This window comes from Cyclospora cayetanensis, unplaced genomic scaffold (assembly GCF_002999335.1).
Source record: "Cyclospora cayetanensis isolate NF1_C8 unplaced genomic scaffold, CcayRef3 CcayRef3_contig_44, whole genome shotgun sequence".
NCBI classification, from domain to species: Eukaryota; Apicomplexa; class Conoidasida; order Eucoccidiorida; family Eimeriidae; genus Cyclospora; species Cyclospora cayetanensis.
Window position 1 is genome coordinate 133,296 of NW_020312414.1, and position 125,448 is coordinate 258,743.

At 53.0% G+C, this 125,448-nt stretch overlaps 16 protein-coding genes and 1 pseudogene across 16 annotated transcripts; 9 read left to right on the forward strand and 8 right to left on the reverse strand.

The window, feature by feature from the left end:
- The first annotated feature begins 2,401 nt into the window (after window positions 1-2,401).
- Window positions 2,402-19,563, forward strand: LOC113146614. The gene is given in 37 exon segments (XM_026334539.1): window positions 2,402-3,958; window positions 4,096-4,337; window positions 4,668-4,846; window positions 5,167-5,794; window positions 6,003-6,123; window positions 6,408-6,515; window positions 6,661-6,844; window positions 7,071-7,203; window positions 7,302-7,438; window positions 7,693-7,905; window positions 8,083-8,432; window positions 8,792-8,971; window positions 9,213-9,445; window positions 9,587-9,953; window positions 10,170-10,333; window positions 10,476-10,704; window positions 10,890-11,051; window positions 11,542-11,653; window positions 11,880-11,994; window positions 12,194-12,401; window positions 12,520-12,631; window positions 12,808-13,058; window positions 13,060-13,229; window positions 13,414-13,615; window positions 13,845-14,321; window positions 14,458-14,611; window positions 14,840-14,968; window positions 15,145-15,435; window positions 15,718-16,055; window positions 16,237-16,548; window positions 16,703-16,887; window positions 17,122-17,590; window positions 17,872-18,099; window positions 18,345-18,534; window positions 18,777-18,869; window positions 19,143-19,291; window positions 19,456-19,563. Coding segments are annotated over 37 exon segments (9,465 nt in total). The 5' UTR covers window positions 2,402-2,416.
- Window positions 19,564-22,788: 3,225 nt separating this feature from the next.
- Window positions 22,789-27,907, forward strand: LOC113146615. The gene is made up of 13 exons (XM_026334540.1): window positions 22,789-23,113; window positions 23,336-23,535; window positions 23,830-24,041; window positions 24,244-24,440; window positions 24,635-24,746; window positions 25,171-25,333; window positions 25,498-25,650; window positions 25,955-26,106; window positions 26,439-26,556; window positions 26,702-26,816; window positions 26,999-27,094; window positions 27,299-27,412; window positions 27,690-27,907. The coding sequence occupies exons 1-13, from the start codon at window positions 22,789-22,791 to the stop codon at window positions 27,905-27,907; spliced, it is 2,175 nt and encodes a 724-aa protein (XP_026190325.1).
- Window positions 27,908-29,403: 1,496 nt separating this feature from the next.
- Window positions 29,404-31,846, reverse strand: LOC34619280 (endoplasmic reticulum chaperone BiP). The gene is made up of 4 exons (XM_026334552.1): window positions 31,183-31,846; window positions 30,822-30,988; window positions 30,187-30,663; window positions 29,404-29,991 (listed from the first exon to the last, which is right to left on the reverse strand). The coding sequence occupies exons 1-4, from the start codon at window positions 31,625-31,627 to the stop codon at window positions 29,404-29,406; spliced, it is 1,677 nt and encodes a 558-aa protein (XP_026190337.1). The 5' UTR covers window positions 31,628-31,846.
- A 5,206-nt stretch (window positions 31,847-37,052) lies between these two features.
- On the reverse strand, window positions 37,053-41,757 carry LOC34619279. The gene is made up of 11 exons (XM_026334541.1): window positions 41,024-41,757; window positions 40,314-40,695; window positions 40,002-40,142; window positions 39,395-39,574; window positions 39,112-39,221; window positions 38,906-38,992; window positions 38,611-38,731; window positions 38,150-38,305; window positions 37,831-37,899; window positions 37,338-37,436; window positions 37,053-37,208 (listed from the first exon to the last, which is right to left on the reverse strand). The coding sequence occupies exons 1-11, from the start codon at window positions 41,755-41,757 to the stop codon at window positions 37,053-37,055; spliced, it is 2,235 nt and encodes a 744-aa protein (XP_026190326.1).
- Window positions 41,758-42,881: 1,124 nt separating this feature from the next.
- LOC34619277 (protein IWS1 homolog) lies at window positions 42,882-47,347 on the forward strand. The gene is made up of 10 exons (XM_026334554.1): window positions 42,882-43,356; window positions 43,981-44,060; window positions 44,325-44,366; window positions 44,866-45,025; window positions 45,481-45,559; window positions 45,678-45,753; window positions 46,298-46,337; window positions 46,657-46,736; window positions 46,981-47,043; window positions 47,258-47,347. Exons 1-10 carry the CDS (start codon window positions 42,882-42,884, stop codon window positions 47,345-47,347), a joined length of 1,185 nt encoding a protein of 394 aa, XP_026190339.1.
- Window positions 47,348-52,821: 5,474 nt separating this feature from the next.
- On the forward strand, window positions 52,822-57,088 carry LOC113146616 (antifreeze protein Maxi-like). Its single transcript, XM_026334542.1, has 4 exons — window positions 52,822-52,986; window positions 53,991-54,434; window positions 55,024-55,229; window positions 56,983-57,088. Exons 1-4 carry the CDS (start codon window positions 52,822-52,824, stop codon window positions 57,086-57,088), a joined length of 921 nt encoding a protein of 306 aa, XP_026190327.1.
- Window positions 57,089-57,446: 358 nt separating this feature from the next.
- Window positions 57,447-64,880, forward strand: LOC34620411 (probable alpha,alpha-trehalose-phosphate synthase [UDP-forming] 3). The gene is made up of 12 exons (XM_026334544.1): window positions 57,447-57,461; window positions 57,853-58,023; window positions 58,283-58,467; window positions 58,732-58,887; window positions 59,417-59,510; window positions 60,015-60,325; window positions 60,693-60,792; window positions 61,018-61,235; window positions 61,335-61,497; window positions 62,168-62,437; window positions 64,139-64,205; window positions 64,492-64,880. Exons 1-12 carry the CDS (start codon window positions 57,447-57,449, stop codon window positions 64,878-64,880), a joined length of 2,139 nt encoding a protein of 712 aa, XP_026190329.1.
- A 1,514-nt stretch (window positions 64,881-66,394) lies between these two features.
- On the reverse strand, window positions 66,395-71,448 carry LOC113146617 (annotated as a pseudogene).
- A 5,080-nt stretch (window positions 71,449-76,528) lies between these two features.
- On the reverse strand, window positions 76,529-81,059 carry LOC34620408. Its single transcript, XM_026334545.1, has 11 exons — window positions 81,029-81,059; window positions 80,643-80,752; window positions 80,343-80,436; window positions 79,979-80,160; window positions 79,638-79,783; window positions 79,104-79,461; window positions 78,757-79,030; window positions 78,539-78,643; window positions 77,711-77,818; window positions 77,467-77,603; window positions 76,529-76,639 (listed from the first exon to the last, which is right to left on the reverse strand). The coding sequence occupies exons 1-11, from the start codon at window positions 81,057-81,059 to the stop codon at window positions 76,529-76,531; spliced, it is 1,656 nt and encodes a 551-aa protein (XP_026190330.1).
- A 2,909-nt stretch (window positions 81,060-83,968) lies between these two features.
- On the reverse strand, window positions 83,969-87,835 carry LOC113146618 (testis-specific gene A8 protein-like; the record flags this gene model as incomplete). The annotated part of the gene is made up of 4 exons (XM_026334546.1): window positions 83,969-84,120; window positions 84,254-84,388; window positions 85,279-85,362; window positions 87,811-87,835. Coding segments are annotated over 4 exons (396 nt in total), but the record flags the coding sequence as incomplete, so codon positions are not given.
- Window positions 87,836-89,557: 1,722 nt separating this feature from the next.
- On the forward strand, window positions 89,558-92,337 carry LOC34620407 (NADPH--cytochrome P450 reductase). Its single transcript, XM_026334512.1, has 9 exons — window positions 89,558-89,794; window positions 89,972-90,082; window positions 90,270-90,392; window positions 90,518-90,803; window positions 91,001-91,207; window positions 91,399-91,673; window positions 91,779-91,867; window positions 91,979-92,082; window positions 92,306-92,337. Exons 1-9 carry the CDS (start codon window positions 89,594-89,596, stop codon window positions 92,335-92,337), a joined length of 1,428 nt encoding a protein of 475 aa, XP_026190297.1. The 5' UTR covers window positions 89,558-89,593.
- A 2,412-nt stretch (window positions 92,338-94,749) lies between these two features.
- LOC113146619 lies at window positions 94,750-95,362 on the reverse strand. The gene is made up of 3 exons (XM_026334547.1): window positions 95,341-95,362; window positions 95,083-95,306; window positions 94,750-95,007 (listed from the first exon to the last, which is right to left on the reverse strand). The coding sequence occupies exons 1-3, from the start codon at window positions 95,360-95,362 to the stop codon at window positions 94,750-94,752; spliced, it is 504 nt and encodes a 167-aa protein (XP_026190332.1).
- A 283-nt stretch (window positions 95,363-95,645) lies between these two features.
- On the forward strand, window positions 95,646-98,379 carry LOC34620406 (trehalose-phosphate phosphatase A). Its single transcript, XM_026334548.1, has 6 exons — window positions 95,646-95,806; window positions 95,867-96,059; window positions 96,338-96,455; window positions 96,768-96,898; window positions 97,462-97,580; window positions 98,157-98,379. The coding sequence occupies exons 1-6, from the start codon at window positions 95,646-95,648 to the stop codon at window positions 98,377-98,379; spliced, it is 945 nt and encodes a 314-aa protein (XP_026190333.1).
- A 15,402-nt stretch (window positions 98,380-113,781) lies between these two features.
- LOC34620402 (ER lumen protein-retaining receptor 1) lies at window positions 113,782-115,202 on the forward strand. The gene is made up of 5 exons (XM_026334549.1): window positions 113,782-113,958; window positions 114,086-114,218; window positions 114,555-114,688; window positions 114,844-114,931; window positions 115,078-115,202. The coding sequence occupies exons 1-5, from the start codon at window positions 113,782-113,784 to the stop codon at window positions 115,200-115,202; spliced, it is 657 nt and encodes a 218-aa protein (XP_026190334.1).
- A 1,582-nt stretch (window positions 115,203-116,784) lies between these two features.
- LOC34620401 (V-type proton ATPase subunit d 1) lies at window positions 116,785-120,606 on the reverse strand. Its single transcript, XM_026334551.1, has 11 exons — window positions 120,486-120,606; window positions 119,919-120,036; window positions 119,584-119,637; window positions 118,874-119,169; window positions 118,419-118,525; window positions 117,943-118,066; window positions 117,743-117,807; window positions 117,498-117,545; window positions 117,157-117,265; window positions 116,946-117,013; window positions 116,785-116,847 (listed from the first exon to the last, which is right to left on the reverse strand). Exons 1-11 carry the CDS (start codon window positions 120,604-120,606, stop codon window positions 116,785-116,787), a joined length of 1,173 nt encoding a protein of 390 aa, XP_026190336.1.
- A 980-nt stretch (window positions 120,607-121,586) lies between these two features.
- LOC34620400 lies at window positions 121,587-122,113 on the forward strand. Its single transcript, XM_026334511.1, has 2 exons — window positions 121,587-121,712; window positions 121,919-122,113. The coding sequence occupies exons 1-2, from the start codon at window positions 121,587-121,589 to the stop codon at window positions 122,111-122,113; spliced, it is 321 nt and encodes a 106-aa protein (XP_026190296.1).
- Window positions 122,114-123,205: 1,092 nt separating this feature from the next.
- LOC34620399 lies at window positions 123,206-125,093 on the reverse strand (the record flags this gene model as incomplete). The annotated part of the gene is made up of 2 exons (XM_026334550.1): window positions 123,206-123,781; window positions 124,932-125,093. Coding segments are annotated over 2 exons (738 nt in total), but the record flags the coding sequence as incomplete, so codon positions are not given.
- Window positions 125,094-125,448: the final 355 nt, after the last annotated feature.

Sequence of the window (125,448 nt, forward strand, 5' to 3'; positions counted from 1 at the left end):
CCGACTCAGTACAGCCCTTGTAAACAGCCATTAGGTGTTTTTCCCTCGAAGGGCTCCCTCTTACCTCTGCCCATTCTTCTCAAAGTTTTCAATATTGAAAGATAGAGAGACCTGGGATGCGCGTAGCTTCTCCTATAAGCACTACGAGCATTCACAGCCAGTTGCACACCGCATCTAGCTCAAACGCACAGCAGACTGCGTCTTTTTGTATCCAGCTAACAGTAGTCTACAGTAAACAGATATAGAAGCAGACAAACCAATAATCGCATTCTCTGGTAATTTAAGTAAATATGCTTTGTGTACTAGGTGCCTAAGTGCTGCTTAGCCCAGAACAAGTAGCAAGCAGGAAAGGAGGAAGCATTACAAAAGTGTGACGAGCTTTGGAGACTGGGCAAGATACCACCAAGTATTCAACACAGCCACTAATCTCAGCTGCTATCAGGAGCATTAGGATCTGCTAAGAAAGGCAGATGTCCTAACGGTTCTAGTAAGCCAGCAAGGCATTGTGCTGCGGTATATGTGGGAGCAGGCACCTCGCTGCAGGTTTGCCTCGAGCCCTATTGAGTCCTCCATCATGTCAGTATATCTTTGAGGTAACGAGTTACAAAGGTACTCTAAGACACTTTGTTTTGTTGAGCCCTAGAGCCGTATTCTGACGATGGGATACATGCGTACTACTCCAATGCACTCAAAGACGCTTCAATTTGTTTTCATTTGTTAAAGGTGATCACTGCTAGTCTGAAGCACACACTAGAGAGTCAAGGAGTACAAAAAGGCGTATTTGGGGTCTGGAGAAAATTGTGACCAACAGTCGAGCCCTGACACACCTTTTACTGCTGCCGACCACTGCAAGGGGTGTTATACCAAAGCCCCAGCTCTGAATTGCAGTATCAGTACGTTGAATAAAATGCGCTCATTTGTTAATTTTTGGAGTGTCTAGATAATTCAACTGGATGCGAGTGGGATGAGATGAGTGCAGGCGGGTGTGTGCTGGTAAGGGCAGAAGACAGGCAAGACGAGGTCTAGCAGCAGGGAGCCGGAGTGGGCACTACGACCGTGAAGGTACTCGCAAGGCTTTTCATACTTTCTTCTACGATGTTAATTCCTTTTAAAAGCTTTCTGTGGTGTTCAGACCTTAAGTTGCTGCGTACTCTCCTGATGCACAGCAGCCACGGGGGTGCTGCCTAAGGCCTAGGGCCTCGCCATGGGACTCCCTGTCTCAGTCTGCGGGTCTTTCCCTTAGAAGCCACAACCATTGGGTACGAGCAGCATGTGCCTCTCTGGGGGAACAACTAGCCTATAATTCTTTTAAGACTCCGAGGTTGGCGTGCTTACGCCTCAAGTTACAGAGTGGGTGTGGCCCCCTTTAGAGCGCTCTCGCATTGACGGTTGTTAAGACGTGTCGGCAGCGCGCTATATACCAGTGCGGCGATCGTCTCTCTTTTTCTCCAGGAGCCTAAAAAGTAGAATCTAAGCCCCAAGCTGGAAGTTGGCCTCACTATGCCCGCTTTGAAGCTATACGGACGCCCTCCTTTCCTGCTCCGTTTGTGTTTTTGCCTCTGCACGGCGACCTGACCAGCTACTTTGCACATGAGGCGATTTCCCTTGAAATTCTAGCGGAAAACTCTCTTAACGCCCTTAGCAGCTTCCCTTGTGGGCTCCCTTTAACGCCATCTTGGAGAAAGACGTAGTCATAGCTTCGTACGGATTTTCCAGCTCCTCCTTCCGGCTGCGGTTCAGGGGGAGCACTAGCTTTGGGATTTCCCGGCCTCCCAAGGCGCGGTCCCAGCAGCATTAGCTCCGACAGCAGAATCAACAATCGCTTCTTCAGCTGTAATGCGACTTTTGTTTTTTTGGTTTCAATGATCAGCGCCCGCTAGCCACCAGTACGGCCCCACTGCTTCGTACCACCGCCAGCAGTGCTAGGCCAATGCAAGACGATCTGACTGGCCTTCGGGCCGATCGCGTCACGAGGGGACGCGCATACACTCCGCTGCGCCAAGTATACGCTGAAGACGATGAAGACATCGACATCATTTCGAGAGACTTCCCGCATGCCGCGGCTGACCCCCGATGTCCACCCTCAAGGGACGCAGCTGAGGCAGCCATCCGCGAAACAACCTCCCGCGGAGAAAGCAAGGATCACGCAGTCTCCTTGCTAGAAGTGGATACGCCTGCAGAGTCCCGCTACTCCGCATGTAAAGACTCGAGCGAACTCCGTGCCTTTGTCGGCTCAGGAATAGTAGGGGCCCCAGCCAGCCGTAGACGGACCTCTGCTTCTCCCCCTTTGACAGGCAGAACTGAAGAGAATCCCGATATCACGAGAGTTTCAGGGGCTGAAGAGGGCCAACAGACGTTTCTTGACGGCTCTCCGGACAGTCCAACGCCCTCGCACGGCCAGCTGGGCACAGACTTCATGCGCAACGTGCCACAGGTTCCGGGGATCCCCCAAAATTGCGTCAAAGGTGGAAGCACCATGTTTAGCTTGCTGGGCTTGTTGGCGCTTCTGGCTGTGACATGCAGCGCTGCATTCCACTGGTGGCGCAAGGCAGTCTACGTTGGAGAAATGCCGCTGCAGCCGCATGCGGACGTCGTGCTGAACCTCAAAAACTGCGGAGTAACCTTCCTGCAAGCAGAAGGAGCCAAAAGCTTCATTCGAATTCGGTCGTGGATGCACTACAGGATTCCAAGCCAGGCGGGCGTGCCAGTGTTCCGCACAGGGCCGGAGGGCCACCTGCATGTTCTGCTGCACATGACGAACTTCGACCCTTGGTATAAATGCTCGACCGAGTTTTACTTGGCAAAGGACTTCTCTTTCGGCAGCCTCAACATGATTTTCGCGCCAGCAGACCGCTATGTTCGAGTGGACGCCAGTGTGCCTGTACGAGCCGCTTCCATCTCAGTGGACGCCTTCCACGCGTATATGCGACTCAGTTCAGTCGAGTCTAGGGCAGCCAAGTTTGTGCTTGGCGCAGGACACCTCTATTTAGAGCTTGATGGTCCAGCTTCAGCCTATAGTAACGCCCCTATCTCCATCGTCTCCCGTACCGCCGAGGTACACATCGTTTCACTCTACCCGCTGAGCCTTTCCATGGGAGCCGACACGGCCGCCGCCAGCCTCTTCAGGGCTACAGGGAGCGTCAGTGTCGCCGTCTCAGAAAGCAACAGGGGATTGAGCTCTGCTAAAGCCTTGCTCCAGCCGGCGGATGTGTCCTCCCTCTTTGCGGGGCTCATGAGCATTAAGATCGACGTCGACGCGGAGCAGGCATCGGTTTACGCGACTTCCAGAGGATCCAAGGAAGACACTGAGTGGCCAATGCACACGTGGGCAGGCCGATATCAGCAGAGCAAGCCGCACCTCGATCCTTACTCCCTTCTCCGCGTGCAAAGTGCGCTCCAATGGCTTAAGGAAGACCCTGCCGCGCCGTGGATCATACTTGTCGACCATGCAGGGATCTCCCACCCGGGAAACTGGCGAGTCCTCAGCAGCAACGCCTACCTAAGGTCTGTGTATTGGTTTGTAGTCTTGTCGGGGGGCATGTTGCAACCCCGTATTCTGCACCTGCCACTCCAGACGCGCGGCCTTTTCTGCCGCGTGCACATTGACGAGGAAGACGACACACTCCCAGACATCGTCACATCTTCTGAGGAGTCGCTGCTGCAGTCGCTCGTGAACTTTTTCGTGCCGAAGGAGACCTCTACCTCCATAAGCAAGCGTCAGGACAGATTTCTGGAGAGGACTATTAGCGATGAGGGGGGTGAAACCTCTGAGACGAGTGAGGAGGCTCCAGGAGGCCAAGACCACAAAGCAAGTCAACCACAAAGGGGTGAAGGCGAACCTGACAACGGTCTCCTTACAGGTGTTTTGAAGGCCGCTAGTAATCTGAGCGCAGCAGCTATAACTCCACCAACTGTAGCAGGAGGCGGAGCTGGTCCTGGGGGATCCTCGACGCTGGAAGTGAGCGCTTGAGTCACTGAACACTCTGCAAGGTTGCGTGGCTTGCAGGTAGAGCTGTAAAGCACGGTAATGCTTCAATCTACGTTGGAGGCTGAGGGACGCTGGATTGTGCGCTGCTTGTCCTTTGTGGAGCGCAGCTTCGCCGCCTCTCCGAGGCAAACTCTACAGACCTTCCCTCTTCTGCTGGCGAATACGTTGGGCTAGTCAAGGGTCCAGGGCAGTGTAAGGAGGATATTGTGGAAGACGCCTTTCTGGTGTTGTGGGAAGTGCTGGCCGAAGCCCGTACACAAAGCACCTTATTTGTGTGGAGCCGACACACCGCTGCGCAGCAAGTGCGCTTCTCTGTTCAGAACGATGCTCTCCTCAAGGTCAATGTCTCGTAAGTGCTGCCCCATATGCCGGTCCCGCTACAAAGTGCCTCTCTTACACAGGAGGCCCTCAAACAGCCCGTGCATTCGCTGGTGCCTGCCGTGCGCATTCGTGTGCTATATGAGACGCCCTACTTCATGAGGGGCAGTTCCGCATGCTGGTGTTGCAGCACCCTGCACATGCGGCACTTGCAAAGCGCGCATGCGGAGAAGGCGTTCGACGTTTGAGGCTATTCTGGCGTACTTGCAGGGGCCATAGTAGCGTATTTTTGCGCTGGAGAGATCCAGTCAGGCTTGCAGGAAGGCATTCGCGGGTGTTGCTTGCTGTGCGTGGCATGCAGGCTACGAGACACCTGGTCCTTTGTGGTCGCCATCACCATTAGCATCGTGGCTGCCTTAGCGCTGGCCTGTGGCTCTGTATACGTGTGGTTTCGCACGCTGATGCCACGATTGCGGAAAGCGCATACGGAGGCGATCGTGCTGAAGGCTGCGAGTCACCGCCTTGACCATGAGTTGCCATGTGAGCCACACACACTGCTCCCGTTTCTTTGGCCTTGGCTTTCTCGTTCCTGTTATCACTAAGTCCGCGCGATTTTTTCCGTGTGAGGTCTGCACAAAGCCCTGTCGCCTTACTGCTAAAAATATGCGGAATATAAAGAAGCTCCTTTCGGGTGGGCAGCTCTGCAAGGAGGAGGACGCCTTATAGGGTCTATGGAGTCTTCTTTTCACGCAAAGAGGCGTATGTGTGTGTATGTGTGCGTGTGTATATGTGCGTGTGTATGTGTGCATGTGTATGTGTGCGTGTGTATGTGTGTGTGTGCCTGGTGGTTGCATACACAGCGGCCCTTCATGCTGCTCAAGATGGAGGCTGGAACTTGATGGCTGTGCCTGTAGCCTATCCAGCGCACGGCGTTTTGCTAAGATGGTCTACGGGGGACTGCTCTCAGCCTGCGGCGTGGATGGGAGTACACCTAAAACCTTCTGCCGCAGCGTGGGCTGAGGCAGCTAACGACCGCGCAAAGGCCGTCGAGTGCAGCAAGGCAGAAATATATGTGTATCTGAACACGACACGGATTGAAACCGTGCACCAGTTTGGTCTCAATCAAAAAGAGTTCTTTCTTCCGTCCCGCCACCCAGGATCCGTTCATCTCGAAACGGCTCAACATTATGAGCTGAAGATGCACAGGAAGTATCGCGTTCGGCTGATCTTCTTTAATGCCCAGGGACGCCTCATTGATCAGAGTCGCTGGTCAGCGGAGTTCATGCTAGGGCCGCATCTTTCCTTTACAGATTACCCCTTGCTAGCCCTCAGCAAGTGTATCCCTACTCGGGTTTCCTCCCTAGACATCTTCCTGAGAAAGTTCGCGAGAACGGCCAGCCACTTTTCGATTCCAGTTGCCCTAGAAGATCTCCAGCTTCACATGTTCGCCGTGCCTCGTCCAGAGCAAACGAGCTACTCGATAGGAAGGTTAGTTTACCCATAATGTGCCGCTCTGAACAGCCCCTGCACGCGCTGCATCTCCTCCCACAGACTCTGACCCTCCCTGCCTAGCAGTCCTCCTTGACATGGCTGCATGCGGGACGCCAGACAGACTGAGTTGAAGCACTTGCCCCTTGTCGCAAAGTATGCCTCGGCCCTACGTGTGTGTATGTGTGTGTGTATATTTTGCGCACAGACACCGCTCAGATCCATTCCACGGCACTCAGTCGCGACTCTTCACAAGCCTCACGGACTCACTGCTGCAAGCCGAGTGCCAGTTTGTAGTGGCTGCACACTTTGGGCACAAGTCACACTCTGTAAGCGCTTTGTTGCAGTCCAGGACATGGCAATCCATAAACGTATACATATATAAATAGTTTTTTCTGCAGACACATACCCCGCAATCACAGTTGCACCTGCGCAGCGGCCTTCGACACCTTCGCTTTGGACCCCCGCTACTTACAAGGAGGGCTTTTGAGACACGGCATGCGCACCTCTGTATTTCTGGAGAAGAAATTTCTAAAAGCGAATGCATGCCTCGGCATCTTCGCTTTTTAACGCGGTGTCTGCATGTGTATCCGGGGACCTGCTGTGGCATCAGGCCCGCGAGGTTGCAATGCGCACAGGACGCAAGGTGTATGCGGATGTCTCGTTTCGAGGAAAGCCGACGCTCGTCAACCCTTCGCAGCTCCACGAAGCGGACAGACAGGTCGGGCTACCAGACGAGTCTCCTGGGCATGCATGCAAGTGGATGCATACATTTAGACACTCCTGCCATCAGCAGTTCCGGGGCTTGGGGGCGGGTGCAAAAGGATCTTTCAGTCGATTGCTGTGTTGCCTTGCCATTTGCACAGGCTTATGCCTTCCTCACGTGTCCAGGCCAATCGTTTCGCCTGAATCGCGATCGCATAGCACAGCACGTGATTGGATTTGAAGTGTCGGATGAAGGAACGGGCCAGGTGCTCGCGTATGGCGTAATCCGCTTCGAAGACCTCTATCATATCGTGAAGGACGCCATGCGGGACCATGTGCTGAGCGGTATGTGCTCGTCTTTGCTGTGGCCTCCATGATCGCAATTAGCGAGAGAAGCGTGGCTGGCGGCTGCCTCCAGCGGTACTTGCTCCTGACGCGAAGACATGCATTGTGCTCTTTCCGCGTGCCTACCCAGCCCCTCCAGGGTGCAGTTATGGGGGCTGCCCGTCGCTTTCCCGTGTATAATTAAGTCCGCCGGCAGGAAGCATCGTGTGTGTCCTCCCGCAATCAGGAAGCTCCCCCGACGCGCAGTGCTCTGGGCGACACAGTCGTTTCCGTGTTGGCCTAGAGCATGTTGACGGAAGAGGCCCCTGGGGGCGTTTGGAATGCAGTCTCGACATTAAAAACATCCGTTCTTACATCAGGTACGCCTCGCAGGATCTGCATGCGTGAGCCCTTACATCCCGCGTCCTCTGCGGCGGGGGCTAAGAAGGCACCAAAACATGGCTGTGCTGGGATGCAGGCATGAGGACAAGGAAGAAGAGCAAGAGGCCCCCGGTTACCAGAGGCGGCGTGCTCGTAAAAAGACCGACTTTCAGCCAATGGGTGCAGCTCTGGCGGCGAGAACCACGGCTCGAATACAAGAAGAACCAATGCACGGTACGATTTCGAAGCAGGGACGGCCCTTGGATGTACAGCAGCAGCCCCGCTTGCACTCTATTTGTCGAGGCACGCTGGATCATTGCAACGGGAAAAGTGTCTGTTTGAAATTTCTGCTTCCCTTGTGGCACTCCTTTGGCACCACGCGATTCAAAAAAGCAGGGACAAATGTCTCATTGGGCAGCTTTAGCCTTCAAGCCATTGCGCAGCGGCATGTTCGCCCCTATGTGCTCTGTGCTGTCTCGTATCTACAGAGGCGGCACCCTCTCGACGTGCGCGTTTTGGCAAAGTAGAAGGCAACACCGAAGATATACTGACACAACTCGGCCTTATGGAGGAGCATTCCCAATCCTACGCAGAGCCTGCTGTCGGTGTAGACCCTTCGCAATTGTCACAAAGTAGCAGAACCGTTCTGGGAAGATCCAGACGCAGCGTTGTGGTGCCCCTCGACACCGACTCTTTGCGCGGTAGGCAGTCTGATGCAAGAGTTGCATTGGCTACTGCACTGGCTACGGGAGGCTCTAGATACACGTTGTGGGTATAACACGCGGCGTGCGAAGACACAGAGGGCAGCATGTGAACCCTTTCTCTGACCTAACAAAACAAAAACAAACACTGATATGCATGTTCGTGTGCGCATGCAGCACCACTTCTTCCACCGCAGTCGTCTCCCGGTGATCTCACACTCCTATCAGCTGCCAGCAGGGCCCCCAGAAGCTCCGTCGCTTTTTCCGAAGGCCGAAAGAGCCGAATTGGAGGAATCACCATGAAGGAAGTGTCTCCGCATTTCGTTCGAGACTTGCCAGGGCGTCCTGTGCTTCAAGGCGCAGACCTGTTTGTCCAGTGGCAGTGGGCAGACTCGCCTTTGCGACCAGATCATGTATTTTTGGGGCTTTTCGATCACACTACAGATGCTTTTGTATATCCTCTACACTGGGGACGCGCTATTCCCAACACCGGCAGCTACGCTTGGCACGTTGATACACAGTTCCGGGTGCGTTTGGTCGGAGGGCATCTCTCTTTGATTGCTGCAATAACTGATTAGCAAATATGTGGCCATTTTCAGTCAAAAAAGTTTCTTGAATATGCAGGTTCTCTGGCAGAGGAATTGTTGAATGTCACATTTTTGCTCTCATGCCGGCCAGCAGTGCATTCTTTGCTTCTTCATGCAATTTTCCCGGCTTTCTAGCTTAGGGAGCAGACGCAGCGAAAACTTGCAACTTGCCAAAAAAGCACTGAAACTCCCGAAATTGCGAAGCCGCATGCTATTCTAGTGTGCTCATGAGCCTTATACGGGCCTCCCGAGCGCTTTGTGTTATACCGGCCGTTCGCATCTCGTGTGCCTTCCTTCAGCACAAAGAAACATGCCAACTGGTGTACATCGCCATGTTTGAGACGGAGATAGGGTCCTTAACAACGCTTGAGGAAGCAGTTTGCCAGTCAAATGCTTTCTACGTTGTGAAGCCCACGCCACTCTGCGAGCTGGAGCTTCTGTACGCCTGCTTCTGCAGATCCCATGGACTCGAGATGGAGGTACGGCTTCTGTACTGGGGCTTTCATGAACTTTCAGTGGCGAGGTGTCAGACAAGCAAAGCAGCTTCTCACCAGTGGAGGGCAGCGTGGGGGCAGAACGGGGAGGAAGGGGGCTGCTGTCAGGGGAGCGCGACGATTCTGCACGGGCTTAGGGTTTACGGCAAAACATTCTTTCATGACACGTGGTGTGAGCTGCATTTTGCCGCCACGCGTTGTCTGTTCAATGCCCTCCCTGCTTCAGCATGTTTCCGAAGCCAAGCTGGTGGAGGCCGGCTTTTCTGTTCAAGAGATAATGCTAAAAATATGTCCTGACTTGAGGCCTCCCTTCGCGACTGAGCCCTACGCAGAAGCCGTGCACTGCCCTGGCCAGTGCGTGGTGAGCACGCAGTCCAAGTTGGTCATGCTGGCGAAGACGGATGAAGAAAAGGGCGTGCAGGCTTCCAACATGCAAGAAAAACAAGTGGTCGTATACAAGTACGTGAGCAGTGTCGCTTGCAGATCATTAATATGTACGGCACTCTTGTGAAGTGGGTAAGGCACTTGGGAAAGGCGTCCTAGCCTCCAGCCACAGAAGTGTACCGAACACTTCTCTCGTTCTTCTGTGGGATTCTACAGGTCTGTCTCTCGCCTTGTTCGGATCATCGAAAATGTTGAAATCACACAAGACGTGAATTGGTGGACTCGGTCTCCCGATATATCTTTGCTGAACACTGGCCTCTGCTACAACAATGTCATCATGCAAAAGGCCATTCAGCTCATGGGGGCTGCCATCACCCGAGCGCGCGGTGTCGGCAGGCTGAACAAAAAGGGATGGGGGTCGATACTGAAGGAGCTTCCTAGGCTTATGAGCAGTCGCACTGCGGAATTTATCGTGCTTCCCAACATTCTCAACTTTTTTCTCGTCTGCCTGCAGTTGGCAGCGGGATACGGATTTCCACTTTTGCTTGTCTGGGTGTATTTGTATGACTGTCATTCCTTGGCGGTAAGGGACACCCTATCGCATGCAAAGTCTTCAGACAGCCTCTTCTCTTCTTCAGGAGTTTTGGGCCATTCGGGTTGCTTGGAAACTGTGTACTTTGCCTTTCCCAGCAGTCGTGAACGTTTTGCTCATTGCATAATGCAAAGCCGCATGCTGGCTTGGTCTGCAGCACGCGTATATTTCCTTCCCCTCCACATTGGGATTCTCTGTGTCGCACAGGAAGTAGAGACCGATAGGTCTTCTACAGGAGGCACGTGGTTTCTTCCAGATATCATCTTCGACCCTTCGTGGAACTCCATTTTTAAGCTTGAGCCGTGGGGGATCGCAATCGTTAGTTTGGCTTCTCTGCATGTTTTGGTGATGACTGTTGCCATCTTCTTCAAGTAAGCAACGATCATATAGCAGCCATTAGACTCCGCACCATGGCCGTGTGTTGGTTCGATGCATGTCGCTTGCTGTGTGCTGCATGACCAAGGAGCGCTGTGGATCGGTTGACTGAGGCTTTGTCTTGTGATGCGTTTCCAGTGCCTTCCTGAGGGATGAACAACCGCGCTTGATGCTGAAAGTCGACTTGCTGGGTCGGGCATTCCTCACCATGGCCTTATTCTCTGTGACGCTAGCAGCATCTTCCTTTATTCTGTGGTTCCTTCTAGGGGCCTTGGTGAACTCCGATTCGTTCTTGCCTTATGCTGCAATGTTCGGATCGGTGACGTTTGTAATTTTCTTCCTGTGGAGCAACTTTGTTTCGTCGAGGGTGAGCTTTCAGGGCGTTCCTTCTGACGTTTCTTCAGATTTTTCTTGTCGGGGGCCGCATCTGGCTGTTTTGCAGCCACGCCAGCGAGGCAGTAGAATGCAGCACCACGGGGGAAGGCAGAGAATTGGAGCACACGTCTCGTTACTTTCGTATTTCCTCTTGTAACAATGTGTATGCATCTTCAGGAGTCAGTTATCAGATACATAGAGGAAAACATGCAGTTGCTTTTGTCACTGGCTCTCGACCACTGGTTTGCACACACAAACATAACATACACGGGGAAAGAGCAGCTCGTGGCGGACGAGACCCTCATTTCCTACAGAGACAAGATAAGGGACGAGCTCCGAGTAAGCGTTGTTCTATCGATCGAGCACGTGCTAGGTTTCTTAGCACTGTATGCAAGGTGATGGTCTAGGCTCGTGCTGCACAGCACTGGCCCAGTGTGCGGGCGGCTGCTGGTTTATCAGGAGGCGCGCATGCGCATGCGCAGAGAGTATCAGCTGGGGTACATGCACGAGGAGTCCGACTCCTTTTCGAGTCGCTCCGGTGATTCTTTCAAGCATTTTGGTTCAGCTGGCATGAAGCGAAAGAAAGAAAAGGTAAAAGGGCAGCACGTTGGCTCATGGTATTCGTGCAAAAGCGAATCTAGACAGGCACAGGCTCCTCTAGTACAGAATCTTTGAAATGCTAAGGTCTCAATATTAGCACACAAGGCCACCTACACTCCAAGCACACTTTTCTTCTTCGTGCCCAAACTCACGATCCACAGCCGGGTAAACAGGCGACTCTAAAAAGCGCGTAAGTTTCCTCCTGCTCTGCGAATGTGTGTATATACAGCTGGCTACCTACGTCTACGAGAAGGTGATGGCGCCCTTCGACAACGCCTTCTCCATAGACGCGAACGGCGCTGCCTGCGGCCTTCAAACAATACTGAATCTTCCCGAAGGAGGTAGTTCAAAGGAGTTTTTGCGCTAGTAATGAGCCAGCTGCAGCAACCCTGCAGACGTGTCTGTCCCCCTTCGCTCCTGCCGCCGAAAAACCTGTGTAGCGCAAAGCGTATCGGCCGAAAGCGCGTTTGATGCTCGATCGCACTGTATCTAAACGCGTCTATGTATACAGCACTACAGCAGGAAGCGTAGATTAGCAGCGTTCTGCGATGAGGACTGCCTTTGCAGCACGCTTTGCCACCTGCGCGGAAGTCGAACGCCATAGTGAACGGGTGGATGACATGCTGACGGGATGGGATACTGCGCTTTTAAAGGATGGCGTGAAGTATGGACCGCGCTATGGGTAAGCCAAGCTCCACACGCCTTGCAGAGGTCATTCCCTGGGGGTGTTCTCGCAGTCACACCGCAAAGCGGTAGGTAGCCGTTTTGCTGTGCACCCCGTTGGGCCTCAAATCCGCGAAGGCGGCTTTCTCGCCAGCTCCACGTGCTGTCTGAAGGCAAGAAAGGTGGCCTTAAAATTGGCATGAACGGTGCGACTGTAGGTACAAGGTGGATACGTCGCCGCCTCCCAACACGACATACAATCAAGCGATTATTGCAGTGCCTAAGTATCCTCCGGCCGAAGAGCTCGATGAGCTGCTCAAGGTTCAGCTGATCTTTGACAAGTTTGTGGAGGCCCACAAGGATCACTTGTCGGCGAAGAACTATTTTTCCTTGCTCCAACGCGTTAAGGGAAGCGATGCAGACTTGGTACGGGCGAAAACGTTTTTGCAGCCAAAAGGGGGTCGGCATCATCTGCATACGGGGCACGTATTTGTTTCACAGCACAAAGAGCAGCAAAGGGCCTCCTGCTTGCTTGCACACGCAGAGTCAGTGGGAGCAGTTGTGCGAGTACTTCAATGATGCCGTCAACACGAGCATCGATCCCGCCGTTGGAATTTCACTCCATGACCTCGTCAAGATATACACCCTCCAATCCGGTATATGTTGGCAAGCGATATTCCTCTTGAATCCGCAGTCGCGCCTTTTCGGTTCCACTTCGCCGCATTCCAGGCCTTTACAAAACGCTTGCACCCTTAGCATCGCGTTTCGCAATAATCCAGGTGAAGCGAACCCACCTTTCCATGTCTGCCGCGTTATTCTGTCCTGACGTCAGGCGACTTGGACCGTGATTTTGAGCTGCTTTTCCCTACGCTGCGGCCTGGAGAGGGTGACGAAATGGATATGGAAGATCTCGATCGGCTAAGTGATGAGAGTCTCGAACTCTCTGCTAGCGAACCCTCAGACGTTGAGGAGACTACAGATGAAGAGGACGACGACATACCCAATGTAGGGTCGTCTCTCCTGAGGCTTTACATACTGCGGCGCAGCACGCCTCACTTTGATGCAACAACGCAAGCGAGAGACTTCTACGACTGCGGGGCCTTATTTCATGCAGGAAGTTGATGACGAAGGTGGAGAAACAAAGGCCGAAATAAACACCGAGGAAGAGCGCATCGAATTTGAACTCAAGTCCAAGATCAATGCGCGCAAGCTCCGCTTCATTTATAACTTCGTCACGCAAGAAAATCGCGGACAGTGCGTTGCGAGGGGATGTAATCTAGGGCTGTCAGAGAGGAGGAGGGTTCGAGTGTTTCTTGCCGTTGCACACCTACCTACCCCCGCCTTCAACCCCCCTTTGTACTTGAAGAAAGACCTCACACACCTTCGTGCGAATCGTATGTATGTAAGCATGCGTTCTTTCTTCTCCAATTTGATGCAGAGCAATTGACGAGCTTATTTCCTCGGTTCCCTACTTAGCGGCCAAGACGCTCGAGACGCATCTTCTCCTGCTCTCGCCAGTCTTTGGCAAGGAAGCAGTCCTTGGGATATCCATTCCAGGCATGAGACTGTCGCGAGGTGGCTCTGTCTTTTGCTCTGCTGCTGGTGGCCTTGCGGCAGAGGATCCTTTCGGTGCGAAGAAGGTATGTTGGAGGGAGCGAGCCTTTATCTTCATGTCTGCGGAAGAGGCGCTCACTCCGAGTGGACATGGCACATGGCGATTTTTTTTGACGCTACTGCAGCGTGTCAGCCGCGCATAGGGCAAGGCACTCCTGCGCAACCTCCTTGCTTTTCCCCTGCTTCTAAATAAAGACAGCCACCTCAGCCCCAATCGAAGCTGCGTGCATGCTTGGCACTGCTTTCTGCCCACAGGAAGACCGCTTCGTGACTCTGTTGAAGGTCATTCAAGTGGAGTTTTACCAAGAACTCACCAGACAATTTCGCTTGGTGCATGCTCAAATGTTCGACACGCTCAATGTCCGTAGCGGAATTCAAGACTACTTTGATAACATTATGCCGCAGAAGGTGTCGATGAAGGCCTCTCGCCTCTTGAACAGCAGCTTGGAGCTTTCACGGTCCGAGGTGCACCCTTCGAACCAAGAAGCCCTAACCAACCTACCCCCGAAGACGGCAAACCAGCTCATGCGATCACTGCAGCGCTACAGGATTGAAAACGACTTCGAAATAAGGGAAACTTTGGCGCTGATAGCCAAGGCACAGGGATCCCAGCAGCAGCAACTGCAAGTTCACCTTATCATGAAGACGCTTGTAGACATCCAGGTTCTTGAGAGAGGCCAAGTGCAAGAAGAAGACCTAGAACTCATTGTAGAAGGGGCAGCGATTCGCGAGGTGCGACATCTTTCTGCCCTTCCCCCCCCTCCGGATATTTTCCAAGTGCCAATGCGTGAATTTCTGATGAGCATGAAACTTGAACGCCGCCCCTTGCGGGACTGCCGGGTCACTTCGCATCCTTTCGTGCGCGCAGATGAAGATTATCCAGCCGAAGGAACTTGCATGTCTCAAGCTTGTTGTTGATGCAATCGACAAACAGCTCGGTGGCCGTCTGCAGCGGATGAATTCGACCACACACGTAGTCCAGGTCCTCAAGTACATTGCGGAGAGATACCTTTGGCTGCCGTGTGCGTGTGGAGACCCTTCCCTTTTAGTTAAAGAAGTTTTATGGCCATTGTCGTCGAAGACTGCTGCCGTATCAACCCTACATCCCCCAACGCCGCCCGAATGCAGCAGCAGGAACGCACTGCTGTGCACTGCCTTCTTAGATTGCGGCGTTTCAGCTATCCGTTCTAGGTGACATAGATTGAACCTACTAGCAAGTTCCCCCAAAACGCATGCGTGTCGGCTCGCAGGCTTCCAGTTCCTAGTTCAGCTGCTAGGCAACAACCTTTCTATTGACGACCTTCCTGGGGGTGCTGTGGATGTGGACGGCATGCGAGACCACGAGTTTGACTTGCGGCACGAAGATCGAAGTTCTCTAGGTAGGGAAATGGAAACGCTGGCTCTAGCGGGCAGGCGGAAGTTCTCGGCTGCGGGATCGTCCTGTTTTTAGCCCTTCGGTTCATGGAGGGGTGTCAACGCGCAAGGTGATGGACCTGTGTGTGTGGGTGTATGTGTGTATGTGTGTGTGTGTGTGTGTATGTGCCTTTTGCCACAGGAGTTCAGGGGGCAGAAGATCGTCAAAAGCGGCGGCTGGAAAGCAACCTGGAACGGACTCGCAGCGTGTTTCACCAGTTGGGGAATCATTCTGGTTTTTTGCCACTAGACTTGGTCGATGAGGCTATCCAGCTCCTTACAGACAACCGCCTGAACTTCTCCGGAGTCGTTGGCTGCCTTCAGCAGCTGAAAATAGGGTCCGTCTATGTCCATGAACGAGGGCACGCGGTTGGCGCTTTAGAGAAGCTGGGCATCCGAAAGGATTCTGCCGTTTGCGACATTCAAGCCTCCAGTGAGACACAAATACCCAGCTGTCGCACGCAGTCCACACACACACTGCCTCGACTGTCGTGGACTCTGTTAGAGGGGCACTGGAAGCACCTTACACGAGTCGCCTCGCCCTTGTTGACTTACGCAAGATGCATACACACGACATGCAGCAGCTTCGTGTTTACCGCGAATATACAAATACCCTCCTTTGCATGCTTAGAGGCCGCAGCATGTGTCGCCAGAAGTGTGGATGATATGGCACCCTGGGGCGCTCGTGGTCGCTGCCGCTACTGCGTTTTTGCAGGTGAGACAGTCAGCGAATTTATCGACTGGACGTCTTTCCGGCACGACCCTGGCTGGACTCCTGAGATGTTTAAGGCTTTCGACAGGCTGACTGCTTCCTGCCCGGGGTATATGGGGAAAAGTCAGATGGTTGAGTTCGTCAAAGAAATCCACAAGCTGTTCCAGCCGCAGATTTCCGAGTTGCGAAGGGGCAGGGATCGTCTTAGAGGCCGTAAGGCGGGGCCTAAGGAAGGCATCACGCAGCTGAGCACAGTCTCCAGAGAGAGTGCGCTGAGGGGAGTCGAAGGCGAGGATTTACAGGCAGTTCCCGGGGACCTAGCCCTCGACGCCATGGAAGAGGTGCGACATGCATGCATCCATGCATGCATGCAGCCCGCTGGAATTGGGTGCCGTTAAGCTGCTTTTTGCGTGAAATATCAGCACGAAGACTAGCTGTTGTGCTTTTCCCTCGGTAGGGGCGCCTGCCCCCCGAAACGTGCTTTAGAGTGCAGTGCATTGCGAGAAGGTGTTTCTGATTCAGGGCATGCGCATGGTGTCCTTTGAAATGTTTCACCGTGTGGCCATGAAGCTGGGTCTGAGCGTCGGGCACAGACACTCGCGCATGCTGTGGATCATGATTTCCTTTGACACTTACGACGAGATTCAGCAGTTCTTGCCCGAGAGAGACGTCAAGCTGGGCATCACCAGGGTCTACTTGCAGCCCTTCACTGCGCTCGGAAAGCCGTTCCTCAATCGAGATCCTGTGTCAAGTATTGTGGGGTTTAAGGGCCTGGTAACGTTTGTCATTTTCAGAAGAATTCTGCGACAGCTGGACATTGCCATACCTGATCGGGTAAGCTGCGTCTCCTTCACTTGGTACGAAACTTCTGGCTCGCTTCTGGTCCTGGCGAAGGGAAGGGATGTACAGGCGAGTGGCAGGTAGTAGTGAGCAGCAGGACAAAAAAGGCAGACGGATAGCGGTGTTTTCACATTCTGCAATGCCGCAGGCAGCAAGGGCTCTATGGGACGAACTTCCCAAAGACCCCATGGATGTGACAGACTTTTTGCCAGCTGGACTGTTAGAGGGAAGCATTCGCACCAAGTACCTCCGATTGGAAATGGATACTCTCGGAATGGACCCCACGAAAGGCAGAGTTGTCAGCATCGACTGCCTCCGCAAGAAACTGCCGCGGTAATGATTGTCGCCGCAACGCGCTTCCTGCATTGCTGCAGCTAGCCAAGTGGTGGTGTTCGCAGGCCACAGCAAAGTGTGTGTGTGTATGTGTATGTATGTGTGTGTATGTGTGTGTGTATATGTATGTATGTGTGTGTGTATATGTATGTATGTGTGTGTGTCTGCCTCACCCTTGGGCTTCCGAGTAAATTTAAAGCGAGATCTTTGCTCTCCTATGTACTTACGCTTCAGGCTCTTGATGACTGGATTATGGCCAGAGGCTATTCGCGTGCTGCTGACGCTTTCGCTACAACTTGAAGTGCCTGAATCACGGCTGGAGCGAGTGCTGAAGGCCTTGGAGCGCCGAACGAACCGATTCGGATTGATACGGCCAGAGGACGTTGGCTCGATTCTTAGCTCGCTCTCAGTTGAGGGCATGACCTTTGGAATGCTTAGGGATGTAATTCAAAAAATGAGGATCCAGATGCCCGAGCAAGACATCAAGCGCATGTTTGACCTCATGGATATCAACCATGACTTGAACCTCTCCCTAGGGGAACTGCTCAGCGGATTTGAAGTGCTTTTCGGCAGATTCATGCCGCTGCTCGTACTGCAAGAAGTAGGCCTCTCTCTGGACAGAATGCTGCTCGTTCTTTGCCTCACCACAGTGGGTCTTTTGGCGTTCTTCGGATTCCTTGGCTTGGCCTTTTCGAGCTTCGAGGTAGGCCTGCGGTAGATAAAGGCTCAATCTCTTTGGACTGATTGACGCCTTGAGGTCATTCTGCTAAATAAAGTTATTTGTCGCTGGTTCATGATGGAGGACTGCTAGTGTCGCAAGCCGCAGGTCCTTGCATATGCTACAATGGGCGGTTGCACCGAGGCCTTCCAACGTCTGCACTCCTCGCAGCTGCACATAGATCATGCCTTCTTAATGGCGCTTTGGGGTATCAGATCTAGGCTACCCTGAGAGTTCTACGCAGTTTCTATGTGTATTTTTCTCAGAGTCTCAAGAGTGGTGTCAGCACTGCAGTGCAGTCCATGCTGGCGGTGCTTGGTGCAGTAGGGTTGCAGTCTGGCGCTTCTCAAGAGGCTGAAGAAGTTGAGCAGCGCATGAAACAGCATATTGAGTCTATCATGGGAGATAAGCTGTCCCGGGCAAAAGAACAAGTTGAGGAATTGCAGGAAGCCTATAAGCCGGAGCCCTCAACAAAGGAAGGGAAGCCTCTAAAGGTGTGGGCCCGTGTTGTTGCGCGCAGCATGCCCATGGAGTATATGAAGCATACTGACATCGAGGCACTTGAGTCTGGGTGTGGCGTGCGCCTTTATTGATTGCTTGGAAGGCAGCATGCTGCGTTGCATGTCGCAGCTTATCTGGTCTCTTGTTGACACCACAGATATTGCTGTAGCACAACCTGCACATCTGGCTTTCTCTCTGTGTGCGTTGGCCGTTTTGTGTCGTGCCTCGCTGGATGCAGCTACGCTACATCGTCCCTCGTCGATATCGGCCTGACCTTGAAGATCCGCGTCCGTGTGTTACCTTTACCCCTGGTTCTTACGTTCGCCTGGAGCCAGCTGTGTCAGGTCGCGTGGACAGAGCTCAATTGCGCTGGTCTATTACTCCCAGACTCCCCCATCAAACTGGAATGGTCTTTAATAGGCACACAGGTGCGTCAGCGTGCTGCAAGGGATTCGCCCTTTGTGTCAAGTGTGGCCCCGCAGCCGCCTCCCTACTGCTGGCTTGCTGCTCGTTGCATCCGTAGTCTGCGGAGTTTAGCCCAGAAAACGCACGCGGGAAGGGGCGGTATCTTCTCCGCGCGCAGTGTCATTCTCGCTGACTAAATAAATACACCGCTTAGGTGGGGATGCCTCATAGCCGCCTCGCACAGTGCTGCTCGAAATCACCGCAGGAATCATTGAAGGCATCATTCCCATGAAGGACGAGGGCGATTCAAGCTCGCAGCTAATATCCGATTTCACAAAGGCCCAGGACCCCACAATCAGTGCGCACGCCGCTCACCCATCGTAATTGGGCTTTTATTTTAGTCTGAACACCCGCGACGCTGCTGCTGCTGAGGCCAATTTGAGGCAGTGCAGTGCACAGCTAGCTTCACTGCTTGTTTCGTTAAGCGGAGGCCAACACCAAATTAGAAACCTTCCCCGAAGCACATTTTTTACATGTGTACACCGAGGCTATCGTACGGCGTGAGATGCTGTGTGTTGCAAATTTCTCGGCCCCCCAGTGTCAAAGGATGCCTTGTGTCTTGTGCGACCAGAAGTTCTACGCCCCGTTGCTGAACGCAGCAGCGTCTACGTTGGAGAAGATGCCAGCGATGTGGCGCGTCCCCTGCGAGTTCCGAGAAGGACTTATGTTATTGTGTGTAGGAATCAGGCTGGGTCTGCTAGGGCAAGAGTTACCTTTCAAGTAAGCATCGCATCTAAAATACACGCTTACACTTACACACACGAACAGACAAATTCGACGTTCCCTTTTTCTGGACGGCTTATTGAAGTACGTTGATTTTGAGGGTAGCTGGTTGCATTATAGCACTGTATTATGTGATTTTTTATGGCGCGTCGGATTTGCAGATCCAGCCGAAGGCCCCTGCAGCCCGAGTAAACACAAAGAAGGAGGAAGACACCCGGCGCGAGATTCGGAAGCGTCAGACATTTAGAGAGTCTGAGCATGGCGGTTAGAATCCTTGCTCTTTGTAGCTTTCTTCGCTCGATAGTGATTGCAATTCGTAGGCTTCTCACGGATAGGACCGACATGTGGGGTATGCCTCCTGATAGAGCCAACACTCTGAAGCTTACCGAGAAAAAACATCCAAAATAGTGGACTCCCGCATCTAGGGGCATCGCTGCAAGCGTACGGTCAGCAGAGTGTGCAGTTGCCTTCTCTGTGGGTTCCATAATCTGCATCTCTTCAAGAATCCCTCATGAAGTCTGGGGGAAGCTGCGTTTGATGCAGTCTACGCCTTTGACGCGTAAGGTACATCCTGAGGTTTACACACTCCTCACTGTAAATTTTAGCGTAATAGTCTTTCTGCAAGGCTGTTATTCGTTCTTATAGCAGCAGGCCAGCGGTGCTCGCTACACTTAGGAAAAGTTTGGAGCTGGCCTCTTCTGAGGTCATCCCTTTCCAATCGTCCATTGTTCCACCATGTAGGCCTCTCCTTGTTTCGTCCCACAATCGTGATCATGCAATATGAAGCTGTCGGTGCTGGCGGAATGCCTTCAAACGATTGGTAGGGCGACATGCAGCCAGCATTTACCCATATGAGTGGCTGTGCCTTCCCCGCATGAGACCGTATATTGAGCTGGCTAGGCTACGCTTCGGCAGATTCTAGTACACTAGTTTTATTGGACCAAAACTTGACTTATTGGTTTTGTTCGCAACTCTTATTGCGAAGTCTATTAGCTCAATAAAAAACTGGCCGCTGGCGCCACATCGTTTGGCGGCATGGCTTGGTGTGCTGGTGATAATAGACGGGGAGGCTCCGGCTAGTGGCATGCTAGGCTTTAAAAGCCAGTAGAACAAGCGTTTGTGTGTCTGTGCCCAAGATGCTACGTGCAACTAGCTTTCCATGATCCGGGTGCCTAGGAGAAACTACACATACCTCAGCTTTCTCTCCCGTCATGTCGGGAACCGTCGGAGACGCCGGCAGGATAAGGATGCAATTCCTATAAGAAAATAGCTTCATTTTAAGCGTGTTCTTATCCTGAAATTTAGTGTCGCACTGATGATAGCTTATATGGAGCGCTACAGTATACGATTAGCCACACTCCTGCTTAGCTTCCCCAAATGCGCGTAGCGCTTTAAGTGCGTAGGGCATACTAGAATCCCCACAATAATTCGTATGTGTTTGGTAAGATCGACTATGAGCTTAATCCTTTGAACACTTGAGAGGAGTGCAGCATTGTGGGGACGTGCGTTCCTTGCACTGCAGCAAGCGCTTCCGACAGCCTATAGCTATTGACAAGCAGCGCGTCAGTAAAGCATATTTTTGACTGTTCCTTGCCCAAAATTGTCAAGCATTCGTGTTAAGATCAAATGTCTTGCTGGAAACAGGACAACAAGACCGTGCCGCTGGAGATGATGGAACGAATTCCTCAGGTCTTAAGCCGCTTCCGTACAGTACCATTGAAGCTGTACATATGAAGGCTACAGCTAGAAATGTGCTTACATCCAGCAGAACAATAGCTCTGTCGGCTATTTTGCTGATGCGGGGAAGACCCTGCGGGCTTTACGCTGCATCATCCCTTTGAGTCCTGATCACCATCGTACTGCGCACGATGTACAGCATAGGACGAAGCCTGGATGCAAGCATATTATTGATAGAAGATTATTTCCTACTTTGCAAAGAACTTGAAAATCATCGAATTGCCATTCGAAGTGGAATGGACCCCTTTGCTCTACAAGTCCAGTGGGCTAGATGATGGGCTGCGTCTACTTAACTTCTTAGTATCTTCTGCACTGCAAATCTACATTGCTGCCCACAACTTAATGCAAACATGAAATTTCATGTTTTTTGCAGGGTCACTGGAGGAATGGTTAGAAGGCCCTGGGGGACAGCTGTACCGTGAGCGTGTGTGGGGCCGGTCGCGCATCGAGTTCCTCAACATCACAGGTTCTCCCTACACTCCCTGGCGGCGACTCCGAGCAGGATAAGATCCTCCAAAGTATTATACTTATCCGTGGGTGCTTTTTGGAGGGTACGGAAAGAGCAATTAGGCACGTTTTGGCCAGCGTTCCCGCTCGTTGCCTCAAGAGTACTGGTCAGCTACCGCCGCGGTGGCTCTACGAACAGTCGTTCTGTCTTCTCGGTTGAGGGGTACCTAGCATCTAAAAAACAAATTATCTAGTGAGTATCATCATAGCGGGTTCTAGGGGCACCCCACTTCTCCCCGTCCATCTGTAGTTGACCACTAGGACCCTCTCAAGAAAATGCGATGTCATTTTCGTCTTGTCCTGCTGGGGATAACCCTTTCTGTATTATGCATGAGCTGGATATTCCCAGCTCTTGGCCTAAGGCTTTCTGACACGACGTATGTGCCTACGTCCTTGGCCCCCGAGCACGAACAGCCAAGCAGGTCAACTGAAGAATCCGTGGCAAGTGCACCTCTGGCCCCTGGCAGCAGCAAAGCAGCTCAGCCCTTAACTCTCGGAGAAAATCAGGGTAAATTACTACCGATCAGTTCTTTAGAAGCGTCTTCTCTGGAACGAACCAAAGGCACCAGCACTGCTGAGACCGCGATCGGGGTAGAGGGAAGGGAAGAGGCAACGGCACCAGGGCCCTTGGAGGTTGGTCCCAGCGAACAAACGGCTTTCTTTAAAATGTATGATAGCGCGGATGAAGAAGATGACTTTCCAAGTAGTAGACAGCCAGCAAAAGATGACTGGGACTCGGATTCAGACTCCGAGTCGGACTTCGAGTCGGAAACGGACTTTGAGCACTACAGAAGGAGTGAAGATGAGAACGACGACGACGAGAGGAGCGATGAGGACTACGGTGGCCAAGATAGAAAAACGGCTAGCTCTAGCAAGATCAAGCGACTTGCAGAAAGAGCAGGGAATACAGGAAAGCGCCTTGACAAGGTAGGGACAGGGGGGCCGTTCGCAGCCCGAGCGGGGTGTGGAACTCAGCTAAAACGCAGCAACTACTGATAACTCGGGATCCAGCGTCATCCAGTGCTGTAGTTCTTTGCGAACAAAGTGCCTCTGTTGAACAAGGAAGATCTGCGGAATTGCAGCTCCTAACAAAACTTTCCAGCGAAAAGACTTGGAGGACAATTCAGGCTAAATGGTGTGCTGAAAGAGTCTGAGTGGGTATGGAGGGGAGACGATTTGCTGGGATTTCTGCCGTGTTCTGGTGCTAGCGCTTGTCGTAAGAGGTTTTTTGTGCAATTCCTCTCTGCAGAATGCCGGCGATCGTCGCAAGTTGGCAAACAATTCCACGGGCTTCGAGAGCTTCGGCAAAGATAGAAGTGGGTCATCATAACCCCTGCCTTCAAGCTACTTCTTGCCCTTGTCTGTCTCTCCTGAAAGAAGCTGTTGGGGTCATGGGGAGAAAAGGCCTGCGTGATTCTGCTTCTTGTTTTACTTGGTGGATTGTCTGCATTTTTTTAGCATGGATTGGGGAGAAAAGGGACGGCAACATTGAAGATCCTATTGAACGCCAGGGGCTGTCCATACAAAGTGACGACGATATCTATCAGCAGGCGGTAGACACCATCCCAGGAATCGGTATGCCTATCCTTGCCAGAATGCCAGCTCTTCTTTGTACACCCCGACCACCATGCCTTCTACTGAGGTCGTTAGCCGCAACAATGATCAACGTAGTCCCGCGAAATAGATGCATCCGTGTGCTATCGCGGAACTGTGGCTCCTTCTAAGGAGCAGTTCTGTAGATCCACGTTTCTGTTCTCCAAATTATATATATTCTTGGTGCCGCTGGACAACGTGCAGGCTTCCTTGGCTCCGGCTACGATATGGTGATGGGAAATCCACTGGGGGATGAGCACTCACCCGGTGACCCAGGATTCAGAGCACCCGTTATTGCATTTGACTGGGGTCATGACAGGGAAGGAGTTTCTTCGGATCTAACAACACTGCAGCCCAAAGGTGCATTTATCAGGCCATATGTCTCCTGTCAAAAAGCCGAAAATGTGAGCGGAAACCGTTGGCACATGATGTGACTGAAAGTATTTCGTTTGCATAGTTTCATCCTGTACATGGATTTCTCATCTCACGCTGAACCTGGCTTATAGAATAGCAATATTTTTTGTACTATTCTGTTTCTCTCCACCTTGTGTAGCTTTGATTTAACGGAAAAAATGAACTTCCTCGCCAAATCAAACTGATTGACGATATCTTATCCGACTGTGTGCCGCCACCCTTTGGGTTTCACTGTTTGGGGTTGTTTTTTGCTTTTGTTTCTGCCATCACGGGGTGCTGTTCAGGTGGAAGAGATAGAAAGCCTCAAGGACTACGTGACAGATTTGGCTGCCGACGCTTCAACAGACGTGTCCGTCCCATTTTTGCCTTTTAGCGGCAGTTTCAACTTCCGCCTGCTGGCAGACGAGTCGCAGCGCAAGCAAACAAAAACCTTTATGATGAGGGCGTATTGTTTTAGATACGAAGCTGGACTTGCTCTCGTCAGCGATTCCAGCAGGTGAGTGGTCTGCTTGGCTGACTATCCGATCTAGGGGTGCAGAGTTGGGGACTTTGAAGCACAGAAGTACCATAATTATATGGACTATCAAGGCCCGAGTCATGCTCAAAAAATGCAGCCTGGAAGTATTACTTCTTGGGCCTCACGCCAAGCCGGTACACAATGTATCATTGTTTCTTGGATACTGGCTTTCGGTCTGCAGCACGCTAACTGACCCGTTCCGAAAGGCAATCGAAAACCTGCCATCCGCTTTCCCCAGCACTGCGGAGGGCAGCAACTGCACTCCAGATGTATTTAAGAAGAACCGCCAGTCTCCAGCGTGTGCGGACCATTCTATCATGCGATGGATGGAGTTCTTTAATGACTTTGGCACGCATGTTACCACAAATATAAAACTTGGTAAGACAGCCCGTCATTCTTCTGGCCTCTATGTAAAGAGAGTTTACAAAAAGTGTACTTTTTTTCAGAGAGTTACACTTTTAGCTATGCGTTGACTATTCAAACGGTGGAAACGTTTGACAAGTTCCTTATGCAAACTGTCCAGCGCCTGCTGATCTTAACAACTACTACGGTGGAGTGTGCGATGTGTGCAGGGGGAAAGGTCACCAAGCAGCTGCGCGTTTCAAAGGAGCAAGCTGAAGCTCTTAACAATCGGGCCCTGAAGGGTAGCGGATCGGCTGAAACGGCTCTTAAAACCATTCTTACGTATGTTAGCTTCAACTAGTTGACGCGCACAGTTAATTGCTACCGGCATGAGACCGATTCAGACAGCCAGCGAGTTCCCCCGTGCGTCGATCTGTGATGCTTCAACCTTGGTGAAATGCATACCTATTTAAGCTTTATTCTGTTAGCAAAACATCTCGAGTATAATTAAAGCCCATTCAAATACTGGTTAGGTGCTACTTGTGTACGCAAGCTAACCATGGCTGATGGTTATTCAGATGTTCGTGATGTAGTATAGCATTCCCATTTTGCTCTCTCTCTTCAAACAATTTGTTGGGCTTGCTAATTAATGCTTTTGCACTGAAAGTCGAGGCTAAGTTTACCCAAATGCAATACTCACCGCATCGAAATAATGGAATTTTACTCGCGAGAACTGATGTGGCGCTTTGGGGCTGCGACTTTGCAGGGCAGACGCTTCCGCGTACCGAGATTCTTCGAATAAGGATACCAATACATCACTTGTCACCTCTTCTATGACACACGCTGTTGGTGGGCGCCCACCTAAAGATCCAACAAACCCTCAGGAACTTTCGGACTGGGCGAAGTCTGTGGCTGTCTTGCCCATGCCAGTAAGCAACATCTGCTACTGTGTCCAACCATATAGAAACACCAGTATAGCATAATTGCCCTAAGATGCATTAGTTTATTCTTGCGTTGAAGCTAAGAGTCCTGTGTGTGCTCCCTTTCGGAGACGCAGTAGAATCTGGCGACTTTGCGGGTTTTTCATTATCAGGTACAATACCAATTGCAGCCGCTGACACGTGTTCTGCCGGAGCACCTCCATCCTGCCTATTCTAACGCTGTCTTCTTTTACTCAAGAGTGTTTGGGATCAGCAAGGAAGAGCTTCAAGTGTTGGCAGGTTCACAACGTTCTATAAAAGAAACAGTGAGCCAATTAGTCTTCACCCTCCACACCTTTTCAAGTCGGTTGTGAGGCTGCTGTATCCATTGAATCTTGCTGAAATCCAGGCTGATAGATTTGCAGTGTCAGTGGATTTTGCCTAGTGTATGTGATCAAATTTGGTTGCTCTTTCCAAGGTTGTATTCAGTAGAAGGCTCTCTTGTTATTATGACAGCTAAAGGTGTAGGCTTGGTCCCTCATTGAAGTGCGCATGAAAATAATGGATTGTGACTAGGCAGAATCTGCAACTTGTGCGTTGCTTATGTGTCTCGCTATGCCTTCTTCTCAGCTGCGTGAAAGTACAACAGTAACTTGGGCGGGTCCAGCACCAGGTTTTGTAGATTGCCCACGGGGGAAGCAAATTCTATTCGGCTTTGCAGCACTTTTGAACATGGACAACGCTGGTGCTGCCTTTGATATAAAGGCTTGTCAGATCGGCAAGTGAGCATATTTGGTGCACTGCTAAAGCTATTTGTATACAAAGATGCTGCCTCGCTTAATGCAAGCAGCGACCTTTAGAGGGAAATCGTGAGGTCTATGCACAGCATGGCGGGAGGGAATCAGGACCATAAAACGTTGGCAGAGATAGACAGAAGGCATTATTTGGAGCATGTAAAGCTAATGTACAACCCTTGATAGCGATACTCACTATCGCCAGAATAAGATAGGGTTCAAACTTGTGCGACCGCCTGAGCATGTGTATCCCGCCTTCAAACAGAGCCATCTCAGACTTTGACGGTACTTTTTGCATGTTTGGCTGCGGCTGTTTGCAGTCACCGCTGCGAGGGACCTAATGCGAAGCACACAGCCCAGAGTGACATGCGGATCTGGGCTGTTTGCGGGGAGAAAGCAATCGATTCCTTGGAGACTTTCAGCTCAGTGGACCCTAAGGCAAGTCTGTAAAATATTTTGCCTTACACCTGGATGTCAACATTGGTGCACTGCCTGGTTGGTGGAAAGACAGAAACACGCATGGGGAATATCTCTTGAATCAGTCTCTTCAAAGATGGGCTGCCGGGACTTTGTGCTGCTGCAGCCAGATACAACGGTTGGGTGCAGTCAGGGTAAGGAGATTCTGTTCGGAATGCAAATGAGCTTCTTGTACAACAGAAACGGCTTGTCAACCATTTTTGTCTCTCACTGCTCCTCAGGTTAGTTTTCCAGTGCAGTTTCTCGCGTTACACAGTACTAAATCAGGTTGACTATTTGAAGCAGAGCTCGACATTCCAAGCTCTTGTTCTATTTAATTGGTTATCTTTTCACTTTCTTTCCCATCAAGAAGACTAATATGTGAACGCAGTATAGGCTGCTCGACGGCTGGTTGCTCTCGCAGGAGCTAAGGAGTGTCGCTTCGAGGACACCGCCACTGCAGACCAAATAAGAGCTCATCATCTTTTTTTTGCAGCCTGCGCGAATGGCGATCTGCCAGGTACGTGGACTGCACCAAATTGTTGTGTCAGGGATGCGGCAGCACAAATTTTCGGTCACTCATCTTTTCTGACACCGACTCAAGAGGCATTCCTTCTATGGCTCGTTTTCCCTTCACTGCAAGTATCAAGCAGCGAAGGCCCAGCCAGAGCAGGATTAGTGATATATAAAAGGGGGCATCGATTGTGTGTTCTTGCCCTTTTAGATCTACACAATTTGTTCACGGCTTCAAGCGTCGGTCGTGTGGGTACTTCGCAATCTGTCAACACGGCGACAACTGCCGCCACAGACTGTGGAGCAAACGCATCTCACGTTACAGGTCGGTCGCTATTCCCTGAGGCGGTGATGAAAACGTTCCACCTTGCTACTTTAGCACCGAAATTTCGTATTATTTGCGCTTTTTGTGTGGAATTTAAGCGTGGGTACCCTGGAAGTGCGTTTCCGCGCACACCACGGTAATTACTTTACACGGATATACGATGCACTACAAAGGCAGCGTGCTGGCTGACCGCTGACTAGCCCCAACGTTTCCCTTAGCTATATTGACACGAATTGACTAAACGGGGGTTGTGAGAGTGAGCATAATTATACTGCAGGTTTCGCGATGGAGTTGCATACATTTATGCCCTTGGTACGCGACGCCTTCAACAGCTGTAAAGTTGGATCCCGTTACTGCGCTCTTAAGAAGTTCGTCGTTCCACCGCCAGTCGCGATTGAGAACCTCTGGGGTAAAACTGCAAAAGTCCTTAGACACAGCACGGTTGCATTTGCAATCTGCGCCCTCAAAGATGCAACCAGCGCAAGTGGAGAATGACCAATCATCTCACAGGAAATGGACTCAAACGAGGACAGTTCTACATCTGCTTCACCTGGTGCGTCAATCCCAGCTAAAACGTCATCAAATTTGTCGGGGAACCAGAGAAGGAGAAGGCGAAGTGCGGCTTCGCAGGTGAACACGCGCGCAGAGTGAAGACGGCCGCAATCTCTGGTGTCCGAGATCCATTGTACCAAGATCATATTGCGCAAAGGCACTTTGGGTTAAACCAGGTTCAGGCCATGACATCTCGCAGCGTACCGTGTCGTAGAGCCTTGTGAAGCAACTGCCAAGGAAATGCAGCAATAGGCTGGACCCATCTTTGAGCAAAGACTTGGTGGTAACCATCAGAGAAGGTACCATACAGACGGGAACAATTCGATGTGTGCAGAATTTGAGGGTCGGAACGGTGCTACGTTTATGTGAATACTGCGTCCTGTGACTTGTGCCAGACGTAGCCTGCTACAAAAGCTCTTCGCTTAGTGCGTTGTGCATCCAACGGTGTGACCGCTGTTCACGTAATACCACGGTCCGGCCGTGTACATGCCGCCAACACGGGTTTGCAACTCTCCAAGAACTTGGGTTGGCATTGAGGGCAAAACCGAAACTACTGGACTGTGATCCCAGCAGGCGAGGACGCAGAGTTGTGTCCAGGGGCGGAACTGCTTTACGAAATCCAATGGACACCCATCAAAGCAGACGGGGTCCCCAAGCACAAATCACAAATTTGTACAGGAAGCGCTTCCACTGCCTTCCTTTTATCGCGTTGCCCGCCTCGCCGTTCAAAAGATACCCTTGCCTGCCGCGGCCCTAACTCCCACATAAGGGGAGGATCAAACGTTGCATGCACGCGTAAGTAAGCAGCTGAAAATAAATTGAACAGCCTGTTTTGCATTTATCAGTTGCATTCGTTCAGACTGAAGGCGTTGCATTTAATGATTAAGTGGCTCTACGCCTGCAACTGCACTGTGCCATTGAGTGCCTTCCATCTTCACATGCAGCAAGTGCCGAATCAGCCACTAACGCGCGACAACAGTTGAGCCACTCCAACTATCTGAGGCGACTCAACCAAAAGAATTGTCAGAATATGCCACTCTCCCTACCCATTGTAACTACTAAATAGTACTCCACTGGTGTTTGCGTCGCTGTCTGGCGTCTTTCTCCCTCTGGTCCTCGATCAACGGTGTCGAAATAAATGTTGAGAGCCGACATAAAGACTGCCACGTTTATACCGCACACCAGTGCCGGCGTCCCAAAGGCCCAAATGCGTGCGCACTCCGGACGTCAACGGGTCAAAAATGGAGCCGCCAGGTGGACGTGTGGGGGACGGACCCGCCAGAGCCATGCAACTATTGAACAAAGACCAGGCACGTGGCCTCTGTAACCATAAACCCCAAATAGATGATACATCCGCACTCACTAGAGAGATGTGAACATGGCATTGCAGGGGCCGGTGCCGTCAAAGAAAACGTGGGTCTCTGGTGCTCCTATATAACTTATAGCTCATCATGGCTGCTATAGTCATCATCGGAGGATGAATACCCTGAATCGGATTCTCCACCTGTCTGACCATACACCTTTGAAATGATAGGGTTGCACACGCCTTCCACTTCCTTGAGCTTGTCGCGGAGTTCCTCACCGTCAGCCTCGGGATTTGCAACGAGCCATTCGTTGGCCTCGGTAATTTTGTCCATGATCGTCTTCTTGTCGTCGTCTTCGATCTTATCGGCGAGCTTGTCCTTGTCTTCGACAGTAGATTTCATGGAGTGTAGATAACCCTCTAGAGCGTTGCGGCCGTCAACTCTCTCCTTGACTTTCCTGTCCTCGTCTGCAAATTTCTCTGCATCGTGAATCATCCGCTCTATCTCCTCTGGTGTTAACCTGCCCTTGTCATTTGTGATGGTGATGTGCTCCTTCTTGCCAGTACCCTTATCGACGGCACTAACATTCAAAATGCCATTCCTGTCAACGTCAAAGGTAACGTCGATCTGGGGAACGCCCCGGGGAGCAGGGGGAATTCCGGTAAGCTCAAATCTGCCAAGAAGGTGGTTATTCTTAGTCATTGGGCGCTCACCCTCGTAAACCTGAACAAAAAATAGCCACATACACAAAACGGTTCCCAGGAAGAAGAGCAGCCACAACTGCAAGCACCGGGAGCTTTTCAGCATCAAACAAACATTGAAGCAAACCCTCAAGTCCAAATGCAGATTTGATGACTCCAAAGCCCGTCAAGGCAAGGGAGACACTTTGCCCGCTGCAAGACCGAGACCCCTTTTCACCTGTATAAGAACCGCGGGTTGGTTGTCAGAGTACGTCGAGAATGTCTGCGTCTTTTTGGTGGGTATGACTGTGTTCTTGTTGATGACCTTAGCCATGACACCGCCAGCAGTCTCGATGCCCAAAGTAAGAGGGGTAACGTCAAGGAGGACCATGTCCTGTGTTCCCTCGCCGGAGAGAATACCAGCCTGTACAGCGGCCCCATAGGCTACAGCTTCATCCGGATTCACGCCACGGTTGGGCTCTTTGCCGTTAAAGAAGTCCTTGATGAGCTGCTGAATCTTGGGGATACGCGTCGAACCTCCAACCAGGACAATTTCGTCAATCTGGGATTTTTTGAGATCAGCGTCTTCAAGCACCTTTTTGACGGGCTTGAGAGTATTCTGAAACAAATCGGCATTGAGCTCCTCGAATTTTGCACGAGTCAGAGTCTCGGAAAAGTCCTGGCCGTCGATGAGGCCCTCAACTTCCACGTTGACCTAAGTACACAGCGAAACCAACTGCCGAGGCGCTAAGCCACACTCACCACACTCATTGCACACCGCAACGCGAGAGCAATCCAAGTCGCGCCACTGTAACATCCATGGGTCGTATGTCTGTATCCGTGCAATTATGCCATTCTAGGGCGATAACAAACCTGGTGAGAGGACGACAAGGCACGCTTTGCCCGTTCAACTGCTCCTCTGAGTTGCTGAAGGGCGCCCTTGTTTTGCTTAAGATCCGTCTTATACTTCTTCTGAATTATCTTGAGGAAATAATCCATCACACGCTGGTCAAAGTCCTCACCACCAAGATGAGTGTCACCTAGACCACAAAACACAACTCTATTAGAGATTTCATACAGCCCTCTGAATAAAGAGCGCGTTTAGAAAACATAAAACGAAGACGAATACATTAAAACGAACATAGCAAACCGAAGCGTACAGCCACTTGATGACGGATACAGGTGTCCACAAACCACACTCCCTAACGGAAGAGAAAAATTAGTCACGAGCTACCTTCTGTGGCGTGGACCTCGAACACGCCGTTGTCGATGACCAAGACAGAGACATCGAAGGTACCACCACCAAGATCGTAGACCAAAATGGTCTTCTCGTCCTTCTTGTCCAATCCATATGCAATAGCAGCCGCAGTGGGCTCATTGAGGATACGGATTACATTAAGCCCCGCGATTGCGCCTGCGTCCTTTGTTGCTTGGCGTTGTGCATCATTGAAATATGCAGGAACAGTAACAACCGCATTTTTTACTTCTCTTCCCAAATAGTTCTCGGCCACTTGCTTCATCTTGCCCAACACCATGGCAGACACCTCCTCTGGAGCAAGCTCCTTCTGTTGGCCCTGAACATTGACTCTAATGTAGGGCTTTCCATCTTTATTAATGATCTCATAAGGCAGCAGTTTCATGTCGGATTGCACTTGTGGCTCGTTGAAACGGCGCCCCATGAGGCGCTTCACGTCGAAAATGGTATTTGACGGGTTATCGGCTGCGTCGTTCTTGGCAGCCTCCCCGATTTTCCTTTCATCATCGGAAAAAGACACGTAGCTAGGAGTAATGCGGTTTCCTTGGTCATTCGGAATAATATCAACTCTTCCGTGGCGGTACACCCCCACACACGAGTAAGTGGTACCGAGATCAATGCCAATGACAACATCCTTCACTGCAGACAGGTAAGCGAGAAAAATTCAAAAATCCCACATTGGTGAAGGGTGCCACATGAGATCCTTTCCGGAGAGTGGGGCAGAAGGCAACCAGACCAGCAGGGGTATCACTTAACGAAAGAACGCCGATGGCTAGTCACCAAGAAGAGTTGTGACGTATGTTATTTCCACTTCCTATGCTTCAAACTCGTGTATTGCATTCGTAAAAACAGAAAAGACACTGTAGACATCGCGATCTCGCTGAAAGCCGCGGGGAGCAGGAAAGCTCCCATCGTTGTACAGGATCCAACGCCATGACAACTCCACTATAACTACCCCAGATATCCTTTAAAACCCCTCGAATGCCTTAATTTGGGCAACCAATTATGCGACTTTGAATCAAACAAACCGGCAGAGTAAGCACGAGACGCCTCGGGGGGGGTTGGGGAAAAGGCATATCCAAGGGCTTACCTTTTTCGTCTGCTTCTGGGTCCTCATGTCCAGATACCCCGAAAGCCACGAAAAACAGAGCCAGAGCCAAGAAGCTGATTGGCAAAAATGGCGCCACGCGAAACTTCACCATCTTGGGGAGCAGCATCAGTAAGTGAGCTCACGGCGCCTCGCCCGGACCCAACTGGCAATATGCAAAGAAATTGCACTTCCTAAATGAATAGTGAACGAACAAATGCGCTGAAAATTAACTGCGCAAAAGCCGAAAAAAACCCCAGAACAGCAGCTCAGGGCAACAACAGAGCTCAGACACGTATCGGGGGAACGCCGACGGGCAGGTGAGACGGCGCGGCTTTTCTGCTCTACCCGCATAAAGGCAACGAGGGGCTGCTGCTGGCGGCTATCTACTTTCCAATTGCTTTGATTTTGTAGTGATTATGATTAATTCTACCTAGACACGTAAAGTTTAGCTTTGTAGGCGTTTTCCTGAGACCATTGTACCCCACATGATAATCGCCCGGAGGTGTGCTGGGCGTTAGGCTTACCCCAGAACGCCCTCGACTTTGCACTACACCAAGTTCCCTCGTGGATATTGTTGCTTATATAACTGACCCAAGAACAGCTATGCTATACAAGGCTACCCGCAAGGATTAATTGAGTTGGTAGAGGCATAGGGGGACTGAGACATCAGAGACGCTGAGCCCCGCATGGGGGATGCAAGGGCAGCGCCGTATCCTGTTATGCTCGTTTATACGTTCTTTCTGCGCTAAGTTCACGTCCTAGCCAATACTTCTGCTCATCAATGGCTTTATTCTTCATACTTATTATGGCTTGGATGGATGCATAGTGGTATAGGACCCACCTTGTGGTTGACTGTGCGTTGAAAGTAGGGTTTTTTTGAGGGAACTACGTCCAGAATGAGAACCCACGATAGTAAAATTTCTTGTTTGCTCTGCTCAGCATATCCACTGTAGTTGTTGTGATTCTGCTCATGAGTTTGACCTAGCTGCGCCAATAGGAAGGGAAGAAGGCAGACAATGCGTGCATGAAGATCGGGAGATATGGCAAGCGGGGATCAGCAAACATGCGGTTGCCCTACGTCGTTATCTCTTTTCCACGCCCTGGTCATTTGAAAGCCACCCTGAATTGTGCTCAACTATTTAAGGCAAGTCAGAATCCTTTGCTTGGTGTGGGGTCGCTAAAACGTTTGTTGTAACTCCACATCCAAGGTTTGCGTCAAGAGAAATTTGCCCCCCACAATGCAAAGTTATGGAGTGTAGTCCTGGACAACTCTCGCCTTCCCCTCCCCACACCTCTTATTCCCCACACCTCTTAGATCCCGACGTAAGGGGAGAGGGACAGCCACGGTGCGCGCTAATGGAGCCGCTCGGCATTGTGAGCACTCAGAGCTAATTTCACAGAGTAAAAAGAGCACAGGCATGCAACATTGCGCCTCCTTGCATTAAGGTGAAAGTACTTTGCAACAAACAAGATATGCCAACAGACAGAGCAAGTAGGTTAAAGATAATTATGTTCCAGTGTAGCTTAGCCAGCGTAACTTGTCCCCTTCTAACATCTCGCAAGGCTTAGCACCTCATTTTGTGGGTGTACATCTGTATTACTGGAGACATCTGGCTGTTGTTAAATTAAGCATATTAGCTATCAGTAGCATCGTCATTAAATCTTTCAAAGAGGTGCCTTGAATCCGGTGTTTGCCTCCTAAAGTACTAAAGTTGAAGACTTGGGCAGTATTGTATATGGCTGCTCTCTTACAAAGTGAAATAGTGCGATGAGCCGCTTCAAGTTTTCGAGGAGTAAAAACAGATTTGGCTATGACCACTTAGCTTGAGCTGGAGCTGTTTGTACTTTTCAAATACCTAACTGAGCTCTTCACGTTCCCTGGAATTTCCACCATCTACAGCCTTCCTGCTAACCTTAGCAGAGCCTGCAAATGGTGCTCTGGCAACCGCGGAGTATCGCTACCCTTGCTTGTAGACCGCAAATTGTCAGGTCATAATATCTGTCGGGCAATACCTAACTTTTACTTCTGTAGCACGAAGCTGGTCATACGTTTGAAGGCATGTATGTGCACAGCTGCTGCAAAATACACTAAGAAGCTACTGGATATTCAATCCTGAAAGCCAGCATTTAGAGGGAATTCGCCTGTTTGCAAAATATTTTACTTTTGTTTTTAAGCCTCATTTAGCTAGGGATATGCTTGCTCAAGTACAATACTCTACAAATGGCAGATACAGACATTAATAGAATAAAGACCACAATGTGCACAGAAAGGGTGACTCCTCTACTATAAGATCCATACAGAGCAATCCTAGCACGATACGTACAAAGCACCAGGTTGAACTCACGGAACGAGTCAAATGGGCCTATAAAGGGGAGCAAGCACCTTGTTTTCACCTGCCCAGTAGCAACCGTCTTGGCGAAACGTAAAAATGCCACAGTAGCATTCGTGTATCACTGCAAGCACACATTCCATAAGTTCTGCTGACAGGCCGGTCATAGGTTGAAGACACCGAGTGCATTGAAAATAAACATTATTGTAGCTTCTACTATTTTAGTCTTGGAAATAGGCGAAATTTGTGAGTCGGCAGCCACCCCTGCACCCACTCTTCGTGTTGTGCACTCTTGTATTCCTTGAAAAATGTTAAATTATGGGGTTAATATCATTGATGTAATGTATCAGGGGTGTTCAGTGAGACGGTTATTGGTCTTGTCACTAATATGACATACCACTTTCGCCTAATACTCAAACTACAGTAGATCATATAGCATGCAGCAATGGATGATTGTGTACATTTATTGCCGGCCAGTGAGAAAGTTGCCATTTTGTTGCTTAAATAATATAGAAGCAGCATGCCTAGTTGATACCGACGCCATGGCGGTTTAGACTTTGACACTCCCTGTGGCAGCTAGTACATGCCGGTTTAAGAAAGGCCAGCAGGGGCTGTGTGTTACAATGAATGAATGCCAACAACATACACAGCCCTTACGCTCAGCGCCGTCTATCTTCCTGCTACCGTATTCGGGGACGATAACCAATCAAGAATAATTATGATGGGATTATAGCTTTGGTTGGGCTAAGCAACCCCCCGTGTGTGGTCGCCCGCCAAAGGATCTCGACATCCCCTACAAGAGACAAGAAAGCCAGAGATTACTTTAATAGACGGAAGTTATGGAGTTATTGTTGCTTGAAAGGATCCAGAAGTGATCTTATAGCTCCATAGAGGTGACTCAGCCGTTTTGGAACTCCATAAAACGGGTGTATCTTCGCAAGCGCTTAGCCAGGCAGTAGAGCCTAGAGTATCGACATTAAACTCGCTAGCTGCTCAGCTCATTGACTGGCTGAATATCTGTTCAACGGCCATTTTCACCATGTATCGATTCGTCCTTTTATGTCCCCACTGCAAGTCACGCTGTGTAACACGGTTAACCCCAGTGGGGTAGCCTGAGACGCTTCTTCCTTCTTAACACTGCGCTCGCCATACCCTTCGAAAGGTTTTGGTTTGTGGCGTGAGAGCATTCTATACTAAGGACTGCCGCGCATTCTACCATGTCCAAGAATGGCTGGCACTTGTCCTTATGCTTAGCGCCTCGATCATGCACACCATCAGTCTGTTGCGCCCCGTTGTTGCTGTCCCGATCTGCTCTGTACTCGCCACCTTCCCCTCAATGTCTAGAGTGTCAGCCTTCTTGCAAGGTAAACTACCACTCCAGAAAACGTGAGCGTACCTTGCTGTAAAGAATCAATGCGCAGTATGGAATGAACTACCCCTACCAAGATTCCGGCTCTAGCTTTCCTGCTCTTGGCATTATTACAGCAAGTCTGGTGTAATCTCAAGCAGTACAAACAACGTGAATCAAAAGGCTGAGCACGAAATGCTAGCATGCATGTGGCACCAGCACTTCGGCCAGAAATTTCCTAGGATATTAGAATATATTCCCTGTTTCGCCCGTTATCTCCTATGACCTAAAGGGGAATTGGAGAGGCACTTTAAATACATCGGGGAGTGAGCTGTGGGCTATTGCACCCCTGCACACGCAAAATACAAAGAGCAGCACAGAGCTGCTGATGTACTCTTACTGCAGGTAAATGCCTCCTAAACAAGAGCCCTATTGTGATGCATCGAGCCACCTTACTACATGTACATGTCCTTACAAGCCCTCAGATGAGACAGCGGGAACTCAAGTGACCTCTCTTCACGGCAGCTCGTTGCTTACCATGCAGTCAGATCCCATGGGCTATGAGCTGGCTGGAGCCTCTTAACGGATCGCATTGGGAAGATGGAGGGGCGCAAAAGACAATCTAACTGTTGTCAATGCAGATCCAACGAGACATCGCCCCAGATCCACGAGCTCGTTTAGCTGGTGAACCAGAGGCAGCAGTACCCGCCAACAGTTCATAGGTAGCGGCAGGGCACTCCGAACGCGATTTAGTCATGATTTTTGCGGGCCTGTACAGCTTGCAGGGGAGCAAACAGCAGCGCCACGGAGACACCGACACTGGCACCGCCAGTAAGCAGCTACCGTATGGAGAAGCCTCATCTGTTTTCCTGGACCTTGCCCAGAGACAAAGAGTGCGAAAAATTCCCAATACATCCTTCCTGCAGCAGCATCCTGCTCTGGAGAAAAGGCGTGTGATCCCTCTGGACATTGCAGTCTATGCCGTATAAAGACAGCTTTTCTCCAGTCGAAGTCTACGCTAGGTTAAAATCCACGTGGGCCCCAAAACAATGGTCGCCAAAACGTTAGACGTGTTGCTGCATTAGATGCTGGAATTTGAAGATCCATTGGTTGTGCTTGGGCTACTGGATCCGTTAGCAGCCTGTTGTGCTGTTTTCATTAAGTCTTCCTGCCCCTCTTGCTGGTGCTCGTCTTCAGGTCTGCGGACGCCATAAGCGTCTGCCAGACGAAGCAACTCCTGAGGCGAGCAGCCACACCCACGAGTAGAAGAAATAGCGCCCCTGCGGCCTCATGGATCGGCAGAAAGCCTCATTGGCAGCGACAACACGAGGGAGGAAGCGGGTTCGTGAAAGCCGAATAAGCCCACCTCCGCAAACAAATGAGGGATCTTGTGCCCCTCCGTTACAACCGAGGGATCGTACACGAAAGACAAGAAGATGCGTCCAGCGTACGACACCACTTCTACCTAAAAAGCCCAGAGACAGCTGAAAAATACGGAGGGACAGTGGGCTGGAAGGCGAACGCAGCTATCCAGAGGAATGAAACCGTTTGTTTGCTTGAACAAAGGCGGGACTGCTGATCCCCAAGCAGCACAAGCCGTCAAGAAGAACGAAATTAAGGGACCTATGGCTACGCGCCAGGAACGCAATAAGCAACCAACGGGAGCTCAAAGAAGCAGCGGCGTCTTCTGACAAAGGATATTGTGAAGGCAGGGGCACACCTCGAAACAGCACCATGGCAGGGGCCGCAGCACCAAGAAAAAGAAGTCGGCTAGGTCTTATCTTTTAATTCTCCCACCGAGAACTTTGACGAGTTTCACGAGCAGGGCAAGGATACACCCAACTACTGCGGGGCCTTACTTGTGGAATGAGATTGGGGTAGAGCACCTGGACTTCAGTAATCTTACAGCCGCAAAAGTGGACGGGCGCCTGCAGCAGCCGCAATCGAAAAAAGCGCGCAGCGCTCAAATCTCGCGCGGCTGCTTCGGTTGATGCACAGACGAGAAACACCAAGACACGTGCCCTGGAGCCCAGCGAGCGTAATAAATGAAGGACAAGCTTCTCGTAATAAGTGTGTTGTTGTCAGGCTATTGGCGAGCATTTCTGCGGTTCCTCGTGTTGCTTTGCTGCCCTCCTCCCACACGATGCGTGCTGCGGCTCAAGGGGATAGATGTCGTACAGTGTAGGCAGGTAGGTTAGAGAACACGACACTGTGGGTGCTAAAGAGGCCCTCCGCGGCTTGACGAGTCAGCGGCGTCGGCAACAACTGCCCTAGAACCTTCTGGCAGAGGAAGTCTGCTGCTGGTTGTCGGGATCGCTTGAGGGAAGTCGTAGCCTACAGACACGGGTAATACACAGACATACACACACACACAGAGACACACACACATGGCCGAAGAAGGCGGCCCTCTTGACTGCAGTAGCCCCTTGCAGGGAGAGCAGCGCATGCCATCTTTCTCAAAAAGTCTTCCGGACACAGAGATGAGGAAAGGCTGCCGCCTTTTCAAGCGTACAGACACACGACAAAGCACGCCGCGCGGCAGATCCGCTGGGACCCACACGCGTGCTATGTGCTCTCGACTCGCTTTTCCTTGCTGCTGCTAATGCCTGTGGGAGGTGTGCTGGGGGGAAGGCACCGACCTGTTGAACGCGGCTAAGCCTCTCCCGCGCATCTGCAGCGTCAGCTGGCAGTGTCAGCGATGTGAGGGTAAAACGGTTACGCAATAACAGCTGAGAGGAATCTGGCAGCTCTTTCGTCCGCCTGCAGCGCAAAAGAAGTGTCTCTGCAGACAGAGCAGATTAAAAAGTAATGCGAAATCAGTCGAAAGGGTGCACACGCCAGGCGGGCTGGATATATTATTTCTAGAAGGAAGGAATTCTCCGACCTTGGCACGAAAGCACGACACACACAGAACTCGATGCTGCCCAGCCTCACCTGAAAAAGGCGCATGCCACCAGCATCTTCGGCAGCGTGACGCCTGCGCCGTGCGAGAACTGTTCATCGCCTTGCAGCTCACAGTACCTGCAGAAAGACAAAAGGAGACGACTCCATGAAGTAGACAACACAGAGGGCTCAACAAGGAGCCAGCAGCGCGAGAGAAGCAGTGGCAGTGGTGGCAGCAACAGCCTAAAGCTCCTAACCGTTTCATAGCTCCAGTAAAAGCGGCAACAAAGACATCATTGAGAGTCGCGTTCGCTTCTTTCTTGATAGCCCGCACGAACTGCAAACTGAGGGGGGACGCTGAGGCCACCTGCAGCGCAGCAGCAGCCCCTTTGTGCAGGCAGCAGTAACGGCCATCAGAAAGTTCGTAGACACCGCTTCCGAGGCGTCAGCAAGCCAAGCGCACTTGCACTACTTACATGCAGTACACAAAAGCAAGCCTTTCGACAGACAAAGCAGCCCCATGCAAGGCGTAGTGCATACCTGAGCCCGCTCACACCATAGCAGCCTGTTCCTGTGCTCCGCGGATCCTGTCATGGGTGTGCATGCATCGCGTTTGTTGACGATGGCTGCAACAATCGTCCTCAGCGCCCCCCGAAACAGCAAGGCGCCTACCCAGAGAGCTTCTGCGAGACGCCGAGGGGCCTTTAGGAGGACTTTTGTCTGAGACGGCAGAAGCGAGCACGAGAAGGATCGGAGCTAGAGGTGCAGGGGTGAGTGCTACAGCAGCGGCGGTCCACGTGAGACGCAAAGCCACATCGCGGACTGTAGGAAGCTGCATGCACTAGGCAAAGAAAAACAGGGGCTACACAACAGCGGCAGCAAAAGCGGCGCTAGACACCATTCGCGAGGCCGAGTAACACTGGGGCTTTTTTCTGGAAATAAGACTTTCTGCACACGAGCATCCATTGTAGCGTATTGCAGGTTTCTCGCGTGCGGATGTACGTACGACCACCAAGGCCTCCCCTTAGGGCCGCTCACGTACACCCGACACTCGTTCCCCGACAGACATCCTGTGGCTGCCACCAACGCTGCAGTGGAGAGAGGCAACTCTCGGAAACTCATCGCAAATCGGCAGAAACCAACATACCCAGCGCAGCAGATGAGCGGTAGGACTTGGAAGATGACAAAGGTGCTCCGCCGCCGCAGTCGCAGGACCCTTGAGGATCGGTGGCTCTGTCCACTCATTGAGAGGCAAACCTTGCGCGTCCGTCAGCAGCCGCAGGCCTAGCTGCAGGTGTACAGACAGCAGAACTGGCAGGAGGCGTTCATGGAACAGCGTGGGAGGAGGCGCCAGGAGGGCTGCAAGGGCAGTGGCTGAACAGTTTTGCAGATACACTGCACCGGTTTGAGGGCCGGCTTCCCCAGCACGTCCAGCGACAACAGCTGGGTGGGCGCTAACCTCAATAAGCGAAATGCCGTCCCCTATGCAGTGCTCTGCCCGGATCATGATGCAGTGCCTCGGAGCCCCCCTCAGTCCGACACGGCTTTCAGCGCCTGCTCGCTCTTCTGGAGTCCGATAATCCTCCGAATTCCAGTCCTCAACGAGCTCCCTCGACTGCTCCTCGTCATCATTCCCCCGCTGCTGTGCCTGGACGGCCGTATTCTCTATGAGCCAAATCTGCCACCTGGGACGCTCCGGATCGCACGGCTGGCACATTATCCATTCGGTGCACAGGTGGAGCTCCGCAATGCCGCGAACCCGGAGCCGCCGCACGTGCGCCCCCGGGTGTACAGACACCTCGCGCCACCGAGGGTACAGAAAGCTGACGACGGGAACGCTGCTGCGGCCACAGCGCAGAGCACCACACACCCAATCGGCAAAACTCAGAGTCTTCCTGACCCTACGCCCTTCCACGTCTTAGCGGCAAAAGCTCCCATGCCCACCTCTATTCCCCTCCATTCGCCCCTTCCCTTCTAGTACCACTGACACGCAGCAGAAGCAATCGCCGTTCTAACGCCACGCTATAGCTCCGCTGGCGCTCGAGCTCAGCAGCAAGAAGAGCAGCCGCAGAAGCCTCTCAGGTGGCCTTAGCCGCATTTCGTAACCGAGGATATCACCACTCGTACAGCGCATAAGCCAAAACTGCGCCAACACCAACAGCATCTTGCCTGAATCTATGAAATTTCAGGAGCCGCGTCTCGACGAGCCTTTGCACCGCTTGAGTACTCGGGAGGCTTTGGGCATACAAGCAGGCGGAGACCACGTGATGCTTCACATTGGATCTCGGAGGAAAGCACCCAACAGCCAAATTCAGTGAAGAAAAACTCATACGACGCGGCAAGCGCCGGCGGTGTTCGGCCCCCGGCAAAAGGCAGTCCTGCTCTGCCTCAGAGTCCGCCTCATCCGCGGAATCGAAAGATCCCTCATCCCATAGTTCTCCCTCCCGCGTGGTAGGAGGCGGAAGCCCCAAGGTTGCATGCGCCTCAGAAACCCCAGAAACGTCAGAGCCGCTGCGGTAGCTCTCCGAATTCTCGCTCTCCCGTGCAACAGAACTGCCTCTGCTGTGACTTTCCGTCCTGCAATGAAGTGCTGCCACGCGGGGACTTGCTGGCTTTGCATTGGGATCCACAGCTGGATACCCAGCAGCGTCTGTGGAGGTGCCTTTGCATGGCAGCTTGCCTCGCCCGCTGCTGCTGCTGCGGGGGGCCCTCCTTTTCCGCTTGGCAGTCACCTGGGGAGCCGCATTGTGCTTGAAAACTCTTCCCCAGAACCAAATGCCGTACACAAGAGAGCCAAGCAGAAAGAAGTATACCCACAGAAGCCCCTGCTGTAGGGGGGCCACAAAGGCAGCCAGAGTTCCCAAGGCACCCGCACCGATCGCGGCACCATGGCCTCGCTTCATTGTGATGGTTCAAAAAGGCTCTCTCTTGGAGGCTCTGATCCTAGTTCGGATGCCCTAGAGTCTGCCTGGAGAGCGTGGCGTGTGTGGATCGTCGTTGAAGACGATACCGCTGCGAAGGGGCTAAGGCGGAGGGGTAGAAAATCGGGCACCTAGAAGGCCCTTGCGGGAACAGGGGAAGTAAGGGCTACAGAGCGTGTCAGTACGATGTGGATTGGACAGCAAAAATTCTACGGCGCGGTTGCTGCGGCGGCATCGGCGTCCATGCGCGAATGCTCGGTGGAAAGGCGAAGGGACGACCCCAGCAGTCAGCACTGGGAATGCCACGGCCTCAAATGTGTGAAGAGAGCTGTCGGCAGACGGTGTTTTGTGCGCTTTGTCGGATGACCCTCCAAGAAACTGCTCGGTGTGGGGTTAGTTGGGACAAGTAGAGGGTGCTGGCTGCTCTAGGTGGTAGTAATTACTTGAGCAGCCTTCGAGTCTCGGGAACCTCTGGGCAAGAGCCGTCTCATGTGTCCGTCCTTCTACTACAAAAAAGACTAAAGCAAAAGGGAAATCGCAAAAGAAAGGTAAGACACGAAATGGAAGCCGAGCTGCTTTCCTTCCGAGTTCGCTACGAGTCCAACCGAATGCGTGGGGGCTGGAAGGACGTGCATGAAGGCGAAGGCGCGTCGGCTGCCCCACCTCCAGGGGAATATCATGCACTCTAATGATAAGTGAAATCAGAATACGGTGAATGTAAGCACAGGACAGGCTTCCATGGGTGCTCTCTTCTGATCGACCTCCATTCGCATGCATGGGATCCTCCTCGGCATGCGAGGTGGTATTGCGTTTTCTCTCCTTCCAAAAGCATGATAGGGGGATTCTAATCCCAAGAGAGTCCTGGTAATCGCGAAAAAACGGATTCTCAGGGCAGCAGCCGAAACTGCGTCAGCAGCAGTCAGTCGATCATCCGGAGAGTCTTCTGAACGGCAGCGAAGATCTGCGTGAGGAAGCGCGCTGCCCGCGGCAGCAGCGGCGGAAATAGGGCCTTGACTCTCTTCTTTCCGCAGCAGTAATTTTGGCAGCAGCGGGAGCAACGGCAAGAGCACCCCATCAAGCAGCTCACTCTGCAGCCACCAGGCACAATGGCGATACCTGAGGCGGGCGGACTCTTTGGCGTGGAGGAGGGCGTGAATGATGACAAGATCCATGAGGAGGAGGCGCTGGATTCAAGAGATGAGCGCTTTCGGCTTTCGCAAGAACAGAATGTCGTGGAGGAGGAGCAGCGACCCCTGCCAGCAGAAGAGGAGTTGTTGCAGCAGCAGCAGCGGCAGCGGCAAGTGGCCGAGGAAGCAGCACCTCACAGTGAGCTGTCTGCGCGTCGAGAGAAGAAGAAGAAGGACAAGAGCGAGAATAAGCACAAGCACAAGCACAAGCACAAGCATAAGCATAAGCACAGAGAGCAACGCAAAGGAGGGGGCAGCAACAGCGGCGGAGGAGATGGAGGCGATGCAGAAGATGAAACTCTCGGAGGCTTCATAGAGAGGGATGAAGAAGCCGCCATTCACGAAGACCCCGACGACATTGTGCCAGTAGAGGGAGGAATAGAAAGTGATGTGCGTTTTTTCGCGACTGCGTATCCTGCCGACCAGTCTTCGGCTTCCCAATCGCACTTTACTCTTTGTGACTGTCTGTTTCCCCCCTAGGAAGGAAGGGCTGCAGAATCGAACGCGTCGCTCCTTGTAACCTGCTGAGCACTACGGTCGATGAGGTTTGCAGCCGGTGTCGCATGGGGAAGCCTTGCCATGTGTGCTTTTTGCAATCAGCGGGAGGTTGACTGGACAGATCCAGCCCCTTCAGCCGACCCAACAAGCTTCGAAGGAGCGCTTGATCGTCTGAGACAGAGGCGCAAAAGGCGGCCCAAGCCTCTGGACTCGGATCTCCAGCTCTTTTGCAACCAAATGCTGCAAAAAATGTCTGAGGCCTCGCAGCAAGGTAAACAGGAAGGCCGCAAAAAAGCTGCATGCGTATATATAAATATATATGTGCGGCGGGTGTGTGGGGCTTTTGCACAACTTCCGAGTGGCCGCTGCGCATGTACTTGCCCGGAGTCACGGCTTTCGCCTGTACAGGCAGCTCTGGACGGGAGAAGGCGTGCGTCTCTCCATGGGTGCATGCCTCCCTCTGTGGACTTGCTCCGTGGAAGCCTCTTCCCGTTTGTGTTTCGTTTCTGACGCTGCACAGACGAGCGAAGTCTTGAGGCAGGAGAGCCGGCTACTGCCAAATTGCAGATGCTGGACTCGGTGTGCACAGAGCTCGTCAAGGTAAAATCGCTGAAGCGTGCTAGAGCGTTCTGGGGAAGGCCGCTCTGCGGCTGCCACATGGGTAGAGGGGGTCACTTCTGCATGCACGAGGGGAGAAGAGGCAAGGGTAGGGTTTGCTCGAACTTGCACTGGGGTGTAGTTGGACGGAGGGGGAGCAGGCAGCAGCGGCTGCCAACCCCAAGGCCTATGCCCCTAGCAACAGATGCAGCAGTAGCCGATGATGCTGCTGCTGCTGCTGCTGTTTGTGAGGCTTCCTGTACTCAGCCAAAGTGGAGGCACTGGTTCGTTTCCGAAGGATGTTGTCAGGTGAGCGCGGTCTTGCCCTTCGTGTTCTTAACACTGCTCCCGTGCGGTTACCCCTGCCTTTTCCTTCCCCCATACCACCAGAGCAGTGCCCTCTGCGCAAGCTGGCTTGCTGCTGCGGCTTCTCATGGCCCTTCACATCCCAGGAGTTCTCCACGAGGCTCGCCTGGGGTGCCCCTTTGTCTCCTGCTTTTCCGCGTGCACACCTGTGTTTTCTGTGGCGGGAGGGGGGTGAGAGAGGCCTCTTCAGAGCTTTCACAGCGCACCTGCTCTTCTACCCTCTGACTTCGCATCTCTTCCTAGGCATATCGCGTGTCATCATCACCTCCGCCCCTACACATGTGTGTGTCTGCGTCTGCACCTGTGATGTGGGGAACACGTGTCCTTTTGTTCCGGCTCGCTTGCCTCGATGCCATAAATGCCTTTCTGCGAAGCTCGCCAGTGCGCCGCTCAATTCGTCCATTCATAAGTTGGAGCCTTCGTGTTTGCTCGCCTTTTACAGGTGCTCGCAGGCTGGCTGGCTCCCTTCAGGGATGACACACTCCCCAACTTCTCCCTGCGGAGGCGTCTGCTAGAAGTCTTGGGGCACTTGCCAATCACAGCTCAGGATCTTGCAAGCAACGATCTTGGCAAAGTACTGGTCCTTTTGTGGCAGCACGATGGTCAGGCAGATCCACACGGTTGCCTCCTTCCTCAAGCGCTCACGCCTTGTGCAAAGGAGCAGGCCTCCCAGCCTTCTCAACATCTGCAGACGTCTTCCAAAAAAGGCTTTGCGGCGGGTGCATGTAGCTCTTTATGTATATGTGTCTATATATGTGTATATGTGTGTATACGTGTATATAGGTGTCTATAGGTGTCTATAGGTGTGTATATGCGTGTGTACGTGTGTATATATGTATATGTGTCTATATGTGTCCATATATGTGTATATCTGTCTATATGTGTCTATATATGTATATATGTGTCTATGCGTGTCTATGTGTGTATATGTGTATATGCGTGTCTATGTGTGTATATGCGTGTGTATGTGTATATATGTATATGTGTGTCCATGTGTGTATATGCGTGTGTATGTGTATACATGTATATGTGTGTATGGGCGTTGGCTGTGCTACAGATGAGACGGAATCCAACCGACAACTTATTAGGGGCCTTATCCAGAAATGGATGCGACCGGTCTTAGGGCTTGGCTCGAGGTGTGCAAGCAGCTGTAGCCTTCTTCCTGCTGCTGGCCTCCCTCCTGCCCTTGAACGCACTGCTATTTCTCTTTTTTTGCTTCTTGCGCCTCTTTGCTGTTGCCTCTGTCATACACAGCCATCGGCAGCTCTTGTTTGAGCGGGAGAGGGCCTTCGAGGCGAACGACTCGGATTTGCAGCAGAAGCTCGTAAAGGTGGGCAACAAGCACCCCAGAAAGACATACTCTCATTGCGGAGGGGGGGAGAATGCGGCTTTACTGTGGGGGATTTTCTTGGGCGTCTTCTTTGACACGACGAGGGCCTTACCCGAGGCTCCATTAAGTGCGCTTTTGCGAAGTGTCCTTGTATCCACTAGCCTCGCCTAGCCCCCATTGCCTCGTGTTCTACCTGCTACCGCTGCTTGCTACTGCCGCCTCAGCCGGCTCGACGCGGCTCTTCTGAAAGGCACTCATAGTCCCTCTGCACTGTGCTGTCTTGTGGCTGTTTGTGGGGCTTTTGCGTTCCCGCTTTAAAAATCTGTCTATTGAGCGCATGTCGTACGTGAAATCGGTATATCGATGTGTGTGTGTGTGAACATCGTTCGGAAACAACGGGGTTGTTTCTGCTGACAAGATTGTTTCTGTGCTCTATAAGCTATATTTTCATATATATGCGTACATGTAGGCGTGTATACGAAGCGGGGTCTGTGCGTGGGGTGCCTTATTTAACTGCGCGTTTTTGTTATTGCCTGTGATGCAGGCGGCCCAGGCGGCTCGGCAGTTGTCAGAAAAGGCAGAAGGTATTCGTCTGCGTGTCTTCGCACCTGACCGACCTGCTTTCCCTCTAACGCCTTCTCTGTGCCTTGTATTGAGCTCTCTCTGCAGCCTTGGTTTGTATATATATATATATATATATATCCGTGTATGCATGCGTCTAGTTTCTCTCTTGGCGTATACGCATGCAAGCGCAAAAGACATGGATGGTGTGACCTCATCCGATAAGTCCATAGTCTTTCGTATTCCCTGTTCTGGGGGCCCCTTTTCAGGGCCTCTCTGGGGGTTTCCTGTCGGCAGCAGCAGCACCTCGCAGTCGCTTTACTTATAAATGCCTGTTTTCAGCGGAAAGAGCGACTGAGCAAACGGCAGAGAAGAGGCGGCGCACAGCCAGAGTGCCTGTAAATAGAGGTCACAACTTTATTGTAAGCGCATGGGAGGCTCTCTGACTTCCTGGACATAGGTTGAAGAAGCGGAATTTCCTCGAAAATAAATACACACCAACTGTGTCGATGCTTTTCTCCTGTTGGCCATCCTTTCCGGTGTAGCTGGTGCTTCAGCTGCTGCCGTTGCTGGTGCTGCGCCGTAATGGCGTCTTGCGGGCACGCATAAGCCAGACTGTTGCTATGAATTGCTGACTGCGCTGACTGCGTCTTCGTCGATTTGCAGATTCAGCCGAGATCTCAGGTCGAATTCAACGAGGAGGAAGGCAAGCAGCAACAGGTTTCTCAGGTAGGTACACACTTCTGCGTTTCGTTGCTGTTGCTTCTGGCACAGCTTCTTCGGTACAAGCAACTGTTCGGGCCAGACTAGGAGCAGCCACAGGAGCGACGGGGGGAGCAGTACCACATTATGTGCGCTTCCTCATGTGCAAGGACGGCGATTGTCGGTGCTTTCTAATGAATAGCCCTATTGGTGCCGACGCTCCTGCTCCTGTGTGCCGCAGCAACTCAACAGATCTCTGCGGATCGCTTCTCGGGCTCCCCGCCGTCCTACAAAAGCAGCAAAGGTTTCAATCGAAGGGCGGGATTTGTAGGAATAGCCAGCTGCAGTTCAAATACATTTTTATGTTGCTGCAGTTTCTGCGGTGGCTGCGGCTGTCGCTGCTGCAAGACTGTGGTGCTTACGGGAACTACAGCACGTGGTCGCCCCTGGCGTGCTGGAGGCTCAACACCTCTGGAAGCACTTGGCTGCTTTTGTTGCGACTGCTTTGGTGCTGCTGCGTCTGCTGCTGCATTGAGTCATTTCGTGAACTTGTTTTGCCTGAGGCTATTTCCTCGTATAGCTCTTGCTGGTACGAAATTGTCGCCGTGGGTAGCAAGCAAGATGAGGAGGCCTTCAATAACTCGGAGCTCCCAAGGCTCCACGATAACTCCTGCCGTAGTTTGAACGTCAGGCTTCCGACAAGCTGTCGTATCTACGCGTGTGGCCTTTACCGAGGAAACGGCGGGGGCAGCAGGCGCTGCACTATTTGTTATTTCGAGGCAGTTACATGCTTTAGTTAGGCCATCGGGCTGGTTTAGGGGACTGGCAGATGCAAGGGGTTTCAATTGCAGGGGCCGCTCAAGATATACGAACACATACTTATGCATCTTCTTCGCGAATCTTATCGCTTCTGTCTCAGCTCGTTATATGCATTCATGTATTGAGCGAACAAGGAGCAGCTCTTGGGGGAAAGCCCTAGGGGATGGGGAAAAGGCAAGACGTCGAGGAAATTCTTTTATTGTTGCGACAATCCATGGAGCTACGTCTTCTTGATGTGCTTTCTTTCGCCCCGCGTCTGTTGTACAGTACGACATACCACAGAAGTGGTCAATTGTTTTACTCACAGCCTTCTGTACAGGCATTCGTATTCACGTCATAGAAACTCCATGTGCATGCAGGCCGCTCTGTTTACAAACAGCACGTGCTTGGATATACACAGGTGAACAGTGGAGTGATGCTGACGTCCCCATTAGCCCACAAAGTCGCACTTACCTCCTATTTTTTCCTTTGTGCCTGTTGACCCTGTCCGCTGGTACGCATATAACACTACGCCTTCTTGTACCCAGCTAGTAGTACACTGCAATCAACAACATCTAGGAACAGAAAAACCAGTTGGAGGGCTTTTCTTGGGGCCACACCAACAGAGTATATATACTTATCCCCAGTAGCAAGGAGACAGTAATGCGTTTGGACTGCCTGTCCACCAAAGAAAACAGTATAGACTCTGGTTTGAAAAAGCAACTAGCGTTGCCGAATTGAACGTGAGAGAAATGGCCTCCAGGTAATGCCTTGCAGATTTATTTTACAGTGAGACTCTGTCATGGGGTGATAAAGTCTCCTAATGCCTGCAATACATGTATCCCTACAACAACAAATAAGATGCGCAAAGATGTTTTTAACTACATTCATTTCACGTAATAAAGAACTGGTAGTGAATTGACACTGGCATTTCTGTCCCTGGATCTTATTTATTGCAGCGTGCTACTCGCTCAGCAGAAGATGTAGCAACAGTGTGTGTATGTGTGTGGGTGTGTGGTGTATGCGTATCAGAGGCTGTGCAGCTACTTGTGAATGTTCGTAGTGTTTAGAAGATTCAGCTGCGTGCACCCTAGCTACCTCTTCTTCTTGTGTATAGGGAGGTGCAACAGATGCAGCGAAAAGAAGGGAATTTTTCTGAACAGCACTCAATCACTTTTTACTATTTGTATGGATGAGTCTGGAGCTAAGTGTTTTCCTATGGGAATAACACAGATGGGGCATTTTACCTACCGCGTAGCAGTCCTCAGTGATGCCGTGGTTTAGGTCACAAGATTAATTGTGGCCTCTGCCTAACAATCCACATTTCCGCCCAAAAGGCGATGTTAGTTATAGTTACATTATTCGTCGAAGGTTCATCTCGATGCACTGTGTATGCAGCAATACACCCGCTGTCTTTTCTGTTGCGTAGGGTGGAAGTAATTGATGTCTGCAAGGGAATAGATGGAAAGGGCACCCACACGATGGATATACTACGTTTGCCTAAGCATTCTATCTAGCTGCGTGCGCAGATGCCCTTAGTAGAATGCGATTTTCCATGCCCATAGCGGAAGGCGTCCTTCGGACAGGGGCTCTTCACTGCCCCGCCCTCTCTATCAGTTCCCTATCTCTTTATGCAACCCACGCCTTCTTCTCGTGCTGAAACACAAATCCAAGCCGTAACGAAACCGTCAAGCTTGCGTGAAAAAGAGATCTACCCCTTTCTTGAAAATACCGCCCATCGCTGCGTTCCTCCCGGCTGGGCCGCCCCACGCATTAAACAGATAGTGTTTCTGCCACTCCAGACAGTCCCAGGAGCTTCTGCTAAAAAAGCCAGAGAAGGCTGCCCTGGTATTCCCACTGAGAACCCCTGACACCGTGTGCACCTAACTAGGGCTATTTGCGGCCTATCTGCGAACGGCTTCGCCATTGGTCCTGTACCTGGAGGGGCATGCAGCCCGCACTCTTTATTAGATCCCCTCGGAGAAATAGCATACAATGGCTGGGAGAGGGCGGAGATCTGGAATCAAGCGTGCTCGGAGGGCTTGTTGCCGGTGGTCTGTTTGGTAAGTACCGTTGCGGTGCGAGGCGTATTCTTGGCGGTGTGCGCCACTTTAAACGCCTGATGACCCTAATTAAAAGGCATTTTTGCGAGCAAAGCGCCATATGTGGGCATTTTTTGTTTTTAGGAAGTGTTGAGCACGGCGAGCGAAGTCAGCCAGTGGCCCTGCCACGCATGCGGCATGAGAGGCTGCTCGTAAGCAACGACCAAAACGCTGCTTTCGGCGGTGTCTTGGCTTTTCGCTTGGGCCCATTTCCTACTTGAATCAACTTGAATGTCTTCCGAACTTTCTAATGGTCCGTATTAGCAGCATTACGGCGAGAAGGTCACCGGGGTCACTACAGCGCAGGGGCGGGCGAAGCACCGGAAATAGAAGTTACCCCCCGTGGGACTTAGGCACTATGCCTGTCGGACTCTTTGTACTGGACTGTGATCGATTTAGAGTCGTCTGCTGCTGGCAGTTGTACATGCTGCTGCTGCTGCTCCAGGCACCCTCCCAGCGCCTATTTACAATTGCCCCAAGGTCTTTTACCGCCTTAGCCGACCGAGCAAGATCGTTTCATAGAAGGCACACCGGCTACTTGCGCGCTGCGTAGGAGATCCCTTTGCAGTGTGGCCCCTTGGCGGGTGGAGTAAAGGCTGGTGCTCTTTGAGCACGGGGTGAGCTGCCGGGAAGCCGCGCACCAACAAGGCTCACTCTCTCCTTCGAACCGTGAGGCAGTGGACTCATTGCTCCACATTCAGAGGCCTTGCAGCAGCAGCCATTTCGACACCCAACCAACAGTCTTACAGGCCCCTCAAGACTCTTACAGGGGCTGAAAGACCTTCACACACAACGCGTTTGACGCTTTCGGCGCGCCTTCGAACGCGACATGCACATGCTTTCAGCAGCACCTGTTCCTGCTGCCGCCGCTGCTGCTGGTACTGCACTGCTCCTTTTTGCCCTCTTGCGGCCCCTGCTGCTCTGGCTGCAAGTTTCCTGCTTTGACTTGGGCCTAAACGAGACACCCCAATGCGGCTGTCGGGGATGCATTGACTGACTCACTACAAAACGACACAGCTAAATATCGCTTGCGGCAACCCCGATGGAGCAAATCGTCGATGGGGGGTTTTCAGCTAGTTGGCGGCAAGGGGCAGGGGGAACAGGGTTCCAAAAGCAGCAGCAGCAGCAGCAGCAGCAGCAACAGCAGCAGCAAGACCTTCCGATGTCGCAAGTCTCACAGCCGCATGTTGCAGGAACTCCCAGAGATCTGCCCTTCTTAAAGCCCGCAGAGCTTCAGCTGTATGCACTCCAGCAGCAGGAGGAGGCGTCACAGCTGGCGCAGGCTTCCCCCTTCCGCCAAGAGGGGCTTTTACGGTCCCTTCAGGCTGTCAACTGGGCAGGTGCTGAGACAGCGCAGCAGCAGCAGCAACAGCTTTTGCTGCAACAGCAGCAGCAGCAGCAGCAGCAGCTGCGGCAGCAGCAGCAGCAGCAACAGCAGCAGCTCCTGCAGCAGCAGCAACTGCTTCAGCAGCAGCAGCTCCTTCAAAATACTGCAGCGGGAAGCACGGTTGCAACGGATGCCACCGAGCAAGACTTGCAGCAGCCGCTGCAGCTGCTGCAGCAGGTAGCAGCCCCTTTGCAAGAGCAGCATCCCGATGATTTTGTAGTTCGGCAAGTGGCTCTGCAACAGCCGCCACAGCAAGACCAACGCGGAGGAGTTCGCTCTGCGCTGCTGGACAGGCAGGAACAAGAGCAGCAGCGGCAGCAGCATCTGCGGCAGCAGCAACTGCTGCTGATACAGCACCAAGATGCGCGCATGCGGCTGCAGCAGCAGCGGCAAGCTCCTGGTGTAGCCGAAGCAGGCACGGATGTGTTTGCTTCTGCCCCTCCCAGATGTAGACGCACCTCGTACGGTCCTGCGGCTGGCTGGCGCAGCAAGAGCAGCACGAGCAGCAGCGGAGTAGGCTTTGAAAGCCTGCGTCTCGGTGAGAGCAACCCAACCCCCGAAAGCAGCGCTAGCCAGCAGCCAACTAGAGGTGTCTCCTCCGACGCCAAGGAGTGGAGGGAAGGGATGGTTGTTTCTCCTCTTTTGCACCAGCACCAGCAGCAGCAACAACAGCAACCGTTATTTCCGGATCTGCACATGCAGGCACACCCTGCGCAGCAGCAGCTGCAGCCGCAGCTTTCACAACAGCAGATTTCCTCGGAAGAAGCTGCGTTGGTGGCGCTTCAGCAGCAGCAGCAGCAGAAGAAGACTCTTCTGGAGGAGCACTTGCAGCTGCAAGCACTTGGTGCGCAGCAGGCATCCCCCCCCCAACCGGGCGGCCTTTTGCAGCAGCAGCCTTTGCAGCCTGTGCAGCAGCCTTTGCAGCCTGTGCAGCAGCCTTTGCAGCCTGTGCAGCAGCCTTTGCAGCCTGTGCAGCAGCACCAAGTCGACCTTGAGGCTCTCGAGCATCAAGCGTCGCAACAGCAGACGCACTTGCCTCTGCAACACGCCGCTCAGGAATCCGGGGGGCTGAACCGTTTGCAGGAGGAGGCGGTCGCATTCCACGCGGAAACATGCCTGCCTACGGTGTATTCTCAAGGCTTTGCAGTGCAACAACAGAAGCCTCTCACTTTACCAGTCCAGCGGCAGCTGGAGAAGCAGCCCATGTACCAAGGGCCTAACACCGTTCTGGCATCAGCTACAAGTGTGAAATTCGACGGGCAAAGGGCGCCTCTGCCGCTCAAAACACGAAGCCTCCCGGAATCCACGGCTGGAGGCCTTTTCGAAAGCTCCTCGAGCTCTGTGCCTTGCTGTGAGCTCCCTGATCAGGTGACAAACGCGCTCATCAGCAAAGCGACTAGCCTCAGCAGCAGCTGCAGCAGCAGCAGCGGTCCTAGCGAACTGGGCAGCCGAGGATCGCTGGAAATTCCTACAGGCCTAGGCAGTGCTGCATTGCTAGCGTCGGCAGAAGCGGGGATCATGGAAGGAGCTGTCTTGGGAGCAGCAGACAACAGCCACACCAGCGCCTGCGGAGACACTGCAACAGCCCTCATGAGTAACGGGCATCAAGCTCTCAGCAACTCCGTCCGTGGAATGATGCTGCAAACAGCTCCAGCGGCAGCGGCAGCAGCAGCTGCGTCTACGGCAAGGCCTCCTCGTGGAGCGACGCCCTCTTGGAGCGGCGTGGGCACTGCCGAGACTATGAGCTTCTCCAAGCCAAGCCTCCAGCAGCGAATGCAGCAGCAGCAGCACCAGCAGCGAATGCAGCAGCTGCAGCAGCTTCGACAGCTGCTTCAGGAGCAACCTCAGCTGCAGAAAGAAAAGCAGCTGCAACAAGAGCCTCTCGGAGATCATGGCACTACCAGCTCCTCTCTGGCGTTTTCAGCAGCAGCAGTGCCAGCAGCAGGATCAGTGCCAGCAGCAGGAGCAGTGCCAGCAGCGGGATCAGTGCCAGCAGCAGGAGCAGTGCCAGCAGCAGCAGTTGTTGTTGCTCAGAGTAAGGGCGCTCAGTGGAAGCAACTGGGATTGGAGCTCGTGCAGCAGCCAAGCCAGCCTTCTGTCCAGACTCAAGTGCAGCACTTAGAACACGATCAGTCGAGCTTGCAGCAGCAGCAGCTCCAGCCGCCTCTTGCAGTGACACCCGCAGTGCAGCAACAGCAGCTCCAGCCGCCTCTTGCAGTGACACCCGCAGTGCAGCAACAGGAGCAGCCCTTTATTGCTTCTGTGCCTTCGGCGTCCATGCAGCAGGAAGCCTTTGAAGCCCCCCTTCGTCCCCACACAAGCACGCCAGGCAGTCAGCTGCCCTTTTCTATTGCCGCAACAGTTCCAGCCGCAGAATCAAACGCTGCGGCAGTCCTCCACATTGAGGATCTCAATACGCAACTACCAGAAATGGCCTTGTGGCAGCAGCAGCAGCAGCAGCAGCAGCACCAGCAGCAGCAGAGCATGCTGCAGCAGCAGCAGGACCTTGATGCCTCGCTATCAAGTCTGCCGGTGCTCTTAATGCAGCAGCCTCAACAGCATCTGCTAGTCCAGCAGCAGCAGCCAGAGCAAGTGCTCTTAGTGCAGCAGCAGCAGCAGCATCAGCAGCAGCCAGAGCAAGTGCTCTTAGTGCAGCAGCAGCAGCATCAGCAGCAGCCAGAGCAAGTGCTCTTGGTGCAGCAGCATCAGCAGCCAGAGCAAGTGCTCTTAGTGCAGCAGCAGCAGCAGCATCAGCAGCAGCCAGAGCAAGTGCTCTTGGTGCAGCAGCAGCAGCAGCCAGAGCAAGTGCTCTTGGTGCAGCAGCATCAGCAGCAGCAGCAGCCAGAGCAAGTGCTCTTGGTGCAGCAGCATCAGCAGCATCAGCAGCAGCCAGAGCAAGTGCTTTTGGTGCAGCAGCATCAGCAGCAGCATCAGCAGCAGCCAGAGCAAGTGCTCTTAGTGCAGCAGCCTCAGCAGCAGCAGCAGCCAGAGCAAGTGCTCTTGGTGCAGCAGCATCAGCAGCAGCAGCAGAAGAGTCAGCAGAGCTGGCAACAACAGCGAGACGTGCAGCAGCCGCATCAGGGAGCAGTCGTGCAGCTGCAGCAGCTGCAGGTTCTTCAGGATCCTCAGCAGCAGCTTCAGCAACGGCAGACGTACGGGCAGCAGCTGCTGCAGCAGCAGCTAGAAGAGAGACAAAAAATGCGGCAGGATCGCGTGCAGCGGCAGTTCGAGCTGCACGGACAGCAGTTGCTGCAGCAAGTGGACACTGCAGGCTACCAGCAAGGCTTCCAGCCGCCGATGCAGCTTCAGATGCAGCCTCAACAACTTGTGTGGCAGCAGCAACAAGGCCTTGCTGCAGCAACGCAGCTGCAGCGGCAGGTGGCTGTGCAGCAGGCACACACCGCCGCGCAGCAAGAGCAGCAGCGCCAGATGCAATCTGGGAGGGAGTCTCTTGTGCAGCAGCAAGCAGCTCTAGACACGTTGTTATCACGCTCCGAGGAAGGCTGCTTGCATGCATTTCAGCAGCGGCAGCAGTTCGTGCAGATAGGCAGCCCAGCCGACGACCTGCAACAGCCGAGCGTTGATGAGGCCTCCCAGCAGGAGCAGCTGTTGCAGCTGCAGCTATCGCAGCTGCAGCTATCGCAGCTGCAGCTGATGGCGGACGGATGGCTCAGAGAGAGGCTGAAGGGTTCTCAAGAGCCGTTTGACGTGTATTTACAGAAGGAGGCCACTGGAGGGGTTGCCTGTAAGGGGCCTGGAGGGTTGGGTGTGGAGACAGCAGGAGCAGGAGCCTTGTCGCTTGTAAGTGGGATTTCTGCTGTGTCGGAGAACGCGACGGCGGCTAACGCTGCTTGCGCTGCGCGCCAGACGGGGTTGTCTGGTGGCTTGCAGTTTGCCAGTAGCGAAGTGGCGGAGAGCGAAGGCCGGTCGAGCACCTTTGGCTCGTGCTGGGGGGACAGTAGTAGCAGTAGCAGCAGCAGCAACAACAGGAGCAGCAGTAGCAGCGCTGCGTGGAACGTCAGCAAGCATCCGAGCTTGTCTCTGGAGGAACGGCCTGAGTGGAGGCAGTTGACAGACGAGCAGTGCCGCAGTTCGAGCACCGGCAGCAGCGCCAGCGTGTGTGGAAGCGTGGAGTCTGGCGGCAGCGAGGGGAGCGAAGGAGAAAGCAAGATCCACGGCGCCTCAGAGAACGGCGCAGTGGGCAGCAGCGGCAGCTGCGGCTCGGGGAGCATTGGCCGTCTGATCATCGTGGCGAATCGCTTGCCGCTCAGCGTGGAGCTGCAAGGAGACGGATCATTCAAGTACACCAAAAGCGGGGGAGGCCTTGTCTCCGGATTGCAAGGCATCAAAGGCTTGGATTGCCTTTGGGTTGGCTGGCCAGGCTCTGAGGCTCCCCCCGTTTTACGGCCTCGTCTGATTGCTGAGTACAGGAGACACGGATGCGCTCCAGTTTTCTTAGACCAGCAAACCATCGACGCATACTACAACGGATTCTGCAACAACGTCCTGTGGCCTTTGCTGCATTACCTGCCGCCCCCCCTAGATCTCGACTCGGGGGAGGAACAAAGTCTGCTCCAGTGGAGGGCGTATGTTCACGCGAACGAACTTTTCTGCGAAACTGTCTGTGAGGTCAGCAGACTCGCCAGCCACGCACTTAGGGGCCAGCTTACAACTGAAGGGAGAAGGCAGAGAGGGCAGAGAGGAGAGCGGAGAGAGAGGGGGGGAGAGCGGAGAGAGAGGGGGGGAGAGAGGAGAGAGACGGGGGGAGAGAGAGGGGATTCTGTGTTGCGCCGTCAGAAGGCTTCGAATGTATGCGCATTTGTGTGTCTGTGCATGTACGTGTGTATGTGTGTATGTGTGTGTATGTTTCTTTCCTCTTAATGACTTGTTAGGGGGAGGGGAAGCATGCAAGGCTTTGAATGTATGCGCATCTGTGTGTCTGTGCATGTACGTGTGTATGCGTGTATGTGTGTATGTGTGTCTTTCCTCTTAATGACTTGTTAGGGGGAGGGGAAGCACGCAAGGCTTTGAATGTTTGCGCATCTGTGTGTCTGTGCATGTACGTGTGTATGTGTGTATGTGTGTGTATGTGTCTTTCCTCTTAATGACTTGTTAGGGGGAGAAGAAGCATGCAAGGCTTTGAATGTTTCCGCATCTGTGTGTCTGTGCATGTACGTGTGTATGTGTGTATGTGTGTGTGTGTGTCCTTCCTCTTAATGACTTGGTAGGGGAGGGGAAGCATGCAAGGCTTTGAATGTTTGCGCATCTGTGTGTCTGTGCATGTATGCGTGTATGCGTGTATGTGTGTGTCTGTCTTTCCTCTTAATGACTTGTTAGGGGGAGGGGAAGCATGCAAGGCTTTGAATGTTTGCGCATCTGTGTGTCTGTGCATGTACGTGTGTATGTGTGTATGTGTGTGTATGTTTCTTTCCTCTTAATGACTTGTTAGGGGGAGAAGAAGCATGCAAGCCTTTGAATGTTTGCGCATCTGTGTGTCTGTGCATGTACGTGTGTATGTGTGTATGTGTGTGTATGTGTCTTTCCTCTTAATGACTTGTTAGGGGGAGAAGAAGCATGCAAGGCTTTGAATGTATGCGCATCTGTGTGTCTGTGCATGTATGCATGTATGCGTGTATGCGTGTATGTGTGTGTCTGTCTTTCCTCTTAATGACTTGTTAGGGGGAGAAGAAGCATGCAAGGCTTTGAATGTGCATGCGTTTGCACAGGTCATGCGGCCTGGAGATATGGTATGGGTGCACGACTATCACCTGATGTTGTTGCCTAAGTTGTTGCGAGGGCGATGTCGAGAAGACGAAGCGGAGTTGCGAATCGGCTGGTTTTTGCACACGCCTTTCCCGTCCAGCGAGCTCTTCCGTCTGCTTCCTTATCGAGCAGAGCTCCTGACGGGCTTGCTGAGCGCGAATCTCCTAGGCTTCCACGTAGACTCGTACATGCGCCATTTTTTTTCTGCGTGTGTCCAAACTTTGGGGCTGGAAGTCACCGACCGGGGAGTTCTCGCGGCTCCTGTAGGAGGGGTGTATGCGCGGTGTGCTGCTATCCCCATCGGCATTGACAGCGACAACTTCATTGCTCAGGCCTCTTCGCCTCAAGTCCAAAAAGCAGCGGCGGAGCTGCGCAGAGAAATGGGAAACAGACAAGTAACTGCTGCTTACATACATGCAGGAAACGCTTTCTAGGAGATCTCCTTCCGAGATTTTCGCAGAGGGCACTTCTTGTCATGCATGCACACATTGCACAAGCTCCGGTTGACCACGTTGCCGCGAACGTTGCAACGGAAGGCACGCCTTCGCTGCTAGCTAGCAGGCTTAGCGTGCGCAGCAGGAGCAGCTGCCTGCCTGCCTGCCTGCACTGCTGCTGCCCACCTCATCCTCAAGCCTGCTAGACATAGTAGCGCATCGCCCTTCCCTGCCAGCGGCGTGTGGGGTAGATACTTGCGACGAGGTCGACGGACCTTTGCAGGCAGATCGGAATGCTGGCTTTTGCGTTGTGTTCGGGGGGCGGGTGCCTTGTCGCTGCGATAACGTGCAGGTGGTACTCGGTGTAGATCGCTTGGACTACATGAAGGGTCTACCGCATAAGCTGAACGCCTTCGACAGCTTCCTGCAACAGCACCCAGAGATGAGAGATTCCGTCTTGTTGCTGCAAGTCGCAGTCCCCACACGAACGGGCGTGCACGAATACCAGAAGCTCAAGACCAAAGTGAGCAGCTGAACAAGAAATGCGCAGCATCGCCTTTAAACCCTGCGATGCGCCTGCCTCTCCGCCTCTGTGCTTGAAGGCAGGAAGCGATCCCACGGCTCGCAGTACTGCTGCTGCATCCGAATGGGGCTTTGGCTGACGTTCTGAGGGCATGCAGCCAGTCTTTTACGGCCTTTTTGGCCCTAGGCGGCAAGCGCTATCTCTGTGCAGCGTGGCGTCTAGGCGTTTCGGAGTTTGTTTTTCTTTCGAGCGCATGCAGGTTCACGAGCTGGTGGGGCGCATCAACGGATCGAGGGGGAGTCTTTCGCGCGTGCCTCTTCAGTCGTTAGATCGCTCCGTTAGTCCCGTGGATTTGTGCGCCTTATATTTGGTGGCGGACTGCCTGCTGATCACTTCGCTGAGGGACGGCATGAACCTCGTAGCCTTAGAATTCGTGGCTTCGCAGCAGGCGAAGGCTTGCGTTGCAGAGGAGCAGGCAGAGCAGTTTGAACTGATGCAGCGGATGCCTGGGGGCCTCTCTCTCGAGCTTCCTGAGGAGCCGCCGTTGCTCTATGAACTCGAAGAGGCAGAAGGCCTCCCTAACGACCCAGACACCCCACTTTTGGCATTCAAAGGGGAGGCAATCAGATACAAGCCCTTCTCGCACCTCAACCGGCGACTGTCGCTTCTGCAGAGGAGGCAGTCGAAGGATGAGATCATCATGAACAGGGGACCTGGAGTTTTGATTCTTTCGGAGTTTGCTGGAGCCGCGGAGTTTCTCCAAGACGGATCTCTCATCATCAATCCATGGAACGAGCAGCAGAGTGCTCAAGCGCTGTATTCGGCCCTTACTATGCCCAGGGCAGAGAGAGAGGAGCGACACAGGTGATAAAAGCATTCACGGGGCCCCCACTAACATCCTATGTGCATGCACACACATATATATATGATATATATGTAATATATGCATAATATATATGTAAAATATATTATATAGACTTTCAAACGGGCCTGGGGCACCTCTCAGGGAAGGGTTGGCTCCAAGAGGGAGTCTAAAACTGCCTTCAAAATCCGATTTTTGTCACCCATTATGCGCATGAGGAGATAATTTAGTGCAAGGCCTGGCTGTAGGGGGTGGCGGGGTCTGGCCTCTTAACGCGTCTTGCAACTAATTGCCGCCGCTGGTTTGAGTGCGCCTTCTGTATCTTCGTAGCTCTGTGCTGCATGCATCTCTTCTCCTAGCGTGGGAGCATTGCAGAGCTAGCAGCTCAGCCAGCCTCTTTGAGCGAAGATGGAGAAGACGCTAAAGCAGAGGAGGAGGGTCGAAAGAAAGTGACAAACATATTGCCAACCCTTTACCGCTGTTTTCTAAGGCTTTTGAAGGCTTTTTTTCCCTGCCTGTCTCTCTGTGCAGGAAGCTGATCCAGGTTGTGATCTCCAACACCAGCACAGTTTGGGCTCAGAAATTCATCACTGCCCTCAAAGAAGCCTCAGATGAATCCGAGGGAGTCCGTTTGAAAAAGAAAGGCTGAATGTGGCGAGATCTTTTTTCATTTTCTGTCCGGCTTGTGTGTTGTAGAGGTCTTCTCGCGCTCTCTCTCTCTTGCGTATCGTGTGCCTCTCTATTCTTGCCAGTGCTCAGAGGCATGCGTGAAGGGCCCAGTCTGCGTGTTGCCTCCCTCCTGCCAGCTACTTCATTTTATCGAGAGCTCTTGTATCTGTGCAGTGCTTGGACAAGAGCACGCAGCGCCATTCATGACAGAGAATGAGGGCAGAGGGAAGCGGGGGGAGAAGGGAGGAGGGGGGAGAAAAGGAGGGAGGGGGGAAGGTGAGGTCCCCGAAGGCGGAACGTTGTACATACATCCTTCCTTTGCCTGTGCATTCATGCATGCATATCTGCTCTGCCCGTGGAAGGGTGCTCTGGTGGGCCCTGTGTAGTTTGTCGGTTTTTTTCGAAATACGCGCATGTCTTCGCCGTCTGTTTCATGCGTTGCTGCCACTGCATCCCTCAGGTACGCGCGTCAGTGCCTCCTCTGCTCCAACCCACATCGCTGCTGCCTGCCTTTTTGAGATGCCGTCGTCCTCGCCTGGTAGTTGTCAGCATTTGGGGAGGCCTCTTGCCCGTTCGCAGTCGCACAAGCCTCCCACTCCCCGAGCGTACCCCCGATCCCCTGCCTCCTTCCGTCGCTGCTGCCCTTACTGCCCTTGCTGGCCTTCCTCAAACCGCAGTGGTGGTGCTTACGGAGCATCCACGGACGGCAGTTGAGCAGCTTTTCGCAGATATTCCCGTCTGCGTCGCTGTAGAAAAGGGGGCCAAATACCGGTCAGCTTGCAGCAAGGAGACACGCACACGGATAAAAGGCAAAAACACTCCCATCCATCAGGGCCTCTCCGCGAGAGCCGCATACATATACATACATATATATATATATATATGTATATATACATACATATATATATATATGTATATATACATATATATACGACCATGCTCGACGCACACAAAAAAGCATGGATCCATATACATAGCCCCTATCGGGATCCCTAAAAGCCAATATTTCAATGAGCGCATACATGTATGTGTATGTATCTTGAGTGCAAAGTGCATCTCCACAGAGCTTGGGGGAGAAACGCTTTGAGGTATTTTGGATCGCACAGCCAACACCGGCGCCGAATGTGTGTCTTTGCAGCACGCGAGGCGGCGAATGGATTACTCTTTTAGAGGAGTCCACGCTGCAGGGCCTGGATGACTGGATGCCGAGTACTCGCACTGTCATGGATTACTACCAAGTAAGGCCTAGGATCTGGGGTTTAGCATGCAGGCTGGTGGGGGGGGCCTTTAGATGGCGGCTGTTTCCGTTGCATGTATGAAGAGGACCTCAGGTGTGCTTGTTATACGCTGCTCGCGGTCCATTTTCAGAGCCTGCCAGGGCGAGCAGGGAGTAGGTAGGCTGGAATTCTTTACACGGTGCATTCAAGGCTGAGTCTTCAGGACGCTCTCGCTGATCTTTGCAGGAGAGAACTCCCGGATCGTTCGTGGAGTCTACAGTGGGAACCCTCAATTGGCACTGGGATGAACTGCAACAGGCCTTTGGCAGGCAGCAAGCCACAGACCTCCTGGCCTATCTCAGAGCCTCCATCCACAGGCATCACGAGGAACAGCAGCAGCAGCAGCAGCAACAGCAGCAACAGCAGCAGCAACAGCAGCAACAGGAAGAAGCGCAACACGAGACGCACGGCGACACTGGCACCTTCGACAGCAGCAGCAGCAGCAGTTTCACCAGCAACAACAACCCCCCTCCTCCCCCCCAAAATGTCAGCGCGCACGGCAGCAACCGCAGCAGCAGTGGCGCGCTACACGAAGACAATACTCTCAGCTCCAACACCCAGCAGTCGCAGTCGCAGCAGCATCCCTGCAACTGCCGCGTAGAAGTTGTCTTGGGGCCTCGTTCAGTGGAAGTGCGGGATGTGGCCTGCAGCAGGAAGCAGCTTCTGGTTGGTTGCTTATATGTTCTAGCTGCTTTTCTGCTGCTCCTGCCCTTTTTCCTGCGTATTCTCTGCCGCTGCTTTTCCCTCGTACGGTGCTTCAAGGGCCTTGCGTCGCTTTCAGTCTGCGCTATTTCCCGCCGCAATTGCCCCCGCCACACCCGCCTGCCTTCACAGTTCTCTCTGCTTGCTGTCCTAACACCGAACTCGAAGCAGGATGTAGGAAGTGATGGGATCCCCTTAGTGCAAGAACCTCCTAACGTTGTGTATGCGACCTTAAGAAAATCAGCGTACTGCTGCCTCTCTTTTCCCCCGTTTCAAATAAACCGAGGCTGCGAATTTCAAGCTCCCAAAGCTTGTCTTTGCACATGCGTTCCACTGCCTTCTGCCCGTGGACGGGAAGCGCAAGAGACACGCTGCCGACGGCGGCAAAGAGGGCTGTGACCTTCTTAAAGGCCTCCTGTCTCGGCTGCTTCTCGGTGTATTTGAAGCATGCATTTTGCGTCGCTAGAAGGCGCACACACACACATACACACACACACACACACACGCTGGTGGCAGCAGGGGGGAAGGCCTCCTCCGCACTGTTCTCTCCCTAGTAGTGTTGCTTGCTTACTTGCCCGCCAGACATGTCGCTTTGCTGTGCGCTATCGTGTGTGTCTATGTGGCCTGCATGCAGCTGCGTGTAGTGGAGAAGGAGTTCGGTTCCGCGTTCCTGCGCTCTGTCGGCTTCTACTTATGTGTGGGTAGCTTTGCTTGGAGGGAGGAAGACCTTTACGAGCTTTTCGATGATGAAGTAGACACGCTATCGGACTCCGCAGACTTACAAGACACCCTGCCTGCGCGTGTCGAGCCGGGTGTCTCTGCTTCTTTTTCGGGGGCGCCAGAGGAAGGCGAGGTGGACACAGAGGAAGAGGATGCGAGACAGACTAGAAAGGAAGGAAACATTGCGGGATTGACGCAGACGAACTCGAGGCTTCTTCAGCTGGCACCAGAAGGAGCTGCTTTGGCCGCTCCTGCTGTCACGCCCCTCAAGAATAATTCAGGCCAAGTAGACCTTAATCCCTCCAGAAAATGTATGCAAAGCTTTGATTTGCGGGGTCCTCGCCTGCATGCGTTCCCCTTGTGAAGGGGATGCTTTTTTGTCTAGCTGTGCATGGTGGGGTTCGAGGTGAGGGTTCTAATGGGGAAGCTCTCACGCATACAGAGCTGCTGCGATAATAGGACGTGTATGTATGTATGTATGTGTGCATATGTATGTGTGCATGTATGTGTTTGTGTATTTGCATGTGTGTATGTATGTGTTTGTGTATTTGTATATGTATGTATGTATGTGTTTGTGTATTTGTATGTATGTGTGTGTGTTTGTGTATTTGTATATGTATGTATGTATGTATGTGTTTGTGTATTTGTATTTGTATGTGTGTGTGTATTTGTATTTGTATTTGTATGTGTGTGTGTGTGTGTTTTTTTTGTGTATTTGTATTTGTATGTGTATGTGTGTTTTTGTGTATTAGTGTGTGTGCGTTTGTGTGTGTGGGAGCTTGTGGAGGTCAAGCGTGTGTGGGCGTGGCTTTTTTCTCGAGAACGTTGGTGTTGCTGCAGTCCCAATGCATACGCCATGCACAGCTGTCCTCCCTTTAGGCTCCTGCAGGGTGTTGAATGCTATGGGTGCTACAATATGCCGCTGCTGTATGGACAGACAACGCCGCTGGCCCGCAGCACCGTCTTTCGCAGTCTCGTCCAGCTTTCAACCGCACACCCAGCAACAACAGCAACATCAGCAGCAACAGCAACCCGAGCTCTTCAAGCCGCAAGAGCGACTGGAGTTGGACCGGAAGAACGTGTTTCTCTATAAGGTACCTGTCTGACGCGTAGGGGGCAAGTATGCGTGCATGCATGCATGCAATGGGACTAGTTTTGTCTACACGCGTGTGGATTTGAATAGACGCATCCGTATTGGGATGGGGATTCATCCGAATGCATGCAGCAATGCCCTCTTCTACGTCCCTTATGTCTTCGTGCCTTCTATGAGACGTGCAGTAGTTTCGCTTGACGCGAGATGCAAGTGCGCTGCATATTTACTCCAGACATCATCGCATGCCCTAAGAAAGTTCGGATCGTTTGCATGCAATGTGCCCAAGTTACCTCTAAGGTGTATGTACACACCATTCATCGATGAGTGCCCGTGTTGTACATACATAGATATATATATATCTGCATATATATATGTGTATGGAAACTTGCACAATTAGTATTATTATAAGAGTTTACATCTGAGAGGCCCAACGATTTTCTAACAGCTCCTCTCTCCGGAAGCACCCTAGGCAGATGCAGTGCATCGAATACGCCCATCAGTCTTTTCGGCTCCCAGGCGTTTGTTTCAGTGTCTCTGACCTTGTGCATCTCAGCGTGGGCCTCAACCTTTCCAGGGCCCGCACCTGCGTTCCTAACGCATATCATGTCCAAAGTCTCTTCATTCAGCTAGCGGAGGCAGCCAGCACCGCAGGGTTGCATACACAGCAGAGCCCTTGGATATAATACGGGTGCACGCTTCCGATGGTGTATAGTCGCATTGGTGCATTCAACACGATACATGAGGATTCCTCTCGGCTCGCCGCTTTTATGGCCTTCTGGGGGCGATTGCAAGGGGTTGAAACAAACTTCAGGGGTTGCTGTCGGCGGGGTCTCCACGAAAGTGATGAATGAATGCCTCGGTACGCCATTGCAGGAGGGCCCCTAGAGGGGCCTCCTGGCAAAGGGCAGCCGCTGCCCTTTGGGCAAGCGGTTTTCAATAAGCGCCTTGGCGTGGGGATGAGCCCTCCGTCCCCAGTTTTCTTCCTTAGGCAGAAACACTAAATGCGGCGTATGCTGTAGCAAGCTGAGCTGCGTCTTATCGCACTCTACTACACTAATTGTATTTCACCAAAAATCAGTAGACGCTGAGGTAAGCTGTTCAGGTATCTTGTTCGCTCCATGCCACAGTTATCTCAACACGATAAGGGACAATATCGTGCGCCTGTGTGGTCGGTGTATACGCACCTGGGTGCGAACGTTCGGACGGTTGTAGTGACGGTCTGGCAGCGCACGTGCCGTCTAGCAGACTCTCCCTGCCTTCTTATGCCGGAACCCCAAGGGATAAGGGCAGCAAAAAGAAGCGGGGAGAGAGAGCTCCCATGGAAAGACACTCCATAATTTTGTTTTGTGTTGGTTTGGGGGCTAAACATGTGTCTTTGTGGAGACCCTTTATAAAAGTTCGCTACATGCGCACCCGTCAATGCCAGAGTGCAGACGCAGCAGCCGCACAAAAGTGCGGGCCCGAACTGCAGGTGTCGGCTCGAACTGGGTGTCAAGCTGCTCTTGTTTTTATTTCGTATCTTCGGGAAGTCTAGATGCTGCATGAGTTGTGAGCTTCCATTGCACTTCGACAATAAACAACGGCCTAAATTTCTTGGAGGCATTTTGCTACCACATCCAATTGCCGCTATTAAAAAGATTGCTCTGGCAGACGCTTCTGAATCCTGCCAAGTAACCCCGCCAAAAGGGGCTTCAAAGTTAATGCCTAAACCCAAAATTTGCCTAGCAACGACTGCCTGTGGTGCGCAGTGGAGATGCAGCTTGCGCCTTACGCCCCTCGAAGAGTTCTGATATATTTATAGAGCTGCACGTGGGGAGTATATACGGCGGGCGTACCCTTCTGTCGTGAGCGAACGCGCGAATAGTTACAGCACGGAAAACCGACGAACAAGTAGTTGCTGGCTGGACCGATAGAGTCCTTGGGAGTTCTCTATCCAAGAAAAGTTAGCTTCTAGAGAGAAGCCTACAAAGATGGTTCCCGATGGAAGAAAGCTTTTAATTTTGATATTTTTGTGTGTAGCTGCATTTGAGGTTGAGGTGCATGTAAGCGGCAGCTTACACGCAATGACCTGAGGCAGCCAGCAGAGTTATACCACACCTGCCGAAAAACAAAGTCCGCTCCTTCCACTAGTGGTTCTGCCAAACCCTAACAGTATTAGCGCGTCTGTGTTGCGTATACAGCCGGAGCTATGTTGTTGATCGAGGCAGTGTTGGGGCTGCATGCATGCAGGATTCCGCGCACGTATGGCGATGTGTTTAGCTGGAATCCCTGATTTCCTTCGGCTGTCTTCGAATTAACTCTGCAGAAATTCAAGACATCCGGTCAGAACCACGGAGCAATTGGTGCGAGGGCCTAGACCCCATGCCCTTACCGCCGACTGCTCCCAGGCAAAGGCGTTCTCGCGTCTGTACCCCTTGCACTGACTTATTCAGAAGGAGCACCAGCAGCTAAGGCCGCTCCTCCAGAAAGAGCAGCCTTAGCTGCTGGCGCGGCTACATTTACTCCAGGGGGAGATCTGTTGTTTTCGGCAGATCAAAGGGCATGTAATGGAGGCTGCAGCGGCGGGTGACCCCTCAGAACCGCTGCGTCCAGAGGAGCTGATGCCTGCTTTTTTCGAGGGATCACTCGCGCCAGACTTGCGTGTTACAACGGCTGAAGGGGCAGCCTCCGCTGGCGCAGCAGACGCAAGGCCAGGTGCACGTTGGGCAACAATGCCACCGCAAAATGCTGAAGAAGCGGCAGCGGAAAGTGCTGCAGCATCGAGCGACGACACGATGGCTCGTAGCCTCGATGTCGGCAGCAGCAGCGCCTGCAACTGTCCTAGCAGGATCCCCGACGGCTGCCGTTGCGGGCTGTCACTCCATCGCTGCATGCAGTATCCTACAGGTTTTTCTTTGCTTCCATGTTTTCAGCGCCTTCCCAGCTGCTCCGCTGCAGCAGCAGCAGCAGCAGCAGCGCCGAAGGGCGCTTCCGTTGAGCTGGCGGAGGTGTACCGACTGCTCGAGACCGCGTTGCAGCACTTTGTGGAGGAACGGCCCCACAAAGTGCTTAGCCAGATGCAGCAAGTGCGGAAGCTCCAGCGCAGGTGAGGTCGCTCCGTGTGCTTCCAGCTGCTGGTCTCCCCCTGCACCCCTTTGGCTGTCTTTAGCGATTCAAAAGCAGGCGTTCCGCCTGTTTGAGATTCCCGAGCGTTGCTTTTTCTCATCCCAGTGCAGTCTGCTCGACATGACGGGGGCTCAAGGCTTCTTCCTGCGTGGCTCTTCAGCGCCTGGAGCGCTTACCTTATCTCGGCAGCGGCACACCAACTGCTCACCGAAGCCGCACGCCTCCACATTTGCACCGCTTATTGCAGCAGCGACGACAGCAAAGTGAACAAGCACCAAGCTGCAGCATTGGAGTTTGATCGCTTTGCCGAGACGCGAGACAGAAGCCTTCGAGATTGCGGCCTTCTGCAGTTGGGGGGGCAGCCGCGGCTGGTACAGCAGCTATTGCAGCATGAGGCCAAACTTCAGCTAGAAGCCTCGGGATGCACCAGCTGTTGCACGTGCTGCTGCCTCTGCAGCATTGCTGCTGCTCTGAAGGGCCGACGCGCTGTCATGACCTTGATCCTTCAGTTCTTGCAGCAGCAGCGAATCCTCCAGTCGATGCCTGCCGAGTTGCGGTGAGTCTCGAGATCTTTCTGCGCGGAAACTGCTGGTTGCTCCCCTCTCGGTTGGGGACCCTTGCGCTGGTTCTTGCAGCGGCTTTTTGCCGATTCTTGAGATCCTGCTGCTGCTCCTGCCGGTGTGTTTGTGTGTGTCTGCGCTGCACAAGAGCCGTGTGGTGTGCGCTGCGAACAAGGCTTCTGCTGCTGCAGGCAGGACGTGGTCGTCCACGTGGAGGAGCTCCGGCTGCAGCTGCATGCAGTGTTGCCGCCGCTGCGCGCATGCACGCAGCGCAGCGCCCAGCTGAAGGAGAAGGAGCAGGAGCTGCTGCTGCTCGCGACGCAGCAGCAGCAACAGAAGAGGGCGAGAGGCAGCAGCAGCAAGGGCTGCGGCGATAGCGGCAGCAGGAAAATGGAGGCCCTGCACAGCAGCAACCGAACTCTGTGCTGTACCGACACCACCAAGCAGCAGCTTTCCACGCGCCTGCTGTGGCGATGCGCACTGCTGCTCAGGCTGCAGCAAATGCGCGAAGAGCGATGCAGCAGCACCGACAGCAATTGGGAAGCGCTGCTTCTGCTGCCTTTCGGCTCGCTTGTTGCTGCAGTGCTGCAGCAACCCGAAGGGACTCTTTCCTTGGTGGACTGTCTGCACAGAGCAGCAGGCCTGCTGTCTGAGCACACGCAGCAGTCTCAGCAGGAGTTCCCGCATGCGCATGACGACGAGCCACGGGGGGATCTTGCGGAGATAGAGGAATGCTACGCTTGGCGACAGGCACTCAGCTGCCTTTTAGATGCCTCCATGGCGCTGTTGCTACCCCGCATCGCGGGCAGCAACAAAAACAGTCTCGGAGAGTGCACAGACGCAGATGCCTTTGTTCGGCTTTTGCTGCAACCCTCGGAGGACTGTCCCTTGGGTGTAAAGGCCGTGCGAGAAGATGGCTCCGGTAATTACGTTTTTTTGGTGCTGCTCGTCCTGTCGTAGAAGGAAAGCTTTTAGAGTCACTAGCGCTATACGGCAAAAGTGTCGTGGTTGGTGGCTGCCGCCGACGTGTTATGCAGCCGCGCTGCTTGTTAGCTGCTGCTGCTGTGGTGTGTGTTCATACATGGTGTACTGCTGCAGACAGCCTAGAGCTGCGTGCTGCCGCAGTCTGCTGCGCTGCGTGCGACGGCCTGGTGGCAGTGCTGCAGCGCCAGCTCGCAGCAGCAGCAGCAGCAGCAGCACTCCCAGCCTTCCCTTTGCTGCAGCAGCAGACGCAGGAGGCCATGAAGGGGAAGCACCTCGACAGCCGCAAAGAGAGGCTGCAGCTAGTAGGCCTTGGCTTTGCTTGAGGAAGGCAGGGAAGGGGCGATCGGAGATGCTTTTGGTAGCTGGAAATAACGGCGACTCAGAGAGCTCGTTAGATGCTCGGAATGTCAAGGCGGCTACTCTGACAGAGGGAGACCGTGTGTGCCTTTGAGAGCATCAAGGCCTGAGCGACTTGGGTGTATCCTTGTCTGTCTTTTTCTTGTTGCGGCTGCTTCAGGAGTGCCTCTGCGCTGCCTTTCGTGCTTGCGAGGCGGTAATCCGCTTCTGCGCGCTGCTCCGACCGTCCCCGTCCTTGCTGCGGCTTGTGACTGCTCGACAGGTCGAGGCCTTTCCATCGACTGGTGTGGCAGCAATAGCAGCTGTAGGGCAGGTGTTGAAGCCAGCGCAGCAGAAGGCTCTGCAGCGTGTGCTGCTGCTGCAGCAGGATGCGCAGGCGCGAGTGCTTTGCAGAGCGCGAATTGTGGAGGACACTGCTGCCTTTTTAAAGAGTGGTGGCTGCCCTAAGGTTGCAAGTGAGTGAGAGCAAAGCGGGGGAGCGGGAGGGGGCCTCCTGTGAGGCAAAGGAGGGGGCGGATTGGGGGGGAGGGGGCTGTGTGTGCGGAGGCGTCCTTATCAAGAGTGGAAGCAAGAAGGGTGGAATGCGGGGAGAGGGGGAAAGGCCGAATCAACGATCCTAGGCAATGCATGCGAGGCATTAAAAAGACGCAAGGGAGGCGGCAGTACCTGGAGGCGCTTAGAGGAATCGCGGTTGCACTCAGGATGACGTTGAATTGTTGGTGCGTTTTTTCCGCTTGCGCAGTGTCTTCCACCCCGCTGACAGCCGCTCTGGCTGCCTCTGTCGAGGACGCACCGACTTTGTTGCTGATTGCAGTATGCAACTCTCGGCGTGCAGCGGCTGCCAAGCAGCAGCAGCAGTCACAGCAGCAGCCTCCAGCGCAACAAGAGGCCTCGGAGTTCCTCGATGCTGCCGACGCGTGGGGAGGACTGCTGCCTGGGCAACTACAGCGCCAGCTGTTAGATCCCCCCTTAACGATGGGGGTGTTACTGCAGCGCATGCAAGTGAGGGCCTAGTGCGCAGTAGAATCAATCGGAAGGCAGTGTGGACGGGGCTTCTGCAGGGGCCTTGTGTTTTTGCGGAAAAGATTTTTGAATGGATCTCACGGGGTCGAAGCGCTGTCACAGCTGTCCGTGCATGCAACGCCGTACATAGATGAGGACCCCTTCAAGGGAGACAAGGCTGTCTCACCCCTTTGCAGGCTGGCTGGTGCTGTGAGGTTTAGGGAGGCGCAAGGCCTGTCTGAAGGCTGCATCCGTCGACGACCTTGCGTCGCGCACACGCCTCCTTATTAGGGGCCGCTGATGGTGCATGCAGTGCCGCTGCTGCAGAATCCTTCTCTTTCTCTCTCGCTTCTCTGCGATATCCTCCGCGCAGCGATCCCCTGCACTCATGGAGTCTGTGGTGGCCTTCCTGTCTTTGGCCCTTGTGAACGACCCCTCCGTCTGGAAGGAGGCAGTCACCGCTGCTGCGCTTCCCCCAACAGACCGCACTGGTAGTGGAGCAGTTGGTGCAGCAGCAGCTGCTGCTGATGACAAGGTTGCAGATCGGCATGCGCTCGAAGGTCCTTGGGGGTTGCCGGCTCGGAGGAATGCCGTTGGGTTTCTTGCAGCCCTTGCCTGGCTACCACCCTCGGCATTGCGTCTGTGTCTCTTGTAAGCGAAACGACTCCTGCAGCAGCCGCAACGATCGCAGCTTCCATTGTTTTGCGAGTCCAAAGAGGAGAAACGCCGCCTGCTGCTTGACTTGCAGGACTCTCCACGAGCTCGAGGCGTCTCGAGACGCTGGCAACAGCAGCAGCAACTGCAGCAGCGCTGGCAGCACTGTTGGCCACTGCAGCCACGTGCGCTGGATGGTGCTGCTGCTGCTTGGAGTGTATCACGCGATGCAGCTGGGAGAGCAGCACACAGTCACAGGCGCTGCCTGGTAGGGTTCATCCGCTGCGCCGCTGCTGCTTTTGAACAGAGATGCCGCTGTGATTCATCTAGAGTATGCGTGGTCATCTCAGCAGCAGCGGCGCTGAGCGGCGTCTTCTGCTGTTGTCGCTCACTTGTGCGGGTGCTGCAGGATTGAGATCCTGCAGAGCCACACCATAGACTTGGAGACGCAGGAAGTCCTCATCCCTATTGAATCCACTGGGTAAATAACCCCAGCAGCAGCTGGTATTGCTGTTGCTGCAGTTATTGCTGCTGCCGTTGCTGCAGTTATTGCTGCTGCTGTTGCTGCAGTTATTGCTGCTGCTGCAGTCTTTAGAGTCCTGTTGTTTTTGTTGGAAGTGCTCCAATAGAACAAGGCGGTCTAAAAGAGGGCAGGGGTCGCACTGCTATTTTCATCAATGGCTCAAAGGCTTCCCCGCACTTACCCTTCATTCCCCCAGTGTGGTGATATATGTGTTCACTGCTGCACCCACCTGCTGTGTCACAGGGAGTGTGCAGAGTCCGCCCTGGATGTGGTGTATAGGGAGCTAGTTGCGGTGTCTGAAAACGAAAGTAAGGCAGCATCATTGGCCACTGCGCCGTGCTTGTGCAAGCGTTCCAGCACCACTCGCCGTAGCAAAAGGCAACCGCTGCTGCGCACAAGAGTGAGCGGCGGAGAAGCGTTTGTGGGAATCTATGGGGCTGGTTGGTGCGCCTCAGTGCATGCGTGGCCGCTGCGACTGAAAGCCCTTTGCTTGGCTAAGGCCTGTCGCCCAATGGGCAGCAGCACTGGCAGCAGCAGCAGCCAGCGTCTTCAAGAACAACTGCAGCAACAGCTGGTGATCCATTTTCCCGCAGCTGCGCTGACAGATGATCCCGGACTCACGCTGTGCTGTATTCATCTCCAGCGCCTTGCCGGGTGCGTGTGCCTTACGCCTTCGGCAGCAATTCCTTTACTTGTTGCTGGTGTTTGTGCCCTAAGGCAGGCATAAGCTGGTTGGCTGTGCTTTTGTCCTGCGGATGAGTGCATGCCTGCATGCCTGCATGCATGCCTGCCGCAATTCTTTTATTGCACTTCAACAGTTCTGTACTCCTGTCTATCACAGTCCCTCCCGTAACGACCCTCCGATTCAAGTCAATGTGGCCTTCCGCGGCGGTGCAGGTTCCCCTCGGAAGAGCCATTGCCGCCTTCTGAGCTGCTGCCCAAAGTTTTGCAGCAACAGCTGCTGTTGCTCAAGCAGCAGGGAGCAGGAGGCCTTACGTGCTGCGCAGGTTAGTCAACTAGAAAAATCGCAATCTGACTTGCGGTCGCACACTTTCGCAAGTGCTGTGTCACTCCTGCATATGCATGGTTCGTCTAACGGCTGCTGCAACACGCAGAGTACACCCATTTACCCGCTGCTGCCGACTGTAGGACAAGAGCACCACCACTAGGAGCAGGAAGAAGCGTGGCTTATGCTGCATTCGCAGGCCGCTTCGCTTTGCTTCGATTGCTGCGCCTGGCTGCTCAATTGCTGCCTGCGTTGCTCCTGTCTGAAGGCCTTTCTGTCACGTCTTTCACTGTAGGCTTGGGGGTGTCCATACACTGCATTCGGAGCCCTCTCCCCCGCTTTTCGGCTTGCGCAAAGCACATTGTTCTACAAGTCAAATACTTTAACGCGTAAACGTGACACCACAAAATCTTTGTGGTGGATGTGACTTCCTCAGGCTTTCTGGCGACTGGTCTTTGAGGCTGACAAGGCCCTGTGGCTGGCTGTCGCAGATGCACAGAGTAAGTCCCGCGCGTATTGTGAACTACCCCGTTCCACTTTTTCTCTGGCTGTCTTTCTTTCCTTTTCTCCTTCTTAAAGGCCTAGCCCCCCCTGGTTATCCCCTCAGTAGATCCTAGCCTCTAGGTCTGGCTCTACAGGGCACACCCCCGAAGTATCGGCAACATGCTTGCCCGTCCTCCCTGTTTCTGCTGCGCTGCTGCAGATGATGGCTCTGAAAGCCGCACCAACTACTCCTATCCCGCAGCAGCTGCCGTGGAGGCGTCAAGTCAAGCATCTATAGCAGCAACCCCACCACTGGATGGAAATTTAGCTCTACGGGCTTGCTTGCTCCTGCGGACTTTGTTTTATGAGCTCGTGTCTCAGTATGGGCCTGCTATCCTTGCGATACCCCCTGCATCCCCTCCTGACGAAAGTGTGCTTTCTGCTGCCGCTGAGGTGCAAAAACACTTGCCACAGCATGTTTTGCTACTGCTGCAGCACTATGTGGCTACTAATCAGCAACGCAACATCAGGCCCGCCGCAGCGCATTCAGAGGCCCCTTAATGCTCTGGGCTACTGATGCCTACCAGGGCTGCGAAGACAGGCAAGCAGCCGCATTCAAATAAGCGACGCAGCAGCATGAGTAAAACAGTCCTAAAGGCTGCAGTTCTGCGGAGGGCCGCTGCGTCGGACTGGATGCCGCTAGGGACCCTAAAAGTTTACCTGTGCGCATTAGCTCGGTGGCTCATGTTCGCTGACTGACTACGCTATCCAGAGGGTGTGCGCACATGTAGAAAGGCATACTCTGTGCTTCGCGCTAACCCCAGTAGCGACAGAACACGTACACCCACTCAAGAAATCATGCAGCTATTGCTTGCCCGGGGAGGACAACAGGCACGTGAAAATAGGTAGTTCTGCTTCTGCTGCAGCACCGGCAGCAGCGGCCTCGTGTGCTTGAATGCCCTTCTACTAGTTATTTTTTGTACAGCTTCATCGCTTAAAAAAGGGGGAATGCGATGTGGATGCTCGAAAAAAGCATACGTAGTCATCAACATCAGAGTCGCTGCAACAACTCAAAAGGATATTGCTGGCGTCAAGCGTATGCCTCGCTTCTCATGTAATGCTCTCACGTGTATCTGTTTTACTGGATGACGGTCGTGCCGGTGTTCTGGGTAGGTGTATTACCATAAGCCGTTTTCACTGTGCAGCGGGTCCGGTAATAAAACAGTCTTGCTGAGTGCCTTAACCAGCTCAACTGGGAAATCTTTAAACATCATCAGAGAGGCCTCGCCCATTTCTAGGTAATATAAAAAGCTGCTCACGGCGGAGAGCCGACTATGGTAGTGGGCCAAGAGACTTCTACCTCGAGCAACAATTGTGGACATCCCTCCTCGTGCGGCAATAGCGGCAAGCTCCCGTAGGGCAGCAGCTCGAGTAAACAGCACGATCCTGAGGTGTTCGAGCTCTGAATAACGCATTTTTAAGCCTGCCACCACAAGGGGTCTCGATGGCCTTCTCGGTTCAGCAAGACTGGGGGGCTTTTCGCCGCGTGCCTTGGCAGCTAAACGTTGTCGTTGTAGCAGCTGTCTCCGGCGTCCAGCTCTTCTCTTCAAGCATACTGCGCTGAGGGCACGCAAAGTTGTTTCTAGTGTTTTGGTGAGAAAAGCCAGATATTCAAACTCCTGAGCCCTGAGAGTCGCGGCTTGGTGCACATCGGTGCTACTGCGCAGTTCGTAATTCCGCAGCAGCTGGTCCTCTTGCAAGATCCGCCCGCGCAGAGAAAACAGGGCCTTGAGCAAATAAATTCGCACGGCAGCCGCGAGGTTCCCAGGGTTATCAGGCACTGAAAAAATATAATCTGCTAGCCAGGGCTGCAACTTCGCCCAGGATGGTGCCTGAGGTCGGCGCACTTGCATGCGGTAAAACGCCAACTCCATTCCGCGAAGATAACCCATGTCTTCGCCCAACACAGCACACACAAACAGCACCTTAGGCTGAAACAGCACAAAGTTTTTAGAGCACGAGCAATAGCAGCAAGAAATGAGACATAGTGGATGGTTGGTTGCGGCGGGACTAGGCTTGGAAACAGCTACAGAAAAAGCAGTGTGCTCCCATGGGCCCTGGTGTATTCCCTTGCATCGGTTTTGCCTGTAACCAGCGGATAACGGTGTCCATTGCAGCCTTACCGAGGCTTGGGGTGACGGCAGTCAGATAGTGAGGACAAAGAAAGTCGGTCTGCACCACTGCAATGCGCAGCCACAACGGCGAGACTTCCAGGGGAATGTGTTGAGTAGCCAACTCCGTGTGAAGTTCCTTCTGAAGGCCTAAGCTCATCTGCAGTTTCTCATGCACGTCCTCTCGAAGATCATGTAGCAGGACGTCTATCTCCAGTTCCTGAGGATAAACATGTTTTGTCTTGTGGTTTTCTTGTTGGCGGTTATGGCTTTCAGCTTGCTCAGTTGGGCTAGATGTGTCGTCCAGTTTCCCTTTGCACTGGCTGAAGGCCTGCAGTGGTCGGTATTGGAGCGCTTTCGCGAACGCCTCATGAAGAGCCCAGCACAGGCGTGCTGCTGCAGATACTTGCTCTAGCGTGAGAATCTCCTTCATGGGGAAGACGGGGGGTTCCTCCTCTTCAGGAGCAGGCAGCACCACGGCCTGCAGCCTCCTTTGCCCCATGGCTGTAACTGCCTGCTGCAACGCCAAAGCCTCCTCCTTGTAGAGTGAAGAGCTTAGTGCATAGTAATTAAGAAGCTGACAAAGAGTTATATTCCCACGAGCCTCCCGCATATTTATCTCCAATTCAAGACGCCGTTGAGCTGCCACAGCGACCCGAATCATGAAAGATAACACCTCTTCTGAGGCGTCACTGACAAAGGGGGAGGCACTCCATTGCCCTGCACCCGCAGCATCGGCGGGAAGGTCAGGACCAGCATCGGCAGTAGGGGCACTATCGTGTATGTCGGCCGCTGCTGTGTCTGGTAGTACAGCTTCAACCTTCTTTTGTTTTTCCAGTTCGCCCTTCATGGCTTGTATTGCTCCTTCAATGAAGAGTAGTGCTACCTGGAGGGGGCAGTACCAGGAAAAAGAGAGGCAGCACATTGGAGTGTGTGTAGACCTAGGAGGGAAGCATAGGACAGAGCGAGGGCACGAGCTGTTTGGTGGATAAGTGGAGGCAACGGCAAGGAACGGAGCCGCCTACCGCAGGCATAAAAATGGGAGGCACAAGCAATAGCGCATCACTACTCATTGCCTCCGCCTGAATCTCAAGAATGTTCTGTAAAGCGTCCTTTGAGGTCACTGCATGCCACGTGTTGGCTTCTTCAGTGTGCCCTCCCCCGCCTGTCGCCCGAGAGCCCATTTTGAGGAATTGAGCATCCAAGGGATGTGAAGGACGCCCTGGCCAATTACTGAAGGCTCTATCCGCCGCTGAATCTGAGCTTTTTTTTGTATAGGACAATTCTGGGGTCCTCAGCATTACCAGTGTGGCACAAAAGAAAAAATGCTTCATTCTCATGTTGTTCGTATTTCCGTCCTGCTGTCTTTTATGCCTCCAGCACAATGCAAAGCTCCGCCAGATACAGAAGGAGGAGTACACCTGATATACGCAGGGGTATTTTCGGCCAATGCAGAGTTCTGTAGGACACAGCCCTTGGAGCTTGCAGACAGCTGAACATCGAGAGGCTGCCTCTCATGAATGCAGCAGCCCCGGAAAGCAATTTAGCACAAAAGGCTTCAGCCAACGACAGTAGAGGGCAGGCTCTCTTAATTCAACGATAGGGGCGTGCATGCAGAGGGACAGCGATAGAGGAACGAAGCACGAAGGGCCAGCCATCCCTTGCTCGTGTCTCTCCCTCTATACGCTAAAGTATACACAACGAATGCGAGGTTTTAGAGCTGTGCAAGGCAATACGATTAAAAAAGAGGATGAGAAAACTCGTAAATTGGGATGTACTTGCTAAGCCAATAAAACGTAGTGCAGGTTGTCCATTGGAAGCTGCGTCTCTATTGACCACGATGCATGACAATCTGCGGAAATAACATTCAAAGACGCTACCCTAGATACCGTTATGACGGGATCGGTGAGAAAGAGACATCATATAGAATATTTCTAGCAATGCCTGCATTCTTCCTTGTAGACTGTGCTGCACACTAGCTGTACCGTAGCAGCCCCTGCCTACTGTGTCTCCGTCCACCTGTACAGCTTTTGCTTCAGATACTTTAACATGCGAACCCCCACTACGAAGGGAGGAGAGTAAATTAAAGTAGCAGGGAACACTGCCAAATTTGCTGTTGAGGATGGATTGATGCAAACCGTTGTGGCCCAGGCAAGTATGGACCATTGGTCCTGAAATCCCACACGGTGATGTACGCTACAAAGGGTGTTGTATAGTCGAAGAGCGCTCCAAAGGCGCCAAGATCATTAGCTTTGTATTAAACAAAGCCATTTCAAGTGTATAGGCACCTACATGTAAACTATCGATCGTGCCCGTTTGAGGATAGGAGGCTGCCTCCTAGTGCTGCATTTCAGACATCTCCTCATGCGCCGAGACAGCTCCTATAATTCTGGAAGCAAACAAGCGGAGTGCAGCTAGGTATAATGGCTCCACAGCACGTGAGTAGGTCTAGGGGCACCGGTTTTTGACCACTCGGAAGCATCGCCTCGTAGGCCGTTTGACAAACAACACGCACATGATTCGGGGGTGAATGTAGCCCCCAGGAATGAAAGCTCAGTCACCAGTCATTGCAACCTGGTGAGAGCGTATCACTACTTGCCCTTTCTGGAGCCCGTTTCGGCAATTACGTAAGTGGCCTTCTTACGCTGCAAGTGTACCCGTGGGCAATGTAGTGGGTTACTAACGAGAGTGTAGTATTAAGTCGATTTTTACCATGAGAGGAAGCACACGCGGACTAAGAATCCTACGGAAAATGTCCATTGGTGAATCAAAAATGAAACAATAGAGGCCTATAGAAGCAAACTAAATAGGGACATCTCGTTAGACATCTTCCTATACTACATACACAGGCATTTGTAGGAAGACTACAGCAACAAAGCCTCGTCAGGGACCATCTGCTCCGACATGCGACTTGCTCCTCGTAATCTAACGCCAGTAAACAGGGTGCTAGTCTAGTTCAGCAAAGGCTTCAAGGCCTTACTGCTCCTGGCCTGATGCTGCTGCGGTACGAATCAGGATAGCCGGTAGGCAGCTGTCATTCTGCCTACACCCGCAAAGTTCCCATCGTTTTCCTTCCTGCTGAGCGGCCCTGCGGGGGGTGTGTAACCAGAAACAAATTCCTCTCAGGGTAGGGATCTCTCCTGCTTCACATTGTTTGCATGCCTATCTGGCCAGGAAGCGCCGAGCCTAACAAAGAGCCGAAAGATTCACCAAGCAAAACAGCTTCAGTGGAATGCCAGCATGGAAATGCTGCAAGAAGCAGGCAGCCAATCTACCAGCGACACTACTGAGACAAGCCAATCATAAGCTGCAGCAGTGGGCCTGAGCACTGTGCTGGGTTGAGGCTTGCCTTCTATCACAGCCTCGGAGTGACTCATCATCGCCGCTGCATATGGCAAGTCGTACGCCAAATCTGCAGGCACCAGGCACATAAGCTCTAAGCCCCTAAAGAACCTATACGGAAGCCGCCGTTGTACCATAGTGTGAAAGATGCTGTTATATAGCGGAACCGCGCCTCACAGGCACTTTTAGCGTTGCTCGCGAATGCAGCATTCCGCTGCTGCAGCAAATGCTCTACGGCACAGTCCTGCTGCTGCTGCTGCTCGGGCACCTCTTTGATGTCATCGCCTGAGCAGACAGCAGCGCACCGAAAGCGGCAGCAGGGCTACTCACCCTCGCAATGCTACTTGCAGTCATAGGCGCAAGCAACACCACAGCGCACAGCCTACACAGCTGCCGCATGCTTCAAGGAGAGAACAAGCGAATAAAGAAGGTGGCTTCCGAGAGAAATACACAGCAAACTAAGCAGAGCGCTCCAAAGGATTCAGTAGCTTAATTCTGCCTTTCATTTCCCAGACGGAAAGCCACACCAAAGCGCCTGTCTCTGCTGCTACTGCGCCGCGTTAATTGCCTATTTTAAAAATTCACGGGCTTCCTGTTACGGCCAAGTGGCCGAAAAGCAAAAAACTGCAGCATTTGCTGTTGCCCTAGCAACAGCGCATGCCGCATCCTCGGCAATAGCAGCAACAGCAGCTTCTGCTGCCAGTGCTGCAGCTACTCGGTCTAACAGTGCAGGCTCGTGGCACAAACGGGCACCAAGGCGTATAAGCAAATAGCACAGTTGAACATCCCAGCTGACCGCTCTCTGTAAAACAATTTTTGATACATGAATATACAAAAACCTGCTGAAAAGCAGGAGCACTGCAGTGCTGCTGATGCAGTGCGCTTGTTGGTAATACTTTACTGCGGCACGCCTACCCAGACCGAAGTCAACCTCCGCCCCTTCCCTCCCCTACAGAGGCGGCAGCAGCAAAGCAACACGCGCGTCTCAGAAGCTAAGGCGCTCACCGGCAGAAGTGCCAAATCCGTCCAGAGCAAACGTAGCACCAGCTGCCTCTGCTGCAGCAATCACAGCCAACAGACTGAGCGGTCCCATAGCGAAGAACGATTGGCCTTATGGACGCGTTCCTTCAACTCAGGCCTCATTGAACCAGACTTGCAACACGTGCACACGCCAAGCCAAGAAAGGCATATGGAGATCGATACAGTGCTCCAAACCGCCTCACCGTTGGGTGATACATTTGCCCCCTTAACAAGAGGAGCACCCCAGGTGGCGCCTGCAAAGGTGGGATCCCTTAGAGGAGAATTGGTGGTGGGAAGGAGCAAACAAGACGCCAGCACGTCTGTAGTGGGGTCTGGAACATCCAGCGGGGGGCTCATGCGCAAACCTGCCGCTACTGCCGCTGCTGCTGTTGAAGTGCCCTGCGGGAAAGCAAAGGTGGCTGGCATACGACGACGTGTATAAAAACACGAAGATGAAGGCACGATCCACACTTTGAGCTCCGCCGCAAAATGGGGTGCCTTTCCTTTGTTTTGGTCGGCAAAGGAAAGCGAGTTGACGCAGCAGCGGCACCGTGGCAACACGCAAACAAGCAACAACCGCAGCAACTATCCAGCAGCTACGTTCATGCATACAGAAAACGCGGAAACAATCTCCGTCAACCAACACACACGGACGTACCGCCGTCTGGAGCTGTTGCTGTTGCTGCTGCTGCTGCTGTTGAAGCTGCTGGTGTTGAAGCTGCTGGTGCTGAGGCGGCTGCATTTCCTGCAGGAGGTGTGTGGGGACTTCGCGTGTCTGGGGAGGCGCTGATGTGCTCGGCACTGCCGCTGCTGCCACCGCTGCTGCTGTCCGTACATCTGCATCGTCCTTTGCTGCTCTCGAGAAGGGAACTCGATGCAGAAAGCCAGATCCCACATCACAGCCGAGGCTGCAGCAGACAAGTAGCACACGTGGCCCCCTCTCCAGGAGGTACAGCCGGAGCAGAGCTAGAAAACTCCTACTCCACGAAGCCCCCGCCAACATTTGCAGGCGCACGGAGCTTCTACCGGGGAACGAAACACTCAGCACGGCAGCAAAGCTTAGGGAGCAACTAAGGAGACGAACCATCCTTCTCCCCCCCAGTTATCGCAGGGTTGCAGGACTAAGCGCCGGACTCTCTCTGTGTCCTTGTTGAACACAAAGAGAGTCAAAGAAGACCCCATGTGCTCCTCTGCAGCCATTATGAGATCTGAAACGCCACGGTAGGCTCCCTGCGCAGAAAACAAGAAACAGACAAAATGCAGCGGAGCGAATGCTGAGGAGGGAGGGGTGAGTCGAAGGCCGCGGGGAGACGTGAATAGGGCAGACAGGGCAGACACAGGGGCTATAAAGCGGAGGCGGCGTCCTATGGAGAGGAGGCAGCAGACAAAAGGCAACAGCTCAGCTGTAGGCACCAAGTGCCATACCTTTTCGTCACCCAGGATGTAGTCCGATCCTTCCTGCAGATTGGCCTTTTGAGCTGGAGAGGCATCGAGAACTCCTAAAACTCGAAGAGGCGATGACAGCGCCTCTTCGAAAGGACAATACTGCAGAGAAACGCCTAGCAAAACCAGGGACGAAGCCGCACGAGCCGGTTGCACGTAGACCTCTGAGAAGACACAAACCGCAAAAACACTAGGCCCAAACACGCTGAGGCAGCAGCATGGGCGAAGGGGGGGCCCCCCAAGTACCGGGATGAGGCAACACGTCTACATGAGACACAAGAGACACATGAGGTCGATGAGAGGAGGCAACCCGAAAGCGTAAATCCTGCACCCTTGCAGCTCCCACCGCGATTCATCCTGTGACGTGCGTTGTAAACGGTTAGCCTCATGGGCCGTCCCTCCGCGGCGTCGATGCGCTTCAGCACCGATTGCACAGAAACCTGGCAAGAGAGGCAGCAATAATTGAATTGGCTGTGTCTGTTAGCGTCAGCATAGAGCGCACGGAGGCATAGGATCGGTGCAAAAGCCTCTGAAAGCCACTATGGGATTTCGGGGATAGAGAGGCATTCGCCCTCATGTATACATGAATACATGAGGGCGCACTACGATTCAGGGATTGAGGCTTGTAGGGAAAAAAAGTACGGACGTCTGGACTACACAGGGATTCATTTTCTATTTGTATGATGAAATCGAAGAAGAGCTCGAAGTCTGCTGTCTCCGCGGGGGTCCCAGGCTGTATCCGCAGCACGCGGAAGCCTGCAGAATCAAGAGATGCGGCAATTGCATACCAGAGAAAGTGATCAACGAGCACATAGACGGCTGCGAAGATGCAGAGGCGGCGATTCGTGGATGGACAGGTGGCGAAATGCCATGAACATAAAGACTTGCACATACACCGCCGGGACGGGGGGAGAGGGAAACGAGGGGTGGGGGGAAAGACACGAAGATATTACAGTATAAGGTGAAAACTCAAGCAACAGCTTCAACAGCAACAGCAGGAGCGTCCGTATTGCTCATAGTAGAAGGGCTTACCCGCTTCCCCCGTTGGTGCGGCGTTGCCCATTCTTTCCTCGCTGCAGAGAAGTCGATGCCTCAGTTGCTGGTCCCTTTGCTGCTGATGGACTACAGCAACAGCATCTGATTAGTTGTGCCTTTACTGCAATTGCACAAGGGGCTGCGTTTCTGCTGCTTCCACGTGCGTGTCCGAATCGAAACATAAGCTATTGCAGGCGTTCTGTCATTTCACTTCACACATCGGGGGCCCTTGGCGTTGCGGGGGCCGATTACGCCAATAGCGTCCTTGCAGGTAATAATGCCAGTGTTCCCGATGCAGAAGGGGACTCGAACTGCACCATACTAAGCCAGCAGCTGCCGTAGTGATGAGAAAATGCCGCGGCTCCTGGCGCTCGTACTACAAGTACAGATACGGAACGAATTACCGCTGCTGACGCATAGAGGACAAGAGCCCCTCATTGATCCTTCTGGCAAGAACGATTTCATCGAATGCCATCAACTAAACCCGCTCCTAGCTGCGCTCTGCAATCGGCCGCAGGATCGAGCTGGTGCCGCCGCGGCTGCTAGGCGAGTCCGCCTTGTAGCAGCTCCAGCACCCTGTGCAGTGACTTGCTTCCCTCGATGCTTCTGCCTGCGTAAACATACATAAATATCGCTCAAATCTGGATTTCCTAGTCTACAGCGGCAGAAATTTCTGTTCGCTTGCGTTTTACCTCTCGGTGGGGAGCCCGTTTTTTGCTGGGCAACCTGTCTACTGCTGCAGGCATGCCAACGGTTTAGGCCAGCGTCAAGCGAACAAGTGCACCAACATTATCGGTTCTTTATAAATTAGAAGAGTTCCCTGTGTCTTGTCCTTGGTGCAGACAAAAGCTTGCTGTTCTATCACCAACGCAATGCAGTCTGCAGCGGAAGCACATATGGCAGCAGGAACCCAAAAGGTAGCAATAGATTTCCGCGATTGTGGGTGTGGGGGACAGGTTTTATTGTAAGGCAGAACACAGGCACTATCGGAAGCTGGGATATTCAAATGGCCTTTGGTTTACTCACACGCATGTGCGCCGTGTACTGCACGCTCAACGCCGGTGATCTGCATTTGGCGCCCCCTACGAAATATTGGAGCTTAGCACTACCTGTACTTGCATGCTTTTGCACTGTCTGTACACTCGAGATATGTTTGTCAGGCATTTAGTTCGAGTTCGATTTACTAGCAGCCGCGAGCACTGACCTAGCTTCAGGGATGCCCGAATGCGAGGTACGGTCCACCGCTTCGCAATGCTTCGACCTTCGATTTGGGAGGCCTGATCTCGAGGCGATAAGTTCCTTAAAATCCTCGATATGGATGTGCGTATGGACTGGGAACACTGTGCTAATTAGTGACACTCTTATAGTACGGTCCACCGTTACGTGAGAACGTATCAGCATGTTAATGGATGCAGAGCTTTCGTATGAATGACGTGCTATCTAACAGAGACTCTCCCTTTGGGAGATCTAGGATAGCCTCTTACAACGACAGGGGGATTATTAGAGAGCTGCGGCAGAGCTACAGAAGGGGTGCAACCTGTCGGATCGGCAGCACACCCGGTAGTTGACGAGTTTGATAGTTAAACAAAAGCTCCTCCACACAAGTTCTGAAGACCCATAACACCGTGAAGTGAAACCGAATAGCATTCTTTTTCAGCCGAGAAGCATGTAATAGTGGGGTGCTTTTCCAGGGCAATAAGCCTGAGGCACCATGCATGAGTGTTAGCCACATCTGGATGGTCAAGGAGCGGGAGGGTGGAGGTCCCTCATATTTCGCTCTGATAGCAACCTTTGCTCCCACAAGTTCTAAATTTAGTTGCTACCGTTATCTGGGATTCGCCAGCTAGTAGCATTCCTGCCGCAACCCCGCAATCGTTGTTTCTTTTTGTTGGGGGTGCAAAAGGTTCCACACGAACTGAGCTCATCATACGCAGTATTTTGCAACTTCTTTATCCTGACTTGCGCCCCGAAACGTTACAAACAAATGGTGCTCAGAATAGCGGGCCCAGCAAGACGTTGCATCGTGCTTCTATAGATGTATATTTTGCGGAATCTCGACCGACTGCCCTGCCTCTGCGCACACACTATTTGGCGAACAGCGGGGTCAAATTGAAACGGTGAGAACGAGTGCCATGTGTATTTGTGCTACGTCGCTATGTGCAACTAGAAGTGTTGCAGAAACGGTATAGGTAGCGTTCCTTTTTACCCGCATGTCGCAACTCAAGGGTTGCGGACAAGTTGGTGAAATCGGGCAAAAAAGGGTATTTAAAAGCTTTCTCCTTTCCCTTCATACTAGGTCGAGGTTAATAGGGTGTCGTTGTGGAGATTGTGGGACCCAGCGCTACCCGTGGCTCTGTCCAAGCAAACCGAGCCATGTGAAGCTCATCCAAGTTGTCGCACTCCCAGCTGCCCTTAAATGTGCAACAACCAAAACATGATGCCGGATCTAAAGTAAGACTGCCGAGACTGAAGCATTCCTTTTGCAACTCACCATGCGATAAACTCGCGCTCCTCTTGGGTCGTGTCTTCGCACAGAACAGCACAGACATACACTCAAATGTCCACTAGGTTGAGAATAGTGCTGACAAGTCTTGAATTGACTTTGACTTGGAACAGTTGTGTGTGCGATGGTAATTTATAGCTGAGCGCGGTCCTGCATCCAGGTCACCGGGAGCTCTACAGGGGGGCCCCCTCCGCCCGCCTTTGGGGGCCCCCCAGCCACTGCGCTATTTCAGCGAAGGCGAATCGACACCGATTCTTCTTCCATGCTCAGAACTCGGCTCTTCTATTGGTTGTTCCCAGGGAAGCGAATAATGGCCCTGCCTCTTTGAAGAAACTGCACCTGAAGCCCGCTACGCAAGACATCGGCTCCGCAGGAGCAGCGATGGGTGGCACACGACTCCTGAGGCTGCACAGGCTAAGCTCGCAGACGCTGCCTCAAAGCTCAGGATCAGAGGCCTCATTAGTGCTCACGGCAGGCGCAGCAGCACAGGAGGAGCCCGCCGGAGTAGCACATGACTCTGCACAAGTAGAAGCAGCGGCAGGAGCAGCAGGCCTTTTCGGAGGCGGTTCAGCAGCGCCTGACTGTGCTGCAGTGTACATACTGCCTCACTGCATCGACAGTCCCACGAACTTCCCATCAGATGGGGGCCATCTCGCAGAGGCACTGGCAGGAGCCCCGCTCTCAGAAGAGACACAATCGTACATTCCAGCAGTACGTACACGCACACCTTGTAGCCTCAGCTGTTGCTCCGTCTGCATTACACAGGGAAAGAGCAGCAGCGGCTGCTGCAGGGAAGGTCACAGCGTCTACCTGTGTGTCCATCTGCCGAACGAGCGCGGACTGCGCTGCATGCGCTGGAATGGAGCTATCCAGCAGAACGAGAATGATCAAGCACAGCTGAGCCATAGCTGGCGAGTGGAAATGCCTGAACAGCTGGGAAAGGCCTCTGTGGCTTGCGTGGTAGGCTCTCCTCTTCAAGTAGCCAGAAATCCAACACGCCGTGGAGCTAGCCGTAGTTCAAGATTCCGTATTTGCGGATGTATCCATCATGAAAGCTTCTATGGTGTCTGCAGCGTTGGCTTGAACTGGAACGGGGACATCTGGGTTTGCTCATAGGTACAGTCAGGTAGGGCCCCTTTTTTCTTGCCAGCTGCTATTGATCTGGATATTCGTGGTGCTGTTGTTGCTGCTGGTGGTGGTGTAAGCGCTGCTGCTGCTCTTACAGTGTTTTCTTGGCGCTGTGCGCGCCGCTGCTGCAGCGGGACACTCTGTCTGTACACCTGGGGAGGCGCAGCGTGCGTCTGTTGCTCTTGGCTGCCCCTCGCCATTCTGGACTTGCAGCTGGGCAGCCATAGCAATGGCTGTGCTTGCTGCTCCACGTGCATGCGTGGCGAGCACGTCCACAAGGACGCTTCTCTGCTGATGCTGCTGGCAGGCAGTCACCTTGCTACGATATCGGTGGCAGCCTTACGGACAGCAGCTGCAGCAGCTCAGGAGAGAGCAGCTGCAAGCCGCATGACTAAGGGGTCGGCCCCCCCGCATGCAGTAGGAGAAGAGCAGAACATCCCCGCAGTCTTTGCCAGGCAAGCTCTCGCGGCTCACGGCCTGTCTCTTTTCGCCGCTGCTAATGGTGGTGATGGTCTGGCAGGAGCTGAATAGCGGTGTTGCTGCTGCGGCTAGGGGGCTTGTGGCTGCCCCAGGCACTTCTCAATGCGCATTTCTTCACGTGGAGTGCTCCTGGTACGGCCTTCTTGCGTCTCCTGCAGGCTCGATGCCCGCGGATACACTGTGGGTGCTGCTGTATTCGTGGGAGCGGTAGCAGCTGTTGCTGCAGATCCCAGTCCTCCGACCGCGGCGGCAAGCAGGGAGCTCCGAGACACGCTCCAACTCCTGGAAGAAATGCCGCAGCAAGATGCAGGAGGATCGCAGCAACGGCGAAAAGAAGAAGAGGAACGCGGGGATGCTCGTGGGGAGGCTTTCTCTAGGGATTCTGACCCCGCTCACTCGTGTCGCCGGAGGACGCCTCCCTCTCTGGCGATCTCCAAAACGAGGCATCAGCGCTCCCCTTCCCCCCAGAGGAGGCCCTCCTCTCCGAGACCGTTGCCGCACCACGAGCAGCAGCTGGTGCTGGCCGCTGGAGCCAACCCCTTGTTGTCTCTGCACAGTCTCGTCTTGGCTGACAGCCAGGAGACGCCGCGCCTCACCTTCTTCGCCGTTAGTGCTGCTACCGCAGCTGGAAAGCTTGCTGCTGCCGCGGCTCGGGGGGCCCTCAGCCTCCTCATGCCACACACGGGAACACAGCAGCGCCAGCAAGAGCAACCCGCAAAAGAGGCGGCAAGGCGATCCAGGGGCACAGCAGAACCCCCCGTTATTGGTGGGTCACGCGTATCTTCGATAAACGGGGACGAGGGGAAAGAAAAGGGAAGGGGTGGAGGAAGAGAGACGGGATAGTTGTGTTTCTTGCGCTGCTGTAAACGCTGACTTTGCGAGAAGATGCCTTCTCCTTCCCAAGTGTTACTCTTAGAGCCTCTGCATACTCGGGTGGTTGCCGCAGTGAACGCCCCCCTTTTACAAAGCGGGTGGCATGACTCACAGCGAGAGGCCCTCTCCTTGCGCCCTTGCCCCTGGAACCCTTTTGTAGCGGCCCTCAGTGATAGCCTTGGCAGGGTGAGCAGAGACGCCTGTTCCTGCGCTGCTGCCTCTTTCTGTGCGCTTTCTGCTGTCGCTGGTGCCTCCTTGCGGGCTGCGCTACACATACAAGAGCGTCAGGTTACCGCAGCAGCCGCAGGAAATCGCGCCTTGCGGTTTGAGCCCATCAGGCTTGGCGCTTTGCATGCAGCGTATCTGACTGCTACCAATACACCCGCCGGCCGGTCTTCATTTCTAAGTGGTACGTGCCCCTCCCTAGGGGGGGCCGCTGCTTGGTGCTTGCGTAGGTGTCTATGATATCTGTGACGTCGCTACTACCTATTTGGATGGTCAAGGGATACCGCACTGCGCAACTGGCTTGGTTGCGGCGCTTCCCTTTGAAGTGCACGTACAGCGAAGCGGCTGCTTCTGCTACAGCGACGCGGGCGGCACGACTAAGCGGGGGCTTGCTGGTTCTTGCTCCTAAGCGAGGTGACCCTCTGGCCTGTTTTATTACGGCCCCTGTGGCAGCCAAAACGTCCCCGCGTAGAAGCCCCTTACCTGTGCCCTCGGCATGCCCGAAGACACCATACTGCGGCTACTCAGTGTCTCTGTTGGGTGGCCCTGTCTGCAGCAGCAGCAGCACAGCAAGTCCTGTACCTACAGCAGACAGCGCTGCTGCGCCTGTTGTTGTTGCGCAGGAATGCTAGAACTTTTCTCGGGGGCATCGCAGGAACGGCTGGCCGTCGCGCTGAACGTACACCCGGATGCTCGCTTGTTGTCCTGCGCGGAACCAAGCACCTTCTGCTGCATGCACAGCAACACCTGTTGCTTCCTCTTAGACCCACAGGGTCTCATTCTCGTGCGCTGGCCCTCGGGCCTTTAAATGCTGCGCTGTATAGACATCGCAGCGCCCAGCTTCCAGGGGTAGAGAGGCTGCTGGCAGCGCTTTGCAGGCGGATCAGCAGCTACACGGCTGCCTGAGAGCTTTTTCTAATAAACATGGGGTTTTTGGCATTTGGCCATTGCAGGGTCAGGTCAAAGCTGCTATCGAGCACAAGCCTTTTGTGCCGCAGCCACGCTCCCTCACTGCGGAAGCTCGAAGTGAACAAAGGGCCCTATTTCTCAGCAGTTGAGCCGCTTCTCTACTGAGCTTGGCACATGCACAGTGACGCAGTGAGGCAACTACCTGCCAGCGCCAACGCCTGCCTCACTCACCTAGTAGTCTTTTGAGTTCACGAAAAGCCCCTCTCCTCGCAGAGGCCAGGGGCCCCTCAAGTGCAGAGGTAACAGTGCCACGTGGAAATCTCTGCGAAAGGAGGCAACTTCTGAACGTGCTCCTTCAATGGACCTTAAGTTTTAACGCGGCTAGTCGCCATCTCGCCCCCCCGTCCCCCCTCGAGGGCCTCTAGGGGCCCTGCCCATCGGTCATTGTCGGTGGCGTGGCAGCTTGGGGAGGCCCCCCGACAAGAGAGACAGGTTCCTGCAAGTTTTGCAGCTTTTTCCTTATTTTCGATCCATAAGGGGGCTTTCAGACCCCGAAGCTTTCGGGTATACGGCATCTAATTTCAGTGGATCGATAGCTTCCCAGGGGGCCAAGCCATTGCACAGACGGATGGACGGCTTGAAATGCCTCTAAGCAGCCGGCAGGTAGCTGTTGTAGCAGCAGCTGCTGCAGCAGCAGCTGGCATTGTTGCTGCCTACCGCATCCTTCGGATTTCACACGCCTCTAAACGCAACACCAGCAGCAGCAAATGCACCATCAGCAACAGCAGAGGCGTTGCAGTGTATATCCACTTTGGTACGGAAACAGGAACTGCAGAGAATATCAGTGAGCTCCTTGCCGCGAGGCTTCGGGCGCTTCAGGGCCCCCCTTCCGTAACCATCTTCGATTTAGAGGTACGTTCCCGTGTTCTGGCCATATCTGCCTCCTTCTGATTGAAGAAACACCAGGAAAAACAAACGTCTGTGGAGTTCTTTCTCCGTTTTCGAGGCCCTAGATTCGCATGTCTGTGAGTGTCAATGTTGTGTGTGACTGGTGTGTCTATCGGTGTGTGGAAGCGTACAGCTGGATGCAAGTCCCTGTATAGACATTTTCTCTCTCTCTCTCTCTCGAGCAGAAGCAACATCTCTTGAATGGTGAACACCCCCATGCGCTATTTCCCCAGGATTTTTCCCCCTCTGGTTTTTTGCTGCCGTCCTCTGACGGAGGCGAATCCACAAGCGAAGGTGCAGGCCTTCACAGCGACAGCAGGAATGACAATGGGCCCCTAGCACTGCGCGTGCTGGTGCTCGCGACTCATGGAGAAGGCGATGCCACAGAAAGTGCACGGCGCTTTGAAGATTGGGTAGGGCCCATCAGGAAGCAGCTGCAACAGCCCGTTGCTCTCAGCGACTCCTGGCTGCTGGAGCCTAGCCGCTTCACTACTTTGCTCATTGCCACTGGTACGAAAGCCTGTTGCTTTTGCTGCTTTCTCTCGCGTGTGTTCAGCTTCTTGGCTATTGCAAGTGGGTGCGGCACTTGCACCTCCACGCTCTCCAGCGGAAGGACTTTGTTGCTGCTTTGGAGCTGCTGAGGCAGCGGGCAGATGCGCTGCAGCAGCAGCAGCAGGAGAAGGAGCCCGTCTTCCTGCTGGGAGCCTTTGCAGTGGTGGGCCTCTGCAGCAGCAACTACCGCAGTACGTACAACGCGATGGCTTCTCGCACCTACAAGTCCCTTCGAAAGGCGTGTCGCATGCAGGAGCAGCTGGCTGCTCTCGCGGCAGAGAGCAGCTCCTGCAACGGCTCCAGTAGCGGTAAGGTCGAGCTGCAGCAGCTTCTGCGGCAGCTGCTGCCTGAAGAGATTCCTAGAGTTGTAGGGGCCCTCGGAGTGTGCGACGACACCCGTGATGCGGAGAATGCAGCGCAGCAGTGGGCTGAGGAGGAGCTTCTGCCAAGCTTGCAGCAGCTAGAGCAGCAGCATGGCAGTAGCCGCATTCGTTATAGTAAAAGAAGCTCTCTGTCAACAGCTGAACAGACCACGCCAGAGCACACCACGTCAGACGCGCAGTCCTCAGAAGCGGCAACAAGCGAAGCTGTGGATGCACCAGGGCTTGAGGCTGTGCGCCTATGGCTAAGCCAGCGTATGTCTTTCTGCACATGTTGTTGTTGCTGCCGTCGCATGTCCACTGATCCTTCCGCTGCGGCAGCTCTTCTTGCCCCGCCTTCGCTCCAACAACCTCTGCGTCGGAGTTTACGGCTGCGTCTTTCCGCTGAGCACCAGGGGGATTTTCGCTGTGCGTGCTACTAAGTTTGGGCTTGCTGCAGACAAGGCGCCGACTGTCGTGACTCTCAAAGCAGATAGGAGAGGGAACAAAGGGGGAGAGGGGGCCTCTCTCCAGCAGACACCGCAGCAGCGGCCTGCATCCAAGTCTGCTCGTTTCTTTTTTTCCATGGTGCCGCTTCCGCTGTTGCGGACTACGGACCTCATGAAACGAGAAAGGCTGCTTTCAATACCAGAGGCAACCTCTGCAGAGGTAGAAGCAGCAGGCGTAGAATGCAGGGAACTGGAATTCGATCTTTCGCAGGCCCCCAGGCTTCGCTGTCAAACGGCAGACACGCTGTACGTGCTGCCTCGCAACCCCCCACAAGAGGTGACTTTCCGCAGGCCACGACTGCCAGTCTTACAGCTTGAGGCTTTCAGTCTAGCTTTGCAGTTAGGCAGGCTGTATCTACACCATGCAGCCCGAGTTTTGCAGGCGTGTCGCTTAATTCCCTGCGCGTCGCATGTTTTCCTAGCGCGCTGCTGCTGAGTTTTACCTCTTTTACAGGTTCTATGGTGGTTCGACTTTCTCGGTATTGAGAAGAGGGGCTTAGCTCTCGAGGATTTCATCCATTTTGCTGATGAAGCAGTGCCGTTCCCGACACCCTGCACTGTAGAGGTAGTCCCTACTACCACTACATTCCTTTCGTGCTTGGGAACTTCGTCACCTTCAGGGAGCCCCCGGCTGCGCCGCCCTTCGTCCAGCTTCTGCATGCACTACTGCCAGGGTATAGCTGTATTCCACGGCATTTAGCGATTGTCTTTGCTGCCCGTTGTTGTGGGTGAGGTCCTTGATGCTGGTGCAGGATGCGCTTGCACTGTATTGCGGCTTCGCATTACCGAGCCGCGCGGAGTTGGCCGTTTACGCGCAGTTCGCCACGGATCCAGACCAGCGGAGCCAGTGGCTTCGTCTCACAACGGACCCAAAGGTTTGCAGCGATTTTGAGTCTCGCATATCGAGCTTGGGTAAGGGGCCCGAGGTTTTGACCTTGCATGCAACGAGACATACATATAAGGGCGGCTGTTGTGTGTTTCCTGTTGCTGCGTGCTACAGCAGGAAAATACATTTGCTGCAGCAATTAGGGGCCAAGGTTGGTGCCTCCGCGGTTTGTTGGCTGCTTTGCTACCTTCTGTCAATCTGGCAACGGCAGACTTGGGCCTGCTGCTGCTGCTGCTGTCTAGACACCACATGCCACGAGCCTATACCTTGGCCTCTTCTCACCTGCAACAGCAAGAGCAGCAGCGGCACGGCATCACGCGCACAGCTTGCATTTGCCTGGATAGACACCGCACACCCCGAAGGAACCCACAGGAGCTGTTGAATTTGCTGCAGCATCACGGTTCGTTGGCTATGCCGCTATGCTGGACGACGCTATGCATTGCAGCCCTGCCACTTCCCTGTTTCTGCAGGTGTCTGAGGGCGTTCCTCCCTCGTTTTCTGCAGATGCCACTGCGATGACGCTTCCGCAGTGCTTGCTGTGCATCTCCATGTTGCGGCACCTCTACCTTTGTGTGTCGCCTCTTCGTTTGCCTTTAGGAATACGCCCCTTCGGGAGTCTGGAGGCCATCCCTTCCGGCGTGCACGAGGGCCTCTGCTCCTCATATCTTTTAAACCTCAAGCAGAAGGTAGCGGTGGACGAATCCGGGGAGGCTCCCCCCGCCGTCCTGTGCTGCTGCAGACCCTCAGCCTTCAAGCTTCCATCCAAGGAGGATCGCCCGCTGATTCTGGTTGCAGCCGGTACTGGTAAGATTTCAGCAAGAGGGTGTAGGGCCCTATGTTTCGCTTGTCTAGATACGAGCCTTGCTGGCGTGCCCTGCGACGTAGGGAATACCTGCATGGGTACATACATATATATATACATATATATATTTATTTATATGTCTATGCACTTATAGGGTGACAGCTTCCTGGTGGAATGTGCGGGCTGAGTGCAGGAATTGCTCCCTTTGTTGCATTTGCGCACCACTTGGCCGCACTGGGAGGAGCACGTGCACCGGTTTGCCTCTTTTATGGGTGCCGAGACATTAGGCACTTCCTCTATCAGGACCTTCTTCTGAGCTACCTGGACCCAGACCAGCGGCAACAGCAGCCACCAGAGGTGCAGCAGTTAATGCTGCAGCAGGATCAACAGCATTACCGGCAGCAGAGGCGCCCTCACTTACGAGTTCTCAGCCGCATTATTCTTGCTTTGTCGCGCGTCAACCCGGAGGTCGGCCTGCGCTGTGCCTCCTTTCCCTTTGCTGTTTTGTAGCTGCTGATGCCACCTTAGCTGTTGGTATCCCCTTGGCTGCTGCTCTGGTGATGGCGCCTGCAGCGCAAGGTGTACGTACAGCACAAGGTCGTCGAAGAGGGCCAGCTGGTGTGGGGCCTCCTCCGCGCGGGAGCGGCTGTGTTTGTCTGCGGGTAACGTCTCTCCCGTCGCTGCTGTAGTTGTGGCTGGTGCTGCCGTGCTTCTTGCTTGTGCTGCTTCTCGATATTACGGCGGTACCAGCGGCTATTTTGGTGTCTGCTCAGGAGGCCTGCAATGGGTAAGGCGGTGCAAGAGGCCTTGTTGTCGGTTGCGGCATCTCAGATTGGCCAGCAGAAGGCAGAAGCGTTCATCAAGCGGCTGCACGACTGTACGGGATCACTGCTGCTCATGCTATTTCTGCCTCTCAGGATGCGAATCTCGTTGCTGCACGGCGCCACATGGTGTTTCCCCAGGGGCTGTTGCTGCATGCCTCCTATCTCGCTGCCGAGGGGGCTGCGAGATCAGCGGCTCTGGCAGCTAGTTGTGCTGCTCTTGCTACAATCAATTCTGTGACTGTGCTCTCCTGCGCCTTCGTGTGCTTTCCCACGCAGCTGGACTTTACACTGAGGAGCTGTGGGACTAAGGAGGCCTCAGATGTGTCTTGCTCAAAGCGAGCAGTGGATTGGTTAGTTCATTGAAAGTCTCTTTTGTCTCAAGAGCATGATACTTGTATATGCTTATGAATTGGCTTGTGCGGCATCAATCATCTGGCTGCCTTTCCTAACGTGCAGGCCTGCGTCCCCTGCGACAGCGCAGCGTCCCCTATAGTTGCTGTATTCTTTGGCGCTGCAGCTGTCCATAGAGACTGTAGACCAAAAGCCTTAGGCCTATGGACTTTCACAGGGCGAAAATGCAATTTCGGTGGAAAATGTGCTTACGGCTGTGTCCACGAGTGCCTTCATAGAGGGACGCACAGTGCTCTTCGACGGCCACGATTGGTGCATGGTAGCGCTAGAGCTACAGGAGTAATCTTGTGTGTCCACTGCAACGCTGTGTCTCCTACTTATCTATACAAATCGTTCTACAGGCCAGATTCCCAAGGGTTCACTTATTTAGGGTCTAGTAGGCAGCAGACGCAATGTGTCGGGCCAAGCTAGACTTCGGCAATCTTTGTAACACCAGCTAGGCTCGTAGTCAAGAACTGAGTAATTGGCTATGCTCATCGTAGACCTTCTTGACTGCGGAGTAGAGTTAGTCTGATACGGTAAGAATCACTGTTGTGTGCCTGTGCGCAAGTTGCTGTGTCCACCTGGCCGTGGAGTGCTTGGAGTGCTTGGAGGAAGCTGCAGCAACGCACACCCTGCCTGCCCCTCTTTCCTCGTTCCGGAACCCTGAGGCATGAAGTCATGACCAAGGAAAAGTCGCTCTGACAAGAAACATGGAATGATTTCCCACTAAGTTTTGCATAGGGGTCGGGGCTAAAACTGTCTCCTTCTTCGAAGCAGGACAGAGGGAGTGCTTTAGGGAGATAATGATTTTATGGAAGGACGCTCAAAATAGAATTTTTCGAGTCTGGAATTGTTTATTTGGGCTCCGAGGGGAATGGCACACCCGTCCTCATCTGGCGCAGTGCTTTACCATTGTGCCTCGCTTCTCGACCCTCTAAAAAACGTTAGGGATGAAGGTGTGGAGTGGCCTTCTGCCAGCGAAGGCGTACAGTTTAGAGTGTACAGCTGGACTTCAGGGTCTGGGACTGGGACTTATGGCGATGATCAAAAGCAGCAGGGTAGGAGTCGGCCCCCCACATGGCTAAGGAAAACGTAAGGCAGTTCGGCTGAGTGGATGTGGCTATATTATAAAGGGATGGCCTAGGCCTTGATTTCGCAGCTTAGCGGCAGACTGTAGGGTCTATTGTGTAGGGTGTTCGTATCGGTTCGCGATGATTGAGTATATATATATGGGTAATAGAGAGCGCGCTATCTGTATGTACCACTGGACTGGGTGTGTGGTCTAGTGGGAGGAAGGCATCCTATTAGTTATTCCTGTCGCATATCTGTTAGCTTGCCACTAGAACAATGAGTTTTATTTCTTGAATTGCTGTCATCCTGTGGGCTATTGCTTTGGGGCGGTGATCTTGGGGACTTGTCTGGTTGCTGGCTGTTGGAGGGTCTGTCCACCCGAAGGATAATTTTCGTTATATAAAGTATGGCGTAACAGCGCTAATTAACCAAGTAGTTCATTTGTAAGCTCGCATGCATCCTGTATCCTTTCAGAAGACAAATGAGCACTGCCGGAGGGCAGCGAGGCGGTTGGCGTGCTGCTCCCCGGATTTTTGCGTGCGGCACCGCCGCGGTAGTAGCGAAAGCTGCTGTCCCTATTGGGGGCCCCTAGGGCCCCCGACCTTCAATTTCACTGATTTCGCTGTTCGTCCCTCTTCAGGGCATCGCGCTCTACCCTGCACAACAGCAAAAGCAGGTATACAGCGCTCCGCCCGATCTGACTGGTATACTCAGATGAGCAGCCAACAACGCAAGGGCTTTGAGCTATGAGTTTCTGCGCCGCCCTTGCTAGTTTTGTTTCTTGTGTCTTTCTATACAGAAGTATATATCTGCCCGTCCTTCCCCCGAAGTCTCTCGAGTTGCCAGCGCTGCCTCCTGCCGCGGCTGCACGGCATGGCAGCAGAAGCGGCGACGATATGAAGGGTCCCTGTTCATGCCGTCCAGCTTTTTCGAGCTCCTTCTGCCTTACCATGCCTCCCACCCCGCAGTCGCTCGAATGACCGTTGCCAAGCGAGCCAAAGACCCCGTTGCGAATCCCCCTTTGAAAGAAGCCGTCTTTCTTGCCATGGCGTGAGAGGCCACGCGTCGCTTTGCCCGCATCTGACGCCTCCAGCTTTTTGCCTTCGGCATACGCATCTCTTGGATTTCTTGTTCGTTCTGCACTCCTGCGACACGGTCAGAGGCTCTAAGGGGCCCACGCAGCGGAGCGCTGCAGGGCCCCTTCGAAGAGCTAAAAGCACACAATCCGGCGTCACGTGCTAACGGCTGTATGGTGCTCACGCAGTTGATGGAGGTCGAGGCAACAGCCAACGGGGCAGTTCCCCCGTTGCTGCAGCAGCAGGAGGAGAAGCGACAAGATGCCCAGGCCCAGCAGCCTCAGCAGTCGCAGCAACAACAACTGCCGGCAACGGCAAGACGAGACAGCGCGGCGCAACAACTACCCCACCACCACAAACGGCGTCTACAAGTGCAGCGCCAGCGGCATCGACGGGGCCTCGCGTTCCAAGAGGAGGCTGCGCAGGCAGCGCCAGGCACTCCAACCCGTGTCTCCCGGATTCTTATCGCACCAGAAGGAGCCCAGCAGCAGCTGGAGACTCTCCTGTTGCTGCATCAGCAGCAGCACCAAGAGCAACGGTCGTGCCAACAAGAGCAGCAGAACACGCGGGAGTGGCACCAAAACCAATGCAGTTCTGAAGCTCTGTGTCTGCGGCGACAGCACCCCCGCGAGCATGACTGCCCTGTTGAGCAGGAGTTGCGGCAAGAAGAAGGGCGTGCAGAGCGACAAACGCATCAGCATCATCAGCTGGATGTAAGGCGGCAGCAGCAGGGGCAGCTTAAACCGCAACAGCGCTTCCAGCTCCTAACGCGTGAACCGAATGGAGGCGTCATCTCTGCGGCTGGAATCAGCTGCACGGACGTGGGTGTTTCTTTGTCCATAACGCCCTCAGAACGCTCAGAAACTCCAAAGTGGGTTCTAGAGGAGCTCAAAACAAGGTCAGTTTTTACGTCAATGGAGGGGCTTCCAGCGGGAGGCAGTCCCACCCTGCTGCTCGTTCCCGCTGCTCCCGCTTCACCGACCCTGCTGCTGCAACCGCATGCAGCAGCACGGAGAGCAGCAGAAGCCGTCGCTCGAGGCCGTGGACCAGAGGGGAGCAGCGCTGGTTCAGATCGCATGCCACGAGATTGCTCGGGTTCAGTGTCATGGAGGCTAAGCGACACGGTATTCAGGCAGAGAGTCAGAGCCATCTGCGCGAGGGCAGTCGTAGAGCCGTCCAAAGTAGGTTCTGGATCTGTTCCCCCCTGTGCAGATGCGTCGGCTGCTCCTGCATCCGTGTCGCATCCTCGCCTCAGCAACAGCAGCGTCCCCACTTGTTGCTGCTACCGAACCTGCAGCGGCACTGGAGGCGCGTTAGAGTCAGCCCCCAGTCAAAGAGGCCACAGCAGAACGCTGGGCATCCCGGAGTTGCGACTTAGGGCCCAAGAGATCGAAATGGGGGCTGCTACGGCTCTCGAGACACCCAATTTATTGGACGAAGTGCAGTATGTTCGATACAAGCTTGCAGAGAAGGCCCTCTGCATCTTTCTGGTCAGTTGGCCTCGTCTGATTCGAAGCAATTCTTTCGAGGGTTGCCGTTGGGAGCACGGGGTTGGGAAAAAGCGAGACTCCGACTTGGGGCCTGGGAATTGCGAAAATGGGGGGAGCTGCTGCGGAACTATCGTCTGAAAGGGGGTGATGGTGTGTTTGTGTGGGGGCATCATTCGCGCTTTCAGCGCATGTCGTCGGCCTTTTGGGTGGTTTGGGGGGCTTGTGACTTGTGGGGTTTGGAGGCTTTGGCTTGTGCGCTCTCTTTTTTCCGTTTGAAGGATTATGACGGAACGCTGACGCCCATAGTGGCGGATCCGAGGGAGGCCCGCATGTCTGCAGCGTTTAGAGCGACGCTGAAGCGGCTTGCAGCCGTATTCCCCGTGGCTATTGTTACTGGTCAGTTTGGCACTGGTGTGGCAAAAAAGGAGGCAACAGAGAGGGATAGAAGCTTGGCAAGGAGGGGGGCAGAGAGACATGGCTGGCAGCCGGGAAAAATGGGATCCGAAGAAACACAGAGGATCGACAGCTACACGGTTGACGCACTGCGAGCGAGTGTGTCTGGCAGATGCGCATGTGTAGCTACGGTGTGCGGGCATGAATCTGCATGTGTATGTATGTATGTGTGTAGGTATGTATGTGTATGTATGGCTGTGTCTGAGTGTGTGCATGGATCTGTGTGTTTGTGTGTGGCTCCTGTGAACTGCTCAGGGAGGCGATTAGAGACCATCAGGTCGTTTGTACGGCTATCTGATGCCCCTGGACGCAGAGCCTTGATGTATGCGGCGAGCCATGGATTTGATATTGATGCTGCAGGCTTTGGAATATGCCTTCGGCACCAAGTGAGTCAGTGACTCCTAACCCCTCCCTCTGTCGCCTTTCTGTTCAAGGAAGTGAGTGCGTTCTCCCTTCCCCCGCTTTTCTTGCTTCTTTTGCCGGCAGCTCGCAAAAGAAGCAAGAAAAGCGGGTTTCCGTAGGTTCGCTCTTTGCCATGTCTGCACAAATCATGCTACCTACCTGACACCTCGGGGTCCCTCGACTTCTCTTTGCGGCAGCAAGTTGCGCTCCATCCCGCTCCAGCAGCGCCCGCCTCTCCCTTCTGTGCGAGTCTCTCTCTCCACCGTTTTTGCTGCCTCTCGACTTGCTTTTCCGTGTCTACTTGTATGTGTGCTTGTGTGTGTGCATTTGTGTTCATGTGTGTTTTTGTGTCTGTATTTGTGATTGTATGTGTGTTTTTGTGTGTGTTTTTTGTGTTCTTGTGTGTTTGTATGTGTGTTTTTGTATGCGTTTTTGTGTGTTCGTATGTGTGTTTTTGTGTGTGTGTTTGTGTGTGTGTGTTCTTGTGTGCTTTGTCGAGCTGCTATTGACGGTGGCTGGTGTGCTCTCTCTGTGCATGTTGTTTCAGGTAGGCGAGGCAAGTGTTTCTGCCTTGAGGTCGGCAGTCGCTGAGGTGCTGGCGTCTGTGGGCCCGATCAAGGGACTCTACGTGGAAGACAACTATTTTTCTGTTTCCATTCATTACAGGTTCGTGTCGAGTTGCCACTGCTGGTGTTTTTCCACCAGTGCGCTGCCGCTCCGCCTGCAGCACTGGTGCCAACCACCCCGTGCATCGACTGGCCGTGAGAGCCTTGTAAAAAGCCCATGCTGCTGTCTCTTCACATGTCTCAGCGGCGCGCAAAGGCACCTTATTCTTCCGTCTTTCACCCCACCCCACGCTGTTTCTTCCGTGCGCTGTGTGTGTATAGGTGTGTCAGTGTACCTCTGTATGTGTATGTATGTATGTGTATGCATGCGTATGTATGTATATGTGTGTGAACGTATGTGAATGCACATGTGTATACATGTGTATGTATGCATATCTATATATGCATATGTATGTACGCACGTATGCATATGTATATATGCATATGTATGTACGCATGTATGCATATGTATATATGCATATGTATGTACGCATGTGGATGCATGTGTATGTATGGATGTGAATGCATGTGGATGCATATATATATATATATATCTATGCATACATATCTCTGCACATGCATCCATGCATGGGTATGTATGCATGTGTATGTTGTATATGCGTTTGCCTTTTTACAGGCACTGTCCTGAGTATCGCGCAGTTCTGGAGGCGGCTCTCGATCGAGTTCTTAAGGGCTTTCCTACTCTGCGCAAGTGCTTAGGATTAGAGCTCTTCGATATTAGAATCGCAGCCGAGTGGGATAAGGGCACAGCGATTTCTTGGATTCTGGAGGCTGTTGGTCTCAATGGCCATAGCAAAGATGTAAGGCGAATGGCAGCGCATGTCGGCATTGAGCCTTAGGACTACACTGCTAGCGTTTCTCCTCCCGTGCAAGGTTCTGTCTAGAGCCTTGAAGGCGGCACTTCTTCGGTCGCTTTCTCACGCTGTGCGTCGCCCTGTGTCTCTTGCTGCCTCTCCATTTATCTTCCGAATGCCCGCCTTCCCTTGTGAATGCATTTTTCTAGACGTAGAACGTCTTTGCTCCAACAATGCGCTACCGCTCGATGCTCGCTCGTGCTAATTCGGAACCCTTGCCTATGTCCCACTTCCCGTGCCTCTCGGAAGAGTGCTCTTGCTGCATTTTGTCTGGCTTTTCAAATCGGGCAGCTTTTCTTTTATTTTGCATAAAGAGGGGCTCGTGTTTGTCTTGCTGCCGCCGTCTCTTTTTCTGCCTATCTCCCCTTTTAATGAATACATGGCGCTTCTGTCATGTCACAATAGCCAGTTCCTTGCCGGCCTGCTGCTTCTAGCAGCTGCCTTCCGTTGATCAGGGCCTGCTTCTTCTGTGTGGCTTATCTTCTAATGCCCTCTTGTTTGTTTGCTATCCACGGTGCAATTTTACACTGTCAATTAGCACCATTTCCAGTCCATTGCTCATCTTTGCGGCCGCGCTTCGTCTTCTTTCCTCCTTTGGCACGTTTTCTTCGTGCGACCTGCGTTTGTTGTATCCATCTTTTCCCGTTTCCGCCGGTTTGAACGGTTGCTGTGTGCCTTTCTTTGCAGCTTGGAGTAATATACGTGGGAGATGACTTGACAGATGAGGATGCGTTCCGCGTCGTGCGTTCATTTCCCTCGGGCATACCCGTTGTTGTGTCGCCTCGCAACAGAGGCACCTTTGCCACACTGCATCTGGATAATGTGTATGAAGTCCGGCTCTTTTTGGAGGCCTTGATTCAATTTCCATGCACCAGCGCCCTGGAGGAGCTCAAGAAGGGCAACATGAGCATTGCGCTTAAACGCCTCCCGCAAATGGATGGGCTAGAAGGGGGTCATCCCCAAGAGACATCGCTTGGAGGGACAACTCGAGCTGTGCCCCCGAGAAGGGCCTTGTCGGCAACACCCTACGACGAAGAAAAGAAACACAAACGAAGGGGGCGTCGGCAAGATCGGCTGCAGCAGAAGCCAGCCTTCGCTCCGGCTTTTGGGGAGGCTGCTGCGCCCGCCAGGCGCAGAGAGAGAGCCTGCATGCGCGAAGTGCAAAGCGATGGAGGGACTGGGTGCTCCTCCGCAGTTACAAGCGACTATGACAGCTCCTCTTCAGCCTCCGGTTGGGTGGCTCACGCCTTCAAGGAGAAGTGCAGCAGCAATAAAAGCCGCAGTGGTAGCACCAGTAGCAGAGGCAGCACCAGCACCAGCAGCCGCAGGAAGACGCTGCCTGCAGTAGTACAGGTGCAAAATTCTACGCGTCATAGAGGGCTTCCAATCGAAGGGGGTTCTTTGGCTCGGAGGGGCTCACGGCGGCAGTCAGACCCCTCCTGCGGCCGTAAGCCTCCCAGGAACGTTGAAGAGGTGAGTTGCTAGCACACATATGTACCGCAAAAGCCAGCGAATGGGCTGCAACTTTCAGGGGCCAGCCGAGGGGTTGGAGAGCCTCTTCCTGATGAGGAAGCACTCGATATCCCATGTAGAAATTGGTGGTCGAGCCTCGGAGGTTCCAACAACCTCTGTATCGTGAGCTCTTAGCGCCTGCCCTTCGGCGCCGTTTGCCCTTGACCGCGCAACAACTCAGGGCATAATGTGGCCCTAACAGCCCCCTTGCCTTCAAATAGCATGGCAGCCGGCTAAGTACAAAAACGCTCAGGGGATTCGGGGGGGAAAGAGCGCTACATGTGCGTAACCTCTACTCCTGATAGCGGTTCAATATATACCCTTCGCGGGCCCTTGGATACAAGACGCTAGGGCTTGAGATCCTGCGGGAGGAGGGGGGGGAGGGGCGGCACAAGCTTATCCAGAAAATACGCTGTGGTTGGGGAGCCACATACTGCGTATGGAGTACCCGATTACGCAGTGAGGGCTCTCTTCCTGAGGCGTGTGTACTGGATCCTTTGGCTGTTTGGGGAGGACTCGCCAAAGGAAGAGGTCATTTCACGGAGAAAGATACCAGGGGTTGCTCTGCAGGCAACGGGCGGGGATATTTTAGCCCTCCAGCCACCTCTGATGCAGATCTATATTTATACACATACATATCGAAAGGCGCATTTATCCATATATGCGCATACAAATGCGCGGATGTAGCTTCCCAAAAGATGTGTACTAGTGCCTATACCCATCGGTAAGACCATCGGCTTTAGGCACTCTACGCCTTTCATGCCAAGATTCTGCGTTCACACAAGTGTATCCCCTCGTTTGTTCCCTTAATACGGCCTTCAGCCACTCTGTTATTTCGTCCAGAGCCTTATGTGTATACTTGTATATATATATGTGAGCACACACACATGCCTAAGTACATGGCATGTGCGCGGGGCCACGAATGTATATATATACATATATATATATATATACGTGCATTTGTAAGCATCCACAAATACGTACTTGTGTGCAGCACAACCCTGATATGGTGCGCCTCCAGCTTGCAACATGCGCTGTTTGAATATCTTTGAGCACCGTTTTCGCTCATCAGAGTCTGTCCCGACTAATTCATCCCCAAAATGACGCCTTGCTGCCTTTTAAAAACAGCAGCACGTAGTTTTTTGGTGCTGTCCATCAGAATGCACCAAAAGTGTGCCGAGACCTGCTAATTTGAGATTTGGCGGCCTTCAGCTTGGGCAGAAGCTCTCTAAAAGGCAGGGTGCTCTTCAGCGAAGCATCAAACATCAGCCAAGTCGTCTTTAACCAGATTGGCATGCAGACGATAGTTATTTGTATGGGTTCACTGCCAAGGGTGGCGCATCAACAACTGGCTTTGTAGAACTCCGTATACATAGTTCTTTGTATATTGTACCCATACTCCCGCAGATTAGGCTGTTAAGCCAGTGTACGTTTACGAGCATTTCTAAGGTTGCACCTCTTAGCGTTGAGATGTTCCGATACTCAGGTAACAGCCCGTGCAGAATAGACTACAAGGCATTCACTGATTAGAACTAGTTTGCTATTTGCACTTGCAAAGAGCTGCTGTGCGTGCAGTCCAGTTTCAATGGTATTCTTACTCTAGAGAGGTTCAAGGTTGGTGTAACACCGTATCAAGAGTCTCCGTATGAATGTACTTGACTCCACATGCAATACAAACTTAGAAGAAAGTTATTTCGTGTTTCTCAAAGGAACGCCTTTCTTCCCCTGCCCGCACCCTCAGAGCTCCCGAAATGTATATAGAGGGAGTGCTAGGGTGTGTGTATTTTCTAGGCACTTCAAGCACGCACAGCTGGTAGCACCCAGCAAATAGCGCAGACGCAGTCAAGTTGTGTCTTCTTGTGTTGAGCGAGCAGAACTCTGCACCTTATTAGATATACAAGCAAAAGATCCAATAAGTCAATTGCTTACTATTTCTTGGTCACATGTAAGTAGTTCAGTAGAAAGTGTTCAAGTGTAGCATAGCTCGCCACAATTGATACGAAGTCATTTGATGGCCCCTCAAAGTGGTCTCCGGCTCGCCGTGCCCTTACCCTATAGGGCTCGGGCCTGAAGAATAAGCGCTAAGCAAAAGCAGCCTTCATGCGTGTGACAACTCGTTCAGAGCACATAGCGTTCATCGGCACTAAGTTATCCACAGCACCCTTATGCGCAGTCTCAGGGCGTTCACTCGCAGTACCAAGCTAACTCTGGGCAATGCAACTAACAAAACAAATGAGCAGCCAGCCCAATCAGTTAGTCTCAACTACTTTTGTGAAATAGAACAAGTGTAGCAGCGGAAAGTGCCAAAGTGTAGCTAGGGCGCACTAGACCTACTACCCTGGAGTACCACAAGAAGTGGGCATATGATGTCATCCCGCGAAGGGCCAGTATGCGTCTACGCACCAAATGTAATGTCCAGAAATATATAAATATACAGGCGTTGCCTAAGACAACGATGGTAGAAAGCTTTCTGCATCACATGGTCGTACATTGCCGTTCTACGGGCTCCTGTCGGAGAATTCAGGCCCGCTTGCAGGGTATTCTGCTGCTGTACATCTGCGTCCTTCCTCCAGTCACTAGCAGAAATAGCTACATGCATCTTTAAATGCAAGTCATGTGGAGGTCCTGTAATGTAGTGTCTCTTCCAACCACGTCTACTGATAGTAGCGGCGCCCTGCAGCGGGCAACAGCCCCGCACGGCGCGAACGAAGCATTCAGCCCCTTTTTGGCCAGCATGCATGCTTAGTGATGAAACAGCGTACATTTTAGCTTTTATGTAACGGCCACCACACCCGGCGAGAGCCAACAATCAGGGCCATAGGCAGCAGGTAGTCATCTTACGACGGGGCACCCAGCAAAACACATAGTCCCTAAAGTTATAGAAGAAAGGGATCCTACACGTGCAGCAGAGATGATGGGTTCCATCGCTAGGCTGTCTAGCCGCTACTTGGCCCTTAACTGCCAGAGAGGAGTATCACCGCTCCAGGTACTTGCTGCCGCTGCCTCCAATATACCTTCCCCTTTTGACTGCTGTTACCGCTGCTGTTGCAGTTGCCACTTTTCCGTCTACTGTGAAACGTTGACGCAGCTTCTGCTTTCTTCCTTCTCCTCACACCTTTTGTGTTGGCGCTTTTGCGGCCATGTTCCAGGAGTTTGTTGCCCACGGGCTCGGATGTGGACGTGCTGTTGCCACAAGTGCCGATGGGTTGCTGAGGGTGCTGTTGGGGCCGACTTGACTAAGCTCACTATTAACGCTGCTTCTGACTTTTGCCGCTGCTCCAGTGTTGCTGCTGATATTACGCTTCCTATTGCAGCTGCCCCTTTCGCTAGTGGCATTGCTGCTGCCGTGGCAGCGTGTTCAGCTGATTCTGTGAGATTGCCCAAAGTGTTCATACAGCACTGGCTTTCAAAATCTACTTGATCACTGCCTTGTACATGTGGCGTCGATGATGCTGGTTCCGCTGCTCCTGTCGTCGCTGCTCCATGTGCTCTCGCTAGAGCATCTGCTGTACTAGGGCTTAAGTCTCATTTCTGTGGGCGCTGTCTTTTTGTCTGGAATGCATCTACTCATGCCATTCCGAAGTCTTGGCTGCAACTGCATGCAGCAAGGCCTAGAAATTACTAGAGATCCTCCATCTTCCATGCGCCTCAGGTGTGGGGTCGCCACTTCAGTCAGGCTGCCGCCTTTTCTTCACCCTCTTCCGCGGCTACCATGCCACAACATGGAGGATCATCCGTGAAGGAAGCGCTAACGGTTGCTGCTGCGCGTCCTCATTCAGCTGGAAACTCCCCCGCTTCAGTCGGCCATGTGTCTGATCTACACAACGCATACCCTGAGGTGCCGCTCCACTTTTACAGAGCAACCGATTTCTCTACCAGCAGCATCAACCACCGCATGTTTTACGTTAATCTTGTCCTTCTCCTATTCATATGGGACTGCGGTTCCGCCATGCTGGATCTCTAAATACGCATTTATGCCCGATGGCTTGTATTCAAGTGGCGGGCATCCGATGCGTTGTTGACGCCTTCAAAAGGGCCTCCCAAGTGTCCCTCACCCCCACTGTGGCCTGGCCCACTCAGCTAAAGGTCATGTCATGGTTTTACATCCCGCACTGCCGCGTGCATATTTTTGCAGTTTGTGTACATTGTAACTGAGCACGCTAGCCTTGGGTTTGGGAAGGTATGACAACCGCTGTCTCCTTTCCTGGTTTTAAAGAAAAGGTACCTCGTGAGCTTCTTCGTGCTGCTACCTTTTCGATTCTATGGGAGGCTTTGTTACAGCTGTGGGTACACCTCAGAAGCCACGTGTCTGCATTTCGACAGGGTCTGCAAAGGGCCGTGGAGATGTCCTTCTTCTAGTAGTATCGAGGTTGGGACGCGTAGGAAGCACGGCTCTCCAGCCTACTGCGAAAGAATAAACATCTTCATTGACTGTGAAACTATGGGTGCAAGTCTGTTGCTAGCTGTGCAAATACAAAAATAGATTTGTGCACTAGCCTGCCTGCCTCCCTTCTACCGCCACCGAGAGGCCTAGCGCCCTATATGGCGCTCTCTCTCTGAAAGACACTCCTCGCTACCCACTAATTGCGCTAGTGGGCTATGTCTGCACTTTAAGTACTTTTGGTCAACTGCCGCCGCAGTGCTCATGAGGAGCGTCTGTCTGAGTGCGGTAGTGATCACTACTCAAAGGCCGTAGGTGGGGCCTCTTTATCATGTCCAATGGGGAAGGAAATGATAGCTGTATAAATAAACACACGTGCAGATATCACAAAGACATGGGGCGATCTCAAGTACCCAGAGTAATGCTCACCAATTAGAGGGACCGATTCAATGTAGGCTTCGAAAGCTGCCTGGGGAAGTTTACTGGTGCCTCGACGGTGATGGGCCTTTTTACATAGCATCTGCACAGCAGCTCAGTTGCGCGGAATTTAGGAAACGCATCCCAAAACGGCTTTGTGGCTGGACCATTGGGGTATGGCGGTGGCTCGTATACCCACTGGTGCGTGCTGTCCACTTGTTGACGATTCATCGTGGCACATCGAAGGCGGGGCTGCGCTTCTTTCGTCTCCGTGCATCGTTGGCAGAAAGTAAATAGCCTTTTATTGGCGAGATGCAAAAACCAACCAACTAAGGTCAAATCCAATGAAGAAGCAAAAGTGGCTTCATGATGCAAGTGTACACAGAACGCGGAAAACCGATCGATCCCAGGAAGAATCTCGACCCACCCAGCGCTTGACTGCCCTGAGAGAAAAGTGTATTCCTATTACGCTGACTTTCTGTGCTACAGAGTACACCCACGAACGGGGTATTTCATACCCACACACTGGTAGTCTTGAGTGATACTAAATGCTTCATTCAAAGAGGCGACGTGATTCTCATATTTAGTGCCCTATCAGGAATAGAAGGCGTCTTTCGCACAGAGAATGGATGGATGTCCTTGTGTGTTGAAGCTATACCTAGGGGCAATCTGGACACATGCAATGCATAATCTGCCAGCACAATGGGAGGGTCCTACCACACCATGGCACCGCTCAAAATATTCCTAAGGGCAGTTCCAATGAGTAGCAAAGGCAGCCGGTAGGGATATCAACGCCATTTTGCGGTGACACAAGACCTGAATAGTAGGCGCAGCAACACCTCGAGAACTTCACAGCATCATTCAAGGCTGCAGAGCTCCCTGTGTTTGTGGACCTCTAGTGCAGTGAAAGCTGCACTTCGGTAATTGATACTAAACTAATTATATTTAGCCAGGAATTAGTAAAGAATTGACGCTTAACTTCTTGTTCGTTTGTGCGTATGATTGTTTGCAGAGAAAATTTAGTCAGTGTACTGTAATGGGATCCACGTTGTGTGGCTGGGCACAATAGGTTGCTGTATGCAACTGGGTGTGGATTCTACTCGTGCCTAAAGGCTAAAGTAGCGCAGATGCATCCTATGCTGTCCCTCCCTCCCCCATTAATCCACTACAAAGGATTGAAGTGTCCAGGAAAGGGAGGCAGGGAATTTACATAAAAGTTGTCAATGACTACCAAAAAATTTGCATCGGGACTAGGGTAAAGGCAGCTTTCTTGAAGTCCCTTGGTAGAGCGCTAAAGGAGCTGCTCCGCGAAACGGTAAGCTGGGTAATTGCGCGAAAAGCTCTTAAACTCCTACAAGAGCAGCAAACGGGCCTCGCTGAGGCAGTGGCGTCTAAACGGCAGGCAGAAGATGCTTGATGTTGATGCAGGAGTTGGGCAGGTAGACATGTGATATCGCAGTGTGTAACAAGCTAAGTTACACTCGCTAATGCTCCATTTAAGATTTACATATAGGGAAATTAACTTTAGGCTCAATACAAATTCAATAGAAAGCGGTTGAGTGTTTCTTAGGAAGACGGCTGCCTTCCCCATGTGGATTATCCACATGAGGCCCTAGAAGTGCTAGAACCTAGGACTATTGAGCGCCGAAAACACAAGAGGCAGGCAGAGGATTGAGGGACAGCTAGGATGAGCGTAGCCGCACCCTCTAGGCACTTCAAGCATTCGCAGCTGGTAGCACATAGCACGTAGCACACATGCACACACGATTGCATTTTCTTGTCGAGCCAACAGTACCCCACAATGAACAGGATACACAAACAGACAAGCAAGTGGTCGATTTCTCACTGTCCCTTATTTGAGTGTAACTACTTAATTAGAAAGTGTTCAAGTGTATCTTATTACGCCACACCTTCCCAGAACTTCAAGACACACGCTGTCGTTTTCCGTGCTTGTCCGTTGAGGCCAACTGCGTGCACAAGGGAAGAGCTCCCGCACAATTGCCACCCTTCAGCTAGTTAGAGACACGAAAGCAGTGCGAACTAGGAAGACAATCATGTGATATGCGTCAATCGTAGCAGTGCAATCGACGGAAAGAATGGCACAGAATGACACACACAGACACTAGCCAACATCGAAGAGACAAGCCACAGTGCCGCCGGTCGCATGATTGCTTGCTGTCGTCTGAGCGCTTACATATGTGAGCCTCCTGCTAAGAGGAAGAAGAAGAGAAGTAGAATGTGCGAGGCGGATCAAAATGCACATTAGTCTAACAAGGCATCCGCGCCTGCTAGAGCGTTTTCTGCAAGCTAATACACCGGGTGCACGCAGTGTAGTCGAGCTCCAGGCCGAGGCGTGAAAGAGTGCGGAAACGCGATGAGAGTGCCTGTGCATAAATCTGAGTATAGAGAGCACCTTGCAATAATAATCGGGAACTTCTCGAGCAAATCGCATAAGTGAAGTTAAATCTTCCAGGCAGAACACGAGTTGGGAAAGAGTAGTAGCCAGGGAACGCGAGAGGTGCCGTCCACGGTGATTACTGTTGTGAAACAACCAGAGCCTCGAATTCTCCAGCAGGCAGCGACGTTTGCAGCCTATCTTACGTCAGACACTGAGTCTGGCTTTCCACACCCCAATTTACTATAAACTTTGTCTAGAGTGTCATCGGTGCTTGATAATCTTGGACTCCTGCACTTCCTCGGCTGCCTGTGGAACCTACGCCTGTACGCTTATGACTCGTCTCCGAAGCGAAGTTCATATTTAATGCGCGGAACTTTGAAGCTTCTTTGAGAAGCCAAAATTGGTAGGCTTGTGTCAACTACAACTTGAGGGGAAACTGATAGCGTTGGGTAATGCACTTGTTCGTAAGAGAAAGGCAGATGGCCATAGCCACATGGTCATAGTCTAATTTAGCAGTTTACCTTCTGATGCACCACGTAATGTCTGCTGTCCCGCCAAGACCGAATTTTCAGGCTTGATACACTCAGCTATATCCGCTAATCATAATCTCTAACTCTCTCTCTTGAGCTTGAGGCATACACTTGCGTGCAGTTGCTTGCATGCTCTGTATCCCTTTGGTGCCAACGGTGGCTGCTGACCCCGGACCATCCGGTCCTAGCTTGCTTCAGAGGGGGCTCTTCAACGTACACGAGGGATGCGGGAGAGCAAAGACTAGGCATATATACTGTTGTTTAATTATTCCATTGAACGCATGAAATAATTATAAGCCAGCCAAACGGATTTGTATATGCATGGAGTAACCGATTCTCCGAGCGAGTGCGGTTTGTGATCTGGGTAGATCTATCTGCCTCAGGTTGCTCGCAGTGCTCAAATCATATGGCGGGCAATGTGTAGACGGGTCGTCAAGGCACAAAATATAGGCAGGCCAGATAATACTACCTCTCTTCGGATATTTATTCGCATTGATACTTCTGGAAAATCCGTGAAGCCTTCCTGCACGACCCAAGAATAAAAGCCGGTGAGTAGAGCTTGAGAAAGCGGTGAAATGTACATATTTACTGCGTCTGTCGAGAACGACGGAGATCCAACGCGGACCCGACCTCCAGCGCTGCAAAAACAAGGGCCATAATCAGATCAGTCCATAATCTTTCGAAAACCGAAAATCCTGCAAAATGCTGAATTTATGAAATTCCATGGTTTGAGCTACTGACAATCTGCAGATGAGAGGACATACATTTCTGTGCCGGGACCTACCACAGACCAACAGAACGACAGTAAGAATAGTTTTACTGCACTTGATTTTGGCTCTGATTTGACAGAATATGATCATGTGCTCTCCAAAGAATAGTACAGCGGAGCTAAGTCTGCATGTACAATTGACTGAGCCAAAGCTGCGCTTTGAACCAGAGCAGGCTATCCTCAACTTGGTAGTGCATGAATTGGCATTCTAGATGCTGGCGATAGTTGCGGATGCTTGAGCGTCAAACACATAAGGCGCATTTAGATTCGTTGAACTCAGTGAATTACTACAGACAAGACCCGTGGTGCTGCGCACTAGTGAATTGTTGGGGTGTTGCGAGAGCGCCATTGTGACCGCTTTGGTAATGTCCTCAATATACGTCAGTGTGAAGTCGTGATGCAGAGGGCATCCAAGCCAAAATACGATTCTAGGGGTATCAAAGCTGCGAAGACTCTCTGTAAGCTATTAAAGGACTGATAGCCAGTCTGTGTAGTGGCTTCATGGTCATACAAATAGTGCCAGCATATTTCACGTCCCTTCCCACCGCACAAGGTCCATTTTCCCCCACTGGATACCACTGTTCGGTTTTGGTGAAGCGATGAGGACAGCGGGAGATAGTTTGAAGTTCTAAAGAGCCCGTAGCTTGGTGTGTGAGACTAAAAGCATCGCTACGGCACTAGCACCGGTTGGTTGGAAAAGACAACGCTAACAATCGGGCAGTTTAAGTACCGAAGGAGCTGTAAGGCGGCCGATCAGTGAGCTTGTTTGCAGCATCCTTCTCGTCTGTCGACGTCAAAAATAGCGCTTAATGCTGACCAGACCAATAAGAGAAGCAATGACACGAGCAAATAGAGGAATGGACTTTCGGTGCTATGCTGCAAACTTATGAAGCTTCGGAGCTCCCTTGCTGGTGTGTAAAGGTGAAAGCCACGCTTTGATTGCTTGAAGCCTCGCAGGATATGGCCCAATTTCTGTGGCCGAAACCCAGCCTACAGAAATAGTCACTCTCAAAAGAAGCAAACTAACACGTGCGGGCCTTCACAGACCACTGCTTCTCTTGCAAGAGTTGAGGTGCACGCCGTAGGGGTCGTTGATGCTCTTGAACCTTTCGACTAAAACCAGAAACTTACTGCTTAGAGCCAGTCATTTACACCTACTTGCTAAGCTTATGAAGTCTACCTGCTGTTGGGACTTAGCTGGGGCATCAACTAGTCAAACGACATACAGGTACATTCGAGTTCGCGATAGCAAGTGTGGAGCACTTTACCATGCCTTCATAAGAGTGACTCGGATTTGGAATAAGGCATCTGTGAAGTCAAATGCCAACTCTACAGACCCGATATTAGATTTTGCCAATATTAGGTGGCCTGAGCTCCTATATCACTGTAATATTGTTTAATTTAAGTCATATGGGCCACACAAAACGTCTCTTTTCGACGGCAGTGTCAGAATATGCTCAAAGGCACTAGCCGATTCCTTCACTTTGCCACTTCAAAAATCCACTCCCTTGTTGCTCAAGCTCTTCGTCATGGTGCTAGCGTTCCTGAAACCGCCGAACACAGCTATGGGATGACCCGGGAATTTGCTCAGCACGATGCCCTGGACGACCAGTAGGTGACCAGCTTGCTGGCAGTTCTTCACTGTTTACCACATTCGCGAACTCATCCCCCAAATATGGCCTTTCCTGTTGCTCTACGTTAGCCAAAGGCTGAACGAGTTTTCAAGTAAAGAACTGGTTACGGGGTTACTAAGACGCAATGCATGCTCAGAACCGTCGTCTCTTCCTTCGCTGCTGAGCCGTACATATGGAGACTGTGCCTCACCTTGTTGGAGAAATGGCTTTACTGCTCTCCCCACGAAGGAGATGAGTGCTGGTTAGGAGAACAGGATTTGGCTCTTTCTAGTGCCTTTCCGGCAAATAATCTCCACAGCAGGCAACTGTGATAGCATCAGTGCCTTTTATTAGACACTCATTGCACACCCAATGTTACAGCATGGTTTACGGGTCGAATACAGGAGTCACGGAACATGCTGGTAGGACTTAGCCCTATTCGATAGAGCGACTAATTGTACTATCCTTGTCATTCCTTGTTGTCTGGCGTCCGCCAACAAACCTATCCTTGGGACTGCACTGACGAGTGACCTTGCAGATTTTACTTCCGTGTGGTCTCTCCAAAATAGGCAATTTACTCAACATCCGCGGCCACTAGTGCTAGTAGATCTTGACCATTAATGCAGTCTTATTCCAACGCTGAAATAATCACAGCTAAATAGTTGTGACTGCCGCCTCCTCAGCCCCCTTAACTATGCAGCACCCTGCGTAGGGGTGTTTTGCCTTTCTCTGACGCGACTTTTTTGCTCGCCACGCAGCCTGCTTTCCATAGGCCTAGTCTAGTTATTAAAGTTCATTAGTATTTTTACATGTGCTTGCACCGCAGGAATAAAAGGCCCAATTGTCCACACTAGAAGCAAGTGCACTGTTGTGGGATATTTGGGATTGCACAGATTCATTCGGTTTTTTGTCTGGCTCCCCTTAAGTTGTAGGGCAGGGTGGTTTTATACATTCTGAATACCATAGGCTCTAAATCCAGCCTTGGCACTTCCTGATTAGCCAAAGAGAGGAGAGGTGTGCTCATTCGCTCATAAGACCCCATTCAGTTCTTCAGATGTGGAAGCCCAACCTGTCGGTTGCTTTAACGCTGCGTCGCTGCTCATCTTGTAGCCATCAGAAGCCACACTTTGGCTGGACCTAAGTAACCTCTTAGGAATCAGCTGTTCGTTTACGATGTGATTTTGGGGACGGAAGTTTCATTTTCTTCTATATGCCGATCTTGATACTTTTCCTTGCTTAGCTTTATCATTTGCCTCAAGGCTTGCCGTTAAGCTCATTTATGAAAGCTTAAACCACAGTCATTCCTAAAACCAGATATATCCCGCTGCAAGGATCGAGCCTTCATTTCAGTGCTTCTCCATTCAGTGAAGATACCGTAAGAAGCATTCGGTTCTTCCACCTAAGAGCTACTAAGCAGGTAAATCTCCAACGGGCTGGTAAAATTGAACAATTCCAGCCTCACAACCGTCATATGTTTCTGACCGACACCTGATAAACGCATACAAAGACACTTTCTTGACTGACTAGTCGTGCCACTACCGATTCTCATCACAAGGGGGCCGTTTCCTCCACCGTGTTGCGATAGGATATCAGATTGCGAAAGAACCGGATGTTTGCTTGAAGCCATATTACTGTTGTAGGGAAAGCTGGAATCTCACTGCATCCATACCTTGCGGATAAGCGAGGAACATTTGCATCAAACCTGCGATGCCACCAACTTTAAAGCTGCATCCAAGGTCTTCTAAAGAGAGACCGAACTTTTGGCTAGCTGCAAGCTTGGTGAAAAAGCACTGAGTGTTTCTCAAAAGAACGCCCCCTTCCGCTTTCTCGCCCTTCAAAGATCCTGAAATGAGGAGAAAGGGACAGCTAGGATGCTTTTGGCTGCACTTTCAAGGCTCTCCGAGCGTTGACAGCTGGTATGACATAGCATACAGCGCACCCTCACACAGCGTTGCGTCTTCTCGTGTTGACCCAACAGCTTCACACAAGGAAAAATGCAGCAAACTAATTCGCCGATCCCGCATTACGTCTTGGTTAAGTATAATTAGTGTGGTAGAAAGTGTATAAGCGTGACATAGCTCGCTCTATTGCAGCTGTTCCTGTCCGCTCAGGTAGGAACTCTGAGAGGAAATAGGGCAGCTTTTTTGCGAAGCAATCAATAATTCCTCATTAGGTTCGTATTTAGCCTGGAGTTATTTGTCTCCTTGGAGAGACAGATGGCGCGCTACACCTTGGGTGGAGCATTGTGGAGTGCCTGCGCTTTGGGGCCATAGTGGGTACCAAAGGCAGCTCACTTGCTGCAAGCCGACTCATGTGGGCTCAGCAAAAACAAAAACTTGTTCGCTCTACGTATTACAACGGGGAAGCCCCTACGTATGGACTCATTGGCCGAGAATGATACATTGAAAATATTCGTATTTATACTTCTAGCTATGACCCTGATGGCAATTAATTAATTCGAAAGAGCATGATTAGAGGAGTTTCCACCTGAAACTTGCCTACTTTTGGGCGCTTTCGCCCGGTCTCCTCTTCATCTTACACAAGGCGCAGATACCCCATGGGCCAGCAACTGATCGAAGCACAGGGAGAAACAAAGTACATTGGAGGACACATGTAAACAAAGCGTGAGACCACTGTCCATACAGGCACTTGAAGGATTCGCCATCACTTGAGTTCACGGCACACACTGCAGCTTTGTTTTGTCCGACAAGTACATACACGCAGAAAAACATTGCTTCCGTACGAAGTTCTAGCGTCCAGAGGATCTAGAATTGCAGGAATACCGCAGCATATACAACGCATTTTAGTGGTATTAGTTATGAGTTATTGTACTTAATCTAGCTGGTGTCTGCACATCCACGGAGACAGTTGCAGTGTAGTACGTGCTATGGAAGAGCATTGCACATGCTGGCTTTATAGGGGTTCCCATAAGGGGTAGGGCAATATTCTCACTGAAATCATGGATACTGTTGCCAATAACGAGGAGTATTATGCAAGGAGTCACACTTCGTCAGCCGTAGGAGCTGCTGCAGCTGCTGCGTTCGTCGTCTCAGCGGCTGCTGCTGCTGGGTACGACCCCATAGAGACTGTCGCTGCTGTTACTGCTGCTGCCTACAGACATTTTCTTCCAGGTTTCAACATCAATACGGAAATTCTAGTCTCCTTACTGGTATCCGCTCGTTTCGCTGCTATCGCAGCAGCGCAAGCAGTGGCAGCAGCGAAGATCCCCAAATCCGGTATCAGTTGTACTGTATCTATCTAAGTGTTTCGGCAGAAACAGCAAAAGCAGCATCAGCAATAGATATTCCAGGAGCTGGAGCAGCCACTGCAAACCCTGCTACTCCTGGTACCTGTATGCCCTCCACACTGTGCCCTACTGTCCTGGAAACTAACATTTCGGCAGCAGCAACAAAGGCTGCCACAGCAGCAACAATACCGTCAACACGAAAACCGCACCAAATAATGCAACAGGTCCAATTGTAGGTTTTACACACAGCTGTTCGAGACGTGCATACAGTGCAAGCGCTCTCTTAAGCCCCCCCCTGCGCTAGTTGTCCTACCTGTCCAGCAAGAACAAGGACCCGAGCAGCAGCACTAGCAGCATAAGCACCACCAGCAGCAGCAGCAACCCCATCAGCAGCACAGCCACAATTCCTTCGACCAACAAACACGGCAACGCCACGCGCAAAGCAACGCCATCAATAGGCCCATTACATCCCCAGAAGCTCCTCCACGACCAGCAGCGGTGACATCAGCAGCCAGAGAAGATGGATATTTGGCTGTTTATCCTGGGCTACTTGATCCATTTTGTTGCGAGTTGTATCCTGACATACAAGGTGTTTCAGCAGCGCACCATATATGGCCTGTCTTTCGATACACAGCTCTGCTTCCTCGCCTCGACAGTTTCCCGCTGTATTTGGAGCCTAGACACCAGACTAGTGGAGGTGAGATGTCTGCACACGCTTTCTCGGCCTGCTTAGGGCCACATGCTTTTAGTTGCTTCAGCGCGCGAAGTTGGTTCCATGAGGCATCGTAGCTTTGCTGCTGCGCATGCGGGTGTTGTTGCTGCAGACATGGCTCGCATACTTGGAACTAGGCCTGAGTACCTTCATGTCGATCCTCCTTACATATCTCATGTGGTCCTTCCGCTATACCCACACGAAACAGATGATCTTACCTCTAAGAGCATACGTCCTCATACCGGGTAACCACCGTCAGAACCCTGGTAGCTCTATAGGCCCCTTTTATCCTTCGAAGCGAAACTTGATACCATGACTGTTGCAAACTACGCTGCAAATGCTGCTGCTAAGTGTGTGCCCTTTGGCGCGCTGAAGTTGCTGGCTGCCCCCCCATTCTACCCCTGCCCATTCTCTCCCCCTCCCCCCCCAGAACACTCTACTCGCTCCTACGCGAGCCTCTAGGTTTGGCTGCTCGTGTGTCTGGTTTCTCCGCTAAAGATTTAAGGGTCTCCCTGCCGCTGCAAAGATACCCTTGATACATCTCTGTGGATATATATATATATATGTGTGCTCTGCTGCAGCATCTATGCTGGTTGCCTTTTTCATACATCCGAGCCGCAGCTGGATCACCGTGCAGATTCTTGTTGCCTTCTCGATATATCTGGAAGCCATCGCCCTGTTGCCGCAACTTTATTTCCTCAGACGCATGCTGGAGGTCGCACACACAGCGGACGCTAAACCGTAGTAGTAGCACACCCTAAGGCCTGCGATGTCGAATTGGAACGGTAGAGCCTAAATTCGCGAGCTGATTCCAGATCCCGATAAGTTTTCGACTGATAATGCAGAGCTGGGATCAAGGTGTATGCGCAGGTGGAACCCCTGACCTCGCACTATGTCGGGCTTTTAGTCGTCTCCCGCGTCATTCGCCTCTTCTTCTGGGTCACTTTGTACCTACAAGGCAAGCATTTGCAACTTTGTTCCGCCGTTACACTCTGCTGTCACCGGCACAGCCCGTTTCTCAGCTTTGCTGCTGCTCCTGCCGTCCCTTGTGCTGTCAATCTGCTGCATCCATTCTGATCGCTGCTGTCGATGCTGCCGTTTTAGGGGAACACTTCGTGGGCCTATTCCTCGCCGACTTGCTGCACAGCGTCCTCGCTGCCGACTACTTTGTCATGTGGTGCCGCAAACTGCGCCATGGTGGCACCTTGATTTACAAGGGCCGCGTGTAGCGCGGGCTGGGCTTCCACTAGCTAGCTAGCTAGCTGGCAATGGGGCAGCTAGAGTATCAGGCCAATGGGGGAACTAGGTAACCAACTGGCAGGCCAACGGAGGCTTCAGCTAGCTGAGTGGCCAGCCGATCGCCTACAGATCTCGTTAAAGGGGAGTAAAGGTATGTAGACTAAGGTGGATGGATGTACAGCACAGGCCCCAAGATACAAGGGAGGCTCTACCTTGCTATTCCTGGGCCTACCTACAGACACCCCAGGGCATGGGTAGCAGCAACAGCGCGCCACTAGCACTATACGGCAGGTAGCCAGTGTGCCGGCTGGGCAGCTCTAAGCACTGCAGAGTAAGCAGCAGTAGCAGCAGCAGCTGCAGGTTCAACCGGTCAGCAGGTGTACGTGCATGTCGCAAGACAGATACAGGCGATGACAGGCAGGACAGTGGAGGTTGCTGCTGGTCACAGCGGGCTATCTCCCTCTCCTCGTTTCCACACATGCATTCTTGTGTCGTGCTGCTGCAGAAGCCACTGTATGCAGCGGCTGCAGCAGCAGCAGAGAGGGAAGGACAGGAGCAGCGGGGCACCGGCTGTAGCCGGTCGATTTGAAGACTGACGCGTTTTTGCATCGCAGCCAGCAGACCAAGCCGCTTTTCAGCCCACCTGCCATTGTGCAGCTAGCGAGACTCGCTAGAGAAGCAGACAAGTCTGCGGGGCTTACTACAGTGGCAAGACGGCTGACTAACCGTGCGAGAGTTGCAGCCTGGCCTACGCATTCCGCTACACATATTTACAAATCGCTAGAGTGCTTTGTGCACGCATATGGGAAGCCTTGTCTGTTGTTTTTCGTAGAGCTGCTGTAACAGCCGGTGCACTAACTCTTAATGCATAGCTCCTGGCACAGAAAGCGGCGGGCGCGGATGCGGCACCTTGTGACAACAAGAAAGTGGCCGCTTGCCAAATATCCATCGCCGCTACTCCCGCTGCCTGCTGCCCCTCAATAACTTTCAAGGCAACCGCCTAGCTCGGCACGCACTCCCTCCTAAGGCACGTAGGTTACCTGCCTGTAGCCTTGTCCTTCTCTTCCAGTGGCGTGGTAAGCTAGCTGGGTAGTTTGGCTGGTGAGCATACGCGCTGGCCAAGGGACTCACTGCTGCTCGGGAGGCGCTCCGCCGCTTACCAGCTGCGGCCTTCTCCGCTCTCTCCCGACGGTTGCGTAAAGAGAAAGTCTTTGCATTGAATCAATCCATGAGAAATTGGCGAAAGCCGCCAGAAGACGGTTCCTCCTCGGCAATTGAAACTCTCAGCTGCCTAAACATGCTTTTCGGTGTGGAGATGTAGCAAAAATTTACAGCACCACGCGCCCCTGCTGCTTCTGCCGCAGTGAGCGAAGCAGCGGCAAAGCCCGCAGGTTGCTTGATCTGGATGATGCACTACACGGCAACATGTTCGCCGTTCAGAGAGCAGCGCAACATAGAAAAAGCAAACCAGCAGCGGCGAAACCGCCGCTTCAGAAGCCTCCGCGAACAGTCTCGCCGCGGCAGAAGCTGCACCCGCGCTGCAGTTGTAGATCTTTTTGCCACTGAGCTCCTTCAAATCCTCGGCTCGAAGAGAGGGACAATGGAGTCTATATGCTCTTTCCGCTTCATCAGGATCTGCGAGGGCATAGCAACCGCGAAAGACGGGGATTTGTAGATAACGGGCACGTCGCCCCCGCCATTTGCCGCGGCTTCTGTTTCTGCTAAAGACTCACCATTTCCGCTATCCATACGATGTTTCTGATTTCTTGCTCCTTCAGTTTTACCCAAGCGTAAAACACACCTGATGGACAGAAACCCCAGCAGCAACACCAGCAGGCCATACACCGCAAGAGCACGAAAAAAAGGCGCCGCAGCAGAGTCCTCTCGCGCTCCTGCACTGTCAAGCAGCTCCAAAACAACACTCCAGCGGTTTTTTCCGCTGACCGTAATGAAATTGCTGCTCGAAGGCCATTTCACACATGTGGACCATCTCCCGGTACAATAAATCCTCCAGCGACTTGAATCGGGCAGTCAAGTCTGCCTTTTCTCTTTCCTTCACGGCAGAGGCAGCACAACAAGGCACGCAGACAATGGCATTCCAATAGAGGAAGCTGCTGTAATCGCGGTGCCACCGCCACACTGGCGAGGATCCCAGCCACCACAAGCCACTGCCACAAGGCCCCCCGAGGAGCACCAGCAGCCTAGGGGAATTGACTGCATGCATGCAGAGATACGCCACATCAACACCGCCAACAAAGGCAGCAGGAGTACGGAAAAGCGCCTACGTCACCGATGTAGAAGGCGCGGCACTGGTCATAGACGTTCAAGTAGCGCTGCAGCAGAATGCAACACAGCACAAGTCCATTCGGAACGCTTGCCGTAGGGAGCAAACGGAAAGAGTAAGAGAGAGGGAAGGGGAGCTGAGAATCCTGTTGCTCTTGGGGCAGACGAGACACTGCGCTAAGGGGAGGCGACAAGTGGCGGCTGCTGTGGTCTCATAGGGGCAGCAACAACCGCCTAAAAAATGTACTGGATAAGGCTCTAGGGCAGCGCGAAGGGTTGAGTCATTCCACGCCTTGCGGATCCTATCAGTCCCTGAAAAAGCGGCTCCGCACGCTAGGCAACAACATACAAGGCCCATAGGAAGCGGCGAGAAGAGCAGCAGTCGGCAGCAGCACCTTTCTGCCCTTTGCGAAGCAGGAACCAGCGAGGCAACATGCGCTCACTCACCATCCGGATAAAGGTAGCCGAAGCAAGGGAAAAGCGCGTGCCTCTCGAGCTGCTGCTGCTGCTGCTGGGGATCCGTGTTGAGGGAGTTGATGGCCAAAGACAACACCCTAAAGTCGGCTTCGGTCTGAAGCGAAGACACGCGGCGTGCGCACAGCATCCCCTCACCCCTGTAATTCCATTATCCAGACTGCGCTTCGTGATTCCATTCCCTCAAAGCCCGTGAGTGGAGCAAGCGACAAGCGGTAAACCTTTTTTCGCGAGTGCAGCAAGCGAGGCGCATGAAAATGAGTGGGAGGCAGGGAAAAAATAAAGCCCCCGAAGGAAGACCGCCTTGCATGCACATTTAATGCTAAGGCCACTGGAAATGCGTGTAGACGAGGAAATCGGGGGGTTGAGAGGAGCTACAGAATACGGCAAGCCCACGCACGAGGAAGCACGCGGATGCAAGGAAAGAGAAAGGAGCAGGCTGCGCTTGCCTTTAAGATATGCGTCATGACTTCCCGTGTTGTGGAGTCTTCCAGGGTCTGTACAAAGCCGTAGAAGTCTTCGAGCCATCCCTTCTTCAGGGAGTTTCGCAGTAAGTCTGAATAAAAAGGCTCAACCATGAATGCGCAGACAAAGAAGGCTTCGGTAGAGGCCCACCCAGATTCCGCCCCGTTTCTCTTGCGCATTCGTTCTCTAAAAAAGCCTTCTGCGCGCAAGACCAGGAGCTTGAAATTGCGTGGTAAGAGACAAATGGCCAAGAAGCGGCGTGTGACGAAGGAAACTCGGAATGCTGGCGGCATGAATCTGTAAGTGTCGCTGAAGCTGCTGCTCATATGGACTTCCCCCCTCCCATCCCCCCCGTTCCTCGGTTCCAGCAGCCCCCTTCTCGCGATTGCACGAGTTCACACTGCTCCTTCCGTCGTTCCCTATTTGGCTGTAGCCTTACCAATGTCTGCTTCCGTCATAATGTGCTCAACCTGCTGCATGGTGTGGCCGCCCTCTTCTCCCGTTGCATGCGCTGCACTGTTAGCCAAGAAGACCTCAAAGTATCTCCCGACAGGAGTATCCACTAGGAGGCTTCGGTAGAGTTCCTCATACGAGGCAGAAAAGTCCATCTGCGCAATGGCGCGCATCTCTGAAAAGTATCCCAAGGGATCTGAGCGAGCTAGCAGCTCCTCAGCAGGCTTGCGGTTTAAGGCGCCTTGGATCAGGCCCACCATGTTATCCACCATCTTATCTGCCCTAAAGCGAGGTGCGTATACAGTCGCAGCGAGGAAGGAAACGACGCATGGAAACAAAGATGCCTTGAATCACGCCCACCCTGTTCGTGTCCAGCACCTCGTCTGCCCTAGAACGAGGTGCGTATACAGCCGCAGCGAGGAAAGAAACGACGCATGAAACAGATTTTTTGCGCAGGCCGCACGGCGATGCACCAGATACACAAGGAGCGCTCCCAGCCACTCATTGGAAACAAACAAAATATATACATGCATACACAATTCAGAAAGGGAAAGTGCAGTTAGAACGGAATCTTGCTGCAGAAAGCAGCAAGGCAAGCCTCCTTTTGGCGGCTACAACGCGCCAGAAGGAAAAGACAATTAGGAAACAACAGAGCACCTCACCACACCGTGGAAAGGGGGGAAAGATCCAGCTTACGCGATGTAGTCCAAGAACTTGCCAAGAGGCTGGTACGCCTGAGACTGGAGGTACCTGAAAAAGCATCATAGGCGGATAGACGCAGGACCGGGCAGCCGTATGCACAAGTGTCTGACACTACGTTCCCCCTGCTTTCCTGCTGTCTGTACACCTCGCCAAGCTGTGTCTGCATCTTCCCGTGCGCCTGCCTGCCTGTCCTCCGCCCTTGCACTCAGAGACAGTGCTGCAGCACTCCTGTCTAGACGCAAAGTTCGCCAGCTCGCTAGCAAGCAGAAGTCATGCCACCAGGAATACACAGCAACGCTCTCAGGACGACTCGGGGAAAGACAACGCACTTGAACTCCGCAGTCAGTTTGCCGCGTGCCCTCTGGGCAATTGTGGGGATGGCCAGGGGCAGCGGCTCATCTTGCATGAAGTATCCGTAGTCTGTTTCCTCCAGAGCCGTCCGTAGATCTGCGTCATTCACAAACAGCAAAAGCTGCCGCTGAAAAGCATTTCCGTGTACACTATGAACCCTGGAGCGCGCACCCCCCAGTGTAAATTTGACATTTCAAAAAAAGATGCGCCCCCAATGCATAAGGACAAGCCAAGTCCGAATGTGTCAAGCCTTCGCATATCCTCAAAGATCCCCCGCATGAGCATCTCTTCGCGGCATATCGAGACGCTGCTATCCCCCCTCCCTCCCCTTCCACTTTGATCCATTGCTGCCCCTGCCTGGCTACCAGTGATCTGCCTCCCAGCAGTTGGTGCTCTTTCCCTCTACTCTGCCCTATCTATGTAGACACATATACACATATGCATGCATATGTGTACACATCTCCGGAAGCTCTCTTTTGAGAGGCACCCGTATAGGCACTCCCCTGACGGTACGGAAGGCGTCCAGCTGGCTCGCAAAAACCTACCTTCAAGCGTATCGGCATTGGCGAGTCGCTTGTAGTCTTCACGCGTGAGGAATGACCCCCTAAGGCCCCTCACGATCCCCTCGAGGTACCCGTCGTGCACGTTAAACAGAGAGAGCTCCATCTTGATGGTTTCTGTTTGAGGCTGCTGCTGCTGCTCAGGGCAGTGCAGCTAAAGGTACTGCTGATGCCGCACAGGCCACCTGAAGTGACTGGAGAGACACCGAAATACGGTCACCTCAAGAATGTGAGACGCGAATCGGGGGCTTTGACGATGCCAATCGCTCGGTAAGGCAGCAGCAGCAGCTGCTGCTGCTGCCGTCGCCGATAAGGCGCTTCCTGCCTTCAAAGCCACTACGGCTGGAACGCGGAGTTCGACTTATGATCTCTGTAGAGGTTTCAGAGGCCCTTGTTGACTTGCATTGCCGGTGCTGCTCGCTTTGCTGCTGCTCGCTGGTCTGCTGGCGCCGAGGTTGGAGGGAGGGAGGAAGGGAATAAGAAGCAGCTGGTCATAAAAGCTAATTTTGTGCTGCTGAAACCGTGAAAACAGTTCGTTGAAGTTGTTACGAGTCTGGAGTACCAGCGCTGCTACTGCTGCCGCTTCCCCAGCGAGCTCTTGGTGGTCTGTTCCTGCGCATGCAGAGGGCCGCTGCAGCTCTCGCCGCCGCTCCGTATGGCTATCCCATGCAATTTCTGAAATGCGTTGCACTATGAATACCAACTGTTTCATCAAGGTGTAGCGACTTCCCCCTGTCTGCTGCTGCAGTTGCTGCTGCAGTTGCTGCAGCTGTCGTTCGCGTCTAGGCAGCAGCAAGTGCTGCTGTGCGTTTCTTGCGTTGTACAGACACTCCGACCAAGTAAGCCGCCAGCTGCCCCGCCCTGGTGCAGATTTGCCTATCGAATCACTTATGCTGCACACACATCGGACGGCCACTGCTGCTTGTGCTGCAGCATCAGATCGAGGATTTCCGTAGGGGCCTTCGGGTGCTATGCTGCGGAGATCTGCCTCCTCTGCGGCTGCAGCCTGCGATTCGGACGTGGCCGTTCTGCTCGAGCTGCTCTTGCAGGTGTGTTGCTTTCGATGCTCTGGAATGTGCAGGCAGAATGAGCGGTCAGGGCTTGCACCTGCCTCCCTCGAATACGTCTCTGCGGGAAGAAGAGACGGCGGCCCTTCAAGGGAATGACATGGCACTGCGCATTCAGATCAAAGGTGACACCAAGCAGCTCAGTGTAAGTTCGGAGATTTCCCCTAATGGATGGTCTGGCAACACCCGCAGCTGCTGGCGTAGCCGCTTCTGCTGCGTCTGCCGGGGGGAGGAGAGCAGGAAAGGCTGCTGGCATCTACGAGGACGCCCGTGCCTGCTGCCGTAGCTGCTGGCTGCTTTTGCAGATCGAGAAATAGTGCGTTGCTGCTGTTGCTGCTGCTGCTGCTACAGGTGAAGTGCAGCAGCGAGGTGGGTTATGTGAAGCTCTTGTTGGCGCAGCAGCTCAATGTGGATGCCAGACGGCTGCGGCTGTACGCAGAGGGCGCTGATGGCCAGAAGAAACTCCTTATCGACCCTATGTCTCTGTGTGACTATAAGGAGCTCGCCGCATCCTCGGCTACCCTTTTTGCGGAAATAGACGAATGATTTGCGCCTTCCCCACTTGAGCGGCGCGGCCTCCCCCCCGGCAGGCTGTCGAGAGTTCCTCCTTTGAGCGGCTTACTGCGCGATCCCCCCTTCTGCAGGCAGCTCCCCAGGAGGCTTAAGACAGCGACAGGTGGCTGCGACGGCGTGGGGAGGCCGCTTAGGGGTGTAGGTGAAGCTTTGGGATGCGCGAAGCAGCGTTTCTTCTTCTGTTGCATCCCAGAACAGTTCTTTTTGTATAAGTACCAGTGTAGAGGTCTTTTGAACGGGGCATTTTGCTGCGTGGACTCAGTCACTGACGCAGAGCAGCCGTCTTGCTGGAATCTCTATTCTGGTTGCCACAGCAGCAAGCAGCACAAGGCGTTCTTATCGCCGACACACCGAGTCCTCTACGCAGGTGCTGCAGCAGGATCGACAAAAGGTGCCTCTCTCATCCACACCTTTGCCTGGCTTTAAAAGAAAGTGTCGCAATTAAATCTGTAGTATAATTTTCCGCCCAGCCGGGGCTGCATATGCACTCCCGGTCGAGCTCCAATAGCAACTAGGCAGAAAAACAAGAGAGCGAGGTGGCCTGTATCTGCTGGGCAGGCACCCAGAAAGGTAGCGCAGTTAGCGCCCTTGCCAGTTGCACAGCTAGCAACAGTAACTAGCCATCCAATCAGCCGCCGGCAAGCGGAAAATCGGGAGGCCAGCTTGCTCACCATTAGGCCAAGTGGTGGTAGGCAGTCCGTTAGGCAACTATGCCTGGCAGTGGTCGCCACCCACTAGCAGCTGGCTAAACAGCTAGCTACTTCGTTAGCTGTGACGAGGCAGGGCCGGGGGACGAGACCTTAGGCACATTAAAAACCTTTACCCAATGGGGGCTGCAGGAGCAACGCTCTTCGTGCGCAGGGGAAGTGAGGCGTAGAACTGTGCGCCATTACGGCGACGACCCCTCCCCCTTATGGATCGAGCGAGTCATCTCTATTGCAGCTCGAGTGCCTCCGTTCCCCTTGAACTCGGCTCTTGCGTGGGTAGAGAGAGGGGGGGAGGCGGTGGTTCGGTGCTATAAGGAGGGGGTTCTGCTGCTGCGGTGCGCCGCGGAGAGCGGAACCTCTACAGCTCAGTCAAGTCTGCTGTCAGATGGGCGGGGGAGTCCACATGCATTGCGTGTTTTTCGCTCTCTCTGCCGAACGTCAAGCCTCCCATTGAAGGAGACATTGAAGGGGCAGAGGAGGCCGCACTGGCCGTAGGCTGAGTGCCAGCTGCAGCAACAGCCGTTGCCACGAATGCAGCGGGGGGCACTACTGCTGTGCATGCCCTTGTTGCTCCCCCTCCCCCGCGATTTCCCAGTCGCTGCCCTCCTCCCCGTGGTCTCCCCCGTGGTCTACCCCTGCTGCTGCCTCTCCTCGACGCGGAGCTGCCGTACGCTGCGGTGGAAAGCCCCCCCGGACCAGTGAAGGGGCCCCCCACAGGGGGGCCCCCTGGCGGGGTCAGGAAGTGGGAGTAGGGATCGTCAAACTCGTCCAGAGGATTGTTGCATCTGTCCGACACCTCCTCCTCCCCGTCCTCCGTGCCAATCAATACCCCTTCTAAACCCCGTGGAGCTCCCCGAGCTCCTCGCAAGCCTCGAGACATACCGCGGCATGAGCGTAAGGCCTGCCTAGCGCGCAGCAACTCGGGAGCCTGACCCTGCAGCACATGCATGCGCGCAGGCGCAGACAGACAGACACACACACATACACATACACATACACCCCTTCCCTCCCTATTCGGCAAAGCACGGCCTCAAAAGACGGCTCTGGCCAGCTGCACCCTTCAACCAACGCATGCTCATCCAAATGCATTTTGACAGATAGTATTTCAGGAAGACCACGCGCATCATATATGTATGCATATATATATATATACATATGTATATGTAGATATATATATGTATATATATATGTATATATAGCTAGATGTGTGGTCAGCGGCAGCGGCAAAAACGCGGAGCTCACTGTGGCTGCAGCCCAGTACTGCTCGGTAGCGGCAATTATCTCCTTGCATCTGTCCTCTACGTGCTTGAGACTGCGAGAGGCTATTCTGAAGAAATTGCGGCTGTCACCACAAAAGAACTTGAGCTGAAAGAAACAGTCAAACGACACGGAAGCAAGCAATACAAAGGGTCACAAAAACAGGGAGGTGGGGTAGGAGAAAAAGTTGCGCACACATACATATACATACACATACACACACACACATACACATATATATATATATATACACATACACACCTACATGAGATCGATTCACATGGAGACCAGCGGATCAGCGAGCCCTTAAATGATGCAAGTTGCAGCCGAAACACAAACACAGAGGGCACAGGGAGCTCAGAGAGGAAGAATATGAGAAGTGATATATATACATATATATAATTATACATGCATACATAGATAGAAAAGTAGAGAGAGCGCGAGCAAGGGAAACGGAAACCGAGACAGGCTCGGAGTGTGCCAGCATGCGTGCCTCATTATACGACTTCATCCCTATTTATGTACCGATATTTTAGCCGTGAGACTAGAGAGAGGGATGAATAGATAGGAAACGATGGAAAGGGGGGCGTGGCAAGTTGAGAGTGCAGAAGGCAGGTGGTCAAGCCCACGGACCAACGAATGTAGGTTCGAGCGAGGAAGCAAGGAAAGGCGAGCAAAGAAGCGCACAAGCGTGGGGTTGAGAGCAGTTATCCGAGAAGATGCAAAAGGCAACGCAAATGAGAGGTGTGCAGGTGTCTCTCGCCACAAGTTGGGGGCCGCCTATATATACATATATACATATATATATGAGTCTCTCGAAAGCTTACTGCCGCATGCACGAGCGGGATTGCGTTGACGCCTTGCTCGTAGAGGCCCCACAGAAGAAGACGATCTTCTTCCTCTGTAAAGACAGCAGAGGGGCTGAGGCCGGCGGGGAGACGGAGATCGCTGGGTGTAGCGACAGCCCCCCCGAGCAACTGCTCTTCGACCTGCGACAGCAGACGTGACGAGAAGACATTCGCTTTACCCGTGAAAAGCCTCTTTTCCAGACACCAAAGCGTGGCGAGAGAGGGACAGAGAGACAGAGAGAGAGAGAGAGAGAGAGAGAGAGAGAGAGAGAGAGAGAGAGAGAGAGAGAGAGAGAGAGAGAGAGAGAGAGAGAGAGAGAGAGAGAGTTAGAGAGAGAGAGAGAGAGAGAGCGAGAGAGAGAGGGAGAGAGAGGGAGAGAAAGAGAGAAAGAGAGCAAGAGACAGAGAGAGAGAGATAGCGAACCCCAGCACCACCCGCACCGAACAACACACAACAACAGGCAACCGGCAAAAGACCGAGAAACACACCACCACC

What these genes read in the sequence shown, in the direction of transcription:
- LOC113146615 (XM_026334540.1), top strand. Translation starts at nt 22,789, where the DNA reads ATGCCGGCGATCGTCGCAAGTTGGCAAACAATTCCACGGGCTTCGAGA. An exon ending in GCTCTTAAAACCATTCTTAC is followed by an intron (nt 24,747 to 25,170) that starts GTATGTTAGCTT and finishes GCGACTTTGCAG; the next exon opens with GGCAGACGCTTCCGCGTACC. An exon ending in TCAGCTCAGTGGACCCTAAG is followed by an intron (nt 26,557 to 26,701) that starts GCAAGTCTGTAA and finishes GTGCTGCTGCAG; the next exon opens with CCAGATACAACGGTTGGGTG.
- LOC34619280 (XM_026334552.1), bottom strand. Translation starts at nt 31,627, where the DNA reads ATGGGGCGCCGTTTCAACGAGCCACAAGTGCAATCCGACATGAAACTG. An exon ending in CGAGGTCCACGCCACAGAAG is followed by an intron (nt 30,989 to 31,182) that starts GTAGCTCGTGAC and finishes TTTGTGGTCTAG; the next exon opens with GTGACACTCATCTTGGTGGT. An exon ending in CCTTGTCGTCCTCTCACCAG is followed by an intron (nt 30,664 to 30,821) that starts GTTTGTTATCGC and finishes CTGTGTACTTAG; the next exon opens with GTCAACGTGGAAGTTGAGGG.
- LOC34619279 (XM_026334541.1), bottom strand. Translation starts at nt 41,757, where the DNA reads ATGAAGCGAGGCCATGGTGCCGCGATCGGTGCGGGTGCCTTGGGAACT. An exon ending in CCGCTCATCTGCTGCGCTGG is followed by an intron (nt 39,575 to 40,001) that starts GTATGTTGGTTT and finishes CTGCCGTCTCAG; the next exon opens with ACAAAAGTCCTCCTAAAGGC. An exon ending in TCCCTCATTTGTTTGCGGAG is followed by an intron (nt 37,209 to 37,337) that starts GTGGGCTTATTC and finishes TGCTCGCCTCAG; the next exon opens with GAGTTGCTTCGTCTGGCAGA.
- LOC34619277 (XM_026334554.1), top strand. Translation starts at nt 42,882, where the DNA reads ATGGCGATACCTGAGGCGGGCGGACTCTTTGGCGTGGAGGAGGGCGTG. An exon ending in CCTTTTGTGGCAGCACGATG is followed by an intron (nt 45,026 to 45,480) that starts GTCAGGCAGATC and finishes GCTGTGCTACAG; the next exon opens with ATGAGACGGAATCCAACCGA. An exon ending in AGCAGCAACAGGTTTCTCAG is followed by an intron (nt 47,044 to 47,257) that starts GTAGGTACACAC and finishes TGTGTGCCGCAG; the next exon opens with CAACTCAACAGATCTCTGCG.
- LOC113146616 (XM_026334542.1), top strand. Translation starts at nt 52,822, where the DNA reads ATGGAAGGAGCTGTCTTGGGAGCAGCAGACAACAGCCACACCAGCGCC. An exon ending in CAGCAGCAGCTGCGTCTACG is followed by an intron (nt 52,987 to 53,990) that starts GCAAGGCCTCCT and finishes GCCAGAGCAAGT; the next exon opens with GCTCTTGGTGCAGCAGCATC. An exon ending in GTGGCGGAGAGCGAAGGCCG is followed by an intron (nt 55,230 to 56,982) that starts GTCGAGCACCTT and finishes ATGACTTGTTAG; the next exon opens with GGGGAGAAGAAGCATGCAAG.
- LOC34620411 (XM_026334544.1), top strand. An exon ending in CCTCAGATGAATCCGAGGGA is followed by an intron (nt 59,511 to 60,014) that starts GTCCGTTTGAAA and finishes TGCATCCCTCAG; the next exon opens with GTACGCGCGTCAGTGCCTCC. An exon ending in CTAGAAAGGAAGGAAACATT is followed by an intron (nt 62,438 to 64,138) that starts GCGGGATTGACG and finishes GGCGATTGCAAG; the next exon opens with GGGTTGAAACAAACTTCAGG.
- LOC34620408 (XM_026334545.1), bottom strand. Translation starts at nt 81,059, where the DNA reads ATGGGCAACGCCGCACCAACGGGGGAAGCGG. An exon ending in CGGATTTGGCACTTCTGCCG is followed by an intron (nt 77,819 to 78,538) that starts GTGAGCGCCTTA and finishes CTGTCTGCTCAG; the next exon opens with GCGATGACATCAAAGAGGTG. An exon ending in GAGCAACGCTAAAAGTGCCT is followed by an intron (nt 77,604 to 77,710) that starts GTGAGGCGCGGT and finishes TGGTGCCTGCAG; the next exon opens with ATTTGGCGTACGACTTGCCA.
- LOC34620407 (XM_026334512.1), top strand. Translation starts at nt 89,594, where the DNA reads ATGGTGCCGCTTCCGCTGTTGCGGACTACGGACCTCATGAAACGAGAA. An exon ending in CGACACCCTGCACTGTAGAG is followed by an intron (nt 90,083 to 90,269) that starts GTAGTCCCTACT and finishes ATGCTGGTGCAG; the next exon opens with GATGCGCTTGCACTGTATTG. An exon ending in TGTCGCGCGTCAACCCGGAG is followed by an intron (nt 91,674 to 91,778) that starts GTCGGCCTGCGC and finishes TGGCGCCTGCAG; the next exon opens with CGCAAGGTGTACGTACAGCA.
- LOC113146619 (XM_026334547.1), bottom strand. Translation starts at nt 95,362, where the DNA reads ATGACGCCTCCATTCGGTTCAC. An exon ending in GACGCCTCCATTCGGTTCAC is followed by an intron (nt 95,307 to 95,340) that starts GCGTTAGGAGCT and finishes TTGCGGTTTAAG; the next exon opens with CTGCCCCTGCTGCTGCCGCC. An exon ending in CTCTTGGTGCTGCTGCTGAT is followed by an intron (nt 95,008 to 95,082) that starts GCAGCAACAGGA and finishes CACGGGTTGGAG; the next exon opens with TGCCTGGCGCTGCCTGCGCA.
- LOC34620406 (XM_026334548.1), top strand. Translation starts at nt 95,646, where the DNA reads ATGCCACGAGATTGCTCGGGTTCAGTGTCATGGAGGCTAAGCGACACG. An exon ending in TCGGCTGCTCCTGCATCCGT is followed by an intron (nt 95,807 to 95,866) that starts GTCGCATCCTCG and finishes CCGAACCTGCAG; the next exon opens with CGGCACTGGAGGCGCGTTAG. An exon ending in TCTGTTTCCATTCATTACAG is followed by an intron (nt 97,581 to 98,156) that starts GTTCGTGTCGAG and finishes GCCTTTTTACAG; the next exon opens with GCACTGTCCTGAGTATCGCG.
- LOC34620402 (XM_026334549.1), top strand. Translation starts at nt 113,782, where the DNA reads ATGGATATTTGGCTGTTTATCCTGGGCTACTTGATCCATTTTGTTGCG. An exon ending in TAGACACCAGACTAGTGGAG is followed by an intron (nt 113,959 to 114,085) that starts GTGAGATGTCTG and finishes TTGTTGCTGCAG; the next exon opens with ACATGGCTCGCATACTTGGA. An exon ending in GGTCACTTTGTACCTACAAG is followed by an intron (nt 114,932 to 115,077) that starts GCAAGCATTTGC and finishes CTGCCGTTTTAG; the next exon opens with GGGAACACTTCGTGGGCCTA.
- LOC34620401 (XM_026334551.1), bottom strand. Translation starts at nt 120,606, where the DNA reads ATGGAGCTCTCTCTGTTTAACGTGCACGACGGGTACCTCGAGGGGATC. An exon ending in CAATGCCGATACGCTTGAAG is followed by an intron (nt 120,037 to 120,485) that starts GTAGGTTTTTGC and finishes TGAATGACGCAG; the next exon opens with ATCTACGGACGGCTCTGGAG. An exon ending in CGGCTACCTTTATCCGGATG is followed by an intron (nt 117,808 to 117,942) that starts GTGAGTGAGCGC and finishes CCGCTTTTTCAG; the next exon opens with GGACTGATAGGATCCGCAAG.
- LOC34620400 (XM_026334511.1), top strand. Translation starts at nt 121,587, where the DNA reads ATGAGCGGTCAGGGCTTGCACCTGCCTCCCTCGAATACGTCTCTGCGG. An exon ending in GTGACACCAAGCAGCTCAGT is followed by an intron (nt 121,713 to 121,918) that starts GTAAGTTCGGAG and finishes CTGCTGCTACAG; the next exon opens with GTGAAGTGCAGCAGCGAGGT.